This window comes from Protopterus annectens, chromosome 1.part0 (genome assembly GCF_019279795.1).
Source record: "Protopterus annectens isolate FY-2018-M chromosome 1.part0, PAN1.0, whole genome shotgun sequence".
In the NCBI taxonomy this organism is placed as follows: Eukaryota; Metazoa; Chordata; order Ceratodontiformes; family Protopteridae; genus Protopterus; species Protopterus annectens.
The window spans coordinates 112,549,528-112,693,706 of NC_056725.1; positions in this window are offsets into that span (position 1 = coordinate 112,549,528).

The following is a 144,179-nucleotide window of genomic DNA, read 5'->3' on the forward strand; positions in this document are numbered from 1 at the left end:
CACATCCAAGGTAAGCAGAAAAAATGCAAGTTTAACCACCAATGAGTGATAACTGAATCAATTTATAATCCATTTGATTTTTAAGGGTTGCTGTCACAAGCCTTGAGCAACACGTTTAATGCTGTCAAAAACTTTAACTAAGTGTCAACAAATGGCATCAACTGAAAGCCAAGTTCATTTGCCTAGTTTATACAGGTATACAGTTGGACAAGACTGTATAATCAGGAGTGGCCAACAGTAAAGCCATATTGTTTTATAGTCCAGGTGTTCCAATAAGTTTACCAAAAGTAACTTCAAATACGTTATCCTTGTGCCTCAATTACAGAGGTCTGCAGACCAAGGAGATTGGATAAATAGCAGAGACTGGCAATCAAGTCATGTTATTTAAGGTCCAAAAGCTACAATAAGTTTGCTGGAAGTGACTTCAGGATTATGTTTTCAAATACCTATTCCAAAAACACTTAAGAATTATGGATATATAACAGCCTATGTAATTTACATTAACTCCTTTAAAGATTACAGTTAAAATATATGTTTTCCAAAGTTTTGAAACAAAGCCTAATTGTAACATTTTTGGAACATATTTTTAAGACAGTGTATAGACTTTTACTGCTTGCATTTTTACGAATGACACTAGTTATGCCATCAGATTGAAAAGCACTGTTGGACTTCATTGTCTGAAAGTCTTCTTGAATTAGTGACTCTGAAATGACATGGCTGACAATATCAGAGTGATCTACAGAATAAATCTGAGGGCAGTATAAAGATTAGAAAATACCCCATATAGGTTCATATGTAGGTACTAGGCTATTAGCCCTAGGGCCTATATAAGCCTAGCCAAAAAGGCACCCTGGCTTTCGCCACCCAAGAAAATTATTTTCCTGTGCCCCTGTCAAGCAGAGCCACAGAAGTGATGCCTGGGGTGAATTTCCTATTTCCCATCCAATCATCAAGATTTTTCTTGAAGAGTACTAATGAGGAGCTTTGTTTGACATAGATAAGTAGTCTGTTCCAGAGTATGGGAAGTCTCTGGGACAGGAATCTATCCCTCCAGCATGTTCTGTTTATTGTGGTGACAAGGTTTAGGTCCCTAGAGCATGTAGCTCGGTGGGATTGGGATTTCTTTAAGTGGAGCATGTCCAACAGCTCTGGGTTTGACATAGCTTTGTATGTTAGGCAGAGGTTGCCTCTGAGTAGGTAATAAGTGACGGAGTAAAGCTGGAGTTTTTTTGAGACAGTCTGCGTAGGGCATCTGTTTGAGGCCTGTAATCCTCTTTGTGAGGTATTTCTGTGGCCTTCCCAGTTGTTGTAGATGTCTTGTGAGGTACATACCAAAAGTGGCGTTGTACTCTATAATGGGTCTAATGAGTGATGAGTAGAGGGGAACAATTACCTCTTTTTTTCTGAAACCTTTTGTGATGAGGTGAGCCACGTAGAAGGATTTCCTGACCACTGTGACGATGCGATTATCAAAGGAGAGACTACTGTCCATCTATGTCCCAAGTTCTCTTATCACACTTTCGGCATTAAGTAGACTACCACTTATGTGGTAGTTCATGGGTACAGAGTTTTTACCAAAGGGGATGACAATACACTTTTTGGCATTGAGCTTCAGGCCATGGCTTTGACACCAGGCATCTGTCTCAGTGAGGCCCTTTTGTAGTATGTTCACATTGTTAGGAGTTTCGATTTTGGCTCCTAGTTTGCAGTCATCTGCAAACTTTGTTAGCCAAAGACCTGCTGTGTTTGCCTGAACTTCAAAGAAGTAGATACCAAACAGGAGAGGACCCAGGACTGAACCCTGTGGTACTCCACTTGTCACTGGTTTGAAGTCGGATTTGGAGTCTGCTAATTTTCAGCATTCAAATTATTTGTTACTGTCAAACCTTTATAAAACACTTAATTAGGCATACCTTAACTAATACAAAGATATAAACACAAATGTCTTTTTTTTTTATTAGAAATAAATTTGGCCACTAGTTCCATTAAATAATTTGAATTCCTTAAATGTATGGCCGTGGTCAAGGCTTTTATCACTTCCTTCAACCTTATTATCGGTCCTGGAGTTTGATATAATTGTATCATTTACATGTGTTGATATCTGACATACCATTTTTGCTAGTAAATGATTCCGCATAGGTGTTTTATTTCTAAAAAGATGTTTAATATTGACTGATGGCACATTCTCTTTGATCAGTAATTGACTGTGTTATTAAACTTGGAGCACAATTATTCACAGGAGCCAACACTTGTATAATAAGAGGTATGCTGGATAAGCCAGAAATTACATTATAGTCTGCCCTGTAGATGCTTTTGACTTCCTTTTCATTGTTGTACACTATATTGAAAAATAAGAAAGAAGTACATATAATTAAGTGGTGAGAGTTGCCTAAATGGTAATTGTCTGTTTATTCAATACTTTTACATGAAAGAATGGTAACGGCATAAAATAAATTATCATTCCCAAATGGAACGGTTACATTTTGAGGAAAATTTTAGATTCATAATAGCCTCTTACAGATTTTAATAATTATTCATATAGGAATGTTTTAAGGACCAGTTAGCATATGGCAAGTTAAGGCCACCCATTATAACATGATACTTCTTATTTACACCTTCTATGAGAACAGAAAAAATATTATTCAAAGGAGTAAAATTAGGGGTCTGTTGTAAAAAGCTAGAATGCAGAGGGCACCATTTGTTGAGTCAGTAAAGACCCCCTATAATCTCAGTAGCATTATCATTATAATTTATACTTTAAGTGTTATCTATTTTTGATATTTATAGATTATGTCCCCTTCATCTTGGCTTTCCTTTAGTTGTGATCACCAATATAACCTTGGAGAGGTGGTAAAAAAGTTGGACTAACCCAGGTATATGTGATAGAAACATGTCTACCATTTCCAGTAGTACAATACCTTGTAATTTATTGGTTCTATATAATAAACTCTTAGCATTATATGTTAGAAGGTTCAAGGTTTTCAAATGATTATAACTGGGGTGGGAACCGTGATCAATTTATCTCAATAAAATTTCATATGCTTTTTTAACATACTGGAAAAATATTGATCAGCTGCCTCAAGTGGCATGAATTTCCAGCAAAATAGCTAGGATTTGTAAGCAACCCTTCCCACAGAACATGTATTTAGTGTTAAAATCATACCTAGATGCTTTACTATTAAAGGAACTTGCAAGTTTAAAATGTCTGTGGCTAAATTTTGAAAAAGGAACATTGTCAATAAAGGCACGTTCAGAACTTTAACTTTGGACCATTTGTAGAGTACCCTTATATAAATAAATATTTTGTTTACAGTAGCTTCACCCAAATCATGCAGGGTAATACTGACAACAACATATTTGTATACAGACTTAGATCTTTTAAGTGACACATCCCTGATGTACTTCAGTTTGTACATAGGTAAACAAGAAACTGCAATGTTACTTCTGTTGCTCATATGAAACAGGTTTCATACCCCTGAAGGTTGTAATTATTCATATAGAAATGTTTTAAGGACCAGTTAGCATATGGCAAGTTAAGGCCACCCATTATAACATGATACTTCTTATTTACACCTTCTATGAGAACAGAAAAAATATTATTCAAAGGAGTAAAATTAGGGGTCTGTTGTAAAAAGCTAGAATGCAGAGGGCACCATTTGTTGAGTCAGTAAAGACCCCCTATAATCTCAGTAGCATTATCATTATAATTTATACTTATTACTCCCAGTAATTAAAATTCAGAGAATACAGTAACACCAACAGACAATTTATTGTAAGGGCATTAACATAATCTTCTAGTGAGATCACCTACAATAGGTGGCCAAGAAATTCCTGTCAAGCAAACAGATAGTGAGAAAACAGAGTAGCTTCTGCAATTAGTGAACCTCCTGGGTCCAATGAAGCAAACAAGGCAGTAGAGAAAGAATAGTAGCTATTCTGTTAGTTTTACCTCCCTCTCTCTCTCCAGGGCTACTGCATTGGAGGGGGGGGGGGGGGAGCACAATGGACATGTCCCTTTGAAAGGCGAGTCTCATCCCTCTAGATTGGAAGACATGACCACTAGTCATGAAATCCCCAAAAACCATGAGACAGGGGCAGAGAAGCTAGGGCTCTCATACTGGGGCCTGCTAGAGATTTTCATTAAACTCTACCTCTGACTGACATCCAGGGCTGACATTAGACATGGGATCTTATAAAACTTTGCGATATTCATCCCTTCCTTCCAAAAATAATAACTGCATTCCTTTTCGTGCTATCTGTTGCTGCATGCTACAATGAACATATATGCGTTGAGAGAAAAGAAAACCTGTTGACATTCTTTTTACAGACCAAGACCACCACAATGCCACTCTCCTTTTCCAAATCCCACAGTGTTAATTCTCTTTGCATCCACATACATTCTCTTGCTAAGTCTTCTCCTTGCAAGAGAAATTATCACCACGTCTCACAAAATCACTATTGCAGCACTTGTAAACCTTCCTCTGAGAAAATCACTAATTTGGCTGTATTACCTCTTTCTTACCGTACCATGATTTTGCTTACTCAGATCTACATGTAAGCTTTTCTTTCATATTGATTTGTACTAATATTTTACTTAATGCCAGACACTCTTGTCAACTAGTTTCTAGTTTTATGTTTACTCAACATTACTTGCAGAGTTTTGTTTGGTATAAGCTAATGATATACCTAACAGAGCAACTTTCATATAACATTTTTTGTTTTCTGTCTGCAAATTTTTTTTTTTAATCAAAATATGGCAGCTGTGAAATTTGCCCTGATAAGTTCAGAGATGCAGTTCTAGAGAAGTGAATGATCTGATGATGTACTACCAAGTTTAGAAAGCCCTTCTCCTACAGGACATGTGATCAGTGTTAGTGGACCACCTGACATACTCCACTGAGCTGAACTAAGCTAGTTCTGGAGCTCATCAGTGTAAGGTGTAGAGAAGCAGAAGTCTAACATGCTGATTCCGAATGTATTTCTGTGAAGTTGTTAGGAAGTAGTTCTAGATTAGGCTTAATAGGAACTGTAGTTTTTGGTTGCTACTACACAGACAGAAGGAAATCATTATTATCTGACTCTGTAGAGAGCCTCTGACGTAACCAAACTTAGGTGTCTGGTAGACTAATCAACATTGTGAGTGGAAAACATGGGGTATTTGTGTAATTGCATAAGCCCACTGCACAGAAGCATCTCTTTACTGGGGTGCCCCAGGAGTACTTAATGGTTAAGTGTTTCGCTGTACTAAGCACAGCAGGCAAAAGGAGACTGAGGGAATCAAACTCTTAACTATAGAAAGGAGTTCACCTCCTTAATCCTCTGCACTGACTGCCACACTATGCATGCTATGTTTAGCAAAGAATATGCCACACGTATTTATCAGTGTGTTGTTAGTATTCTTTGGCATCCAGCAAGTTATCACTTGCAAGATTACAGAGTTCTCTGCAGCTCTGCCCTTAAAAGTATTAGACAATTTATTTATTTATTTATTAATTACTGTTTGATGACTGGGTAGGTGAGCTGGTCATATACAAAGCTGAGTACATTCTGATTAGGAATACTGACCCTATGGCTCAACATATGGCTAAACTTCAAACTTCCAGGTAGGAGTAGGAGAACCACATAGTGAACTGTAGAGCATGCTGTATATTGTATTATTTTCCAGGCTGTAATTCAGTTACAGGATTTGTTAAAATACAAATAAGGTATTTCTGTGTTACTGCGACTACATATCAAGCCAAATTATTGAATAGATCAGGTTCTCCTTCTTTTGATAGCACTGCTAAGTGAAACAAGTCAGATTATTAAATACATTAGGTTTTCTTTCTTTTAATAATATTGTAAACGAACCACCGGTTATGTCAGTGGGGCCAACCAGAGGCACTCCATTCTCCCAGGTCTCCTGGGTATGCCTGTTTTGCCTGCCTTTTCAAAGTAAAATGTCCAGAAAAACAAGTGTGTGGATAATGAAGTGAATGGTGTTGAAGATCTGATTATCATTAGTGAATAAGAATGTAGTTCTATATGTTGAGTGGACAGAGCAAACTGAGTGACAAAGCTGTATATGCTAAGCACTTGTATACATTGTTGCCCATTGCAGTGTGCGACTATTCTCGTATTTCCCCGACCAGGTGAAATTTTTTTTAAGGTCTGCTACTTTTTATCTCATTCTGATTGTGACTTCCCACCACAGGAGCAATAATCAAGTTGCCTCAGTCCTCACCACTGGCAACAGTAGGAGACGTACATCAGGAGGTTAACAAGTACACACACAGTATTTCCAGATGTAGCTCTCTGCATCAAGTGCAATTTCCCTTAAGAGCATACAGAGACCACAGTCAGTCCAGGGCTGGTTTCTGCTGATCCCCAATAAGACTCCCCACTGGCACACCTATAGAGTTGAGATCTCAGCTGAGTGACCAAGTCAGGACATCCAGCACCCTATCTGTCCAACCAGTGCTTTGTGTCCCTGCCCAAGTAGCTGACACACACACACCCTTTAGGGTTTGATTTACACACACACACACACACACACACACACACACACACACACACACACACACACACACACACACACACACACACACACACACACACCTGGGAAAGGCTGGCACAGGTTTGCTAGCTATGCCCCCTTCTGCCCAGACTATATGGTCATTTTCACTGCCACCAGTCACTCCTTATCAGCTACTTTATGGCCCATAACAAAGGGTGTCCAATTGTACTGTGTAATGTTACTATCAATCCAAATGGTAGTTTGACCAAGAGCAAGGCTCGTGGCAACAATTAAACATGAAAGTACTCTCAGAACTTAAATATCTCTAGACAGATCAGCCACAATGAAATGTTTAAATATATTTAATAATAAATAATAAAAGAACAAGACAATACTAAATATATATTTACAATGACAACAGATTTCAAAATCACAGGAAATATTTAAAATAACATTGCAGGACAGTTTCAAATAAATAAAGAAAAACATCTAAATTAAGCTTTGCTGGGGTGGCCATGGTGGTGCAGCAGTTAGAGTTGCAGCCTCACAGCAAGAGATTCTCTGGTTTGATCCTCGGCTGGGGTGCCTTCTGTGCAGAGTCTGCATGTCCTCCCTGTGGTTGCGTGGTGCTCTGGTTTCCTCCCACATCCCAAAGACATGCTGTAGGTGGATTGGACACTCTACATTGGCCCTAGGCATGAGTGCGTGCATGTGTGTGCCTTCTGTGGAAGGTTGGGCACTGGGTTGGCAACTCAACACCGTAAAACTCCACTGCCAGTGATAAGCGGACAAGTGATCCGCTGTGGCGAACCCTAACCGGGAAAAGCCGAAAGAAGAAGAAGATCTAAATTAAGCTTTGCTATATTCCTGAATATATCTAAGAGAATTACTGTAACTTAGAAACTTACTCAGAGCAAGGCAGATGTGGTGAATGGATTTTGATGTTGTCAGGACCAAAACAGAATACAGAATGCTGTCTCTCACTAAGAGACTTCCCAAATTAATATCGCAAATATTACCGCTGGGATAACCTACAGAACAACATCATTGCTTGTCATCTGACTCCCAGTTCCCAGGCCCAAAGCAAACATTGATGGTAGCTGGTATCATTTAGCATTTACCTGCAAAAATACATAGACCTCAGATTTTATGCAGATGGTGGAAGTCATAAAACAATTGCATCCCTTCACATTTCAAAACTAGTAATTATTTCACCTTAAAGACAATAGATAAAGCCCCTTAGTATAGATATTGTGTCTGTTGCTGCACAAAACCTGAAAGATAACATCTTTTTATTGCCTGCACATAAAGTAATTTAATTTCAGTCATTTATCCGAAGCCAACCTCTTATATGCCTTCATTGGCAAAATATACACATGCAAACAGGAACAATAGTGCATGTACATTTCTGCTCCCCTCCAGCAGGGCACACTATGGACACATTTCAAACACAAGCACTCTACAAAATATCTCCTCAGTACACTTGTCCGTAGAAACCATCTTATGTGACATACAGTTCTAATACATCTGTAACACAAGCATCTTATATTGATCATGTTGATATTCACTGATAACATACAATTATCCACAAAATTCCAGACAACCATACCGGCAGTATCCCCCCTCGTCACACCTCTATATAAATCATGTTGATATTGACAAATGGCATATAATTATTTACAAAATACCAGCTAGCTGGGCTGCCAGTATCTCCTCTCATAACAGTTCTTCCCCCTTTGAAGACTCAAGCTAGTATTTCAAGTGACCCTTGAGAAACGTTGCTTGAGAGGGATGAGCTTACCTGGGAATATATTACCCCATTCCCTGTATTGAGATCCCAGCTGCCTTTGCATTACTGACCCCATTACAGTGCTGCACTGTCCTATCATATTCCTGCAATCCTAGGTTCCACCATAGTAATTTGAAATTTTGCTGGCTGGCTCCCTGTTGCCATAGCTCCCCCTCAGACTCCTTCTGCCTTCTACCGCCCATACTTAGCACCAGGTTACCTCCCTATCATGGTGTTAACATGACACAGTTTGTGCCCCTGCCTCCTGCCTAGCAGTACTACCATGTAGTTAACATCACTGACCTTCCTTACACCTGAAGGGTCCCTCCCACACTGCCCGCAACTTTTTGTGTCCAACAGGAATGAGAACCATGACCTGCTACCCCACAGCATACTCTCTAGCTCAAGAATTCCGGTCATACCGGACCTTTTTCTTTTGTTGGACTTCTGCCAGGTTCTCCTGGGCTAAGCCCATGAGTTCCTTGAGCCTTGTCCTGAGATTTAGGACATATGCCAGAACAGCCTCCTTGTGGGATTCACACTCACCCTCCCACTTATCACAAATCAAATCTAGAGGTCCCCTCACCCTATGTTCATACAGCAACTCAAAGAGTGAAAAACCTGTGGACTCCTAGGGCATTTCTCTCTAAGCAAACAACAGATGGGGCAAGTATTTGCCCCACTCCCTCTGCAAATGCCCGTGGCATGGTCTTTAGTGTAGAGTTTAACCTCTCAACCAGACCATTAGTCTCAGGGTGGTAGGGGGTGGTCTTTGGGTGCTTCACTCCACAGTGCTTCCACAGACAAGTCAGTAGGTCTGACATGAAATTGGCACCTCTGTCAGTCAGTATTTCTTTTGGAAAATCTACCCTGCTGAAAATCTCTAACAAAGCATTTGCCACCTTTTCTGCCCCAATGGAGGGCAGAGCCAATGCCTCAGGGTATCTGATAGCATAATCTATTACCACTAGGATATACTTCTCTGTGGAACTTGGGGTACTCAAAGGTGCCACAATATCCATAACTACCCTCTGAAATGGCACCTTAATCACAGGCAAAGGCATAAAAGAAGCCTTGACCTTGTCTCCTGCCTTGCCTACTTTTTGGCACTGCTCACAGGTCCTGCAGTATCCTGTTACATTTCTGGAAATCCCAGGCCAATAAAAGTTCTGCATAATACGTCTCTTGGTATGCTTTATCCCCATATGACTTGTAAAGGGAATAACATGGGCTGTGGCTAGAAATGGCACTACCAACTGTTGTATTCTCTCACCCTCTAGCCCTCCCTCAGGGGTCCACTCTCTATACAGCAACCTTTTGTCCCTGTATACAGATTCCCCCTTTCCTTGAGAATCAGGTGCCTCACTAGCTACCTCCTTCAGGCTTTGTAATGTAGGGTCTGAGAGTTGAGCCTCTCTGAACTCTCTTTTTGTAACCCTTCTCAGCTCCCCTTCCACAGGAAGTCTGGTATTCTCTGACAGTGGTGCCTCACTGTCAGCCTGGGTATTATTACTCGCCTCTGCCCTTGCAGTCACTCTGTCCAAGGGAACATCAGTACCCACAAGCAGCTCTGGCTCACCTTCAGTCTCACTGCTACTGGGTAGCCCTCTCTCCCTAAAGTAGCCACCTGACAAGTCCTGGCTACAAGTGTGCGGTCTGTCTGGGTCCCCCCGGCTACCAGACCCACATGCTTGTCTCCAAGCCTGACTGTGTGTCACTGCATGCACACAAAGTACTGCATTATCAAAATCATTCCCTTTCAGGACCTATGCGGGGGTATCCTCAAATACACCTACTTGCTTGCTTCCTTTCCCACCCTCCCAGTCAAGGTGACCCCTGGCCAAAGGTATTTAGAATGGAGTCCCTCCTAATCTCTGACTGGAGTAGACTGCCCAAACAAGTAGTGCTCCTCTTTAACCATTGCTGGTTTCACAATAGTTAGGTCAGAGGCTGTGTATCCCTTAGCAGTGGCCTGTTTTCCATCTACTAAGATAGGATATAACCTCTTGAGGTAGTTTGATACTCTTGTTGTCTCCAGACAACTTATTGCTAGCATTCTGTCATTCCCAGTTACTGGCTCTCTCACCTTTTGTTCCCCATCTTGCTTCTGTGGGCATCTATATGCTAATTGGCCCCACCGGTTGCATTTAAAACATTTAACTCTTGGTCCTGGCCATGTACCTGAACTAGTGGCTTCCCCTGATACTGGTGGACTTTGTTGGGGTGGTTTAGGCTGCCCACCATGGGTTACCTTAGACCCATCTGTAGCACTGGGTATCCCTTTCCTGTGCAGTGATCCCCTGCTTGCTAGGTATACATCTCCCTTTTTCCCCAATTCATCTGCAGCATTGCATTGCCTATCTGCCAACCAGATTCTCATGTCCTCAGGCAAAGTGCTAAGGTCTTGCTCCCTCACCAAAAAGTCTGCCAACCCTTCAAAAGTGGTGACCTGACACCCATTCACCCAGCTATGAAAATAAGTGCATAAGTCAGCAATATATTCACTACACACTTTCCTCTGTCTTGCATCTATGGTCATGAAACATTTTTCTATAAGCTTCAGGTGTTAACTTAAAACACTCTAATAAACAATTTTTAACTGCATTATAATTTAAGCAATCAGTGTCAGACCATTTGGAAACAGCAGTTATGGCTTTAGCATGGAGTAAGGAGGTCAGAAACCGTACCCAGAGCCCGTGGTCAACATTATACTGTTTACATACCATTTCAAACATATGAATAAAACTATCAAAATTATCACCCTCTGTAAATGGTGGAAGAAATTTACCGACCTTTGTTGCTTCTGGGGTTCGGTTACTCCCTTCCCCATTACCTGCATGACCCTGGTGAAGAGTCAGCATCTCCCTTTCATGTTGCCTCTGCTTCTCATCTTCTATAGTCTCTTTGCTGATTTTATTTCTAAATGTTTGGCCTCTACTTCAAGTTTTTTTAACTCCAGATGGATTTTTAAGTCCTCTGAGGCAAAGTTGAACTGTCCATTTCTTGAGCGTTCTACATCCCCAAGGCTATTCTGGTTGTCCTCCTGGTTTCTTGTCTGTGATGCAGCTGTGACTAAAGTTACAATCATTTCTGCTTTTGTCAGGTTGGCATGCACCAGTCCTTTGTCTTGGCACATTTCAATGAACTGGCTCCTTGTCAGACTGCCATACTCCTCTGCTGACATCCTTGCCTGCTCTCTCTGACTAACTAAGCTAACAAAAAATAAATAAAACTATTGTGATATGGAACTCTGAGTGTTCAGTGTGTGGCTGCTTCAGAGTACAAACACCTTCCATAGTGACCACAGGCTACAGGAGTTCAATATCCACACCACTGTATTTTAATATGTAATGGGTGATCTCACCACTGCCAACCAATAAATGTGACACCCCACCACTGGACCACTAATCAAGGAGCCTCAATCCTCACCACTGGCAACAGTGGGAGATGTACATTGGGAGATTAACAAGTACAAATAGTATTTCCAGATGCAGCTTCCCGCATCAAGTGCAATTTCCCTTAAGTGCACACAGAGACCACAGTCAGTCCTGGGCTTGTTTCTCCCTCTTTCTCCAGATCACCAGTAAGATTCCCCACTGGCAGAGCTATAGAGTTGAGATCTCAGCTGAGTAACCAGGCCAAGATCTACAGCACCCTCTCTGTCCAACCAGTGCTTCGTGTCTCTGCCCAAGTAGCTGACACACACACCCTTTGGGGCTTGATTTACACACACACACACACACACACACACACACACACACACGCACGCACGCCCGCACACACACACACACACACACACACACACACACACACACACACACACACACACACACACACACACACACACACACTACTAGCTATGCCCCCTTCTGCCCAGAGTATAAGGTTGTTTTCACTGCCACCAGTCACTCCTTATCAGCTACTTTTATGTCCTTAACAAAGGATGTCCAATCTTACTATGCAATGTTACCATCAATACAAGTGGTAGTTTGACCAAGAGCAAGGCTATTAGGAGTGCCCACAGTGTCACCAAATAAATATATAAGTACTCTCAGAACTTAAATATTTCTAGACAGATCAACCACAAAGAAAGGTTTAAATATCTTTAATAATAAATAATAAAAGACCAAGACAATCCTAAATATATATTTACAGTTACATCGGAGTTCAAAATCACAGGAAATATTTAAAACAACATTGCAGGACAGTTTCAAATAACTAAAGAAAACATTCCTGAATATATCTAAGAGAATTACTATAACCTAGAAATTTACTCAGAGCAAGGCAGATGTGGTGATTGGATCTTGAAGTTGTCAGGTCCAAAACAGAATACAGAATGCTGTTTCTCACTAAGAGACTTTCCAAATTAATATCTCAAATATTACCACTGGGATAACCTGCAGAACATCATCATTGCTTGTCATCTGACTCCGAGTTCCCACGCCCAAAACAAACATTGATGGCAGCTGGTAGAATTTACCATTTACCTGAGAAAATACATAGACCTTAGATCTTATGCAGATGGTGGAAGTCATAAAACAATTGCATTCCTTCACACTTCAAAACTAGTAATTATTTCACCTTAAAGACAATAGAGAAAGCACCTTAGTATAGACATTGTGTCTTTTGCTGCACTGAAACTGAAACATAACATCCTTTTATGACCTGGCCATAAAATAATTTCATTTCTGTCATTTCTCTGAAGCCAACCTCCTGTATTCCAGCCTTCACTGCCAAAATATACACACCCAAACAGCCACAATAGTGCATGTACATTTCTGCTCCCCTCCAGCAGGGTACACAGTGGACACATTTCAAGCACAAGTACTCACCGATGACATACAGTTATCCACAAAATTCCAGGCAGCCATGCCGGCAGTATCCCCCTCGTCACACCTCTATATAAATCATGTTGATATTAGTGAATGACATATAATTATTTACAATCTTCCAGCTAAATGGGCTGGCAGTATCTCCTTTTGACACACTGATAACATTGTATTTGGTACAGTCTGAGTTTTTACTTCCTGCGTGTACTGTTCTCACAAATAACACTGATAACCCATCCTTTGACCATTGTCACTACACATCTACATTGCATCCTTTACTTGGGATAAAAATTACAGCATTCTTCAATGATTTCCAAATGCACATATTTCTTAATTAGGTTGTGACTCCTTTTTAAGCCATTTGCCAAACTCAGATATTGCTAGAAACATCACCAAATCTGCTCTTCTCCCTTTATTATTGTGATTCTGTATGAAATTCTCTACACTTACTCTGCCATTTTATTTCTTAAAAGATTACTTCACTTTTTTATAAACATGTTTCTGCAAAAGCTATCGTCATATTGCTTTAATGTCTCATGTCATTTTTATGGTGTGGAGGTGGGGCAGGTTAGGGTGATTGCCATATTTTGTGGCCCTTGAGCCACCAACTCCAAAAAACAGTGGAATCCTGCATCAAAGTCACTCCACCAATAAAGCGCAAAGTATATCCAATAAAAATGGCGAGACTCCACAACAAAAGCAAAAAGACAAGACTTATTTGATCAAGATTTATTAAAATGCATACACAGGTTGCCATTTTTATTTTTGTTTTACCCAAGTTACATATTTATATCAGATTGCAAAAGTGGCTAAGCATACTGAAAGGCCAACCATGTAGTGTCTTTGTTCTTCCACAGAGGCGTTCTGCTTTACACAATAGCCAATAGACTAATAAAACAAAACTCTGAAAGCTCTTTGGGGAAGTTTAAAAACATATTTTGTATGATAATTTACTTAGCATTTCAGAGTCTACAGGGAAATGAGAGTTAATTGATCCCTCCTTTTTGCAGTTGGAGTTTCATTTAGACCAAGAGGCCCAGATGTTGATAACCTTGCCCATTCTAACTCCCCCATTCCACCACCCTTATTTTTGATATATTTCAATATAGATTTATGCTGCAGTGGGGGTACTGTTAAATCTAATATCCAATGTGTATCATACAGAATTTCGTTCAGACACTCGGATTTTGTGTTGTAGACGTGTTACCTTTCAAATGAAACATTAACTGATAACATAATACACATAATATATCACTTTATTCCAAAGGAATAATGTGTTTTTAAACTATGCATATTTCTGAGACCACATCATGTTAACAGTATTCCATTAATCATTTGTTTCAGCTAGTGCATTGTAATTATGGACATGATAAATCTATTCATTGGACAGAGTTGTGTTTTTTCTCACTGATAAGAACAGCAGAATAAAATCATACTGCATCGTCAGCTCTGGAGAAACATGCTGCGCTCTGCGTAACTAATTTTCCCAAGAGAATCACTTCAGTACTGTTATGTATTAATTGTTGAAGAAATTACATTATACTGAGATGCCTCAGCTCACAATAAAAGGTTTAAGCATTACCATCACAGTACCAGACAGTGGCAGACAAGGTGAGAGATTCTGTTCACTGGTGATATTCATTATTATGAGGGGACAAAAAGTTAGCTATAATGCAACTCTTATATGCACTTCCCTTAAAAAGATGGGTTTAGCAGTAGCAGGTGAAAATATTTCCATAGTTATTCCAAAAAAAAAAAAAAAAAAAACCCAATGTACTTTAAAGAAAGAAGCAGGGAAATTCTTGATAAAGTGAGTAGTTTTAAAACCTGGTATTTTTATTGAGTATAGAAACAGTCATTCTGACATTCTGAATAAGAATGGAGGAAACTGTTTCTACTTTTATAAAATTAGCTAACTAGCAATGAGAATGATCTGACTATTAATTTTGTATTAAGTCTTTAATAATGTCATAAAAGAAAGCTTAGGTGTTGAAGTTTAATATTTTCATCAGCAATCTTTTTATGGAAAAATCTTTTTGCTGTCTTTGAAAACCACACTATTTTAGTTTATCTTTGTATTATTTGCTTTCTGTGAGCAGTCTGGCAAGGTTCCAGTACTGGTGGGTTGCAGAGATGAAAAGAAAGCAAAGTGTGGATAAAACGAGCTGCTCAGACTCTGCCAGTGTGCTCACAGAAGTTCTGAAAATCAAATCTAAGTTAAGAGGTCTGTAGATCTGTTATAACATGCTATGTTAACTAAAGCTTCACAGACCCCTGGAGGTTTACATTTGAATGCTTCAGAGGGAAACTCTAAAAATTATACCTGATTTCATATCTTTGAACCCACATTTTGCTCTTTTTGTAAGGGTAGTAGGGCTGAATCTTTGAAACAAATGTTGAATCATGTATACTTTTAACAAGATGCCTACATTTATGCCAGTTTCCATGGTAGAAATGAGGCCAATAAAACAACAAATAAAACAATTTGTAAAATATTAAGTGACAAAAGCCCATTCAATCAAGAATAATAGACAGGCCAGAGGCTGGCAAATAAAATATATTTATGATTTTCCCACTTTACAAAAAGCATTGTGACACATAGGTGTATAAACATTGTTTTAAACTTTTCATGAGACAGGTAATTGCTGCCAATTTTAAGTTATTTTAGAATAAAGCTGTTTGACTTTAACAGATGAAAATAAAACCTCAGACAAAGAGCTGTAATTCAATTGGTTTTCAAAATGCAGCAACGTTAGGTCACAGTTCAAAACACAGTCATCAGCACTTCATAGTATTTCTGTAGTTATGTTGTAGAGCTAACACATCAGCTAAGGTGGTGCTGGCCTCTTCAAAATGTGTACCTTACCCATACATTCTTTTCATTATTGTCTTCACCTGTGGCTTCCTCACTTATATGAAACCTTAATTTTAAGGTAGTGCTAAGGAAGAGTGTGAGATTTGATGATACTTACTACCCTTTAGTTCATGCCATTTACCCTAGAACTGCTTAAAATGTGGGTGCCTAGCAAGTCTTGCTGTGACCTAGCTACCAGATGTATATTTACCCTGACCAGGAAATGGAGGACTGAGGTTTACAAATGCAGAGATGGAAAGAGAAGCCTTAGCATGTGTTAATCTAGTCATGTGTGCAACAGTAAAAGCAAACAACTGTAAAACCAACAAACAAAGTAACATGTGAGCTGTTAGGACAGTTTCAGCTGAGCCATTGCCAGACAGCATGGTCAGTTGTAACCAAAATGGTTCATCTGAGAAGGTAATAGTGGAGAAACTCTAAAAGCACCTGATGACCAGTCACTTAGTGTATTAAAAATGAGCAGCAGCACCCGCTAAGTAACTACATGTTGTGCTTCTTGTGTGCTAACTAACTGCTTCAGACAAGGCATCGGAGGCATCTGTTTGTACCAACCACTTTGTAAAAAGTGTGGCGTGATGTACACATGAGGCATATGCAGAGTGAAGCTTGCAAATTAGTGAATGGTCTTTCCATCATGTCTGTGTACTTCACAAATATAAGGCAGCAAGCAAGTCTGTGAACATAACCATCACATTGCAGTGAAGGATAACCCTCTCGTAATAATCACTCAGATCCATCTGGAGTCATGGCCACTGGTCAAGGGCAGCCTTGTATGTCCTCTTGCTTTACAATGTGTGACTATACTAGAGGCTGCCTATAATATACTCTAAGCACGGAGTCTGTTCTGTACCATTTACTCATATGGCTAGGCTTCCCATAAGTCCAGTCTCCTGGAAGGAGTTGAGAATCACCTGAATCTTGGGTAAGAATGATGTCTAGCCTTGAGCACAGATGCCCATGTCTTCTAGGTATTCCACTGGAAATTATCTATGTGGCTGCAGCAGTTCTATTCCCCAGCAAAATACTGAAACTGTTTAGGCAACTAAGGCAGAAGGATGCATATTGAAAGAGACTTTCATGCCTGAAGAAGCCAATGTTTTTCTTCTGCTGTTGTGTTATAAGTACATTCCAATATCCTTTCATGAGACACAAGATTCCTGGCAGGTTCTAACCACTCAGTAAAGTCACTGATGCAAGAGATGGGGTAGGCACTGAACCACAAAATTGATCTGTGCCAGTTGAAATGTCTGCAAAAATAAAAATAAAATGAGCAGATCTCTCAGGTATGGGTGTTAGTAGTCATGAATTCTCTACTCACTGTATATTACTCAAGCTTTTGACATTCCTGCTCATATTTATAGTTATATAAATATGTGAACTGGGTTACCTAACTGGGTTGTGGCTCATTTTCAGTGGTGTACGGGTAAAACTTTCTGGTTAAGTGACTTGCTTGTATTTACAAATAAGGAAAATGGAGACAGAATCAAACTTAGGACTACAAAATCACACTTGTTAGCAGATCATAGCCTTAATCTTCTGTGTTTTTGGAAAAAGAAGTGCAATTCTGTTATGAATTAAAGAAATGAAAGTATTAAATGAGTATATGTTAACTGTAAGTTATACTAATAAATATATAACTTTGTTTCTAATAGTCTAATTAGGGATAGTCAAATCAATCATTAGAATGAATTTCATCATTAAAATGATAGATTTTCATCAACCAAGGAAGTCATTTATAATTTCATATTGCATTGCTGCAAAATAGCCAAGAAAGCATGTCCTTTGTATGGAAAAGGTTGCTTAGCTTTTTTCCTGATGACTGGAGAGAGTTATTGGCTAACATAATGTCAGATTGTATACCGGGACTTAACTATTAAATGCATGTTACAGGCGGCTAGCAGATATTTTTTCTGTTACACAAGAACTGTAACATGTTATAGTGGTATATTTATTTTTAAATTTTGTTGCTGGGTATCAGTATCTCGATATCTAAATACTGAACACCCACTATACCGAAATAGTACAAAACCAAATGTCACTATGCAGAAAATTCAAAATACCAAATTTTCAGCAAGTGACGTTCAGTTCTGTAATATAACATCCACCACAACATCACAAACACCACATCCCCCCAAACCTTTACTAAAACACCAAACACACAAACCTATAGAACCTATGCATAAGCAGGGGGGCTGACCCCCCCCCACGACCCAACTACTTACTGTACATATAACATCTCCAAGGGTGTGCTATCATGGAAGACACAAAAAAACTCCCGCTAAGCACCCTACATTTACTTCACACACCATTACACACACACTGGAAAAACACACAAACTACACATTCAAAAACACACCGCCTTCAACAGTAACAAACACACACACACACACACACACACACACACACACACACACACACACACACACACACACACACACACACACACGCACACACACACACACACACACACTCACCCATCTAACCCAACCAACTCCCAAAACATCCCACAACACTATATAACAATAAACCCTACCCAAAACAACTTACCTGAATCTCCATACACATCCACACACTGTCCTCCATATGTCACTCCAAAACCACAATGCACTGCAAACACAAACCACAACACACCACCCCAACAGCAGATTCGGTAATGTAACACTTGGTAAGGTGCAGTTTCGGTTAACTGCACTTTCGATAGTTTAGTCTCGAGATACTGAAAGTCGATCTTTCAGTATTTTGAGATTTAGAATGGATCCTATATATATATATATATATATATATATACATATATACACACACACACACACACACACACACACACACACACACACACACACACACACACACACACACACACACACACACCTTTTCTTCTTAAGGTGTCATCCTTGTATCAGTATCTTAAATTCCATTACTACAGCATTCTTTATCAACCTTAACAATAAAGGGCTTAATGAACACCCTTTTGTTACTCTGTTTTTTATTTTAACTCTGTTTCCCAAACAACTACATACACAATGTACTAGGTAAGTATTCTCATATTTCTTTTTAAAATTAACCAATTCCTCATTAAACCCATACCCCGGGATTCATGAAGCTTGGCGCAAGGATGGCATTAGCCTTGCGCCGACCGTGCGGCATAGAGATGGCGCAGCAGCACCACATGCATATTAATGAAGGCGCGCTGCCGTAACGGCCATGTGCATAGGAAATGTGTACGAATGCAGGGATTGTGTCCAAGCACTGCACGGAGGCGTGAACATGTCGGCTGCATACGTGCAACCTAAAATGCTGACTAGTACAGCCTGCCTCTAATAGTAATCACTCCTGTTAGTGTCCGTGGATACTGAAATGTATGCAAAGCATACAAGACATCATTGCGAACACCACAATAAGAAGTAAACACAAAGGCACATAGCTGAATATTGAGTTCCCGTCCCTCTAACAAAGATATTTAAAACCCCATGCCTGTATTCCATTGTAGTCTTGCTAGTTATACCAAGTGGAAGTGAAACGCATTGTGTTAGTGCACCGCCAATTGCCAAGCCTAGCCCAATGGTTTGGGTTACCACCTGTCCCACATTGTGAGGGACAGTCCCCCTCTAGGCAGGTGTGTCCATACCAAAATCATAATAAATGTGAAATGTCCTGTGATAGTAGGACATAATTATGTCCCATATGTTATGTAATAGTCCCATACAGTACGTATGTCCATATATAAAATACCTATATGTTACAAGAAACAGAATAAGCAAGTAAACGAAACAGAATAAGCAACTACACTGCTGCAACAATAAAAGCTTATAAGTAGGCATGAAACTAAAGTACTATCCTTTGTAATGACCGTGGGTATGTATTGGCCTGTAAACTCAGATGTGTGCCAAGAAAATGTCCCATCCAGGTCATATGAAAAGGTAGCAACCCTACCAATGGTCAGAGCATTTGCCCAATATCTGCCCATTCGCGGTCCAAGTCGTCCTTGCCAGGGCGGCCCACAGATGAATGGGTATTACCCGGGTCTACCTACCATGTCATGAAAGATAAGTATTTGCAAGTACCTATGTGTGTGAAGTACAGCATGTGGATGATCTGAAATGTTAGTGTAGACCTCACAACCATATTGGTCCCAGAGATATGTAGTTTAGGCAATGTGTTCTGTTGACTGTGCCATGGGCCATCAACTAGAGAAGGGATGAATGTTGTTTGTGGAATATGGGGATGGGGGTAACGGGTAATGTAATAATTCACCAAGGGGAGACTGGGTTGGATGTACAATAGGTGAACTGGAGGTCTATGAGGGAGTGGTGGGTGAATCAGGAAGATAACCAAAGAACAAATATACACATCCGCAATACAATCCCACAAGCATGTGAACATTAAAATGTGCAATACACATGTACAGAAATGTTACCGGCACATACCCACATAATGGTATGGCCTGAACTGAGCCATCCAACCCCAGCACACCTGGATACATAATTGAATACCCATCACCCCTTCACGGCACCCCCCCCCCCTTCCTGAACATTCACCAAAACCAGCCATACTCAGGCTGCTAGATAGGCACGGCCATATCTGCACATAGTGACCACTACCCATATCTAGTAGGCAGTCTCACCATAGGCATTCTCAGGATTGCAAACTATGTATCCCTTGCATGTATAACCCTACCTTACAGACGTAAAGCAAAGATGGTCATCGGTCCCTACAATTTTTGGATATCCCTCATGGGATATGTATCTGTTCTAAACATTAGACTTGGTGTCATGACACAATGTCCAGTCCTGTATAAATTTGGACACAAGTTTTATGAGCAGTAGTTGCCCACAAGACTGCTCAGCCTCCAGCCAGTCCGGCAGAACCTACGACCCGGGATTAAACACCTGTCCGTGAAGTACATCTCCCCATGTGCATTATCGGGAATATATACCTTACACATTCACATAGTGGCAGTCAGATATAGGGTGCTTAAGGCACTTTAAAGCAGACGTAAGTAGGGTTACCACCTGCCCCACCTTGCGAGGGATTAAACACCTGACCGTGATGCACGTCTGCCCATGTGCATTATCAGGAATATATACCTTACACATTCGCATAGTGGCAGTCGTATATAGGGTGCTTAAGGTGCTATAAAGCAGACGTAAGTAGGGTTACCACCTGCCCCACCTTGTAAGGGACAGTCCCTTTTTGGGTAGTTGTGTCCAGATCAAATATAATGCAATGGCAAATGCCCTGTGATTGTAGGAAATATGTCCCATTTTTCATGTAACAGTTGCATAAAACAGTTATTTATGTAAAATACTCAAAGTTACAAGAAACAGATGAAGCAAACAAACCGCTACAAGAATAAGCATTCATTTAGGCAAATAAGTAAAGTTCTAACCTTTGTACTGACCGTGGGTATGTGTTGGCCTGTAAAGTCTGGTGTGTGTCCTGAAAATGCCCCGCTTTGGCCATATGTAAAGGTGGCAACCCGAGACGTAAGCGGGTATGCAAGCGTGTATGCGAGACGGTAGGTGGCGGTGATTCAACGGTATGGGAAATGTGTATGTACAGACTGATATATATACACACACACACACACACACACACACACACATATATATATATATATATATATATATATATATATATATATATATATAGACTGCGGTGGTGGTGCTGTGGTATCGTTGTCGCCTCACAGTAAGACGTTGTCCCGTTCGATTCTCAGCTAGAGCGTCTTCTGTGTGGAGGCATATGTGAATGGGGTGTGCCTTTGTTGAAGGTTGTGTGTCAGGGCTGGTAATCTGGTACGTAAAAATCCACTACCAAACATTAGCGGACCGGAGTTCCGCTGTGGCGACCCCTAACTGGGAAAAGCCGAAAGACATAAATATAAATATGTAGATATGAAGAATGAACATGGTCACAATATAAGAAATCCCTGTAATAATTAGTGCTGTTATATATCAAGATGGCCATAGGTGAGCATACCTCTGCATCCCCAACCACAGGTAGGACACTAAAAGTGGAACGAACGATCTCCCCTTGCTATGTCTGACTTTCATCTAGGTACAGGGCAGTCCCGGTCCCCAGTCGGACAAGCCTAAACCCAGAAGACCATATGAACACCCTGACAATCGACCACCCGTATGTGCCAGGACTATAGGCTGTAGAGGTCTGAATATCCTTGGAGTGAGTCAACATGTGGCACGAGTCTAGAGCAGTAGGGAAAGGGAATGGTGCATGTGTAGTGGTGCGTTTTTCCCAACAGGTAAATGGATCCCTGCTGTGTAAGTGAAGTGATGAGGCATGTGTTCGGGTAACTATGCACCATGGGTATACATATAAATGAGGCAGAACACCAATAGTGTAGTGGTTAGAGCATCCGCTTAATGAAAAGGCATTCACGGTTCAAGGTCAAAAATAGCACATATCATTTTCCTTGTGGAATGAATGTTGCTCTGCTTTAAAGCCGACATTTAAACATGTAAAGGTGAACGTGTGTATCACATGGGGCTATTAACCAGATCATTTCAATCAAAGTGGTATTGTCATAATGTATAAGGCACAAATAAGCATAAATAAGTGACAGTAGACATATGTAACGCACAGCAAGCATAGGCGAGTGCACCTGCGTGGGTGTAAGCAGCTCCCAGCATAGGAAATGTATGTTTGTATGTACAGATGTAATATATATACACACACACACACACATATATATATATATATATATATATATATATCTACACACACACACACACACACACACACACACACACACACACACACACACACACACACATACATATGTGTATATAGATATATATCTACATACATGAGCTATATATATATATATATATATATATATATATATATATATATAAAGAATGGATGTTGTAACAGTAAAGCATACACAAGGGATGTGAAGGGAATCAAGAGCAATGTTGGTATTATAAAATGCTTTCAACGTATGTCATAAAAAGCTGCCCAGGAGTGAGCAGAGCACTGCTACTCACACCACAGGCAGGGTATTACCAGTGGGAGTAACATCGTTGAATTGCTAGGTCTACTTTACACACAGACAGAATGTAGTCCCATGCTGGGACCTCCAAAAACTGGAAAGTGCAAATGGCCGTTTTCCATAACCCTAGGAAAGGCACGTATGTGCAAATATACATGGTGGGAGACCCTGTGAATACACGAGGCGGGACAGAATGTGTGTAGGGCCCCAAAAGCCCTGGAGAGGGAAATGTGTAAAGGTGTGTCATGGCTGTGAAAACAAGTGGATAATGGATGTTACGCATGTAAATTTAACACGGGTGGGGTGGAGGAATTATGGGTATGCAATTATAGATCCAGGCGTGCCAGGGTTGGATGGGCCGGTTCTAATGGACCGCCCCGTGGAGGTCAGCTAGGTCGTAATAGGTATATATGCATACTCACATGCAGACAACAATATATGTTGACGTACAAATTCTGTAACACATGCATTTCATTTGTTGACATAAATAATAGGAATGTGCCCAAACAAACATTGACAGTACATGGAATAATAGGCTGTGCAGAAGAGGGATGGGTCGAATCACACTGTCACATTCCAATTACCATCAGTAATCCGTACATGAACATATAGCGGCATCTGTCTGCTGTATAACGTGCTACATACCGATTACAAGATAACTGGAGTGTGTCAGTGTTATAATGAATAAGGCACTAGTATGCTGGTGAAGCTTATAAACACCATTATGCATATGTAAGTGCGTATGAGCGGGGAATGTATTGCCACACTGATGTACATATATATATAATTTTATATACATATATATATATATATATATATATATATATATATATATACACACATATATATATATATATATATATATATATATATGACAGCAAGATATGAATATACATGTATGAATAGATATGCAGATATGTCTGTACATATTAATGTAAATATATATATATATATATATATATATATATATATATATATATATATATATATATGTTACAGTGAAATACACATGTATATACCTAGGTTATGTTACAGCAGTTATGGGTAACATGTTTAGACAGGGCATATGTTGGTGGGAGGTCCACTCAACAAATGTCTACTTACCCCCCCCCCCCCCCCCAGCTAGGCCGGTGAGACATACAGACACTCAATAAAGGTAAATACAACACTGCTTCCCAGATCACCAGCAGGAAACTACCAGTGGGAAAAATCTACAAGGTCTACACTTTAAACATGGACAGCGACATCCTTTGCGGGACACCAAAAATTTGGTACCTTCAACCAATGGGGGAACACTATTACGACCAGGATGTAGCTGTACACGGAACAGTAGGTTGTGAAAGTCTGATAACACATGGGTTGACACAACGTACTACATGTGTCCTGACATGGGGAGAGTGGGCAGTGTGTAGGGGTGTGTTCATATCCCACCTGTGTCCACTAGCACCCACAGTAAGGATGAGTGCTGTAGAGTAGTGGCAAGTGGGGGAACTATGGGTATGCGATTATGGGGCTAGGCATGCAGGTGTTGGCTGGCAGACATGTATTAGGACCTTCCCCATGGGTGTAAGTAATATTCTGATGCGGGTATAGCAGACGCCCATACCTCCCAAACTGTAAGAGCACATCAACTGGACAGTCCGTAAACCATTGGGGGAATGCATAGGGACCATATCATTGAACTGTCCCTGATTACCAGGGACACCATGATTACGAATCAGAATCTTAACACAGTCTCAACTAAACCATCCTAGAACTAGTGATATTAGGGGGAAAGGTGGCGGAATACACGTAATGAATAATGACAACATGTAAGAGTCATAAACTGCATGCACCTCAGACAATGCGTATGAAGTGCTCTGTGTCTGTCAATGTGTCAGGTTACTAGCACCAACCTTCTAAATGTGTCCCTGAGGTTGTTATGCAGTGCCCCTGATTCAGTGTTTATTCTTCCCCATTCGTATGAGTGGTCTGATAGTTCCCCCAACTACCACAGAAAGTTGATAGAATAATAGGTTTGGGGTTACCACCTGTCCACCTTTGCGAGGGACACTCCCCTGTGGGAGGTTGTGTCATGCATAATAACTGTAATTAAGGCAAATGTCCTGTGATTTAGGGCAAAGACTACCTATACTGTCTGTAGTAGTAGCATAAAACAATTATGTTCTTCTGAAACACCTAAATGTTATAGGTAACTGTATAAGCAACTATAATGCTACAAGAGTATCATTTTATTTAGGCAAAAAGTACAGTTTTGTACCTACCATAAATGTAGATGTTCGAGGATTCCATTGCTGCAGTCCTGACTATTGGGTATAGTCCGCGTCCCAGTCGGCCCGAATACCAGAGTATAAGGCTGACGTCGGTCAGGGCGCATTAGACTGGCACGTCACAGCAACGCCAGGGTACTAATGCGCATGACCGACGCCATATCCTCAGTCTTTTCTTGCCCCAGATGTCAGAAGACCCAAAAGACAAGTCCCAAAACAACCTGCACCAAAAACATGTATAATATATACAACAATATATGTATATAAAAATATAAGCATGTAAACTCACCTGCACAACCACCCTAAACACAGAGGGAAGGAGGGAGTAGAATTGGACTGCAGCAATGGAATCCTCGAACATCTACATTTATGGTAGGTACAAAACTGTACTATGTTCTTCGTCTTCCATTGCTGCAGTCCTGACTATTGGGTAGAATCCCAAAGCAGAGGTAAGGAGGCTGGCAAATTATAAAGTAGTACGAGCTGACAACATGCCTTGTAAAACAGCTGTGGCAAAACCAGCCCTAGTCTTAGAGTATATAGGAAGGTGATAATGCCTAGAAAGTATGCACTGAACTCCAAGTAGCTGCTTCAGAATATCCTTAGTTGCCACCCCCCTTAGAAATGCTGTTGAAGTGGCAGTAGCCCTAGTGGAATGAGGCCTAATCCCAGCTGGTATCTCCTTGCCATGATGGGAATAACAAAATGCAATGCAAAAGCCAATCCACCTAGAAATAGTTTGTTTTGACACAGGCTTGCCCTGTGAACTCAAAGCAAAAGAAACAAGTAACTGCTGAGACTGCCTAAAATCCTTAGTCCTGCTCAAATAATAACGCAATTGCCTGTGTACATCTAAAGTGTGCAAAATCTTTTCCCCTTTATTTTGAGGATCTGCAAAAAACGTAGGCAAATGAATAGTTTGGTTTAAAGCCACACTAGAAACCACCTTAGGCATAAAGGAAGGATTAGTACGTAATGATACCCTGTCCTTATGGAAAATCAAAAAAGGCTCTACTGCCATAAGGGCCTGCAACTCAGACACCCTTCTTGCAGAAGTAATAGCCAACAGAAAAGCAGTCTTCCATGACAAATATTTCAATTCAGCAGTAGCTGCAGGCTCAAAAGGTTGTAGAGTAAGTTTTCCAACACAAAATTGAGATCCCAAGCAGGAGTAGGAGCTCACATTGGGGTCTTATATTCTTTGCCCCTCTAAGAAACTGCTTGAACAAAGGATCAAAACAAAGGTGGGTCACAATCATAGTGAGCTGAAATTGCTGCAGCATGAATCTTTATGGAAGAGAAGGACAATCCTTTGTCCAATAATTCAGTAAGATATTGAAGAGCCACACTCAAATTAGGCTCTGAAATCTCCAAATTCTTTGCTGTACTCCAAAATAAAAATCTCTTCCATTTTTCGTACACTCTCCTTGTACTAGGCCTTCTAGCTTCCATAATCACATTTAAAACTTGTTGAGGAAGTTGAGACCTGCTGTGTTTCAACACAGAATATGCCAGGCTGTTAGATGAAGAGAGTGAAGCTTGACATTGAGCAGATGACCGTCCTTCTGAGATAACAGATGAGGAATCAGAGGTAAAGGCCATGGAGGCTTCTTTACCAGACTCCGTAGTAGTGGGTACCAGTGTTGCCGAGGCCAATCTGGAGCTATCAAAATCATCCTTGGCCTGTCTTGTCTGACCTTTAATAGTACCTTTGGAAGAAGCGGTAGAGGTGGAAAGGCATACACATGAAGGTTTTTCCAACTGAAAGACAGAGCATCCACTTTCCAAGCTGTGTGATGAAACCCCTTTGTGCAATACTTTGGCAGCTGGTGGTTTAGTGGAGAAGCGAACAGATCTATGTCTGGAGTTCCCCATGACACTGTCAGTTTCTGAAATACATGAAGATCCAGTTTCCACACTTGGGGATCCATGATTTGTCTGCTTAACACATCTGCTAAGGAGTTCTGTGCTCCTGGCAGAAACCTTGCCTGAAGAGTTAGTTGCAAGCTTAGCGCAGTCTCCCATAAAATCATCGCTTGCCTGCATAGAGGATAAGAATGTGTTCCCCTTGCTTGTTGATGTACCACATGACAGTTGTGTTGTCTGTTAGAATCAACACCTGCCCTGGAAGAAGTAACTCCTTGAAAGCCATTAATGCAAACTGGACTGCTAACATCTCCTTCATGTTGATATGTAGATGCTGTAGTCTGGCAGGCCACTTGTCTTGTATCCACTTTCCATTTAGATGAGCTCCCAAGCAATGTCCGAGGCATCTGTCGTTAGAATCTGACTTGCCTCTGGCGTCACAGAGAGTCCCTTGTTTAGGTGACATTCCTGAGCCCACCACAAAATTCCTTTTGAATGCAAGGTATTATTTGAATGACAGTGTCCAAATCCTGGCAGTGCTGTGTCCATACATTTTGAGATACCATTGTAGCTTCCTCATATGCAGTTTGGCATTGGGAAGCACCAGAATACAAGATGCCATGAACCCTAATGCTTGAAGGACTGTCCTTGCAGTCAGCACGGACTGATGAGATAGTTGATGGAAGTAAAGTGACAGACTCTTTTGTTTGTCCGGGGTTAAAAGGCCATCTGGGCTGCTGTATTCAGTCTTACACCCAGAAAGCACATGTCTTGAGAGGGTACTAGACTGGACTTTATTTCGTTCACAGAATACCCTAGGCATCTTAGCACTGCTATAACATATTCCAGATGCTGTAGAAGGTCTTCCTTTTCTTGAGCCAGAATCAGGCAGTCGTCCAAGTAAGGATAGATTTGAATTCCTTGAAGCCTGAAGTAAGCTATCACTGGAGCCAGAACCTTTGTGAATACTCTGCAGTAGATAAGCCAAAGGGCAATGCAGAGAACTGATAATGAGAATTTCCAGCTCGAAACCGCAGATACTTTCTGCAACTTAGCCTTATAGGCACATGAAGGTAAGCTTCCTTGAGATCTAAAGTTACCATCCAGTGATCTTTGCCCAGCAGAGGTAAAAGCTGTTGTAACGTCAACATCTTGAACTTGGGAATGTCCAAAACGTGTTGAGGAGAGATAAATCCAAAATTGGTCTCCACGTGTTCCCCTTCTTTGGTACAAGGAACAGGCGAGAATAAAATCCTAGGCCCTCTCTGACACAGGGACTGGCTGAATGGCCCCTATGTGAAGTAACTGTAAAACTTGCTTGTGAGCCTCTTTTCTTTGTAGAGGAGGAACGTCTGGCATGCCTTTGAAAGGGGCATTGTATGGAAATAAAATCTGTAACCGTGGTGAATGATATCCAACACCCATTTGTCTTGAGTAATTAAATCCCAATTTTCTTTGAAAAGAGACAGTCTTCCCCAAAGGAGCTGCCAGGCGTGACGGGAATCTGCTGGCAGCTGAAAAACAGGTCATTGGGTCTGTTTAAAGGACTGACCCCTGCCCTCACCAGAAGTCTGAGCAGGTGAACTCCTGTTCTAAGCCTAAAAGAACCTTGAGCCCTGCCCTACCACGTCTAGACCTACCCTAGACTGAGAATCATAAGCAGGATATGTCCACCCCTTAGCAGGCCAATTTCTACTAAACTTCGGTGGCTGCACCTGCAAAAATCTTTAACAGTTTGCATAGACTTAGCTTTGTCCTCCATTTTCTTTAAAACAGCTTCCACAGGCGAACCAAACAACACATCAGACTGTAAAGGAGCATCCAAAATCCTTGTCTTAACATGCTCAGCTAAATTCTGATCCTTCAACCAGGCATGCCTGCGAAGAACAGAGCTGGTAGCAGCCACCCTCGAGGAGGCCTGTACAGCATCAAAACCACATTGCAAAGAATGCTTACCCACTTGTTCAGACACATGAACCAAATCCAGCAACTCTTTACACTCAATACCTTCCGCCAAAGCATCCACCTTAGATTTCAATTGTGAAAGAAGGTAATTCTGATATTTTAACATGTGAAACTGACAATTCAAAGCTCTCATGGCTAAAGTGGAAGAAGTATACACTTTCTTTCCCCACCTATCCAAAGCCCTCGCCTCTTTATCAGTGGGGACAGGATTTTTAACCACAGAAGCTTTTACACCCTTAGGCCCCTGAGAAATAGTTTCTGGGTCCGCCCTAGGACTCTTAAACAAATATTTATGAGCTTCGGGCACCCTATAATACCTATCAGGCTTAACTGGAGCAGGAGGCAAAGCGTCAGGGTTCAGGAAGCCTCTGCAAAACATCTTCCACCACATTCAACACAGGAGGAATAGCTAAAGGCCTATGCTGGGGTAAAAACAAGAACTCCCGAAGCCTTTTCCTAGAGTCAGAGTAATCCTGGCCTTCCCATTTAAAGTGCTTCCTCATGGAATGCAAAGTCTCTGAAAATGAGAAATCCTCAGGTGGAGACGCTGTAGGAGTGGAATCATCCACATCAGAATCAGAATAGGTAGGATACTCCTGCAAATCTTCCACAGAAGATTCTGAAGCCTCAGAACACTGTTCAAAACAATCAAACTCGGTTCCACCCTAGGCCTCTTATCAGGCGGGGCATAGAACCCCTAATCATAGTAATCAAATCTTCTGCCATCTTAAGCATATGTTTCTTAGGTACAGAACCTGAAATGGTAGGAGAAGCCCCACTGAAGCTGAAGTAGGCCTACCTCTCATAGAAGTTTTGGCAACAGAAGGAGAGGCCCTAACTACCTTGGGAAGAGGAAGAACAGTCACCTGAGAAGCCCCTCAGCCTGGCCTACCTCCTGAGAAGGCACATCCTGTAAGAGTATAGTTTCTGCCTGGGACTCCATGGAAACTCCTGGCAAACCTCCGGCTCCCACTGAGCCTTCTAAAGAACCGACGTCCGGGACTGCCGGTTCCTCAACCCTAGGCTTCACTGTTTTATCCTTGCGCTTCTTGGAGGCCGGCGGAGCATCCGGCGGCATTTTATAATTGCAACGCTTCCCAAACACTAACCTGGCACAGTCTAACCTCCTCTTAATAGTGCGTTTGTTAAACCTAGCACAAGGCGGCAACCAACAACGTGCTCAGGCCCTAAACAAGGTATACACAAGGTATGATAATCCCTATGAGGTATCTGTTTCCCACAAGAAATACAGTTATTCACTTTTTCTGACATCGTAAAATACTGAGGCAAGAAAAACCAAAATGTTCCCCAGGGTACTTAGCCAACTCTGTTTCGGTCTGAAACTCCGTTTCGGAAGTATTTCAATACGCCAACCTGCACTCGCAAAACTGCTTCTGCATCGGACCATGCGGCAAAAAGACTGAGGATATGGCGTCGGTCATGCGCATTAGTACCCTGGCGTTGGCGTCAGTCTAATGCGCCCTGACCGACGTCAGCCTTATACTCTGGTATTCGGGCCGACTGGGACGCGGACTATACCCAATAGTCAGGACTGCAGCAATGGAAGACGAAGAACATCAGTGAAGTACACCCCTTTCTACTGGCTGTGTATGTGTTGCCCTGCAAAGTCTGACATCTCTACATACAGGTCCTATAGGGTTGCCACCTTTCCAAATGGCCAGAGTGGGACATGTTCTGTAGAAATGTCAGACATTCCAGGATTAATCATACCTACAGCCGTGCATAGTACAGAATTACACTTATTTGCACAAATAAAAGCTTAATCTAGTTGCATTTGAATTGCTTATGTGACTTCACATAACATATAGAAGTGTCATATATAAAATAATTGTTGTATGCAATTATTAATGAGATGTAGAATATAATAATGTCCTGTAATCTGGACATGTGCTATGTCTTGATTATTTTCGCACTGTCTGTTGCAAAGTGGGACAGGTGGTAACCCTAAAGTTTTACCTTGGCCAATTGAGAAGGTGGCAAACCTATAAGGGTCTATATTATATCACTGAATGCTTAAAAAAGCTAACGCTGATTGATCAACCTAATTTAAGCGAAAGCTTACAATCTCGAACTGTCAGATCAGCAATTTTTTTCCCAGGGAAAAAAATCGCTGATCCAAAACACATACACACAACACAAGCACACCAAACAAACAGAAATCCACACACATACACCTAAAATCTGATACCTAACCCTACACTAAACTATGCACACACCACTAACTACCCACTTAACCCAAACCCTAACCCTAAGGTCCGTCACTATCGCACACTCACCTCACCTGCTCCCTAACCCTAACTCACTTAAATCTGCCCTAACCCTCATGTCCACTCAATCGCACACACACCTAACCCGAGCCCTAACCCTAACTCACCTAAATCACCCTAACACTCATATCCACACAATCGCACACTTACCTGAATCCGACTGGTAACTTTCCATCATAACACTGAAAATACCGAAGCAACAGAAATAGACAACTGAATTATTTCCCTAGGATTACACTTATTTGCACAAATAAAAGCTTAATCTAGTTGCATTTGAATTGCTTATGCGACTTCACATAACATATAGAAGTGTCATATATAAAATAATTGTTGTATGCAATTATTAATGAAATGTAGAATATAATAATGTCTGTAATCTGGACATGTGCTATGTCTTGATTATTTTTGCACTGTCTGTTGCAAAGTGGGACAGGTGGTAACCCTAAAGTTCTACCTTGGCCAATTGAGAAGGTGGCAAACCTATAAGGGTCTATATTATATCATTGAACGCTTAAAAAAGCGAACGCTGATTGATCAACCTAATTTAAGCGAAAGCTTACAATCTCAAACTGTCAGATCAGCGATTTTTTTTTTCCCAGGGAAAATAATTGCTGATCCAAAACACATACACACAACACAAGCACACCAAACAAACAGAAATCCACACACATACACCTAAAATCTGATACCTAACCCTACACTAAACTATGCACACACCACTAACTACTCACTTAACTTAACCCAAACCCTAACCCTAAGGTCCGTTACTATCGCACACTCACCTCACCCGCTCCCTAACCCTAACTCACTTAAATCTACCCTAACCCTCATGTCCACTCAATCGCACACACACCTAACCCGAGCCCTAACCCTAACTCACCTAAATCATCCTAACACTCACATCCACAGAATCGCACACTTACCTGAATCCGACTGGTAACTTTCCATCATAACACTGAAAATACCAAAGCAACAGAAATAGACAACTGAATTATTTCCCTAGGAAAAAATTCAAGTTTCTGCTGCTTCGATATTTTTCAGTTTCGCGAAAATAAGTTCAATCAATCAGCGTTCGCTTTTTTAAGCATTGGAGGATATAATATAGACCCACCTATAATAGGTATGCGGTAGCATGACCCATCCGACAGATGTGGCTACCACAACCCAACTACTCATTTGTAATGCAGGGTCTCGGTTCCCATGTATCAGCCAGACAGGAGCAGAGTATATGCGGAACACACAAATATGATTAATTCACTGGACAGGCCACTGATTCCATACAGTCAAATGCCATGCCATCGCCTAATGGGTAGCCATTCCCGATACTGTAGTCATGCAGTCCGATGTAATAGGCATTACAAGGTGGGATCAGGTTGTAAGAGGAACACACAATTATGAATGATTCACCAGACAGGCCGCTGATTCCATACAGTCAAATGCCATGCAGTCGCCTAATGGGCAGCCATTCCCGATACTGTAGTCAGGAGTGGCCTTAGGTCAACTGGTGCCCTAGGCAGAGGGCACAATGGCACCCCCCACCACACCACCCAGTGCCGCCATCCTGGTCTACCTACACCAAATAAATACTGGTAAAGTGCACCCACTAAAGCGGTGCCCATGGCGGCCGCTTAGTTGGCCTATGCCTAAGGCCGGCTATGACTGTAGTCATGTAGTCCGATGTGATAGGCATCACAAGGTATGCCTAAGAGGAACACATGAATATGAATGATTCTCCGGACAGGCTGCTGATTCAGTACAGTCGAACGCCATGCCGTCGCCTAATAGGCAGCCGTTTCCAATACTGTATTCATGTATTCCAATGTAATAGGCATCAAAAGGTGGGAGAACATTGTATGAGATACACACAAATATGATTGTATCACTGGACAGGCTTCTGATTCCATACAGTCGAACGCTATGCCGTCGCCTAATGGGTGGCCAATCCCGATACTGGAGTCATGTAGTACGATGTAATAGGCATCACAAGGTAATATTCTGGTCCTTGCTCACACCCAGGGGTGTGAGTGACAGATGCAAGCACCAATGCCGGTGCATTAGCAAGTCTTGGGATCGGCGGTGTAAGCGTGTTTGACTACCAGTATGCGAGTATTGCATTGGTTAAGTAATGCAGAGGCTAATCAAGCGTAAGAGGCTGTAACCAGAGGATATCATACAGTGCAGTCATTCAACAGTATAGGAATGTATCCCATCATGTAGATGTACATGTGAGTGTTTATGTCCAGCATATAGGTACATACATATATAGAGATGTATCAGGGTCATACCATGTGGCAACAAAGCATTACAAACAAATGAAATGAGAAACACCAGCGACGCCTGTATTATGTAGTGGTGTTGCTCTATGTGATCACAAGACTCCCTCAGACAGATAATAGATGTACACTGGCTGTATATATCACTCTGTGTATGTAATGTACATTAACACAACAGTACCTGTCCAATCATTATGTGAGAACAGTACTCCTGCAAAGTGCTGTGTGCAACATCATCATCATGATAAAGGTAAATGGGATAACCATAGAGGGACCGGTAGTGTTTTGTGTACAATGGGTTCATCCTCCTCACATGTACCTGGACCATGTAGGAGTGATGTGCATACCAGGACCGTGCTCCTGAGGGACAGTGGTGAGTATAACAGTAGTATGTTATGATGCATATTACAAGGGTTTCATGTGTACAGTGGGCATGTGTGTGTAATGGACAGCTATGTATAGGGCAGATGGTGTCCTAGGAGCTGAATGGCCTTATGTGTCCATAGGTGAGGGTCAGATGTTGGGGAAGGAGTGTAGGTATGGCCATGGAGGATAGGTAGGAGCACAGAAATGACAGCATACAGGGTTGGTATATGACACATGTGTGGAGGGGTACACCCTGGATGAGGATAGGTCTTTGGCATTCAAAAGCCCATGGGAACAGTGGGACGGAGGTCTCCAGCCATGGGCAACTGCCACTGCACCTACACAGCTGCAAAGGAGGCAGTGCTGGGGGCTGTCCAGGAGGGGCAGCATCACCCTGTAAATGTGACACTCCACCCTTGAACTGGCATATCTGGCTTCGTAACCCCTTAGGGAGCCACCTACGCAACATGTCCGGGACCGCACAACAGCAGATATGTACCTGTCTGGTCCCGCTCCCAAGGGGGACATGCTCCATCCTCAGTGGTGGTACCACCAGAAGGTGGTGCAGAGCCAACAGAGGTTGATGTTAATGGCTGGGCCCCAGATGTGCTAGTGCCTAGTGCTATGGTCAGCTGAAGTGGGAGGATCTGCTGGGACCTACCAACCCATTCAGCCTATGGTGTTGCATTTTAAACCCACATATGGCTTAGTGATAGACAACAGCATACAGGATTACCTACAACAGTATGCATAGATATCACCAGCAACCCAACACAACAGATGGTATACATTTGCAGAGGGAGCACAACACATGCATATATACCGCATGGCAACTGTACAATGTGTAGTAGACGTGTGACCGCAGCTATGAACAGTTGCCCATCACTGGCTTGTCACTGGGAATCCCACACAGTGTCAGTCATACCACTGTCTCATGTGACACATGTCCAGTCAGGGATGCGATGGCAGTAACACATCCCTATCATCATGAATTGTCTGCAATCACCACACCATGTTTCTGCTGTGCACAGAAGTGTGTTCAGTGTGTAACACAGGAAACAAATGGTTGCACACACTGACCTGTTTACAGATGGCCCTACAGATGGGATTCCCTCATGAACAGAGTACTGTCATGTCTGTATTTTAACATGCAGAATAGCCATTACCACACACATGTTAAACAGGCAGTAGTCTCAATGCAGCATAGCTACACTTACATGCTGTAGTTGTGTGGCATATCACCCTCCTGTCATTAGGCTATTTCCCACTGTTGAAAATGATTGAGGTACGTCCAGATATCATCTGCGATGCCATGTCAGAACACTACATCCAGGTACCACTCACAGTGACTGTCATGGCCGGATAATAACATGTTTCCCTAGATAGTGTACTGTGTTTATCATGCAGATGGCTATGGGAACACCATCACAGCTGTACCACATGCAATCAGCTAGAGGAGGACTGCAATAAGTGCAGAGGCCATCACCTGACCATTTCCATCTGTTACAATACACATGCTGCTGCTGTGCAGGTGTACACCTTCACATCCACCAGAGAGTGTGTGTGCGGTACAGGCAATGTACACCAGAGAGGGGCTTGGAGACTTAACCATAATCTGCCACACGCTGAATAGTACAGGGGCAAACCCCTGACTACTCATTACTGTTACATGTGCATGACATTACTACATGTGCAACAGAGGCGGCATGTTGCAGTGCTCTAAAAACATGTGTGTAGGTGAGTAAGTACCATCTGCAACAGATATAGTAGACATACATTAGGTGTGGCACACATATCAGTCCATGTGAATGGATGCCATTGTCACCACAACCACACTCTAATGGACACGCATTGACACCTTTGCCAGGGCAGCAAATACACAATGTAACTATTTAGTTTGCCACACCGCAGTTATGCACAGGACCACATGCACCACAGGGGATATCTGGAGGTTCTATGGGATAGGCCACGTGAAAGTGCTTGACAACTGTTGGTATGCCAACGAGGTTTATACTGGGAGTGACTGTGGTTGGGAGCATTACAACCCACATGCAGACACAGGGTGCCAGTACTGTCATGCAGGTATGCATTGCTCCATGGGCGTGTAGTGTTTGGCTGTGCAAGATGGCTGTACAAGGCTAGATGAGGGGTAATCCTTGCCATTGCATCACCTGACAATGGTGTGCAGTGCAGGGGTGTAGTATCTGCAATGTCCCACACAGATGGGTACTGCATTATCTGGCCTGACATCCTGGTTACCAATGTGTAGGGCCATAGCTTTGCAATGCATGCCATGTCTGTGTTTGATAGTCCTTCACATGGACATTGCCTGGGATGTGCATGTCCCACAATACTGTACAGTGACATGTACAGGTGTACCTGGTTTGGCAGACACATGTAATGTACACAGCCTGTTATACCCCAATATGCTAATACTGGCCTGGTGTGTCGAAACCTGCTTATAGTGAGCAGGTCGGCCCTGCACCTGCATGGATAGAATGGATAGGTATTCCGTGGTGTCACCGGCATGGGTCCATACAGGGCACATGTGTACAGCATTGTCTGGCCTTAGTGGATCACATATGATGGCACCACATATATTGTAGCCATTCAGTGTGGAACATAGTGAAGGCACAATGTCTACATATATGTGCCTATTGTACCGCTGTACAGGGTGCCATGTCCTCTGCAGGCCACTATGGTCACACCATGCCTACTATCTGTCCTCAATGTGCATGTTACTAGCAACATAGTGGAATATCCTAGGCAAGGTTGTATGTGCATGTCACATGGGTGCGGGACATATATCGAGTACTAGTAGGGCTGCATATTAGTTCACCAGCCCTTTTGCCAGATGTATAGGTATGGCTTGCCAACACAGTGCCGTGGCTGACTGACAGCTGTACTCCTCGTGAGGTGGCCAATGTGTCATAAGACGGATACTATATAGGAAAACTACAAAACCCGCTCCCAAACATGTCCAATGGTAAGACAATCACAGCCACCTCTACACAGGCTCTGACAGACAAACACACACTTACCATGTCCTGTATACAAACCCCTACCATATCACACTGCAGCAACATGCGTTTAGGGCATGTGCTACAGTGAATACTACAAAGCACTGTACTTGTCTCATGTAGGCAGACACACACACACACACACACACACACACACACACACACACACACACACACACACACACTTGGCATGTCTGGGATTAGAACACCGACCTAACTACTTTACTACACTACAGCATTATGCAGTTACAGAACGCGCTACCGAGATTACTGGGACACAGCACTCCCAGAGGTGTATTTGTAGATGGGTGATATCATCGGCCTTGATAATGGTGGGTATAAGAAATGTATGGAGCGTGAGCAGTATAAAAGTATTACTCAGTCCTCAGGCAAACGGGGACACACACACACACACACACACACACACACACACACACACACACACACACACACACACACACACACACACGGCAAGTGTGGGACTAGAACACCAGCCTAACTACTTTATTACACTACAGCATTACGCAGTTACAGAACGCGCTACCGAGATTACTGGGATACAGCACTCCCAGAGGTGTATTTGTAGATGGGTGACATCATCAGCCTTGCTAACGGCGGGTATAAGAAATGTATGGAGCGTGAGCAGTATAAAAGCATTACTCAGTCCTCAGGCAAATGGGGACATAGACACACATACACACGGCAAGTATGAGACTAGAACACCGACCTAAGTACTTTATTACACTACAGCATTAGGGAGTTACAGAACACGCTACTGAGATTACTGGGACACAGCCCTCCCAGAGGTGTATTTGTAGATGGGTGACATCATCGGCCTTGCTAACAGTGGGTATAAGAAATGTATGGAATGTGGGCAGTCTAAAAGCAATTTAGAGTTCACTGGCAAATGGGGACAGACATACACACACACGCCAGTGTCGGGAACGGAACATCTGCCTATTTACAGATTACTATTACAATACTACATACTTACGAATCGCACCACACAGACTACACATGTCAAGGCTGTCATTATGACCGTCTGGGAATGCGGACATCAACAGGGATGCTCGCAGTTAAGATGTACATACCTGTGAACCTGTGTGTTTAAAGTAGGAATCCATCCTGACATGGAGTATGCCCATCTGTGGAATGGACAACTACTACCACTATACAGGGTTACAATGGCCATGCCCATATACAGAGGCACATAACCGACACAAGGTGTCACTGGGCATGCTCACACACTTAGTAGCACAGGGCTGTTCGGAATGCACTATGTGTCCATCTACACAATGATATACTGGGCATGCTCATACACTTAGTAGCACAGGGGGCATGCTCACACACTTAGTAGCACAGGGCTGGTCGGAATGCACTACTATGTGTCGATCTACACAAGGATATACTGGGCATGCTCATACTCCTAGTAGCACAGGGCTGACAGGGATGCACTCTGATGCTAAACACGAAGGGCCACAGTGGCCATGCTATTACACGTAGACATAAAGAACACACTGTAATGGGCTCTGGTGTTAGTAGTTGTCATTGATAGTGGGAACGCTGCTCTACATATATTTGACACTGGTCTTTTACACAACATCAGCTGTCATTCTGGGATGACATGGCTGACAGTAGGCAGGCCTTTGTCACATATCACATCATCTATGAAACAAGGGAGTGCGGATATTACCCAAGTCACATCCGCCCACACAGTGCCATTCCAAGGCAAATGTCCTAAATACAGGTTAACTCCCATACACCTACAGGACAACTGCATTGTTTTCTTATGCTAACCAGTGCTAGATGTGTAGCGTACATATTCACAGCTGGCCACTGTAGATCCAAAAATGGGGAGTACTGACATCTGTGCAGTGAGGAACACCTGGCTGATGTCTCTGTAGTGCACAATAGCACTACCACCATATACCTCAGAACCTAGCACTACCACCATATACCTCAGAACCAGACATGTGGGCCATAACACAGGTACGGACCACTCCAGGTGGTGTACCCACATACATAAAGGCCACTCACATGTACTGACCGGTCCCCCTATGAAAGGCATCACAGATGAGCCATGTGCAGGACACAGTGTCACATGCTGCATTCTAGGATGTAAACTGCAGACACCACCATGCCCTCGGACCACCAACATGCAACCATACATGTTGTATGACAGACGAGTACACCACCATGTGACCCTTGACCTGTGTACTGTACTAAGCTCTACATCAACTGGTGACAGTACACATGTACTGACACAGTTGCATCATGTGTTATGCAATGCGATGATACCACTGTCTGTGACCAGGTCAGCTGTACACATACTAAGGGCCCTCGGTACTTTCCACCATTAGCAGATGTCTGTTGCTGTACACCTGTACACACCCTCATGTATGCATATGACATACATGTACCTGCCCTGGGTATGTACATGCCACACACACAACATACCTGTAAATAGTATAGCTGTTTTAGTCCTTTGTGCAAACAGATGGCTACAGCCATTACACACATGCACATGAAATGTAGGTCCATGGCTGCTGAATGCTAACATTACATAAGGTGTGATATCAGTGTTGACAGAGGTAACATCCCCTCTGTACTGGTCACCCATCATATCATACAACAGTCCATGTGTCATGTATGTCATTACACATATCCATCAATTGCAATGCCTACAAACATGACCAAATGTCAGGATTTTAGGACTTACACACCTGTACACATAGTGTTGTGCATTCAGATAACATGCATTTGCAGTTGCTGATGTATGCAGGTGGCATGTATCCTAGTACATCATGCAGCTGCAATGCAGCCTCAACATTGCCAACTGTATATGGTGATATGCTGAATGGACAGAAAGATGTACCACAGGTATGGACAGATGTGTTGAAATAACTAAGTGGTGGGGCATCTTTGCAGATGGATGTTTGCTGTGGATAGCTCACAGGTGTGTCACAAGTGGTCCTATAATAGCCTGTGTAAATGGTAAGCAATGGTTTAATTAATTGAAGGACATAACACACAACTTAGACAGCGGTCAGGGTGACAGCGAAGGTAAATCACTTGAGACCTGTTAATAGATATGACATCCCTAGTGCATATATCAGCACTGTTGGCACAGGAAGTGTCAGTACAGTTTGTAACACATGCAATACTGCTGTACGTCTGACATACATAACATGAGCTAGGCAGGTTTGAGATTCACAGTACTGGCATGTGTGGTTGCGTGTGTGCCCATATATGTAACGTATTGTGGGCAAACATCTCAATTGTTACTCACTCTCCTGTACACTAGTGTACACATCTGCACAGACTGCAATGTAGAAAGCAGGACATAGGCAGGGGCATGTATCTCACACATGTGAGGTATCTGTATGTGCATGACATAGGTGTATTAATTACTGAATGCCACAGTGTGTGTATGTAGGTCTGACTGGTCCCTGGGGTGAGGATGCATGTTACCATACTGAACTGATAAGATCCCTCCCACCATCCAGGCAATGCATTCAACTATCCATGTTGATGTCCCCTATCTTAGGCCGTACTGACTACCTGTACATGTGTATACTCTGTGGCGCATCATGTAGGTGCACAGTACTGTAATGATGATTTGCACACAGGCAGGGGTCCTCATCCCACCAGTAGCAACTGTGTGCGAGTGTGTGTTACTGTGTCGGTGAAGCCATGTGTGTGTATGTGTGTGTGTGTGTGTGTGTGTGTGTGTGTGTGTGTGTGTGTGTGTGTGTGTGTGTGTGTGTGTGTGTGTGTGTGTGTGTGTGTGTGTGTTACAGTATCACTGAATACATGTGTGTTAATACCTGAGTGTGTGGGTGCAGTTGTGTGTTGGCATCCTGTCATGTGAATGTGTACTACTGATTCCCATTGAGGCATCACACTTCCCACTGGCCTCTACCTTTGTAATCAGCTAGACCACTCCATGTAACTGTACCTGTGATGTCACCCTTTATGGATGTCACGTCTGTGGCCACGGTAGCTTAATACACAGCTATCATGCTCTTGGAATGGTAGACATGTTTGTAAAGTGGGACATTCTTACTGGTATGTGGCAGCTACACAGTGCATGCTGGTATATTCATACATACCTGTGAGTAGTCCACATTGACATATGGGACACTTAACTGCAAACACTGACTTCCACCATTACGTGCATTACCTTGCTCAGTGTGTTTCATGCCCTGCGTTTTATACAGGGAAAACGAATAGACAGTTAAGAGAACGAATAAGGGAACATGTGTATCAGATGAAGACAGGTCAGGAACACAATGCACTGGCCAAACACTATAAGGTTGCAGGTCCTACACATACCTTTACATTCTGCACAATACAAAAAATTAATAGTAGCTTAAGAGAGGGAGATTTAGAAAATCATACCTTGGAAGTTGAGCTTAGGTGGATTATACGCTGTAGAGCAGATCACCCACCTGGCTTGAATGATAAAGTTAGCTTACATCCCTTTTTAAAAAGAAGGAGGGTTAGGAAAGCTCAATAGTTTATTTGGAATATTACTATTATATTGGAAGACATTTAATGCTTGCATTGCTTTTATAATGTTTTTATAATGTTGTTGGTGTTTTATTATATGTGTATATGTTTTTAAATATATGAGTATGTTAATTGAAGTAATGAGGATACTAATTAATGATAATATAAAAGGACTGTGATTTTTACGTTGATACAGTCTGATGAAGCCTACTGGGTGAAAGCGCTAACTGTGTGGAATAAAGAACGATCTATTTCACATGTCTGTGTTGTCCCATATGACATATATGCTCCACTGACAACAGGGTTATGCAGATAAAGGGTGGTATGTGGGATATCTTTTCAGGTTAGGTAGGCAGTGTAGCAGCCAGGTCAATAGATGTCATGGACATGTCAAGATAGCACATCACATTGTGTGACATTCATAGCAGGGCTATGATCCACACCAGTGAAACCTGTGTGCTGGCCATACTCCAGCCCATTGTGTAGTACTGTTTGTATTCACCACATGTATAGAGTAGATCTGTTGTACGTCCCTAAAGTGAACAGCACTACCACCATTGTATGCACAGCTGTGAACACATCTGGCAATAAAGTTTGTGAGGATTCATGTCGGTGAGATGATTCACATAGTTTGCAAGTGTTGCACATGGATAGTCATTGTGATGCATTGCAGGTCCGACCTGTATATTGTGACAGGACCATACATTATGTGTACATGTTGTGAATGGCCACATGGCAGATAGATTTGTGCATTACGGTTCCTGATAAATAAAACACTCTCATCTGCAACGGGCTGCTGTCACAGCAGAACACCAGAGGTACCTAAATAGGAGTAACACAGCAGTATGAGCATAATCCACTCCTGTATAAAGGCTACAGGGAGCAATGTGCATAACACATACACCAGTACATTAGACTATACTATGGTGTATGCACATGTGTGCATACACAGAGTAGCATACTATAGTATGCGGCATGTGTGTATACATGCCTTGCACATGATGTTACATTACATATTGTACAGTGACACATGCAACTATATGGAATATAGTTATTATAGGTGCAGTACTGACTTACCAGGCAACTCCAGGCTCAGTGGTTGAGACACCCACCTCCACAATATCGGCTAAGGCTTGTGGATGTGGTTCTGCAGGTGTCCCCAGGTTGGCCAGTAGCTCCTCGGTGCGTGTGAGTGGGGGCTGGGTTGGTGGTCCACAACCTGTTGCACCTTGTTCCCTTGCGATTGCATTCGCATGGTGTTTCACCCATCTAATGAGGTCTGTACAGTGTCTGCACACCTGCTGGTATATGCGGTTGTGTCCACCCACATCATTAACCTTCCTGCGAAGTTTCATCCACAGGGCATCCCGCTATTGTGCATCCTGTGGCAGATGGCTGAACAGGAGATCGTGATTGTTGAGTAGGTATGGGATGAGGGCCTCATCCTCCAAGCATGTAAAAAGGGGAAGCCTTGCACGTGGCATACCTGGAATACATAATGATGGAGACAGGTTACAGTAACTCACAGAGACATACAGAGCTACAGCTGAACATACACGTGTATCACATTAATTCAGTTTAAATAGTTGTATTTGCAAACCTACATGACACTGACATGTTTGTGTCAAACACATGTGACACTCAATGTTGAGTGGATATTATCACCATATATGTGTGTGTGTCACCTGATTACATTGCTCATACTCCATGTGGTTGCTGTCTTGATGTGGGGATGTCTGTTTGCCTGTACTGGTGTTCCTACCTATCAGCACATGGCTGGATGTGTCCACATTAATGCAGTTGACCTTGATGCAGTGTATATGTCACATATAAGGGCTTACACTGCCTTAACAGACATGACCTGTGACCCTGCAGACATGCTCACATAAGGTTTTACATGTATGTGTTTTGCCATATACATCTACATGGCACTGTACAGCGTTTCAACATCCTGCCATGTATCACCTGTGTTGCACATGTGATACACATGGGACACTGGCTAGCCAGATGGTATTTGCAGGGATGGATATCAACTATAGCATGTACAGTCAAAGTCAACTAGTGGGCTATATGACATGGGCCATGTATGAATCTAGGATGAAAGGTTACCTGGCAGTAGCCGACAGGTGGGTCTGTGGGACCGGGTGGAGCAGTGCCACATTACTGATCCACAGGGTTAATGATACATATACCATGCATTACCATGCGGTCATCACACCATGTCTGTGAGGGGAGCGATGTGCAGTTATGACGGACAGGAATGCATAGTATGGCAGGACTATGTCAAGTGTATGGGACAAGGATCTATCCAGCATGTGGTAGGTGGATGTCCATGAAGTATGTGTTCGAGATCAGGATAAGTACGTGTAGCATGTCCAACATCACTGGGTTGGACATGGATTTATTCAGGGTATGCATCATGCTACATAGTGAAGATGGGGAATGGGAAGGCTGGTGTAGGCCATCTGCACATGGCCAATACCCCTTAAAGGAAATATGTGATCTGATATGGGTCATATGAGTGTTCTGTATGGCTGGAAATGATCTCTATATTCATGAATGGCACCCTGTCTTTATTAGGGTTTCCACATATGACTACCTGACAGGTGTAGTGACATAGCTATCACAGGAAACACAACTGCCCAGCTGCATCCCTCACACACAATTATGTTGACCGCTGCCTAGGTGGTAGTTCATGGGTACAGGGTTATTAACATAGGGGTGACAATGCAAGTCAGCTATTGCTCGTAGGTCATAGTCATTTGCATACTTCAATAGGCAGATGCCTTCTGTTTGTCTGTGATGTATGGACTACAATGAGGGGCAATAAAATTCATTAACCCTGACATATTGTAGCTGCCACTGGTGTGATGATCATGTATTATTCAGACACCTTCTGTAGTGATGGTTCTGCCAGCAGTCCTGTTGCAAAACACTCCTGTGACATAGGAATGTACATCTAGTATACCGAGTGTAGGTGGTACACAGTATGGATGATGATGTCCTATGACCTGGCAAGGTTATGATATGCAGTGTGACATCAACCATATTGTCATCTACATCTGTACTGCTGCATCACTTAAGTGATCAAGGTTCATGGCCTTCCAGACCAGACTCAGCAGGGTAGTAGTAAAGTACTTCCCATTATCAGTGGTGTCTCCCCCTTTGTGGGTTGTGATACCTGTTGGTGTGCACCATTCAGTGTGTACACAACCTGACATGGAGCTATGTTTTACATGATGTGTACGTGGAGAGCATCTTGTTTTGCCATATGTGTATGATACAACCTGTGATGTGGGCAGGTCCCATGCAGACTGAGTGCAGCTTGTACCTGCATAGTTGTGGGTACAGGGGCCCTGTGGTGTACATGGATATATGCTTGTGTACCTGTTGGGGGGAGGGGGCCATGTGTTTATATTATCCAAGACCCTATTTGGATTGCTTAATCATGCTAAGCACTTGTTCAGGACTTGTAAACACTACGTAAGCTAATAATTACTATAGCACTCAATCTTCCTCATTACCTACAGGTAAGGGTGAACAGGTTTTGTGCATACTTTTCTCACTTGCATAGAGTAATGTAGCTCTTGTACTCACTTTCCTCACTTATCTAGGTGAATGTAGTTCTATATTCAGGCATGTCCAAGAGTCAACTGCCAGTGTTCTCACCTGTCTGTCTGATGAATCTGGACATCTTGAGGCAATGTACACATTGCCTCATGTACACAGACAAGCCTCTCTGCCTACCACTCAACACTACTACCTGTGAGAGATGCACTCATCTAGCCAAACTGGAGGTAAAGGTCTCTCCAACCAAGCCTGACCCTGACTGCCATGTGGAGAAGGTACACAGTCACACAACACCACACTCATCACATAAGTCTCACTGAATCTACCCCACCATTAACTGGGAAACAACTTGTGTACCAACACATTAGCTCAGTGGTTTCTGAAATTCATAAACACCAATGCCCTGACTCAACATATCCACACACCCACCAGAGGCAACAATATCCTAGACCTAGTCATTACCAACATGAGTGACTGGTGCTTCACACGTGAAGCCAACTCCTCATTGGTCTGATCAGACCATGTGCTGAACACCGTTGATATCCACATCCCACATCTACCCCCCATTAAGGGAACCACAGTATAATATGTCTACAAGGCCAACTACATGCTTCTTAAGACAGACATGGTGGATGTCATGACACCCATGCAGATGGACAGTGCTGTTACAACTGCTGAATCCTACACAAATGCACTCTATAAGCACTTACAGGAGTGCATGGCTTGTGCTATCCCAAACAGAACCAGGACGCTATAGTCCTAATTAACTAAACCAATCTGGTGGTCCCCTGCCATAAACATATTGTACTACAGGAGGAAGACACTGTTGCAAATGAGAGTACAATACCATGCATGGAGGAGATCCCTGGCCAGCCTCAGTAAGAAGGTAAGATCCCTTATAAGATCCTCCAAAGCTAGTTACGAAAACTATAACGCAACTAATACCAACAACAACCACAAAGCATTCTATAGCTATGTCACATATCTCATGTCAACAACCAGATCTGCTCTGAGTTACAGCACAAAGACATGAACATTACAGAAACAATTGATACTGGCAACATCCTGGCAGATCCCACTTAAAGCTGAACACTCTAAAGGCAATATCACAGTATCCATGGGACCGGACAACATTCCAGGCTGCATTTTACATGAACTTCAGATCGTACTGTCTTCCCACCTACGCACCATGTTCAATAATAGCCTCACATCAGGCATAGTGCCCCCTGAATGGTGCACAGCAACAGTTATCCCACTCCACAAAGGTGGCGCCACAACAGACCACGGGACCTATTTCCCTATAGGGCTGACTAGCCTGGTCTGCAAGGCTATGGTGCACATCATGGATCACTGTCACAGAAACATTGGGTACCTCCCAACCTTTGACCCTTCCCTGTTTGGCATTGTTAAGGCCAGACCATGCCTCCTAAACCTGGTGGACTTCTTAGAGACAGTTACCAAGGCATTAGATGAGGGTAAGGAAGTTCACACAGCCTACCTAGATCTCTCATAGGCTTTCAACACCATTCCTCCTTCTGGTATTATCAACATACCCATCCACCTGAACATTAACCCCTACGTCATGTGATGGTTTGCAAAGTGGCTCACTGACAGAACCCACACAGTGGGAGTTGCATACCCTAGGTCCAACTGTATACCAGTTACAACTGGCATCCCCCAGGGCTCAGTCCTAGGACCCCTCATGTTCAGTATATACATCTCTGACATACAGACAAGCACAGGAGGGCTTTGGCTGAAAAGGTTTGCAGACGACTGCAAACTAGGGGACATAATTGTTTCCCCAGCTGTTACAGACACCCTCTGGAAGGGTTGCACTGAGATGGATACCTGGTGTTAATATCATGGCGTCAAGCTGAATGCCTAAAAGTGCATAGTCATCCCCTTTGGATATAACTAATTACCCGCGGACTACCACATAGGTGCTAGTTCCATACATACAGAAAAGGTAATATGGGATCTGTGAACCCCAGTAGATAGCAATCTCTCCTTTGATACCCATAATGACAAGGTGGTTAGAATATCCTTCTACAAGGCCCCCCTAATCTCTAATGGGTTTGCATCCAGATCAGAGAGGCCATTGTGACTCTACACATGCCATATTAGACCCATTAAAGGATACAACACCCCATTTAGGATATACCTTACAAGATAACTGCAACAGCTTGGAAGACCACACCAGTACCACACCAAGAGGATTACTGACCTCAAACAGATGACCTATGCAGCCCAACCTATGAATCTCCAGCTGTACTTAGTTGCATACTACATACTCACAGGTGATCACTGCTTGACATACAAGGCCCATGTCCAACCCTGTATTGCTGGATATGCTCCACCTAAACAGAAGCCCCTGACAGCCACATGCTCTAGGGATATACACCTAACCACAACGATGAGTAGGACGTGCTGGACGATATGGTTCCTGACCCGGACACTCCCTAGCTTTGGGACATGATTCCAATGTACATCAGGCAGGGCCCCTCATGAGCACTCTTCAATGGAAACCTTGACGTGTGGATGGGAGACATACATGTACCCCGGGGATCACTGCAGTGGCTCTGCTGGACAGTGGCACAGGGAACTATTGGCTCTGCCATTCAAAGGCACAGGAAACCAACCTATGGGGGTGGTGAAAGCCAACACATGCTAGCTAGGCTTACAGATACCCTTGGTAAGACAGCCTAGTACCTACCTTTGCACATATTGCATGTCTTATGTGCATGGATAGTTAAATAGCTCTTCCATTTTACTTTGCTATCATGCTGATAAACTGTCGGCTCACTAAAAGACATATGTATCCTGTTATTGTGTATTGTAAATGCCAATTGACATAACTAATGTTTGCCTAGCATTACAGTAATGCTCTGTAGCTTGTAATACATATCTGCCTACAATACTGTACATTACACAGTTATTGGCACAATATCACACAATGCAAATCATACCTGCACAGTGGCCCAAGCTTCCACATGTTATTCTCTGTAATACACCCATACATATGGCTACAGTTACAATATATCAACATATAATATCCCCTGTTATAGCACATACTTGTTGGACCAGCCCTGCCACTGACATCGGCTGGTGAGGAGTATTTCTGTTCAAAGCCCTTATATAGCATCCCTTGTGGTGTATGCGGTGTTTGCCTTGTGACCTACAGCAGTACACACAACTACTACAAGCGTTACTATGCTCAACAATACATTACTACAAGATAACTGTTTCCACTATATGGATCGCATGCACTTTAAATACTACATAATAGTACTATATATACAGACATACCGACTGTTCTACATACCTTATTAGTAACCCGAGGTGTCGTTAACTGTTGTTTCAATCCTTTTCAGTTTGTGTTTCAATGCTCTTTGTAACGTTCCGCTGGTATATACGGATGGTTTCAATGTGTGATAACACATCCTTTTCTAGTTACATATCGGTAACATGTGGTATCCTGTCCACCAATTGCTGTTCCAAAGCAGTTAACTGGATGCACATCAGCTGTGCAGTTACTCCATTAGCCGATACCATGGCAAAAGTGGTGTATAAGTGAATACTCCTTTTAGGCATTGTCCGTTTGCCTTACTGTCGAGGGAGGCAGCCTAGATGTGTTATTGCAATATATTTCAACAGCTATATGGAGACACACAGAGATATATTAGCTTCATGACTCCCGTGGACTGTGTGTAATAGCTAGATGATTTAGTTCTACATGTGAGTACAGCTGTTATATTTTGGAACAGTGCTACTTATGCAGGGTTTGTTTGTACCTGATACTTCTGCAGATGTTTAAGTCTGGCAAGGATGTTTGGCCAGCTGAAGGCCATATGGCTATGTATGAACTGTTATGTGGTGTACAGTGTGCTCACTAGACATCCTTGATTTGGTGTACAAGTGTAGCATATTGTGCTGTTACTCACTAATTGCTAACGCATCCCTGTGTATGCACAACCCTCTGAAACAGGATTAGTGCAAACAAACCCTATTACATCAGCAGCTGTTCCATTGTATAACAGCAGCTATTTCACATAGGGCCATGTTAGTGTGTCTCTGACAAGGTATGCTAAGACTTCTGCAGATGTTGTACAGTGTGTGAATGATTTGTGATGTTATTACAGTTTGCATTGTAATATGTTTGAGTGTGGGGGTGATGGTGGGTGTGCTAAGCAGATGCAGGTGTGTAGGAACTGCTTTTATACATAATCGCTATGTGCATGAGAGTTCCTTCCCTATTTGAACACCTATCCTTTTGTGGACTAATACAATGGTAATTGCAGGCTGATTCATTAAGGCACTGTTATGTGGTGCCTGTATAGCATGCAGGTGATGTTAGTCCTTGAATCCCTTTGGTAATACATCTGAATGTAATAACGTGTTGCTACATGATAGCTGTGTATTTCTGTCATAGGTATTTGCAGCCATCATAGTTGTGTTGGTGACTGACCCTCTTTGGCTAGGGTTGCCACCTTTTCATATGGCCATAGTGGGACCTTTTCGGGACACACATCTGATTTTATAGGCTGACACAAACCCATGGTCAGTAAAAGGGATAGAACTTTCCTTTCTTGCCTAATTATAAGCTTATTCTTGTAGCAGTTTAGTTGCTTATCTTGTTTCCTGTAACATGTAGGTATTTTAGATACAGAAATAACTATTCTATGCAACTATTACAGTACATATGGGACATAATTATGTCCTACAATCCCAGGACATTTGCCACGATTAATATATTTGGTCAGGACACAACCGCCCAAAGAGGGAGTGTCCCTCGCAAAGTGGGACAGGTGGTAACACTATAATTGGCTCATGTCCATAGCACATATTTGTAATAGTATATAGGCATATATTCTCCATATCCTTTGTTCATAAAGGTTGGTAGTGGCGGAATGTGTGATTGCTATCGTCTATGTTATACACATATATGAACACTTCAACCGCTGTATAGGGGAGACCTATGGAATCCCGAAACCACAGTGTTCCGACGCACACAGTACCGGGACCAGACTCCCATACCCCACATTACCGACATCGACAGTAACTTGCAAAGGTAACACGAACATGGAACACACACATGCACACACAGACACACTGCTACCCAACACATCCAAACAAACCATCTTACACTACATATGTACAGGTGGCCAAGGCCCCCTACACCCCCCATGTAGGTGTCTGCACCCCCAAACCACCCCCTACTTTAATATTCTACATCCTAGGTCGCGCAAACAGATGCACAAAGCTAACCCACAACCACACATTACAGTCTCCCAAGAAAACACACCACACACAGAACACACACTTACACACACTACAGCCCTAAGAAACACACGTACACACAGTAACCTACCCAAACCGCAACACCTGAAGCACTGACTAACTGTCCATTAACATCGTGAGATTACACCTCACTCATCTGGTGTTTTTGGTACTGTGTTCTTTCGGACCTTAAGCCTCGGGATTACGCATGTCTGTATGTAAAGCAGTCGGTATGTGGTAGGCATCCCATTTATATGTACCTCCATGGTTATGTAGATGTTGTTAACCTATCCATATATCTACATATATATGTATATCCCCATATATCGACATCTCTCTCTCTCTCTCTATATATATATATATATATAAATATATATATATATATATATGATGTATATATATATATATATATATATATATATATATATATATATATAACATACACCTTTCATTGGGTGCATGCCGGTTTGTCCTATTTCAACACATTCCTACCTTTTGTGTTTTATCCTGTCAGTATACACGACTGCCATTGGTACATCTCAGGTAGCTTAGTGGTATGTTATTGTGATGAATATGTACATGGTTGTGTGTTCTAATCCTGGCAGTGATATCTTACCTCTCAGAGCAGGCACTGGTAGTGCAAGGGTGATTAACGCACATTTCAGTGGTTGTGTGTTCCACATGTTTATCATTCTGTGGAGAACTACCTATATATGCAAGCTGTGTTTAAGGTATACTATGCAACATATACACATCTGTGAAGATTCCTGTCAGGGATACTCCCCATTATTTGGAACTACACCCCTGATTACATTATACAAAACCCCTCACTGACACTCTGGGGAATCCTTGCAGAGTGGGTGATGAACAGTAGCTACACCCCAGGGATCCTGCAAGTGGCTCTGCTCCACAGAGGGACAATTAGTTGATCGATGGGGTTGCAACAGCAGACACATTTTGCCTACACTTATGAGTGGGCTCGGCAGTTGGGCATGTACCTACCTATGTATCTATGAACTTGTACATACAGTATGGACACATGCTGACAGCTTAATTTACTGTTCAGGTATTGACTTACCTTGTGTCAATGGCGGTTGTGTGTACAATAGTTGAGGGCTACCTATGTAGGATGCACACAGTAGGCCACCTATACATGACAATTTAAAGGTGGTCGTGTGTGTGTGCCATCCATGTTTGCTGTGTGTGCAGGTGGAGAAGGGTGTCAGTCCATGAGTGCCTACACTGTCAGTGTGTGTGCTATATGTTCCCTGCTTGCCAAGGCATGGGCATACTGGGCATGCCTCCGTCTGCCTAATGGGGCTAGCACAGGTTGTTCGTGGTCTGAGTCCCCCTGTGCCTGTGGGTCCCTTGGCAATGGTGGTGGGCTGTGAGGGCCTTCACCATTCTGTCCCTGCTGCAGCTGTTTCCGCATGATCATATTGTGTAGCATGGCACATACTATGAAGATGTGGGCACACGTTTCTGTGAGTACTGCAAGGCTCCACCAGATATATCCAAGCAACGGAACTGTGATTTCAGCATCCCAAACACGTGCTCTATGATGATTCTGGTTTCTGCGTGTGCCTCATTATGGCGTTTTTGCGTGGCTGTGTGTGCATTTCTGATGGGAGTCATCATCGATGGTTCCAGTGTGTAGCCAGCATCCCCCACAAGGTGGCCATATGGGATGTCCCCCCTGGCAAATACCTGATACAGCTGTGAGGCATGCCAGATGTGGGAGTTGTGATAGCTTCCAGGGCTGCCAGCACACACATCCATGATAATGCCCTGGGCATTGCACACGACCTGGCAGTTGATGGAGGGGAATCCCTTGTGGTTTATGTAGCGCCTACCCTGCTCACCGGGTGGTGACTTGATGTGTTTGTGCGTGCAGTCTATTGCACCCAGTACCTCCAGGTAGTCTGCCACATGGTGGAAGAGACACATATTGCTGACCAACTCCTCCTGCATTCGGGGGAAGTATATGTGCTCATTGGCATGTGGTAACATGGCATCCAGGAACTGGTGGAGTACCCTGGATGCTGTTGCCTGTGAGATCCTCATGATATCCCCATTTGGCCTTTGGAAGGTACCTGTGGCTAGTATTCTCAAGCTTACACATACCTTTGTCTCCACTGGGATGGGTTCCCCTCTGTTACTTCTGGCTCTGAGGCGTGGCTGGCACAGCTCAACAAGTTGCTGTATGATGTCCCTGTCCACCCTGTAATGATCTACTCTCTCCAGATCATGTATCCCCTGGCAGGTTACCCTGGGTCTGAACACTTGTCTCCTCCTCCGGTGCCTGAGATGGTTGTCAGCATCATCCTCCACACCACCGTCAGCCTCCAACACATACTGGTGAATCAAAGCTATGGCAGCCCCTAACATATACATATTAAAAGTTCCCTGTCTGTATACACCAATGGTGCAGAGTGTCTGGGAATACACAAGTGTGTGTGTGGGGCTTTCACACCTTATACTATTGTGCAGTGGATGATGCTGGTGTAATTGGGTGTGTTTGTGCTATTCCAGCTGAAGGGTATCTTAATTATTGGTTTTACAGCAGGCACTGCTATTGTGGGGCCTTTGGTGTTGATTTACGCTTGTCTGCCGTGATTCATCTATTGCCCTTTACTTCTATTTTCAACCCGATTCACCTCCCACTGTCAAGAATGCATCCAGCTGCCGCCTTTCTTGTTTTGTGCTTCCACAACCCAGGATTGTGTTGGGAAATGTGTTATGTAGCTGATCTACTGCAAGTTTGCTTTGTTCTGCTGTGACAGTTCTCTTTTCTTTGCTGTACGGCACCTCCCCTTTCCTGTTCTGCAGGTAGCCGCTAGCAGCCTTATTAGCTGTTGTCTATGGCCCACTGTGAGTTTCTAGGTGTTAATTACTCATTTGTACTCCAATTACCATGCTGCAACATTTCCTTATTGTCTTCTCGTATCCTTCCTGTTTAAGCTGTGGTGCGTGCCACTCACAACCGTTTACCGGATTTTGTGCGCGTTTTCATCCACATTCACATGAACTTTCAGTTACCTTGTGTACTCTCAGCTAAGCAAAGCTATGGCTACTTCCACACCCCTATCCTGTGGCTTTGCTTAGCAACATGCAACACGGATTAGCAATTATCCAATGTGCTTACAGCTATGGTGGCGCGCCCCTCTCTTGATGTCATGTTTACCTCCAGGCCACTCATCGGTGTTGTAATGCTACGCCGTGTGGTACATCCTTACGCCGGTAGGGAGTTTGCGATTCAGTATTATTTGACTCATTTGCATGGCATTGACTGCTAATTCCTAGTTACTGCATGGAACACTGTCACAGACCCTTAGCAACCCTTGTGCCATGACTGATGCACTGTGGTTTTACTTTGCGTTGGTGTGGCCATAACATTAAATGTTATTTTTTATATATTGTGCATGTTATTTTATGCCATTGGCTATATATTTAGCCATTGGCATCAGACCTCTCAACTGCCCCGAATTACTCGTTTTTTACCGAATTTTGGGGTCCCAATAATGGGGTGCCACGATTCCCGAGTGGCACCCCATTATTTCCGATTTCTTGATCTTTTTTTTAGATTTTCGCGCTTTTGGAGCTGACATCATCACTTGCGTGATGATGTCAGCTCGTTGCGCGTCTGTTTGAATACTGGAGGATTTGGATTTACTGTTTAAGCTGTCGTTTGCGCGTCTTACTTTACTGCTGTTTGGGCAGAACATACAGGATTACTGCAGAGCCAGAAGGTATAGAAATGAAGTCCGGCAAATGCAGAGTGACTGAGCGAGTGTCTTACTTTACTGCACTCTGGGCAGAACACGCAGGAGCCAGACGGTATGGAAATGAAGTCCGGAGAATGCAGAGCGAGAAGGATTTAAGGTACAGAAATGAAGTCTGGCGAATGCAGAGTGAGAAGGACGTGTGTGTGTGTGTGTGTGTGTGTGTGTGTGTGTGTGTGTGTGTGTGTGTATGTGTGTGTGTGTGTGTGTGTGTGTGTGCATGTGTGTGTGTGTGTTTAGCAGAACTGGGCTGAGTGATTATGGTGATCCAGGTTCCATTTCAGATGTAGGGTGTACGTATTTTCTATGCGAGGCATATAAACCATTTCAAGCAGATTTAAAAGTGAAAAACACGAGCAAAACAGCAAACATGACAACAGCTTCTTGTTTTCTATCACCTTCTTGGGCTAGCATGCATTCTAACTTTAAAAGCTGAGAGTTACAATTAAAAAGAAACATTAGCTTACTGTGCCAAATGGCTCTCGTTCAGGCAAGAGGGATATGAAAATAGACTACTTACAATGTAGTTACAATGTAAACCTGTCAATTTTATTCTTCCAATTAATTAACAGACAGTACAAAAAATGATTCAAAAACACCGAGTAGTAGGATTCCAGGATGTAACTATCACTCATAACTTTCACAGCCAATATCAGATAGTGCAACAGGCTCTGTAATATCTGATGATGATGACCAGGGGTAAGTCAGCAGTGAAAAGACAAGGGTAAAAGGTTAATTTTTTTATAACTTCCTCTCAAAACACACGCCATTTTAATGTTAAGTAGGAAAACTTGTTTGACTAGATATGCCTTGTGCTCTGTCTTGCATTTTAGGAATCTTACACTATCTGCATTGATGTTACTAATTATATTACTAATGTGATAATGGAGGCATTACTAAACAGAGTGATGTCTGATCTTATTAAAGGAAACATGCCTACTCTGAACTATAGTGATGGCCACTTCAAAAACAAATGTTTACAATGACTACTCAAAAGTTACAATCACAAGGACTTTATCTAACTCTAAAGTGAAATCCTTAGAGTGTGTGTATGTGTGTATGTGTTTATGTGTGTGTGTGTGTGTGTGTGTGTGTGTGTGTGTGTGTGTGTGTGTGTGTGTGTGTGTGTGTGTGTGCGCGCCCCAAACAGAATACATCTGTGGCTAGAAGTACTCAGGCTCAAATCCTGCACCTTGGGTACAGGTAAAAAGAGCCCAAGTCCCTAGCCACCATCACTTATGAACTTATGCCTCAAGATCACTATTTGAAATGTGTCCCTATTTTGGGGCTGTATTCCCCCATTATTAGCTTTGTTCTGTATTTTTGTGCTAAAAGGTTGATAGCTATGGTGAGAACTGAATTCACTAAATGATAGCCGTTTAAGTTTGTCTTCCTGTCTTTTAGGAAACTGCTAATTTAGGTTAGTGGTATGTTTCTCTGACTGTAGTACAGAAGAGTTCTGGTTTCAAGACCTGGCAATGAAATGCATGGTGGTGATATAACATTTTATGCAAGCAACTTCCAAAATTATACAAGCAATGTTTAAAATGTGTCCCTGGTTTTTGGCCTTTTGCCCCCCACTCCCCCCCCAATTGAAAATAAGTGCAAGAAGCTGTGCAACATGCCTATGGCTTGCACTACTGTGACTATATATATATATATATATATATATATATATATATATATATATATATATATATATATATATATTGTGTGTAGAAGTAGACTGTTATCATAGAAATGTTCTGAATAGGGCAGGTTTGTCATTACTGGTGCATGCATTTTGCTTCAGTGCCTACTGGAAAAATGTTCAAACAATAAATTTAAAATGCAGTTGTGTGTGGAATTAGACGTTATCACGGAAATGTTCTGAATAGGGTAGTTTTGTCATTACTGGTGCATGCATTTTGCTTCATTGCCTACTGGAAAAATGTTCAAGTTAAGTCTAACAAGTGTGCTGTATTATACAAGGAATATAATTTAATAAAGTCAGTAGGTATATTAAAGAATGCATGTATGTTTCTTGTTTTGTGTGCAAGCCAGGGGCCTCTGATTTGAAAACAGCCCAAAGGTAATCTTTATCCACCACTGGCCAGATGCATTTTCTTTGGATGTGGTGTGGGTTTCAATACCGTTTCAATGAATGTGAGTTTCAAGGGCAGATACGTTTTAATACCAAGTCTATTTTCATTGTGTGGCAGTATTGTTTTGTTTAGCAAATATCTATTGGTGTTTGTGCATTGTGCTATAGAATGTAAAATAAAAAAATCCAAATAATCATTGTAGAAGTAAAGCAGTATGCACATGAGTGTTTATGGTAAATGGGGTGAAATAGCCAGGTAATGGGACATTTGAATGGCTGCAAGGGGACTCTGGTGTTATATTTTGGTTCTGTTCTTCGGTTTGCATTTCAAAGTTGGTATCCCACAATTCCACTGGAGTGGGCGGGGCTTTGTAATCATATATGCAAATTGTATGTTAATCAGCGTACAGATTTGTACCTATTTTTCATGGGCCTTCTCCAGATTTTTGATGTTTCCAGGTTGAGAGGTATGATTGGCATATATTAACATTATAATATGTAAGTTTGGTCCACTTTCATGGCTCCGATTTTATGTTTGACAAAATGTAAACCGTTTTTTTTTTTTGGTTTACATTTCCACATGCTTACGCTATGCCTACACAACTTCATGAATCACTATATACCTTCATTTGCATGCTACACTGCTGCGCATGAGATAATTAACATACATGCGCTGGGAGCTAAGCAGCTCTGGCGTTCGCTCGTAGTGCACATGGAAACAGCTCTTACCTGAATCGCTCAACGGCCATATTTGGCGCTAGATCGCCAACGCTACTCCGGCACATGGCGCAAGCTTCATGAATCCCGGGGATAATCTTTCAAAATATTAAACATGATTAGAAACATTATCAAATGCTTTTGTCATGCTTCCTGCCAGCACTCTACCTTCCAGTTATAATCTCTAATATAAATTTTCTTAAAACTAATACATTTTGAATATTTATATACTTGCTTCTTCGCCTATGAACTTATACAGTCTTATGGAAAACATATTGTCAGTAGTTTGCAGTCTGTATAATCAACTGCTAAGGATCTTCAGTTAATCAGTTTCTTGATCTGTTTCTCCATCCACGTTGATTTATTAATTCACAGGTAATTACATTCTATGCTTTTTGTGACAGCTATTATAGTGTCATGGTAGGATGAGAGATGGCCCAGTAGCAGAAGTAATCTGTTTACATTGTACAAAGACAAAACTGTCAGTGAAAACATTTGGGAGCTGGCCCTTACAGTACACAAAACCAAACAAAACCAAGAAGTACAGAAAAAAGCTCAAGCCTTCACAAACAGGTGCTGGATTTATTTTTCAAACTGCAAGTAAGCGCTTTCGTTCCAAAAAGTATTTACAAGGAACTCCATCAGACAATTACAAAAAAATGACTGCCTGGTTAAATACTTTTAAATCATGGCATCACTTCCTGACTCATATTTAAAAGCACAGAGTCTTACTCACACATAAAAAGATGTGATTTAAAAACAAATACATTAAGAAAAAGTAAACGTAAATGTGCATGAATAGTAAAACATGAACCCTGACATTAAAAACTATGAAGTATTTTAAAAAAACAAACACAAAAAATGTGTATTCATACTATTTACATACATATGAAGTTTCTGACTGTATAATCCTTAAGAAAATGCATGCTGTCACAAAACACAATATCCAAATCACAGTTTTAAGTTTATAGTTTTAGACGTAGTTAATCAATCACATAGGAGGGTGCACAGCCATATCTCCTTGAGAGGAATGAATTAAGCTGGCAGATCCATTTGGATTCAGTACACTGGCCTGGACTAAATGACAGCATGTCTATAGCTAGTATTTTAAAATTGAAACCCCTGAATATATAGAATTCTTTATAGTAGTTCATTTTTAGTGAGAATTTCATATGTATATAAATAGTGTGAAGGATATGAAGTCTGAAACTTAAAATATCTATCTCATTATCTAGTGATTTCAAGTTGGGGAGGAATAACTTCAGGGACAAAGTGTAAAATATGTCTTGTTATATAGGTAAAGCTGCTAGAATAATGTGTTTTGTACTAGTACACATTTTTCTGAAAGGCATGAAGTCTGAAACTCTAATGTCTGTCATTATGTAGCGGCTTCAAGTTAAAGAAGTCACAGCAAGGAAAAAGTTTAAAATATGGCTGTTATAACCATTGAAAGTTAGTAGAAAAATGTGTTTTGTGACAGCATGCATTTTTTGAAGGATTATTAAGTCAGAAACTTCATATGTATGTAAATAGTATGAGTACACATTTTTTGTTTTTGTTTTTTTTATCTTTTTATGTGTAAGTAAGACACTGTGCTTTTAAATATGAGTCAGGAAGTGATGTCATACTTTAAAAGTATTTAACCAGGCAGTCATTTTTTTGTAATTGTCTGATGAAGTTCCTTGTAAATGCTTTTTGGAACGAAAGCACTTGCAGTTTGAAAAACAAATTCAGCACCTGTTTATGAAGGCTTGGGCCTTACAGTACAACTCCTGCAGTATCAGGGTCAGAAGTAGTGACCACAGGCTATTGTACAAATACAAAATTCTCACCCTTGCTATGTATAACTTTAACTAGTCATATTCCTACTTGTGATGGAAATTGGCTTTAATGTCCCCCCTTCCAAAAGAATAGTCCTTGCACTCTAAGGACCACTTACTAAGTTGGCTACTGTCCTTTTTCCTGACCAGTAGTTTACACTGTATATATGCCAGTTACTTAGTCTTCCCAGCTAACAGATTTCTGCATTCAAGAAATGAAAGAAGCCCTGTTCTATTTTGTTCCTCAGTTGCTTTGCATTAGCTATAAACTAATTACTCTCTTTTATAATTTGATCTGAGGGTAGAAGTCACCCCCTCTTACTCTACTATTATTCTTCCTACATACACATTTCATTTGCTACTCTTATTTCCTCATCCTGCCAAACAACCTTACTACTACCCTATAATTCCCTCTTAGACTGGATCCTAGTATCAGGCCCTAGCAAATATACCACCTATGGTATAATATCCGACTTTGTATACATTTAGGTCATGATTAGTGTTTAACTGATGTATAAATGTCATTGGTCAGGTGTGTTTCTTTTATTGTATATAAAGTGCATTGAATTGATTTTTTTAATACACTGAAGAAGGGTTCATCCTGAAAACTTTGTGGATTTCATTAAAGAGTTTTTTATTTCTCTGGCATCGTTGGTCCATCTTTTTTCATTATTTTCACAATGTTTTATTGTCTCAGTGATCATCCCCCAAGCTACACAACCAGACATCTCACACATCCAGTTAAACAGCATGTTTATAAAACAACATGCAACCCTTCCTAGTTTAACCCTTCAATGTTCATTACTAGCCTATCATCTGTTAAGTAGAACTTAGGTTCATAGGTGTGTACTAGGCCCTGGAGCCTTTACAAGCCTAGCCCATAGGATTACCCTGGCATTGTACCACCGACCTTAGTTCCCAGTGCCTTTGTCAAGTAAAGCCACTGGAGTGATCCCTGGGGTGAATTTTCTATTTCCCATCCACTCATCAAGAATTCTCTTTAACAGGGCCAGTGAGGTGCTGTGCTTGACATGTATGGGAAGTCTATTCCATAGCACTGGCAGTCTCTTTGTTATAAACCTATCCCTCCAGCATGTTCTGTTGATTGTGGTAATGAGGTTGAGGTCTCTGGAGCATGTGGTGTGGAGGGATTGGGATTTCTTCAGATGTAGCATTTCTAACAGAGCTGGGTCAGACATGGCTTTGTAAGTCAAGCAGAGATCGCCTCTAAGTAGGCGATATGAGACAGAGAATAGTTGGAGTTTTTTTTAGTCTGTCCATATAGAACAAGTGTTTAAGGCCTAGGATCCTCTTTGTGAGGTACTTTTGTGGCCTCTCCAGTTGTTGTAGGTGTCTAGTGAGGTACATGCCATATGGGGCATTGTACTCGATGATTGGCCTAATGAGGGAAACAATGACCTCTTTCTTCCTGGATGCAAAACCCTTAGTAATGAGATGTGCCACATAGAAGGACTTTCTGACCAGAGTGCCAATGTGGTGGTCAAAAGAGAGGTTGCTGTCAACCTGTGTTCCCAGATCTCTTATAATACCTTCTGTGTTCAATGGACTACCATCGATGTGGTAATTCATGGGAACTGGGTTTTTCCCAAAGGGGATGACAACACATTTTTTGGCATTGAGCTTAAGGCCATGGTTCTGACACTGACATCAGTGAGGCCTTTCTGTAGGATGTCAACATCACTTGGGAAGTTAATAATAGTTCCCAGCTTGCAATCGTCTGTGAACTTTGTCAGCCAGAGCCCCTTCATGTTGGCCTGGACTTCAGAGAAGTAGATACCAAACAATAGAGGATCCAGGACAGAACCCCGTGGGAGTCCACTTGTGACTGGTCAGCAGTCTGACTTGGAGTCAGCTACTTTCACACTGTGGGTTCTACCTGTGAGCCAGTTTGCAACCCACCTAGTGATATAGGGGTTGATGCCTAGCTTAGTGAGTTTTTCTATGATTCCTGAGTGAGGAATGGTATCAAAGGTCTTGGCCAGCTCAAGGTAGGCTGTATGAACCACCTTGCCTTCATCCACAGCTCTGGTGACTGACTCAAAGAAGTTGTCCAAGTTGAGCAGGGGTGATCTACCCTTCACAAAAACAAACTGTGGGGGATCCAGAGTTTGGAGATTCCCTATATGCTTGTTTATTAGGTCCATGATGATGCATTCCATAACTTTGCATATTAGACTCATCAGGCAAATGGGGCAATAGTTCCCAGGGTCTGTAATCGCTCCTCCTTTGTGGAGAGGGCTGACTGTAGCAGTGCGCCATTTGGTAGGGACAAAGCCTGAGGTGAGGCTGTGATTGAACAGGGCACACAGGTGAGGTGAAGGTTCACTCTGTAGTTCATGTAGAACACAGCCAGGGATATTGTCAGGTCCCATAGAAGCTGTATTCATGGCCTTGGACAGTGCTGTTTTAACCTGTGCAGCAGTAATACTGGGTGCCTGGCAATCTACAGGTATTGTGACTGGTCCCTTGTGCGGGAGAAAGGGGTAAAGTTGGCACGGAATCTGTCAGCAAGTATATTGGCAATATCTGTTGGCTCAGTATAGGAGGTACCATTGTGCAGTAGCTCAGAGCAAATCTGGGTATTGTCTTGGAGATTCTTTACATAACTATAGAAGGCCTTGTGGTTGTCTTTACTATCTGATACAATTCTGTTTTCATAGTTAGCTTTAAAGGATTTGATGAGGGATTTCAACTTTTTGTTGAGGCTGATAAGGGAGTTTTCCAGTCTTGGGACTTCACCTTATTCCGCATCAGTTTCCTCCTTCTGTTGTAGAGTTTGTTTATGGTAGGGGACCACCAGATTGGCTTCCTTTTTTTGGAGGAGAGCGTCTTGGTTCTATTGGGTATGGCGAGATCCATGCATTTGTATACGTGTTCGTACAGTGCGTTGGTGTATGATTCGGCGGTCATGCAACTGATCTCCATTTGCATGGGTGCAGTGAAGTTAGCCACCTCTGTTTTTAGGAACCCAAAGTTAGCTTTGGAGAAGTTTTTCATGGTGGTTACCTTTGCAGGGGGTGTGGGAGGGATGTGGATTTCCAAGGTGATTAGTTTGTGGTTGGATCTAACCAGGGAGGAGTTGACTATTGGTGTAGAGCAATGGTCGCCCATGTTAGTAATGACCAGATCAAGGATGTTCATACCTCTAGTGGGGGTAAGAATGAGCTGGTCCAGGGCATTGGAATTAATGAATTCCATGAAACATTGGGCAAGTAAGTGTATTGGTACATGAGTAGTAATGGAGGAGTAGTTGAAGTCGCCCAGTATGAGAGTGTTAGGTTGGACTTCTTAAAAATCATCCACTTAGATGGTGCTGTAAATGAATTCAGTACAACTTTCCTGAATATCCTGAATAGTCTTACAGCTCCTAGAAGGAAGAGACTAAAAACAAAAAATGCAATTTGGCTATCCAAAGAGAGTTGAATGCTAATGCAGGTTAGAGAAAAAAGCATGGAAACAATGGCAAAATATAAAATATAAAATACCACAATATCTTGAAAACTTCAAAATGCTTTGCAATTATACTAAAAAGCAGACTAATGAAGACAAAGAACTATATTATAATAACTTTCAGAATAATAGTAAACACCACCCTAACAAATTCTGGAAATCCATTACAGAAATTTTACATCCAGGCCATAAATAAAACCATAACCCCTCTCCCAATAACTCATCACTTGAAACCATAATACAATTCAAATCTTATTTCATAGTTAGTATAGCATCTCTAACCAAGGAGTCCCCAACAGCTATTCATACCCTGCCCAGCAGCCACATATCACCACAGCCACATTAACATTCAAACCTGTGCCCACAGTCTATGTAAACACTCTTAAAACAAACTCAAACCATGCCCTACTACAGCTGATGACCTTACAAGTGAGTACCTTAAAATAGCAGCAGATAGCATTGCAGACCCTGTCTCAGTCATTATAAATAGGTCAGTCCAGGAATCCCACATTCCCCCTCTCTGGAAAAAGTCACACATTCCTCTGCACAAAGGAGGAAATTCAACACACATTATTAACTTTAGACCTATAGCAATCATACCCCCATTCTCCAAAATACTTGAAAAATGTATTCAAAGCAATTGTTAAACTATCTCCAACAGGAAGAACTTCTATCCCCCGAACAACATGGCTTCCATCTTTCCCATAGTACTAACACTGCACTTCTAATCTATATTGATACTCTCAACAAAGCTAGAGATAGCAGCAAACTAGTATCCTCCTTATTTCTAGACTTCTCTAATGCCTTTGACACATTTTGTCACAGCAAAGTTGTACTTCAAATCTCCCCATTAGCTCTCTGAGGCCACCCTTCTATGGTTCAAAAGCTACCTATCCAATAGGTATCAGTCAGAAAAATGGCATTTTACCCTCTCTCTCCATACCTCCCAGTCACCACTGGTGACTCACAAGTCTCTATCATTGGTTGTCTCCTCTTTAACATTCTCACCAACACCCTCGACACATCCAGACAGCAGACCACCCTAATATAGTATGCAGATGATTCCACACTTATTTGCACATCTGACAATATGGCATACCTCTCAAAAATTACCCAGGAAGCTTTAACAGCAAATAAAACATGACTTTGTAATTCACAACTCATGCTCAACCTTAAAAAAAAAAAATAGGAAAAGAAAAGAAAAACTACTACTCCCCCCACCCCCAAATCACTATCCCCTGACAAATTCATACTAAATTATTAGGGATGATAGTGGGATGATAGTGGGTGATGATCTTAAATTTGACCTGTGTATAAAAAATTACATTAGAAAATCTCAACAAAATTTATGGATGCTTTATAAAACCAAAAACTTTCTCACCAACACAACTAAAGCTACACTTGCCACTGCTTACCTTCTCCCCGCACTTCTTCATGGCACGCCCATCTTTACTAACCTTCAGGAATTACAAAATCAAAACTTTAACACAAAGTTGCTAAATTTGCAGCAAATACCCCTTTCAGAACTCACCACTGTATAGCACTAAAAAACCTAAAATGGTTAGAACTGCCCTATCAACTAATATATACACAGCATCATACTACATGTAAAATTTTGCAGAATCCATCTGCTTGTCCAGCACTAAATAACATTCTTTACAATCTTGTTCATAGTCAAAAATGGTTTATGTCCATATAGTTGAGAATGGTTTGTGAGATTGTGCATGATAATGACTGACATAACCGAATTACAGAGCATGTTTGTGGCAATATGTCGAAAATCAATACGTGGAGTACTGACTTCGAATATCTGTTATTTATTTGAATGGCACAGTGCATTCCCACTTTTTGCATTCGAGAATATGTGTTTCGATATTGTGATATTTTGCCGTTGTACCTTTGGCCATTTAGACTTCGGACAAACTGATTGCGACCTTATGAACGTAAACTGTCAAAAACTCCTACTTGTCCAGAAGCCTATCAAATCTGCGGACATTGTCTGTACTCACACCATGTTGCTAAAGCCTGGAACTCCTTATCTGTATCTATCAGGTCACTACCCTCCCTCCCATCCTTCAAAACCATTCTGAAAAACTTCTGAGCCAAAAGCTGCCTTGTTCTTGCTCAACACCAGGATAAACTATCCCCGGGATTCATGAACGCTGCGCCAGGCGGACGCATAGCGTAGGCGTTACAATGCCAAATATGGCCGCCGAGCAATTCAGGTACGATCCAATCCCATGTGCACTACCGGCGTGCGCCGGATCTGCACCGCCTCTGGCGTAGGTATGCTAAACACCCCATGTGCGGTGTTGCACCATGCAAATGAAGGCATATAGTGATCCACGAAGTGGCGCAGGCGTAGCATATAACGGCAATGTAAACCAAAAAAAACGGTTTACATTTACCCAAACATAACATAGGAGTAACGGAAGGCTGTCAACGTCAGGTATCACACTGTTGCCATATGCCAATGGCGAAAGACACAGAGAATGTCAAAAGAAAACATGCACAACATGTAAATAATAACATAAATGGTATGTCCACAGAAACTCACAGCAGAACCCCAGGACATGTCTGCAGAAGGTACTAAACAATGAAATAATATGACAATGTCATAAAACAGCAGTGTAATACACATCAGCTTCACAGCCACAATACACCATGGTATGCATGGAAAGTCACATCCACGGTGCAAGGGTTGCCAAGGAGTCGCGGCAGTGTTCGGCGCGGTAACTATGAATTAGTAGTCAATGCCATGCAAATGAGGCAGATAATACTGAATCGCAAAACCCCCGCCGGCGTAAGGCTGTACCAAACGGTGCAGCGGTAATAAACTGAGGAGTGGCTCAGAGGGAATACATGTCACCTGCAGAGGGGTGTGCCACTGTAGGAGGAAGCACATTGGAGCTCAGCAAACCTGGGCTGTACATTGCACATCACAGCTGCAGGACCGGCGTGTGGGGAAATAGTTGAGCTGAGAGCACACAATGCGTGCAGAGGTGCATGTGCACGAGGATGACTACGTTCCCTTAACCCAGTCATGTGACGCTCGCCCCGCAAATAACATCGGATACAGGAAGGTGATGTTGAGAATATGAGGAAATGCGGAAACAGTGTAATTGGAGTAGTAATGAGCAATCAACAGTAATCAATCCACGAAGGCCAATCGGCGGCAGCTGACAACTCTGCATGCAGAAACCTGCAAAACGGGATAGGGGAGGCATATGAATGCAAAGAAAGTAGTGGAGGTAGCAGATTGCAAAGAGTGAAGACCTGACACAGCAGAGCCAAGTAGACAGGCAGCATAACGGCGGCGGCACACAAAACGCACGATATGCCATGTCCCAGAAACTACACATGACAGGGCTCTGCAGGATGCATGCCAGGAAATAGTAGGTGCAACATGCAGAAACAGTAAGGGAAGGTCGAAAGCTAATCCATTGCAGGCAAGAGTAATGCAACACCAAAGGCAACAGCTGCTAGTGCCAACGGGAAAACACGGAAGATAATCCCCAGATACGGCCGCACAGACACACCCTATGACATCACCGGGTGTACAGCACAACAGTATAAAGTGTGAATGCACACAACACACAGCCGTGTATTCCCAAATGCCGCACCATAGGTGTAAACACACGGGGAACTTTTAAAATGTACAAGTTGGGTGCCGCCGTGGCAGATGATACCACCCACCTAGGGGTATGCCTCCTGACAGTGCTGTGCTCAGTAATCTCGGTAGCGCGTTCTGTAAATGCATCATGCTGTAGTGTGTTCATGTAGGTAGGCTGTGAGGTTCACTCGGCCCTTCCCTGTGTGTGTGTGGGTTTGGGTGGGTGTGGGTGTGTGTGTGTGTGTGTGTGTGTGTTTCCAGCTGCCTCTGCAGATGGACATGCTTTTAGACGCTTCACAACACATACCTTGGCTATTGCCAGCTATTCCCTTATGGATGATGTCACCCGCCTAGAAGTATGCCTCTGACAGCGCTGTGCTCAGTAATCTCGGTAGCTGCTCTGTAAATGCATCATGCTGTACTGTGTTCATGTAGGTAGGCGTAGGTTCGACTCCCGGCCCTTCCCTGTGTGTGTGTGAGGTGTGTGTGTGTGTTTGGGTGTGTGTGTTTCCAGCTGCCTTTGCAGATGAACATGCTTTTAGATGCTTCGCAACACATACCTTGGCTATTGCCAGCTATTCCCTTACGGATGATGTCACCCGCCTAGAAGTGTGCCTCTGACAGCACTGTGCTCAGTAATCTCGGTAGCGCGTTCTGTAAATGCATCATGCTGTAGTGTGTTCATGTAGATAGGCATAGGTTTGACTCCCGGCCCTTCCCTGTGTGTGTGTGTGTGTGTGTGTGTGTGTGTGTGTGTGTGTGTGTTTCCAGTTGCCTCTGCAGATGGACATGCTTTTAGACGCTTCACAACACATACCTTGGCTATTGCCAGCTATTCCCTTACGGATGATGTCACCCACCTAGAAGTAGGCCTCTGACAGCGCTGTGCTCAGTAATCTCGGTAGCGCATTCTGTAAATGCATCATGCTGTAGTGTGTTCATGTAGGTAAGCATAGGTTCAACTCCCGGCCCTTCCCTGTGTGTGTGTGTGTTTCCAGCTGCCTCTGCAGATGAACATGCTTTTAGACGCTTCGCAACACATACCTTGGCTATTGCCAGCTATTCCCTTACGGATGATGTCACCCGCCTAGAAGTGTGCCTCTGACAGCGCTGTGCTCAGTAATCTCGGTAGCGCATTCTGTAAATGCATCATGCTGTAGTGTGTTCATGTAGGTAGGCGTAGGTTTGACTCCCGGCCCTTCCCTGTGTGGGTGTGGGTGTGGGTGTGTGTGTGTGTGTGTTTCCAGCTGCCTCTGCAGATGGACATGCTTTTAGACGCTTTGCAACACATACCTTGGCTATTGCCAGCTATTCCCTTACGGATGATGTCACCCGCCTAGAAGTATGCCTCTGACAGCGCTGTGCTCAGTAATCTCGGTAGCGCGTTTTGTAAATGCATCATGCTGTAGTGTGTTCATGTAGGTAGGTGTAGGTTCGACTCCCGGCCCTTCCCTGTGTGTGTGTGTGGGTGTGGGTGTGTGTGTGTGTTTACAGCTGCCTCTGCAGATGGACATGCTTTTAGACGCTTCGCAACACATACCTTGGCTATTGCCAGCTATTCCCTTACGGATGATGTCACCCGCCTAGAAGTATGCCTCTGACAGCGCTGTGCTCAGTAATCTCGGTAGCGCGTTCTGTAAATGCATCATGCTGTAGTGTGTTCATGTAGGTAGGCGTAGGTTCGACTCCCGGCTCTTCCCTGTGTGTGTGTGTGTGGGTGGGTGGGTGTGTGTGTTTCCAGCTGCCTCTGCGGATGGACATGCTTTTAGACGCTTCGCAACACATACCTTGGCTATTGCCAGCTATTCCCTTATGGATGATGTCACCCGCCTAGAAGTATGCCTCTGACAGCGCTGTGCTCAGTAATCTCGGTAGTGCGTTCTGTAAATGCATCATGCTGTAGTGTGTTCATGTAGGTAGGCGTAGGTTCGACTCCTGGCCCTTCCCTGTGTGTGTGTGTGTGTGTGTGTGTTTCCAGCTGCCTCTGCAGATGGACATGCTTTTAGACACTTCGCAACACATACCTTGGCTATTGCCAGCTATTCCCTTACAGATGATGTCACCCGCCTAGAAGTATGCCTCTGACAGCACTGTGCTCAGTAATCTCGGTAGCTGCTCTGTAAATGCATCATGCTGTAGTGTGTTCATGTAGGTAGGCGTAGGTTTGACTCCCAGCCCTTCCCTTTGTGTCTGTGTGAAGTGTGTGTGGGTGGGTGTGTGTGTTTCCAGCTGCCCGTGCAGATGAACATGCTTTTAGACGCCAACACATACCTTGGCTATTGCCAGCTATTCCCCACGGATGATGACACCACCAGAAGTGTGCTCTGACAGCTGTGCTCAGTAATCTCGGTAGCGCTGCTCTGTAAATGCATCATGCTGTAGTGTGTTCATGTAGGTAGGCGAGGTTCGACTCACCGCCCTTCCCTCTGTGTGTGTGTGTGTGTGTGTGTGTGTGTGTGTGTGTGTGTTTCCAGCTGCCTCTGCAGATGGACATGCTTTTAGACGCTTCGCAACACATACCTTGGCAATTGCCAGCTATTCCCCACGGATGATGTCACCCGCCTAGAAGTATGCCTCTGACAGCTTGTGCTCAGTAATCTCGGTAGCTGCTCTGTAAATGCATCATGCTGTAGTGTGTTCATGTAGGTAGGCATAGGTTCGACTCCCGGACCTTCCCGTTGTGTGTGTGTGTGTGTGTGTGTGTGTGTGGGTGTGTGTGTTTCCAGCTGCCTCTGCAGATGGATATGCTTTTAGACGCTTCGCAACACATACCTTGGCTATTGCCAGCTATTCCCTTATGGATGATGTCACCCGCCTAGAAGTATGCCTCTGACAGCGCTGTGCTCAGTAATCTCGGTAGCGCGTTCTGTAAATGCATCATGCTGTACTGTGTTCATGTAGGTAGGCGTAGGTTCGACTCCCGGCCCTTCCGTGTGTGTGTGTGTGTTTCCAGCTGCCTCTGCAGATGAACATGATTTTAGACCCTTCGCAACACATACCTTGGCTATTGCCAGCTATTCCCTTACGGATGATGTCACCCGCCTAAAAGTGTGCCTCTGACAGCGCTGTGCTCAGTAATCTCGGTAGCGCTTTCTGTAAATGCATCATGCTGTAGTGTGTTCATGTAGGTAGGCGTAGGTTCGACTCCCGGCCCTTCCCCGTGTGTGTGTGGGGTGTGTGTGTGTTCACAGCTGCCCTAGTAGAGTGTAGTTATTTTAGACGCTATAACACATACCTTGCCTATGAGCGGCTATTCCTTTACGGATGTTGTCACCCACCTGGACGTGTGCCTCTGATGGTGCTGTGTTCAGTGGTTCACGAGCTGCTCCATACCTGTGTCATACTGTTGTGCGGTTGGGTATGTGGGGTGTGGTCAATCACCATGCCTGCCAGATGTGTGTGTGTATGTCTATGCTCCCAGCCACATGGGTTCATAGGGTATGGCTTTAGAGTTTCCGCAGAACACTTATATCCTGCCGCCATCCCTGTGTTTGTGGATGGTGAGACGCAGCTCGTGGACTGCCTGTGTGCATGCTGTGGTTAGCGACCTCCGTAGCGTGTTCTCCACGTGCACCCTGCTATGGTGTGGTGGGGTGGTGCTGTGTACGTTACACTCACGGCCTTGCCACATGTGTCCGTCTTTATCTCTCTCGTTGTATATATACATACCTATGTTGTGCCCATAGCGCTGCTCTTGCATGGACAGCTGTCTGTCCCATGTATCGCATATTTGCACGGTTGACACATAGAACTGTGGTACGATGCATATCCACTCATTGTCCATGCAACGTCCGTATTCCAGAACGCCCTAGAGACATCTGCTGGATATCGTGGCAGACAGTTATCCTTGCTGTACTGACACTGTACCCGCATAACGCCATAAACCTTGTCTATAATTGCCTGTTTATGCTGTGTGTATGTCTATCTGTGCTGTATGTATGGTCGTGTGTGTGTCCCGCTATAGCCGTCTGTGCAGGTGTCGCCACTATGGGTAATCCTTGTAGACCGCTGTTTCATGTGCACTTCAGCACATACCTGCAGACCGTACTACCTCTCCTATGGCAGCGGCCTTAGATCGACCGCTGCCCTAGGCTATAGGGCTCCATGGCGCCCACCACCACAACACATGGTGCCCCCATCCTGGTGTACCTACATGACATACCTACTAGACAGGTGGCCCTACTAGTGTGGCGCCCTAGGCAGCCGCAGGATTGGCGTATGCCTACGGCCGGCTATGAGCACATCACAAGGCATACGCTTACATTCAGTGTTTTACAAAGGCTAGGTTATAATACCAGACCGGCGACCTCATCAACTATGCTTTAGAATGCGGATTGAGATGGATTATTAGGTGGAGAGTTGACCACACACCAGGGCTGACTGATGAAACACTGATTAAGCCTCTTTTGAGAAGCAGGTGGCTTAAACCCAAGTAACAGGAATGTAGTTTAGGTACAGATATACAGTTAACACACATTAGTCCACTCTTTCAGTTGTTTACCACTGTATTACATTGATATGATATACATATCTTCTATATATATTGTTAGATCTTTGATTGATGAGTATTAGGCATAGTACAATATCATATAATACATGTTTTAATGGGATGTTTTTGGAGATGTTAATATATGTGTGTGTAGTTAACATTGCCTGTGCTTTATATGCTGTGGTTAATTGTTCATTGTTTGCTGAGAAATTGACCAATGAAAGTGTAAGGAGGGATATTTGAAGCCTGGATGCTTTTATGTTATGTGTAAGTCTGACGGAGCCTACGGGTGAAAGCGCTTACTTGTCTAAGTGAAGGAACCTTTGTATTCCATTTGGGCACTGTCCTGACAATTTCTACGTTGACTGTTTCATCTACCTATGTGTGATTTGGATTGTGTGCCATAAGGTGCCAGCGGTTCTTTGATGTTGATTAGGTGTATTCCATGGTCAATTGACATTAATCCTATTAATTCACTGAAGGATGTTCTTTATAAGTGGAACGCCATAGTTTAACCATCCTATGACCTTCCTAGTTGAAGTTGTTAGTGTGCCATTGGTATGTGTTCCACAGGTTGCCCATTTGTTCAAGTAGTATGGAAGCGAGTGATCCCCATTTTGGTGCTGGCAGATTGAGTGCTGTGTACGCCGGTATTCGCACGGTGGTCTGACTTTGTATGGGGAGTGTCTACTGTAGTCCCTATCTGTATTTCCTGTGTTATGCCTTACTGCAGCTGTGTAATTCCACCAGGTTTCCAGTTATGGGTGCCATCTTGGTCGTACGCTTGTCCATCCATGGGAATTGCCTACTGGACACTGGTATAGGGCTGTACACATTTCACACATGCATTTAGCATTATCCGGTGGATGCTTTGCATTATTAGTGGGGAGTAAGGCATGCTATACCCACATCCCTCCCACGGGTGGGACAACGGATTATCTGCCAAACAACACCGAGCCCCATTTCTGCATACCCAGGATCCCATGGCTGCAACCTCAACGGTACCCATTACACATCCTTCATGTGTGCGGGACTGGGATGTGGATGCACTTCTATGGACTCGACAATCTGGGGATTTCTGTTCATATGTCCTGCATTTCATGGACACTTGTCATCAACCTTAAACACGCTTGGTGGTGCATATGTCTAGCTGTGTCAGAGTCACGGCTGTCACTTCTTCTGGGTCGATCGATCACAGCTGGTTGATATTACAGACGGATCAATTTTTGGGGTCCTACAATGGACACCAATGTGCATATGTAAAGTGTAGAACTTGTTGGACTGTGTCCATCTGGCCAGTGGTTTTGACTGCTGCTGTATGTTCCCCAATCGTGGATGTCTGTTTGACTACCCATATTATGTAGTGCTACGAAAACCAGTTTTTTCTGAAATGAACCCAAATGGTGTAAATCCGATGATGCAGGTTAGCAACTGCTTTAAATAATCCTCAGAGGTCCCAATAGGAAATATCCACCACTGTATTGTCAAAATAACACCACCAAAACATGTAGATCCTATTAATTCATTGAAGGATGTTCTTTATAAGTGGGAACGCCATAGTTTAACCATCCTATGACCTTCCTAGTTGACGTTGTTGGTGTGCCATTAGTATGTGTTCCACAGGTCGCCCATTTGTTCCGCAGTATGGAAGCGAATGATCCCCATTTTGGTGCTGGCAGATTGAGTGCTGTGTACGCCGGTATTCGCATGGCGGTCTGACTTTGTATGGGGAGTGTCTACTGTAGTCCCTATCTGTATTTCCTGTGTTATGCCTTACTGCAGCTGTGTAATTCCACCAGGTTTGCAGTTATGGGTGCCATCTTGGTCGTACACTTGTCCATCCATGGGAATTGCCTACTGGACACTGGTATAGGGCTGTACACATTTCACACCTGCATTTAGCATTATCCGGTGGATGCTTTGCATTATTAGTGGGGAGTAAGGCATGTTATACCCACATCCCTCCCACGGGGCGGGACAACGGATTATCTGCCAAACAACACCGAGCCCCATTTCTGCATACCCAGGATGTCATGGCTGCAACCCTCGACGGTACCCATTACACATCCTTCATGTGCGGGACTGGGATGTGGACGACTTCTATGGACTCGACAATCTGGGATTTCTGTTCATATGTCCTGCATTTCATGGACACTTGTCAGCAACCTTAAACATGCTGGTGGTGCATATGTCTAGCTGTGCCGTAGTCACGGCTGTCGCTTCTTCTGGTAGAACGATCGCAGCTGGATGATATTCCGTACGGATCAATTTTTGGGTCCTACAATGGACACCAATGTGCATATGTAAAGTGTAGAACTTGTTGGACTGTGTCCATCTGGCCAGTGGTTTTGACTGCTGCTGTATGTTCCCCAATCGCGGATGTCTGTTTGACTACCCATATTATGTAGTGCTACGAAACCAGGTTTTTCAAAACTGAAACCAAATGGTGTACATCCAAAGATGCAGGTTATCAACTGCTTTAAATAATCCTCACAAGTCCCAATAGGAAAGATTCGCCACTTTATTGTCAATATAACACCACCATAACAAGTGGATCATTTAGCACCTTCACTCGGTCTTACCGGCATTTTCAAGTGTAATTAGCTAAAACAATAACTAAATAAATAATAATAAATAATTTAATAATAAAATAATAATATGTTATTTGGACAATAGCTTCTGCTATTGGCATACAATGCTGTGGGTGGTGCCAGTTACCATACATATGGCTTTCTCAAAAGCCGACTTCACACTTCTAAACACTAGTGTGTTCTCCTTTAAGGCCCCTGAGCCAGTGGTAAACATTACTCAAGCCACTGAATCACTTTTACATATGCCTTCTACCAGCACCTACAGGACTGCATGGATCAGGCAATCCCTTACACAACTGTGAGTCTTTGTACCAATGCCAAGCATCCAGTCTGGTGTACCCCAGCCATACACAAGCTTTACAACAAAAGGAGGTAGCTACTACAAGACAGAGCAGAATCCTTGTAAGGTATGACACCCTTGCTCATTATATGTGAAGAACTACAAGCTCTCATGACATCATCCAGGGCAAATCCGACAGATATATCACCAAGGACTCGACAGACAATCATACAGCCTTCTTTAGCTATGTTGGACACCTGGGACCATTCCCAGATATGCTCGGACTGGGTTCAGAATGATGTGAAGTTTACTGAACCTACACACATTGCCAACATACTGGCTGACAGGTTCGGTGCAAACATCTCCTCCCCCACATGGAGAGATGTCTGTACCAGAGGATTGTGGCCCCCGAAACTTCTGTAACGCATTGGTGGTGGGACATGCTCTCTCCAAGGCAGTGAACACAGCATCCACGGGACCAGATGGTGTCCCGCTGTGTACCTATGAACTCATTGGAGGAATTAGACCCACAGTTAGGACAGTTGTTTAATCTTAGCCTCACCTCAGGTAACGCACCCAAGTTGTGGCGCACGGCGACTTAGTCCCACTTCACAGGGCAGTGCCTCCACTGACCCTGGTAATTACCATCCCATTAGCTTGACAAGCCTTATCTGCAAAGCCATGGGGAAGGATCATAATGGAACTCATAGATGACGACATAGGGGACTTGCATACTTTGCATCCAACCCAGTTTGGCTTGGTCAAAGGCAGATCATGCGCTTAAAACTTGTTTGACGTTTTAGGAACAGTCACCGAGGCTATTGATGAGGGTCAGGCAGTCCATACAGCCTACCTCGACCTGGCAAAGGCCTTCAACACAATACCCCCTCAGGTATCATTGATAAACCCATCGGCTTGGATGTGAACACGACATCACAGGATGGGTTGCAAACTGGCTAGGTGACAGAACCCACACGGTCATAGTTGCTGGCACCATGTCAGACTCACAGCCGGTCACAGGCGGTGTCCCACGGGCTCAGTCCTGGGTCCACTCTTTTTCTGCATCTACATTTCCAAAGTACAAGAAAACACAGGGGTTATGGTTGACAATGTGTGCAGATGACAGCTAACTGCGTGCCATAGTGGGACGGACATCTGACACAGATATCCTTCAGAAGGGCCTCACAGATATGGATATCTGGTGCCAGGGACATGGCCTACAGCTAACTGCAAGGCCGGGAAATGCATAGTCATACCCTTCGGGAAGAACAAGGTTACCCCTAGCTGCCATATAGGTGGCAATCCACTGAGCACAGAGGGAGTTATCAGGGATCTGGGGACCCAGGTTGTCAGTCACCATTCGCTTGACACACACATTGCTAACGAGTTAGGTAGACCTTCTACATTGCCCACCCTGAATCATGCAGGGATTCACATCTAGATCAGGGAGGTCATCGCCTCCTTGTACTCATCATTCATTAGACCTATGATTGAGTACATTGCCCCATTCGGAAGGTATCTGACCCGACACCTGCAGCAGATGGAAGGCCCCATAGGTTCATCGTCAAACAGATGCAGGGTGTCAGGAATTTGTGTTATGCTGCCCGACTGAAAGGACTCCTGCTCCATTCAGTCACATACCACTTGCTCAGTGGTGACCTGTGCCTGACATACAAGGCCATGTCGACCCATATTTGATGACTATGCTTCACCTAATGGATCTACATCCCTCTGAACCACAGGGGCAGGTGGCGGAACCTTGACACGGTCATTAATAGAATGTGTTGGAGGGACAGATTCATCACCCAGACACTCACTATGCAAGTGCTGTGGAACAACATCCCAGTACATGTGAGGCAGAGCACCTTGCTGGCCTTGTTCGAGGGGGATCTTGACCAATGGATGGGAGATTGCAGATATACCCCAGGGATTACTTCATTGTCACTGCTTGACAGAGGTAGAGCAATATAATAGGCATTGTTATCTTTGGAATGGAGGGTTGGCAAAGGGAACATAACTGTGGGCTAGGGTTATAGCTGCCCTTGGGCAGATAGCCTACTATGTACCTATGGACCTATGAACCTATGTTCATAGTTTGTCCCATTCACACTTGTCTATCCCCTATCCTCATTCGTGTGTGTATATTTCTGTGGCACATGATTGAACTATGTATTACCTGCAGGTATGTTGTGTACAGTGCACATACGCCACGGTTGATTACAGTGTATCTGTGTACCTACCTCTGTGATACTGAGGACTACCACACATCCTTCACAGCATTACATGCATATGTCCATACTCATTATTTGTTGGCCTGTGGGGGTTGTTAGGCAACGGTTACACGTGTCCCTGTTTGTGCACGCCACATGGTGGTCTTTGACCAGCCTCCGCTGCTATCGTGGGATGGACGGTAGTGTTGGTGTGTGTTTGGGATGTGTTTCCACTGCCGGTACATCTGTGGGGTGGGTTGGCACATGTTCCTCTTTGCAGGGAGCCCCATCCTGACATTTGTGTCATAAATAGCGCCAACACTTGGCACGTACCATATGTCCTGTGCTATTCCCACAGTCGGTATGCCTTCCTGCATTACTACTGCATGTTACTGGCAGTTTGTATCTGGTACACATGGCTTTTATGTTGGATAGCTTGGCCTATTCCCATGCTATGACATACCCATTCATCCAGGCATATACATGTTATTCTATCCTTTGCGCTGGCCGCGGGTGTTTGGCCATCCGCAACGCTTATTCTCAACGTGTGATGTCCCACCTTCACCTTTTGTGCATGTGGCACCCTGTTGGGGCGCCCTGCTTGGTGGGCAGATGTTCCGCCATATGTGTTGTGTTTGACATGTATGCATAGCTAATCATCAGTACGGTGGCTGAACATACTGCCTTGTCCAAATGTGTACAGTTATGGGCACCGTGGTGTGTGCACTTCATGGGGTTTCGATAGGTCCATACCACATGGATGTACACATTCTGCCGCACACATTCACATGCAGCCATTTGGATATCAGTACCTGAGGTGGGATGTTAACATGTGGGGTACATATTTGCCCATGTGGCACCGCCAGGACAATACTTCACTACATTTCAGGTATACCCATTGTGTGTAGGTGTGCAGCTGCCAAGGCTGCTAGTTGGGTTGGGTGCACGGTCGTACATGGGTGTAGGTTACGTGCTATGACGGGCTGTTGTGTTTTACATTTGCATGCATGGGTTCTGCTTCTGGATATTACGCTTAGGCATACACCGCCCTATGTGTATGCGACGGCATGTTGTTGGTGTAGTACATGTTGCTATGCACATGTTTGTCTGTGTTTGGGGTATCTGGTTTCCTTCTGGTTGTTGTATCGACACGGCTGTCCGGCTATGTACTCTCACTACTGCTGGTGACCATGCCCATGTGGCTACTTGTGTGTAGGTGCGGCGCTGACATGCTGCGTACACCTTCACTGGGTATGCCCACTGACAGTGCATTGCATGACGGACATGGTATTATGCGTATCCTTTGTTCCTTGACTCGGTACAATTTGGACTTCGTGGGTTAATGTTTGGTTCTCCGCTTTGTGTGAACGGGTACTATGTTGCATACTCTGCATAATGTTTCATTATCCACGGACCCTGGCTGGTGCGGTTACTATTGCAGGCGGCCTGTGACAGTCAGCACTTTAGGTTGCTCATCGCCTGCCGGCTTGGCCACGCCTACGGGCGCATCCTACTTGGCCAGACGCGTCTCTGCACATGTCTGCATCATCGTGGTTGCGGGCAACAGCACTCATTACTATGCATATGGCGCTGCACCGACATTATACACTGCACTGCCGGCCCAAGCCTTGCGCCGAGCTTCATAAATCCCGGGGTATATCTCTAACTGTGAACAAACACCTACTCAAATCTTACATCTCCTTACTCTGCCTTATTCACTCATTTCCTGATTTCCATCAGTTTTCTCCCCAGGCTTTCTGTCTAAATATACACCTACAATTCCTGTTTGTATTATACTAACTTACTTTTAATTTCTCTATAAACTGGCTAAAATCTTTCTAACTATTAAATCATTGTCATATAACTTGTATCTGTTTTTAACCAATGTTTTCATATTATATGTAATTTAGTATAATTATTTAAACTGCTAAAGTGACACCTTGACCCCATGTGCAAAATGGGAAATAGGTTGAGGATGGATGGATGGATGGATTTAAACTGTAGTTGTTTTTTGTATTAGTTTTAAAGGCAGTAAAATAATAATTATTAAAATGTTTTGTAATACTTTGGAACTTTTTTCCCCAGCCATAGCTGAAAATTGACTCCTACCCAGTTGGAGTTTCCTGGCAATCAAATGTTAGTAACAAACAAATAAAGTTACCCACTTGTCCACTACTGTTGTATTCGGTTGTTCTTCCAAAATTTGTAAAATTCATATGTGTTTCCATTCATCCCCAGAGTTCCTTCCATCTTTTCTTTTTTTCATTTTAACTCTTACAGTTTTATGTTAGTCTCATGGGGTTCCTATTAGATGATCAAGATGCATTCTATCTAATGTGTCTGGGTCTTAACTTAAAACAACGGTAAAGGTAATAGCCGGGTTAAGCTGCTTTTAAGTGAATTCTTTCCCAGGGAAAGAATTTGTTTACCGCCTCCATTACTTTGTTGTTTTCGCACTGTAGTGCGATTTCTCGGAGTTTGTATATTTTAGGGGTGTGTAAGGCAAAAGCCCCACTTTATGTATTATTTCAATTTTTTCTTTTTCTTTTTATTTTCTTTTTGGAACAGCTGCATTTTTTTCAAACAGCTTTCAAGATTGTAAGCTTCGCTTACATGGGGTAGATTATTCATCGCCACTTTTAAGCATTCGATGATATAATATAGACCTTATCTCATGGATAGCTAGCTCTGCCTATTCAACTTCTTAAATATCCATGTCCCTCCATCCTTCTTGAACCTTCTTTAAATAAATAAATAAATAAATATAAATATATATATATATATATATATATATATATATATATATATATATATCGATATTAAATACCCCTCCATCTTTTCTATGCCTTCTGGTAATAACTTACACCCATTCCATCACTTATTCATGTGTTTAAATTCTTTTCTGCACTGAGTTTTATATCTTCCTTTCTGATTACAGATATGACGCTTTCAACCAGTCTTTCATATTTCACTTATTTTTCTTACTGTCTCCCCCATGACCCCAGAGACTAAAATAACCTCTTTAAGGCTAGGTGATCCAGTCATAACCTTTTAAAAAATATTCAGTTTTCTATCCTTTATAAACAAACTCTGAATCTATTTTCATATTTCCTGCCAAATCCAATTCTCATACCTCTTCTTTTACTAAATTAATATGTACAACTTTGTGGTCAAAACCTACATTTTTGATTGCCCAAAACTATCTTCCAACTTTTTGCTTTACATTATGTATCCTATATAGTAAGTTTTTCTGTTCTGAAGATATCATCTTTTATTTCAGAAATTGTAACTCACTCTAACCACTTTATCATGGTTCTCATCATTCTGCCACAAATTCCTTTTGCATTTTAGTTTTTCCTCTAAACCAAAATTAGTGCCTTATGCATCATACAAGTATTAATGCAACTATAAATCAATAGCTATTATTCTAGCAAAGTTGTACTCTAATGTGTCTTTAACAGATATATAAACTGTACATAACATAAGAAAACTGTTTCTATATTAACAATCATAAATCAAAATTCTACCTGGAACAATAGCACAGATGTTCTTTGACAATGATTTCCAAGCTCCTTCCATGACAACATCACAATCTCATGACGCCCATCTATTCATATTATGTGAAGGATTTTTTTCCTCCACACGGTACAACACATTTTCTGTGTACCAAAGAATTTCCGCTTTTAACATCTTATAAAACATATGCCCATACCTTTGTTTTTTATCCACTTTGAGGCTATAATCAGCGTACTTTCTTACTGTGCTCTTGATGCTGTTTATATTCAAAGATAAAATCACATTCACTTGTTTAATACCGTGAAATTAAATTGACCTTTTCCTTTTTACTCTTTTCCCATTTGAACTAGCAGTATTAACATTTTATTTTTCTACAAAATCATTTTCACCTTCTGATTTAACTTATGACACAATAATCTGTTTTTCAAATATACCACTACCCCTCCTTTTTGTATATGCAATATCTTCAAATTAATTTTCATTTTCTTTTCACTTTGTTAATAGCGTTATTGTGTTTCATTTTCTCTTTTTTATTTTTATTTTTAATCAGAATCATTCACTATATTGTATTATATAGTATTTCCATTATGTCTGTCTCTTATCTGCTCATCAACAACATTTGGATCAACTTGCTCTTCTGAAGAGAAATGTCCACTTTGTTTGCACTTAGTACATTCAAATATGGAGTTATTGATTACATGCCCATTTTCATCATCTTTTTGGATAGTCTTTAAACATATGCCACCATCCCACATTAATAATAACCCTTTCCTTGGTCATAATAGTACACTCTTCCCTTTAAACTCTGGATGAAAATAATATTTTCTAAGTGACACAGGTATCATTTTACAGCTCAGTCCAAAATTACTGACTAGCCCCCAATTCAGAATGCCTCTGTATCAAATTTGTTTCAGCTGAGATAACCATATCACAATGTTCAATTACAGCAGCTCTTATATAGCCTCTGTAAGCCCCACAAATCTAAATTGCTGTAAACTTCCCTTCTTTGGCTCTCCCTAAACAACAGTAAGCCAAATAGTGATAATGAAGCTTTCATGTTTTAATTCTGCAAAGAGCCATTGCATTGCACATAATGCTAACTTTTTCACTAGTGCAACATTATGAAAACAATTGTCAAAATGAATAATGGGACCTACATGGATTGTTGAACTCCAAGGGATTTTACAACGGTAATCCAAAAAGATAAAACATGTATAATGATCAGGTAAACTCGTTCCTAAAAATTAAACCACAGACCATTCATTCATGGTTCTACCATCTCTTTTCAGCTGTACAAGGATATCACTGCTTCTGCATACGTTGAGACTGTTTTCTGCCTTTCTCATTGAGCCTGAGAGTTAAAAGATGTTATACTTGGAATGCTGGATTCTCCCATGATCTTCATTTACAAAACCCACAGATACAGAAATCTGTCCATCACATGTCTCCTAGAGTTCATCTTGACTTTGTTCATTAGTGTCCCTCATGAAATGCTGACTTTTCCAAAATCAAGATAAGCATTCGCTCTCATTGTATTACCACAGCTGTATCATTTAACTCCATCTCTGATTCTGTCACAGCTGAGACTGCACTGTTTTGAAAAACTGATTCCGCCATCTCCTCTCTATCTTGTCCTTCTGTCTCAAACGCCTTTCCTCCATATCACTCCTACCCCTTCCCATAATAATATATAAAGAGTAGCGAAATATCCTTAGTGTCCCACCATCTTAAGTTATCATCTGAAAAGAGATACAATAGAACTATCCCTCTCATCAAAACATAACTAAATAAAACTATCTGTCTATCTCTATATTAAATGGGCATATACATGTATGCATGTATGTATGTCCACACGCGTGCATGCGCGCGCACACACACACACACACACACATTATTGACACACACACACACACATATATATATATATATATATATATATATATATATATATATACAGACAGAGAGATATATATATATATATATATATATATATATATATATATATGGATCACCTTAATTTCACCGACAGTTCATTTCACCGACACTCAATTCAGCAGGCCCAATTCACTGACACTTCATTTCACGGACACTTCATTTCACCGACACTCATTTCATCAAAAATGATATATGGCCTATTCCCCACTGTAGAGCAACCCTAGAATTAGAATACATAGTAAGGTGGAGGTGGGGCACAACCTCCCACAATGGAGGGTGTGGGCAAAGCCCCACATACTGGGATTCTATAATGGTTTGTTGGTAATAATTATTCATTTCACTTGTAAGAATGCATCTGTATACTATAAAACGTTGAGGATATGAGAGGGGCTTTGCCCCCACACCCCATTGTGGGGCACTATGCCCCACACCCCTTTTACTATATATATTCTAACTCCAGGGTTGCACTACAGTGGGGAATAGGCCATATATCATTTTCGGATTAAATGAGTTTTGGTGAAATGAAGTGTCAGTGAAATGAAGTGTCAGTGAATTGGGCCTGTTGAGTTGTGTGTTGGTGAAATGAATTGTCGATTTAAATTAAGGTGATCTATCTATCTATATATATATATATATCTATATATATATATATATATATATATATATATGGATCCAGGATGTTTGCTCAATGATCAAATGTCCGAATCTATTAGCGCGAAATATTTACACGAAAGTGCTTTCAATCAAGAAGCACTTTCTCGTAAGTATGCCTGGTGCTGAGGCCGCACTTTCATGGTGCGGATAAGGGAAAATTCCCATTTCCCCACCGTAGTGTGGTTTCGCGGAGAATATTAAAGTGGGGGTGCAAAATGTAAAATGTAGTGGTTTTTTTTTTATTTAAACGCTTTAATGAAAGCGCTTTTTGGTTAAAGAGATTTTGTTAAAGTGTGTTCGTGGTTAATGATTCGGACGCTTGATCATCTCGATCAAACATCCTAGATCCATATATATATATACATATATATATATATATATATATATATATATATATATATATATATATATATGTGTGTGTGTGTGTGTGTGTGTGTGTGTGTGTATGTGTGTGTTTGTGTCTATGATGGAGACTTCCTCTAAGATGATCAACAAGTGTATGTCTGATAGCTGTTCTTTTGACCCCATTTAGTCAGCAGACCAGTTGATCAACACGCAGATGCAAAATCACTATAATAGCAGGGATGGGATATCTGCCCTTTTCTTGCTATTGTGTGATTTTTGGAATTGGAGTATATAAGTACCATGGGTTGTGGGTGGCACAGCCCTCCATGTAGGGGTAGTGCAGGAGGTGGGCATGACCCCCTGCAAAAAAAAAAAAAAATTTTTTTTGACTTGTAAGGTTTTGCTTTATGCTTATTTTTGGAGCATGCATGCATGTTAGACTGTCGCCAATGCGGCTCCAGTCAGATTTTGTCAATAAAAGCAATGTGATGTTTTGTAGACCAATCATCTTATAACCAGATACATATGTACATATATATATATATATATATATATATATATATATATATATATATATATATTTTTTTTTTTTTTTTTTCAGATTCTACATCAACTTAATAGAGGTATATTCTGAACATTTCCTTTACTCAGCCTGAAGAGGAGCTCATATACAAGTCCTTTTATTATAAACTAAGTATTATGGAGGCTTGCAAATTGCTAGATCATATTTAAAACTGAGCTACAGCTAGACATCTTGAAACTGAAATCATTACATATTACAAGCAAAAGGAGCTGAGACTTCTTGTCTTTCTTAAAAATATCAGAGATTTTTTCTAAGAGGCAACCTGTGACTTTAATTAACTTTATTTAATGACAGATGCCTTTATGTAACTTGGGATAAGAAAACAAACTGGTAATTTGTATATAATCTCTCTAAAAGTATATATATAAAATATGTAGGACTGCTAGACATGTGGGACCCTGAAAATGGCTTAATATTTTCTTTTAAAAGTTTTATGGTTGTTAGGATTAGGAGTTTACGGCAAGTACCTAGCCCTTTAAACTCTTGCTTAAAAAGGTAATTAAGCACTATGGGAGAAACAGCTATCTATATAATAATTTGTCAGTGGAAAAAATGGTTGATGTCGAGAGTCAGAAGAACTGAGTATGCTTTACAGGAGTCTGAGAACCTGGAAGAAGATGAAGGTGCATTGCTATCAGGTGATGTATACCTTGAGGAACTGGGGAGACTGGAAGGCTCATGTCCTAGTGGAGTGACATTGAAAGAAGAGTTTTCAGCTCACTGGAGTGAGTTATTAGTCCCAAGCATACCTCTCAACCTCTTAGATCAAAAAATCTGGATAAAGTTGTAAATAATGGAGGGACAAAGGCCCAAAAAATACGGACAATTTTTAAATATTGCACTTATAAACTTAGAAAGTTGAGAGAAGAACAGGATTTTATTAGAATGAATTTTCTGAAGGGTATGAAGTTTGAAATCAAATGCCTGTCATTATTTTCTGGTTTCTATCCTCAAGGATTTGCCATTAATTTGCCAGAAAACCAAAAATTTATGAGGAACAGGCCAAAAATATGAGGCAAAAAATATGGACATTCTGCAAAAATCTGGACAGTTGAGAGGTATGATCCTAAAATGGAGAAACATGCTTTTTATCTGTTTATGAGTTAGAGACAAGAGAGCTTCTGTTCATTTTACCAGTCTGAAGGAATCCAGGCTTGTCTTGTCTTATCCAGCAGTGAGAGTTTTGGTGGTATTCATAGTCTAGGAACATTGCAGTTACATAGCAGTTATCTGAGAACAGTGCCACTATGTATATGTAATTAAGTTAATAGTATTAATAGTCTGGGATTTCACAGCTACATAGCAGTTATCCGAGAATAAAAGGCTGCGTGTTGTAAGTATGTAAATAAGCTAGTGGTATTAATCGTCTGGGACTTCACAACCACATAGCAGTTATCCTGAGAATAGTGCCACTATGTTGTGTATGTAAATAAGCTAATGGTATTAAATAGTCTAGGGACTTCACAGCTACATAAAGCAGTTATCTGAGAATAGTGCTGCTATGTGTATATTTTAAATAAGTTATTGGTATTACTAGTCTGGGACCTTCTACAGCTACATAGTGCAGTTATCTGAGAATAGTGCCACTACATGTATATGTAAATAAGCTTAGTGGTATTAATAGTCTGGGACTTCACAGCTACATAGCAGTTATCTGGAGAATAAAAGCCACTATATGTATATGTAAATAAGCTAAGCACAGGTTATTTGTGCCCAGTTGAATAAGGAAAAGCAAATGTAGTTTGAAAAACATGCCTACTTATGGTAAAAGCAGAAAGTATCTAAAGCTAAACATTATGCATATGAAGTACTACATGAAAGCCACAGGCTCTCAGACATTTTTGTATGTATTCTAATGCTGCAAACAGATGTGGTTATAAGCAGTCATGCTTGAAATGCCTAAGGTAAATGGTGAACTGTAGTTTTCATTATTAATATTTTTAATAAAATTAAGGGGTTTAAAATATTTAACATAAGGGTATCCTCATGTGGACACTATGGTGGATACTTTAACATGAATAGAAATGGAGATATAATGAAAAGATTTGAAACAGGGAAGACACAACAAAGATGGCAGGAGCACAACAAGACAGTTGTGGTGGATAAGGTGGGTAAGGAGGGGCACTGTGTTTTTGGTAGGGGCTGGACCCCTAATTTTTCAAATTTTTTATATAAGAGGATAGTGAGGGTGTGAAATAGGCAAGAGGGTGTAGAAGAAAGGATAGGGGGAAAAGGGGTGATGAGGAGTATCACCAGCAGGAGTCCCCAGATCGCAGAGCCTCTAATATTGCCACTTTCAGATGGTGGGGCAGCAGGGACTCTGATGTTGAGAGGTAGGTACCTGTGGTGATATGGGTGTTCAGCACCAACTGGGACAGCATGTTCTGATCACACTGAAGACAGGCCTCAACTGGCTGAATCTGTTGGTCCATGACCTACTCCAGCATGCGTCCTCACTCTAAGTCTGAAGCCCCTGTTCAGTGAGGCTTGCCAGAATCACCCTTGTGGGAGGGAATCCCTTGGTGCAGAGAGTGAAGACTCCTAACCCTGGGAGGTACATGCCTGGGCTGCTCCTGAGGAATTTGATCTGCAAAAAATACACATAAATATGAGTGAAAGAAAATAAAAAAAAAAGGAGAAAAGGAATGCATAATTGTAAAATAAAAAACTGGAAAAAAAGTGTGGGGAAGACATAAGAGAAAATATTTACAATAAATTTACACACATCATGTTACACAGCATTTAATTTCTTACTCTTTAAAAACATTTCTTTATTTTTGTTTTCCATCTTTATTGAAGGATACAGAATATATGGGAAGTGCTTTCATGCAGACATGGGGCTACTAATCTGGGAAGGGCTTATGTGTATGTAGGAAGTATGATATGAGATGATATGGGGTTGACCACTTTGGTACAGTAGTTGGCATTGTCTCTCTCACAACAAGAGGTTTCCAGTTTGATTCTTGGCTGGGGAGCCTCTCTGTGTGGAGTCTGCATGCCCAGCCCCAGTGAAACCAGTGGATGATCTCCGGGGTGCTCCAGTTTCCTCCCTCCAAAGACATGCATGTAGGGTGGACTGGACACACTAAATTGGGCATAGGTGAGAAAGTGTGTGAGTGAATGGTATGAATGGAATTACTGTGGCAGGGCTTAATCCACCAGTGGTGTAAACCTTTGGCTCGAGATGATTGCCACTGCTGAAGTAACACCCTTTGTATTTATATTGCATCATATATGCATGTATGTTTCTAGCACTTTAGCACTTTTAGTTTTTAGTTTTTTGTATAATAGGTTGCTTTTAGTTGTTTCCTTAGTGAAGGAATCTTTTTCTTTCCTTAAGTGGTGTCATCGTTAACCCAGAATGAAGTAGATGCATTGGTTAACAGTGAGGTATAGTGCAATGTGGTAATGGTTGCTATGGTGAAGGAATTGATTCCCTTAATAAGTGATGCCATCGTTAGCATTAAGAAACAATGCTGTTGTGTCATTGGTCAATAGTGGTATACTGTGTGAACGGATAAATATATTTGCAAATGGTTGTTTTAGGAGTTTTTAAATTGTCTGATGAAGCGGGTTGTGTCCCGCGAAGCACTCACTTTTACAATAAAGAACTGTTTGTGTGCCATCATTGCAGTCATTTTATACTTTTGGTGTCGCTGATCTTGGGTAGATCTTGATTGGGACTTGTGACGGACTTGCTACTGACTTATTAAGCCGCTTGCTACATCTGGCTCCTGGCTATTGTTCCATATACCCATATATATATATATATATATATATATATATATATATATATATATATATCTTCCTATTCTCCTTTTGGCTTTTCTCCTCTATTAGGAGTCACGCCAAGAGTGGAACAATGGTGCACCAGAACGTGGTCTATATTAAATTATTGAAAAGCTGAATTCATTGAATGGTATTTCCATAAAAAATACCCATTCAGCTTAATTTTTTGTGCGTGGGCTGTGCCCTACCACACAATCCAAGCAATTATATATACCAACTCAGAGAGATCACTACAGTGAGGAAAGGGCAAAATTTCTGATCTTCACTGTACCAGATCGCAAATATTCAGAATTGGGCCAGAACGGTATTTTTGATGGAAATAATGCCTCGTGAATTTAACTTTCGATAATTTAATATAGACCCCTACAGAAAAAATTAGCAGTGAGTTTTACGGTGTTGAGTTGCCATCCCAGCATCTAATCCTTCCACAGAAGGCACACACATGCACACACTCACACCTAGGGCCAATTTAGAGGTCCAAAACCACCTGCAGCATGTGGACCTTCAGATAACCCTCGTGTCACAAATACTGCCTTTAGTTGAGATGATTGATCTACAAGCCGTGTTGCAGAAAAGAGACTCACCTGTAAATAAGTGTAATAAACAGTCCAATTCAAATCCACAGAGTTCATTCATGTGGTCACAAAAAAAAAAGCATCCGATAGACAGACCCTTTAAAGAAGGTGGCTTCAATTTTATAGGTTCATAGGTAACTACTAGACTAGTTGCCTTGAGGGCCACTAGCCAAGCCAATTGTTTTTTTTTGTGCTCAAAATAACCTTTCCCATTTGGTTATAGATTAGCCTTACCTATCCCATGAATAATAATAGTTATACATAACCCCTAATGAGAAGCCATCACTCTGGGACTATACCATAGATACGAGGGGACCAATGGGTGATGAAAAGCATTAGAGCTTGGTCCATTATTGTATTGTCACAGCACATTGCTGCAACATCTGGGCCCTAAAAGTACTTCTGATGAAAGAATATGGCATACCGGATACCGAACCTCGTTCAAAACTACCTATATTTTCCCTTTGCAAAGAAATTGAGATACTTTAAAGTTCATAGTTACTTCCTCTCTGGGGAAATCAGCCATCTGAAAGACTTTTCATCGCAGTATTTTCACTTGTATATTCATATTCATATCTATATTCATCTATCTAGATGAAAATATAAGCGATTTTCATTCACTGCTGTACTGCTTTACTATGCATTTGTTTAAATAGTTATTAATACATGCATTGTCCCACGTTTTACTTGTGGGAAAGTTCCAAACAAATTGTTACACTCTACCGGGAATGATGTTTAGAATATTATCCTTTGTATGAAAATTCCAGAATTTGTTCGGGCAGAAGGTCTTCACACAGAAAAATGTAGTGACTCAAGGAAAATTTTCAGTTTATTAGCAGTAAAACACTATATGCTTTGATTGTTTTCTGTCTAATAATTCTAGGTATGGCAAAGACACTTTGCAAATGCATACAAAAGGAATATGAACACACAACCAACTTATTGAAGTATGTGCTGGTCATTCACCTGACACTGCAAACCTCCCATCCTCCATTTTAGGTGGTGCCCGGACTGAGAGTTCAGCTTACTGTGTGTAATTAATATTGTGTGAATATTAATAGCCTACTATTTTACGTTGTGTTATTATACTTATAAATATTTTTTCTGGCTTAAACAAAGAAAAATCTTTTCCTTAAAAACACGCCTGCATGTAATTTAACCACTGCGCCTAAAGTAATGCAATGCTAAATGTAATTATGTGGCTATACAACCTTTTTTTGCTTTCTTGCATAAATAATACCTGAACAAGTTGTTCTAAATGTACCATGCAGATGTATAGTTGTAATTTACAGATACAGGCGTAGATTATTTAGCCTACATTTCTATTTATACAGTTATTACATACACATGCCATATATTTGTATATTAGATGCAGTTCTGTGTACAGATATGTTTATGCTTTTTGTTTTAGTACAATAAATATGGATTGTATACATATTTGCAGTTAGCATATTTCTTCTAGCAAATACCTTGGATTATACAACCTCTTGGTTTATTTTTAAGCGTTATGTTTGCGTAATATGACCCAATAATTAAATAATGTTTGCTATAAAACCTCGTGATCTCAATTAACAACCTGTCAACCTAATTCAGCCTATGCTTCTATTAGTCATTGTACCTGTATGTACCTGGTAGTCAGAGTAAGTGATTGGTTGTTTAGATGATAGTTGCTCACCCATCTCCTGGATAGATGTCTATCTTTTTCTATTTGGAACCACAGACACATAGCTGGATGTAATTTGGAGGCTATTTACTAAGAAAAGTAGACTATTATCTGACCAGCATGGAGCATGGCTTTATGCGACTTCACATGTGCGCTCTATTCAAACCACACAACAAGAACCAGAATAAAAAGTAACAGCAAGGCTGTGGTTCACCGATTCAGAACTACTTCTCTGATATATGACATCACCTTAACCAATCCCGTTAACCTGCAGGGGCACTACAATAGGGTACTGTTATTATTGGCAAGCTTGGTTTAACTAAAAATACTTTGTAGCATACCTGTTTATTTTTATATGGTGGATAAAAGGATATGCAATCATCATTTTTATTGTATTACTTACAATTTCTACTGCTACTTCTGCTCATTGCCTTAGGTACCTTTTTGGAGTATTACACCTGAATGTCATTTATACATGCTTCATGCAGTAGATCTGCAGCATTATTATTATTATTATTACTAGCTTTATGCTGGAAGGTTGCAGAAACAAATTTTCTTGTGCGTGTTTGTGTGTGTGTGTGTGTGTGTGTGTGTGTGTGTGTGTGTGTGTGTGTGTGTGTGTGTGTGTATGGGAGGCCACCCTTTATCATATGTTGAGTGATTTGAGTGAGAAGGTGTGTCAGATGATGTTAGCTGCACAAGGATTATACTTCATGGTTGTGCAACCATCGCGTATATCACCCATTTGTTTTCTAAATATAGTCAGCTTTGAGCATATCTGAGGCACCTGCATGTTCCTGCATCATGCCAGAGATGAGGACTGTTGCAGACCTGTCTCTTTCCGCAGCATGTTCACATGACCCCAAGATGCATTAATTAGTAGCTGAGACCCAGTTGTGCAGATAAGTGACCTCAGACATTTTAGTATTACTGCAATGCACAACAAAAGGTACATGTGCTTAACTTGCATACAAAAAGATGTAAATGGAACTGAATTTTACATGAACTAAGTTTATCACTAATTCATATTAATTTGCAGTTACTTGAATTAGTGGCAAATGACTTAGGAAACTGCAGGACTTCGAAGTAAGAAAAGTGATTGTAAATATTGTAGAATTAAAATGAAACACTTCAAAATCATGCAAAAATTAGTGAGTTAACTTGGAAGAAATGTTTATGTTACAAATATGATTGGCATATTATAATGGTTTTAGGGAATAGTGTAAAGTTGTCGTTGTAAATGGAAATCATTACAACATCAGTGGAAATGATTAGTGATCACAGAGAAATCTTTTATTTGTGTCATTTACTGCTTGGCATACACATGTTTTAATTGTGAAGTGCTGAAGTAGAGGGATATTGGCTGAACATACATGTCTTTACTCTAAGAGATTTCTGAGTGGCACTGAAGAACGACAAATGACAGTCTTAAGGAGTACATGACATTGGTAAGGGCAAGGGAAAGCATGGGTCTGTTATCAATGTTCTGAATATATTCATGTTGCTGCAGACATTTCTGTGGCACAAAACTCACGGATGGAGAATTTGTACATGTATGTAATTGTAGGATTTGTGTTACCTAACTTTTTATTGAGGATGGCAGTCACACTTTTAATTTTTGTGTTGTTTGACTGACGCATTACATCAAAAGTTTTTTGTGTGTGTGTATAGCTGTGTCATATTTTTTCATGTAGTAATGATACAAAACAATCTCAGCAATGAGGAAAATGTATTCTCATGATAACCCTTAGAACATATTGTAAAAGACTGTTTGATGCGGGTATGCAAATAAGTTGAGAGGACAAAAAGCCTTGAACTGTTGTCTTGACATCAATGCAGTCAGTGAAGAAACCACATGAAACCACACATTAACACAGTGCAAGAAGAGGGACAAATGATATGGTAGGACATGCTAGAAGCAGGAATGCAATTGCCCGCATCAGTACTCTGGTGGGGGATGCAAATAATTATCCATTTCACCAGATGAGGAATACCTCCTTTCCATCCATGGAAATGACTGTGACACAGAAGATGATGGTACTAGAATAATCAGAGAGGTGGTGTTGGCACTGGTTATTACTAATGTTCGTAGCAGTAACACATGTCTGTTCAGTGAAGGTTGGTTTAAAAACAGTAAAATATGTTTATAAAACAATTGAATGCCTATATATGGAATGATTATGTTAAACACATGGTTACTATTAATAGAGAACCTTCCAATATCTACAAAGAATGACACAATGAAGGTATTGTTTATGGTGCGTTGGCCATACCTCCTTAGAAGAAGTAGCGCATTAGTAATTTTTTCAAATATTTTTTACAGGGGCAACAGCATAAACAAAGATTTACCATCAATAAATGGAAGATATCAGCAGCAGAATGGCTTTGAAGGACAGACATGATATAGTTATATTTATAAGGCAGCCTTAGGAAAGTGGTAATCAGTCCCTAAGTTTAATGGAAGATATCACACACCACAATATGTTAGTAAATCTGTAGAAGAGACAGCACATCACAAAGTCAAGCATATTTTAACATTACACTCATACTTATAGGAAGATAACCCATGCACCTCCACAATTAGTATCTCCAAACTGAGATGAACACGTCCAGGATGATAGAAAACATTTAGAGGTAACAGTATCCACAGTGACACATTTACAAGGGGGACCCAGGTAAGAAATTTATTACAGCTACCCAAGAAACACATAAAGCATTGGTTGCCCAGCAGCAAATGTGGGGTCATAACACTGTTAGGGGCCTGAGCATTGTTACAGAGAGTCAGATGGATGTGGTCAGAATCCTCCACGTAGATCGGAGGATTTCCAACACTTGAAATGGTATACTGTAGGGACAATACAATCTTCACACTGTTGAGTTGTATGGTGGCACACCAAAATATCTGTGGCCTCCATTTGTAACATCGAGATAGGACTCTGCCTGACACAAGCAGGAGTCAGTCTTGAAAGGGGAGCAGTGGATGGTGTTCGGACACATGGACAGATCACAAGGATACTACAAGTATTTCTCAAGAAGAAATGTACATATCTGGGGAGCCACACAACAGATTTCATGCAGCCCATGTCAGTGTTCATCTACACTTACTAGAGCCTCTCATTCAAGGTCCAGATCATGGTCTTGCAGCACTGTTAGATTAGTGTCTGCAGGATCACTCTGCACTGCAGGCCCAACCAGCTCTCATGGTTGCACCTCTTCAAAAATCACTTGCACCATCACATAGCCTATTCCTTAGGAAATGTGTGACACATTTGACCATGACCTACTACATCAGAAGTTGATATTTCCTTACTTACAATTTGACCTTACAAACACAGGTAAATGTTTAACTCAAAGGGGAATAAGTTATTAGTAAGTGGGGGGGGGTACGAGACACTTAGTAACTCTATGCATTTCATTCCCAATGGCAGTGTTTAAAACAAGAAAGATGTATATCATGAGATAAGATTACAGTGATTAACACCATTAATGCTTTATGCATTGACATTATGCATGCTAATACCTAAAACTTCAAAGTAGTAATACACAAGTTTTCAGAGAAACACTGGCTAAGAAAAACCCGCCATGTAAAACCCCATTAACACCACTTCACTCCCTCACCACGGCACAAATGATGAGTTTTCTTGTCTGAGGTCAGAATTATTATTTATGACAAATGACCACCGCTCCCTGACCTACTGAACTCAATATTGAAGTGACAGATTATATATCTGAACTTATATCCTATTTATATGGCTGGCCTCTATGTTAGGCAACTGACTTGGTTAATTTATTTTTGTTAATCAACATACACCATATGATTAATTGTGTTAGCATTTGTTACCTTGTAATCTTATAGCACTGTAAGTGTTCCATTATATTCATAAAATGCTACAAAAGAATTGTGTCTTTGTTGCATTACTGTATTGAAGCAAGTGTTACTGTGAATTCTTCTTCCCGGCCTCCACTGAAAAATAGGCTCACATCAGCCCAGTGGACCTTCCGGTAAAACAAATGCAATAATAAATAAATAAATAAAAGTTCGATGTACAATACCTCAGCAGGCAATATACTTTAAATTGAGAAGACATTGTATAATATAAAAATACAACAGCTTTATTCAAATGCATGAACCTGCTATACTGAATTAACACTTTTTACTAATCAGACAACTTGAGGACATATACAGTCTATGCATACTTAGGTAACCATCTCACCAGAATTTATTGTGAAAACAGTTAGCCAGATATTATTATGCCTTGAAGGAGACATTGAATAGGAGTCAGTGAGCACTCAGGTATGACTTTACAAAATAATAAGGAGTAACCTTTCTGAAGTAAAAAAAATAGTTATTTACACTTGAGAAGAAATGTCAGAAGAACAGTGACTGAAGATCATGCACCACACAGTACAGCCCAAAGATATCACTGTATACATCGTTGTACTCTATGTGTTTTTTACAGCGATGAAACACTGACCGAATGTCATGGTCCATACCCTGGACTCATAAAATACCTCTGAAAGGCAGTCAGATGCTGCGTATGAACCTGCTACTGCCAGCTGGTCAGGCACAGTCACAGTGAGATTCAGGAACTGAGCTGCAGTGACAGCATGGGTCACCACCACCAGACCAGTTACTATCATGTTGTGCAGAATGCAACAAGCACTAAACAATGGACGGCGAGTGGTGCAGTGGTTATGTTGTCACCTCACAGCAAGAGGTTCTGGTTTGACTCCTGGCTGGGTACCTTCTGTGAGTTTCTATGTTCTCCCTGCATTTCGTAGGTTTCCTCCAGCTGCTCTGGTTTTCCCACATTAGAAAGGGCATGCATCTGGAGTGTTTCTCCTTGGGCCTCTGTTGACAGTTGTCTTTGTTTCAAGATGGACTTTCCCAGTAAACAAATGTTAAATAAATTAATAAATAAAATATTCTGCACACAGTAGTTGGGTTTACACCACAGGGCACCCCAGACTCATCCAGGCACCTAAATGACTCTTCAAGATGCCAAAGACCTTCAGTGATGATATGGGTCTGGGAGACTGCATTATAGCTGTCTTCTGCAGCACTAGTTGGAATTCTCACTGGTGTCATGTGCCATGGTCTAGTGAAATTTGCATCCCAGAAAGATAAAAAAACAGAGATAATAGCAAAACAAAAAAAATCGAAATTAACAATATATTTTATCATTAACAACTTAAATACAATAGAAACAAGAACGCTTTTTTTTCCACTTACTGACAAGATGACCACTTGGCATCCCAACACAGGAAGAGGTAGAGGAACTTCTGTGCCAGATATGGGAAAACAAGTGCTCCTGTTAGGATGTTAGGCAGATAAGGACAGTGGTGACAAAATTCCCAATGGACTGAAGATAGTCACTTGGCACGATGAATGGAAGCCCTTCCTATTGTAGGTACACTCACTTGTGGACTAGAAATGCCCTAATTGGGTAGCAGCACGGGTACACCCAGTGCACCAAGTACCCCAGGAATTATGCCACCCCATAAAAGGCACTCAAAGTCCTGGCTCGGTCTTGAAGTGACACCGGGAAATAGATTTACTGATCCACATGTGCCAGTCATTGAGTATAATGCCTTTAGTGTGTATCTGTCCAGACACATGCAACAAATGGAATGCTCACAGAGATACCTTACTAAAATGATACAAGACCATAATGGTATGTCATGGACCAACTCAAAGCCTTGTCACTATACTTATTCTCCTAAACAGTCTTCATGGTGTCTGTCAAAGTTTCACAACTCCAGTACATCAATATACTGGGTCCAAAAACAAATAACGAGGAAATTTCTCTGTGTGGAAGATCTAAGATTCCCTAGATTTCAGGCACCTAGTAAAAAACATACTGTGAATATCCCACTGAATAACAGGCGGTAAAAATACTTACTTTAAAAACTTTCCAAAGTATAAATCCACTAATGAAAATAGGGAAGCACAAGCTAGTTCAAGTCACAAGATCCAAATAGTAGTTGAAAACAAAATAAAGTGTAGAAATTCACCATTCCATTTACCTGCCTGTTTAAAAGCATGTTTAAAATCAACAGTGGCGGTGCAGTGGTTAGCGTTGTTGCCTCGTAGCAGGAGGTTCTCTGGATCAATTCTCGGTTGGAGCTCTTTTTGTGCAGAGTCTGCATATCTTCCCTGTGGTCAAGTGAGTTTCAAAGACATGCAGGTAGGTGTGTGTGTGTATGTGTGTGCCTTCTGTGAAGGTTGGGCGCGGGGCTGGCAATTTGACACTGTAAAAACACCACTGCCAATCAATATCGGACTGGTGATCCTCTGTGGCAACCCCTAACTGGGAAAAGCTGAAGGATATTGCTTTAAAAGCATGTTTAAAAGTATGGGAGTGGTTTACTAGGGAAGTTGTATTGTAAAAGATAATTAGCATGTTTACTTGCTAAATACCCCTTCCCCCATACACCAGTGTGATATTCGACACAGTGCTGCCCTAGTTCAAGCTGTGTGATACTAGGATATATTAGTTTATTGTGAATAGAAGAAAGCATGCTCAGTATTAGTAGCACTCGTATTCAGTGAAAGAGGAGATAATGCAGCAAACCAGGCACATAAGAAATATCCAGTTTCAGGATCTGTTAAAATAGTAGATGATTGTTCCAACTGCTTCGACTGACAATAGAAAGACAAAATACCACTGCTGCCAAAGTTGAAAGTGGTCAGTGTTGGATGACATACCCAACAGCCATGACAGTGAACAGTCTCAGAACAGATGCAGAACAATGGAATTTTAGAGATAAAATGCACAAGGATAAAACAAGGAGTACAAGCCAGCTCAAAGGATGGCCAAAAGCACACCAGGCAATGGACTGGGAGGTGAATATAAGCAGAGAAAAGAGGAGGGGGATCAGATATACCTACAAGAAAGAAACTCAAGGAAAACATTCAAGGAGCAGAGAAGGGTGGAATCAGGATGAATGCTGTATGGGAATGGGGAAAGAAGCACAGATGACTAGGAAGGGCAGTGACCACAAAGAAGCATGTATAACACAGAATACCTTGGAATGAAAAGACATTGGCAAGAGGGGATAGAGCATGGAGAATACAGAAGGAGAAGTGGAAACAGCTAGTCAGATACTTAAACAGAAAAAAAATATGAGACAGTTTTGGTCTATAAATGGGTTGAGAAAGTTACAATGGACAAGAGAAGAGCTGAGAAGGGGAAGGAGGAGCTTGAGAAGTGGAACAAGTTCTTGGGAAAATGAGCAGATGACAACAGACAAGTGACAGAAGTGGAATGAGAAAAACAGATGAAATATACTGTAAGAAACCCTTTTTCTTTGTATATTTACTTTCTACCATACAGCTATACAATAGCAAGAAAACAAGGCTATATGACAGATCAGAGGCAGACAGCAGAAGAGTCGGTTAATAAAGCGGGAAGCATTACTATCCAGAAATGTTCAAACAGACAGAAGACAACAATAAGCACAGGTTAAAAACCTGCATTGATAAAAGGGAGAGGATAGGAGAATGTACAAAGATGTGAATAATAATAATAATTTACATTTGAATGTAACTGCCAGCTTGGATTATGCTACTTGTATTAGAGCTGGTGGAACAAGGATCCTAACGTGGGCAGAAACAGGGCACAGTGCAATGAATGCATTTAAGGGAGGAGAGAAAGAAGAGAGAGGATTAGATAATAAAAGGAAAGGAAACAAAAATGGAAAAGGAAACATGGAGGAAGTGGTGCAGACGAATCACTGGGACCTGCAATGCCCAGCCAAGAGACATCAATAATATTAAGATACCAAAACCTGATGGGACAGGCAGGACCTATGCATATGCAGTAACCAAGGATGAGAAAATTACCAGATGGGGGTTGAGTTAGGATCTGGCCAAGAGGGGTGGGGGTAGGGGCAAAGAATCTAGACTGCATCAAAATGACAAGTCCGTGATAGGTTGGGAAGACTGGAAGCAAATAAAGCATTGATACTGGAAATGAAATAAAGGTACCAGAAAGGGATAAATCTTTAAGGGGATTATCAGTAAGAGGAAGGATCAAAAGTGGTGGAAGAGAAAATCAACAGATTATCACAGGAGTGCCTAGAAGCAGAGTGGTAAGATTGATAATATGGAAAGGAAGAATGAAAAGGAGAGCTAAGTTATCAGTAACATCTAAATGGAAAACAAGGACAAAAGGGAAATGTATATGCAGCTTGATTTGAGAGATGGAAAACATACCGAAAGTGAACACAGGTAATTGACGTTTTTAGTGTACATGTTTCAAAACCAAGATGGACGGTTATTGGAAGACAGGAATATAGTAGTGGAGAACATGATTTGAAAGCTGAATACAAAGATGAGGGAAATGAAGGTGGCTGGATACCTGCGAGACATATGGCCAAGGAGGGGAAGGGGCACACATTCACAAAGAATGCCGGCGGAAGGGGTAACAGATTGCATAGATTCCTGATAAATTAAGAGTGGGCATAAACAGAGCATAAGCAGAATGCAAGAAAGATGCCAGACCTTGCAAAATACAAATAGACCATATAGACATAGAGACAGGGAGACACAAATAAAGGATGGAACCAAGATGCACAGGATGGAAGAAGAAGGCAAAGGAGAGCAGTGGTTGGGGAGACACTTTGAAACAAGAGAGAAAGGGATTTGAGGCGATGTTTTGCAGGTGTATGGTGGGCTTATCATGGTGCGGGTTAAAGGAAAAATAATGCATATGGAGGGAATACCCCCTATTATTTATTTTATTTATTTATTTTACATTTGTTGACCGGCTGGGGTCTAACTGGATACATGTCCATTTCAGAGGTCCGGGAGAAAGCTCCAGAATGTACCATTATAAACATTAAAGATTAATAGTGGAATTACATTAAAGCAATTGTAAACATTGAAACCAAATCAGAGTATGGAGGGAAAAATAAATTGATCAAAAAATAATGTGTTTTTTTTGAGGATGAAACTACCTTAGTGTATTTGGCAGTTTGTTAAAAAAGGTATAATATAATGGTAAATTGAAATTATATGCAAACCTTTGTAAACAGGAGGAAATAGGAAGGTTGAAGAGGAAGTAGGTTGAAGAAAGGAAAAGTCAGAGAGCAATAAGAAAGGAGATCAGTAATCTACATTAGCGGGGTAAAGGGTGAAAGTGGACCCTAGGGAGTAGGAAGATAGAAGTGAAAGAGGAAGCAATTAGTCAGGGTTTGTGCAGGGGCACATCCAGTGAGATTTTAGGTGAAGTTTGAGTCTTAGTTTAAAGTGAGAAAGGGATGGTATTTGAGTTAGGTCTGTTGGTAGGAGGTTCCAGCGTTTGCCAACAGTGTTTGAGAAAATGCTATCACCTGACAAGTTATTAGACTTTGTAGTACAAACAAGTAATCTAGTAGAGGAACGAAGTGAAGTTAGATTTGTGTATGGGGTGATAAGGTTAGTGAGAATAGGAGTATTTTTAGGTTGATAAAAGATTTTGTGAGCAATGATGACTTGAGAAAATGTTAGTAAGCTAGGTAATTCAAGCCAGTTGAGTTGCTTAAGATTAAGACAATGGTGTGTCTTGTATGGGTTGCTGGTAGCAAACCTGGCAATATTGTTATAGGCATGAGAAATTTTTTGGAGGTTAGTTCTTTTTAGATTAGTATAAATAGATGAAGCTTAGAGAAGCGTAGAGATTAAGTGAGAGTGGGCAGTGTTGGTTCTGGCTAGAGGAGTAAGGAAAGGTTTGATTCTGTATAAGGAACCAATTTTTCTGTTCACTGCTTGTATGGTGTTGTTAATGTGAATATCATAGGTGAGGTTGTTGTCGATAGTCACTCCTAGCAGTTTGGTAGATTGTTCAGGTGTTATCAGGGTGCCTTTGCTAGATACAATAGAGAGATCAATAGGTGGGGACCTATTGGTAGGTGGAAATAGTAGCAGCTTGGTTTTTTTGGCATTCAGAAGAAGGCAACGTTTTAGGAACCATTCTTCAACCATGTTAAATACTTTTTGGGTTATGTAGTGGAGGTCTGAGGTGGAGTTAGCAGAGCATATAAGTGTGGAATCGTCAGCATATTGAATACAGGTGGCCTCAGGGACTGCAATGTGAAGGTCGTTGATAAATAGAGAAAAAAGAAGAGGTCCCAGATAAGGAGAAAATAATAAGACAAGAAGATTGCAGAGCTAGAGAGAGAGAGGGAGAGAGAATGACAGCGAGAGCTGGAGCTAGCAGAAGTTCAAAGGAGAATAGACCCATTAAATGAAGACAGGAGGAGGAGGCACGAAGGTGGAAGTACTGAGCATTTAAATGGAAACAGCAGTTAGGACAGCAGAGGTACAATTAAGTTACTTGAAAGATTATTGCAGGGAGAGTCAGCAGGGAGAACTGGCAAAGTAGTACAGACCAAAATGTGGGACTGACTGAAAGAAATAATGGAGAGGAAGCATACCTCTCAACTGTCCAGATTTTCACAGAATGTCCAGATTTTTGCCTCATAATTTTTGTCTGTTCCTCATAAAATGTGTGGTTTTCTGGCAAATCACTGGGATGATCTGAGGATTGAAGTCACCTAATAATGACGTATATTTGAGTTTCAGACTTCAAATCCTTCAGAAAATGTATGCTAACACAAAACCTGTGACTCTAGCAACTTTCTAAATTTATAAGAGCAATTGGGAGCCAGTATAGTGGCATCATACTTGATGAGGGTTGATACTGCCCAGGGTCAGGACATGCTGGCCTGGGCTACACAATCTGAGTGGCCCTCTATGTCTCCTTTAATGTATCCCAGGGTGGTATGTCTCCAGTCATTGACACCAGCATGGGCAATGACCGCGTCATACCTGTACATGCTGCGGAGTGACCTGAGTGCATGTGTTATGTGGCGGATTCCAGCGCCCGACAGGCAGCCTACTGTGATCATTCCCTTGTTCAGTCTGGTGGGTGGGACGTCGGTGTGTCTGACAGTGGCGTCACCCATTACAAGTGTGTCTGGCATTGTGTGTGTTGCCTTTGGGGCTCTGACTGTTTAGCACACTGACGTTGAGAACTATGTGTTGCATGTCCTATGTCTTGTGGAGGCAGTTGCTTGGGTGTCTGCTTCAGAGGGCTCGTTAGGTTCATGACATGTTTTAACAGTGCCTCCAGGTATGTCTCAGTGTATTCATGTGTTTGATTAGCATTTGCGATAGTCACATGTGACACTGGGTTTGTGGTGTGCATGGTGTCCTTCCCCTCCCGTTTGGTCTTGCCGGTCATGGTTTGAGAGAGCACAGCCCATTGTCTGGCTATATAGTTGCATCTGTCACATGCATTATGTTCAGTGGGGGAGGTGCGGCTTGTCCGTGTCCATGAGGCACCTGTAACAGTGCCCAGGACGCCCAGATTCACCATCTGAACAGGAGAGGTCGCTAGCAATTGACCCTTCGACATGCCAGAGAACGTGAATGCATTTGCTGTGTAACTGGGTCAGAAGGCACCTATAGGGAAGTGGGTACACAAGGGGATTCTAGGCCAGTGTAGTACTCCATTTAGTATACATGTACTTTACCTATGTAGGAATACTATGGGAGCAGGTGCTGAGCTTTTGTGATATAGAGAACAAACAGTCGGGATTGCAAGAAGAGAGGTTATGCACATAAACCTGCGGAGCACGGAGCCAGATATAGTGTAATGTTGCTTACACGGTACATGACGCACATGTCCACACATATACTGCACCTGACGCCTGTGGTCGGTGCCACAGGCTACGGTGGACAGAGACATCACATACATGGCATGACACAGTACAGGTATGGTGACATTCTGCAGGTGTCGTACGCAGTGTGCTGGCTACTGACCGCAGGTGTCATCTGCCAGCTGTGGTGCACGGTGTGCAGCAGTCGGATGCTGTACCGGTACAGGAATATGTCCGCAATCACGGTGCATACACCTCTATGGCACACACCCCATTGTGTGCAGATGGGGACACCTGTCTGTGTGGTCAGCACCCTCACAAGACAATGCACCCATGCGCTATGTCACAGGGGGTGGTCTTGCACAGGTGGCCAGTAAGGCTCACAGGTATGGCATTGACAGGGCTGTACAATGCAGCACCAGTACGGGATGGTCACCCTGTGTGGTCAGTGTCCAGTCACAACACTATATCTGCATACACCCTCACAACAGGCAGCAGACATACACACATGTTGACACACTGACATGGTGGTGACCACACATGTCTACATGGAGGAATGACGTGTTGCATGTACTGCACCATCCACATCCATGCTCCCCACACTGAGGTAGGTACAGATCTCTACCATGGTGTACAGTGATGTGTGGCACGTGGCACATAGTCCCCCCGATCTGTGGCATACATGGGCACACATTCCTGCACACATGTTGGTGCTAGGAATGCCACACCCGCTATATGGGATATGTGCAGGCGTGCAGCGGTATGTAGTGCATCCTGCGTACTACCACTGTATCTGGCAGCTGTGCCAATATTTGCACTTGGGAGGTGGTAGGGGTTACAGTGGCCATGTGACATATGGTCGATGATGCATGGCCGATGGGTATGCATTATGGCAGCGCTGTCATGTAAAGGTGACATAGCAGACTGTATGCACATGGCAGGGTAGGATGGTGTGTGACACACCTGTGACCGGCACCTGCACACATGCATGTGGACAGGTGTTTAAACACATGGTGTACACACAGACTGCCATGCGTGCTGTTATTATGCCACCATATGACGGCCCCCATGATGGGTATGCATGTGGTAGGGGGTTGCAATTGTGTTATGGACACCGGACACCGCTCATGCACGGCTGCACCGTGCACAGTACACGTGTCACATGTATCCCCTGTTGCTATGTGTGTATGCATTGATATGTTGTGACATGTGTGTTGACATACATGGAACATGGACTGTGGTATGGTATCACAGCTGTCACAGGCAAACTGTACAAGGGTATGTGTCCCACTGAACACCGCTACACCCTGTAGGGGGTGCATACCACAGACACGTTTCCGCCTTCCCTTCGTGTGTGTATTACCGCGTACGCCTGTGTTATGCATGTGGTACATCACAGGCTTCGTATGTGTCCTGCGTGCAGTCCATGCACACAGCCAGGAAATCACATATGTGACATATCCGGACATTGTTTCACTGTGGTACAGCTGCAGTCATGTGTCATATCTGTGTCAGGCCCGTGGTATGTGTGGAGCACGCCTGTCTGTGTATACCGGTATGGGTGGACTACATCACACCTGTGGGATCATTGATAGTACATGTGTACTCTGCACGACGGACGTACACCGCCACATAGTCTTGTGGACATATGTCACATGCTGTTGCTGGACCGTGAGGCATACTGCTGCACCGATGACATGGTGCTGGCATGGCAGCTACAGTGTTCACTGCAGTGTGTACATGTTCAGCCTGCACCCGTGACGCCTGTGCTGTCATCTGTGTGTGTACGTGTAACTGCATGTGTGTCCACCCTGTGCATGTGTACGGGTTTACCTGGCCATGACTTGCGGTGTGTGCACTCCGTCTGCATGCCAGACGGCGCGTAGCACATACTACGTGTGTGAGCATGGCCGGGTTGCTGTTGTGTGGGTGGACACACACGACGGTCCACATTCTGCCTCCCATGATTTCATCCCATGTGTATGCATGTCTGCACTGTGCAGATTCTAAGTGTCTGAGCATGCCCAGTAAGCAGCTGTGTAGATGGACACACAGTACAGTGCACACCGCATCCGTCTGCGTTGATACCCCGTGTGCATGCCTGTTTCCCCTTTGCAACCGCCACGTCTGTGGCATGGCCGGGTTGCTGTTGTGTGGGTGGACACACACGACGGTCCACATTCTGCCTCCCATGATTTCGCCCCATGTGTATGCATGTCTGCACTGTGCAGATTCTAAGTGTCTGAGCATGCCAGTAAGCAGCTGTGTAGATGGACACACAGTACAGTGCACACCGCTCCCGTCTGCGTTGATACCCCGTGAGCATGTCTGTCTCCCCTTCGCAACTGCTAGGTGTGAGGGCATGGCCAGTACACCATTCGGGGGTACACACTACAGTCGGCACCGATGTCTGCTACTAGGCATGTAGCCATGGCCAATGACATCCTGCATAGCCATGGTGACCATCCAGGTGAGTCATATGTGGTTGTTATGCCACAATGGCTGCCTACATCGTGCACGCCGGATGCCCTCTCATAGGGTATACTGTATGTGGTGCATCCCGTATCCATGTCGTGATGTACTGCTCCGTAGTTATTTGGTATTCCTGACTGCAGCACTACCGTGTTACTGTACGCCCACCTTGGGATGGTAACATGCTGTGTGACTGCGCACTCTGTCTTCCTTCCCTATCGGCTGCCTTGCCTCTGCAGATGATAGCACCCACCTAGGGGTATGCCTCCTGACAGTGCTGTGCTCAGTAATCTCGGTAGCGCGTTCTGTAAATGCATCATGCTGTAGTGTGTTCATGTAGGTAGGCGTAGGTTCGACTCCCGGCCCTTCCCTGTGTGTGTGTGGGTTTGGGTGGGTGTGTGTGTGTGTGTGTGTGTGTGTGTTTCCAGCTGCCTCTGCAGATGGACATGCTTTTAGACGCTTCACAACACATACCTTGGCTATTGCCAGCTATTCCCTTATGGATGATGTCACCCGCCTAGAAGTATGCCTCTGACAGCGCTGTGCTCAGTAATCTCGGTAGCGCGTTCTGTAAATGCATCATGCTGTACTGTGTTCATGTAGGTAGGCGTAGGTTCGACTCCCGGCCCTTCCCCGTGTGTGTGTGAGGTGTGTGTGTGTGGGTGTGTGTGTTTCCAGCTGCCTCTGCAGATGAACATGCTTTTAGATGCTTCGCAACACATACCTTGGCTATTGCCAGCTATTCCCTTACGGATGATGTCACCCGCCTAGAAGTGTGCCTCTGACAGCACTGTGCTCAGTAATCTCGGTAGCGCGTTCTGTAAATGCATCATGCTGTAGTGTGTTCATGTAGATAGGCATAGGTTTGACTCCCGGCCCTTCCCTGTGTGTGTGTGTGTGTGTGTGTGTGTGTGTGTGTGTGTGTGTTTCCAGTTGCCTCTGCAGATGGACATGCTCTTAGACGCTTCACAACACATACCTTGGCTATTGCCAGCTATTCCCTTACGGATGATGTCACCCACCTAGAAGTAGGCCTCTGACAGCGCTGTGCTCAGTAATCTCGGTAGCGCATTCTGTAAATGCATCATGCTGTAGTGTGTTCATGTAGGTAAGCGTAGGTTCAACTCCCGGCCCTTCCCTGTGTGTGTGTGGGTGTGGGTGTGTGTGTGTGTTTCCAGCTGCCTCTGCAGATGGACATGCTTTTAGACGCTTCGCAACACATACCTTGGCTATTGCCAGCTATTCCCTTACGGATGATGTCACCCGCCTAGAAGTATGCCTCTGACAGCGCTGTGCTCAGTAATCTCGGTAGTGCGTTCTGTAAATGCATCATGCTGTAGTGTGTTCATGTAGGTAGGCGTAGGTTCGACTCCTGGCCCTTCCCTGTGTGTGTGTGTGTGTGTGTGTTTCCAGCTGCCTCTGCAGATGGACATGCTTTTAGACACTTCGCAACACATACCTTGGCTATTGCCAGCTATTCCCTTACAGATGATGTCACCCGCCTAGAAGTATGCCTCTGACAGCACTGTGCTCAGTAATCTCGGTAGCGCGTTCTGTAAATGCATCATGCTGTAGTGTGTTCATGTAGGTAGGCGTAGGTTTGACTCCCAGCCCTTCCCTTTGTGTCTGTGTGAAGTGTGTGTGGGTGGGTGTGTGTGTTTCCAGCTGCCTCTGCAGATGAACATGCTTTTAGACGCTTCGCAACACATACCTTGGCTATTGCCAGCTATTCCCTTACGGATGATGACACCCGCCTAGAAGTGTGCCTCTGACAGCGCTGTGCTCAGTAATCTCGGTAGCGCGTTCTGTAAATGCATCATGCTGTAGTGTGTTCATGTAGGTAGGCGTAGGTTCGACTACCGGCCCTTCCCTGTGTGTGTGTGTGTGTGTGTGTGTGTGTGTGTGTGTGTGTGTGTTTCCAGCTGCCTCTGCAGATGGACATGCTTTTAGACGCTTCGCAACACATACCTTGGCAATTGCCAGCTATTCCCTTACGGATGATGTCACCCGCCTAGAAGTATGCCTCTGACAGCGCTGTGCTCAGTAATCTCGGTAGCGCGTTCTGTAAATGCATCATGCTGTAGTGTGTTCATGTAGGTAGGCATAGGTTCGACTCCCGGACCTTCCCGTTGTGTGTGTGTGTGTGTGTGTGTGTGTGTGTGGGTGTGTGTGTTTCCAGCTGCCTCTGCAGATGGATATGCTTTTAGACGCTTCGCAACACATACCTTGGCTATTGCCAGCTATTCCCTTATGGATGATGTCACCCGCCTAGAAGTATGCCTCTGACAGCGCTGTGCTCAGTAATCTCGGTAGCGCGTTCTGTAAATGCATCATGCTGTACTGTGTTCATGTAGGTAGGCGTAGGTTCGACTCCCGGCCCTTCCGTGTGTGTGTGTGTTTCCAGCTGCCTCTGCAGATGAACATGATTTTAGACCCTTCGCAACACATACCTTGGCTATTGCCAGCTATTCCCTTACGGATGATGTCACCCGCCTAAAAGTGTGCCTCTGACAGCGCTGTGCTCAGTAATCTCGGTAGCGCTTTCTGTAAATGCATCATGCTGTAGTGTGTTCATGTAGGTAGGCGTAGGTTCGACTCCCGGCCCTTCCCCGTGTGTGTGTGGGGTGTGTGTGTGTTCACAGCTGCCCTAGTAGAGTGTAGTTATTTTAGACGCTTGGCAACACATACCTTGCCTATCGGCGGCTATTCCTTTACGGATGTTGTCACCCACCTGGACGTGTGCCTCTGATGGTGCTGTGTTCAGTGGTTCACGTAGCGCGTTCCATACCTGTGTCATACTGTTGTGCGGTTGGGTATGTGGGGGTGTGGTCAATCACCATGCCTGCCAGATGTGTGTGTGTGTATGTCTATGCTCCCAGCCACATGGGTTCATAGGGTATGGCTTTAGAGTTTCCGCAGAACACTTATATCCTGCCGCCATCCCTGTGTTTGTGGATGGTGAGACGCAGCTCGTGGACTGCCTGTGTGCATGCTGTGGTTAGCGACCTCCGTAGCGTGTTCTCCACGTGCACCCTGCTATGGTGTGGTGGGGTGGTGCTGTGTACGTTACACTCACGGCCTTGCCACATGTGTCCGTCTTTATCTCTCTCGTTGTATATATACATACCTATGTTGTGCCCATAGCGCTGCTCTTGCATGGACAGCTGTCTGTCCCATGTATCGCATATTTGCACGGCTGACACATAGAACTGTGGTACGATGCATATCCACTCATTGTCCATGCAACGTCCGTATTCCAGAACGCCCTAGAGACATCTGCTGGATATCGTGGCAGACAGTTATCCTTGCTGTACTGACACTGTACCCGTACACGCCATAAACCTTGTGTATAATTGCCTGTTTATGCTGTGTGTATGTCTATCTGTGCTGTATGTATGGTCGTGTGTGTGTCCCGCTATAGCCGTCTGTGCAGGTGTCGCCACTATGGGTAATCCTTGTAGACCGCTGTTTCATGTGCACTTCAGCACATACCTGCAGACCGTACTACCTCTCCTATGGCAGCGGCCTTAGATCGACCGCTGCCCTAGGCTATAGGGCTCCATGGCGCCCACCACCACAACACATGGTGCCCCATCCTGGTGTACCTACATGACATACCTACTAGACAGGTGGCCCTACTAGTGTGGCGCCCTAGGCAGCCGCAGGATTGGCGTATGCCTCTGACGCTATGAGCACATCACAAGGCATACGTTTACATTCAGTGTTTTACAAAGGCTAGGTTATAATACCAGAGGGGGGACCTCATCAACTATGCTTTAGAATGCGGATTGAGATGGATTATTAGGTGGAGAGTTGACCACACACCAGGGCTGACTGATGAAACACTGATTAAGCCTCTTTTGAGAAGCAGGTGGCTTAAACCCAAGTAACAGGAATGTAGTTTAGGTACAGATATACAGTTAACACACATTAGTCCACTCTTTCAGTTGTTTACCACTGTATTACATTGATATGATATACATATCTTCTATATATATTGTTAGATCTTTGATTGATGAGTATTAGGCATAGTACAATATCATATAATACATGTTTTAATGGGATGTTTTTGGAGATGTTAATATATGTGTGTGTAGTTAACATTGCGTCTGTGCTTTATATGCTGTGGTTAATTGTTCATTGTTTGCTGAGAAATTGACCAATGAAAGTGTAAGGAGGGATATTTGAAGCCTGGATGCTTTTATGTTATGTGTAAGTCTGACGGAGCCTACGGGTGAAAGCGCTTACTTGTCTATGAAGGAACCTTTGTATTCCATTTGGGCACTGTCCTGGACAATTTCTACGTTGACTGTTTCATCTACCTATGTGTGATTTGGATTGTGTGCCATAAGGTGCCAGCGGTTCTTTGATGTTGATTAGGTGTATTCCATGGTCAATTGACATTAATCCTATTAATTCACTGAAGGATGTTCTTTATAAGTGGAACGCCATAGTTTAACCATCCTATGACCTTCCTAGTTGAAGTTGTTAGTGTGCCATTGGTATGTGTTCCACAGGTTGCCCATTTGTTCCGCAGTATGGAAGCGAGTGATCCCCATTTTGGTGCTGGCAGATTGAGTGCTGTGTACGCCGGTATTCGCACGGTGGTCTGACTTTGTATGGGGAGTGTCTACTGTAGTCCCTATCTGTATTTCCTGTGTTATGCCTTACTGCAGCTGTGTAATTCCACCAGGTTTCCAGTTATGGGTGCCATCTTGGTCGTACGCTTGTCCATCCATGGGAATTGCCTACTGGACACTGGTATAGGGCTGTACACATTTCACACATGCATTTAGCATTATCCGGTGGATGCTTTGCATTATTAGTGGGGAGTAAGGCATGTGCTATACCCACATCCCTCCCACGGGGTGGGACAACGGATTATCTGCCAAACAACACCGAGCCCCATTTCTGCATACCCAGGATCCCATGGCTGCAACCCTCAACGGTACCCATTACACATCCTTCATGTGTGCGGGACTGGGATGTGGATGCACTTCTATGGACTCGACAATCTGGGGATTTCTGTTCATATGTCCTGCATTTCATGGACACTTGTCATCAACCTTAAACACGCTGGTGGTGCATATGTCTAGCTGTGCCGTAGTCACGGCTGTCACTTCTTCTGGGTCGATCGATCACAGCTGGTTGATATTGCGTACGGATCAATTTTTGGGGTCCTACAATGGACACCAATGTGCATATGTAAAGTGTAGAACTTGTTGGACTGTGTCCATCTGGCCAGTGGTTTTGACTGCTGCTGTATGTTCCCCAATCGTGGATGTCTGTTTGACTACCCATATTATGTAGTGCTACGAAAACCAGTTTTTTCTGAAATGAACCCAAATGGTGTAAATCCGATGATGCAGGTTAGCAACTGCTTTAAATAATCCTCAGAGGTCCCAATAGGAAATATCCACCACTGTATTGTCAAAATAACACCACCAAAACATGTAGATCCTATTAATTCATTGAAGGATGTTCTTTATAAGTGGGAACGCCATAGTTTAACCATCCTATGACCTTCCTAGTTGACGTTGTTGGTGTGCCATTAGTATGTGTTCCACAGGTCGTCCATTTGTTCCGCAGTATGGAAGCGAGTGATCCCCATTTTGGTGCTGGCAGATTGAGTGCTGTGTACGCCGGTATTCGCATGGCGGTCTGACTTTGTATGGGGAGTGTCTACTGTAGTCCCTATCTGTATTTCCTGTGTTATGCCTTACTGCAGCTGTGTAATTCCACCAGGTTTGCAGTTATGGGTGCCATCTTGGTCGTACACTTGTCCATCCATGGGAATTGCCTACTGGACACTGGTATAGGGCTGTACACATTTCACACCTGCATTTAGCATTATCCGGTGGATGCTTTGCATTATTAGTGGGGAGTAAGGCATGTGTTATACCCACATCCCTCCCACGGGGCGGGACAACGGATTATCTGCCAAACAACACCGAGCCCCATTTCTGCATACCCAGGATGTCATGGCTGCAACCCTCGACGGTACCCATTACACATCCTTCATGTGTGCGGGACTGGGATGTGGACGCACTTCTATGGACTCGACAATCTGGGGATTTCTGTTCATATGTCCTGCATTTCATGGACACTTGTCAGCAACCTTAAACATGCTGGTGGTGCATATGTCTAGCTGTGCCGTAGTCACGGCTGTCGCTTCTTCTGGTAGAACGATCGCAGCTGGATGATATTCCGTACGGATCAATTTTTGGGTCCTACAATGGACACCAATGTGCATATGTAAAGTGTAGAACTTGTTGGACTGTGTCCATCTGGCCAGTGGTTTTGACTGCTGCTGTATGTTCCCCAATCGCGGATGTCTGTTTGACTACCCATATTATGTAGTGCTACGAAAACCAGGTTTTTCAAAACTGAAACCAAATGGTGTACATCCAAAGATGCAGGTTATCAACTGCTTTAAATAATCCTCACAAGTCCCAATAGGAAAGATTCGCCACTTTATTGTCAATATAACACCACCATAACAAGTGGATCACGAGCACCTTCGCCCGGTCTTACCGGGCATTTTCAAGTGTAATTAGCTAAAACAATAACTAAATAAATAATAATAAATAATTTAATAATAAAATAATAATATGTTATTTGGACAATAGCTTCTGCTATTGGCATACAATGCTGTGGGTGGTGCCAGTTACCATACATATGGCTTTCTCAAAAGCCGACTTCACACTTCTAAACACTAGTGTGGTCTCCTTTAAGGCCCCTGAGCCAGTGGTAAACATTACTCAAGCCACTGAATCACTTACATATGCCTTCTACCAGCACCTACAGGACTGCATGGATCAGGCAATCCCTTACACAACTGTGAGTCTTTGTACCAATGCCAAGCATCCAGTCTGGTGTACCCCAGCCATACACAAGCTATACAACGAAAGGAGGTAGCTACTACAAGACAGAGCAGAATCCTTGTAAGGTATGACACCCTTGCTCATTATATGTGAAGAACTACAAGCTCTCATGACATCATCCAGGGCAAATCCGACAGATATATCACCAAGGACTCGACAGACAATCATACAGCCTTCTTTAGCTATGTTGGACACCTGGGACGACACTCCCAGATATGCTCGGACTGGGTTCAGAATGATGTGAAGTTTACTGAACCTACACACATTGCCAACATACTGGCTGACAGGTTCGGTGCAAACATCTCCCCCCCCCCCACATGGAGAGATGTCTGTACCAGAGGATTGTGGCCCCCGAAACTTCTGTAACGCACAGGTGGGACATGCTCTCTCCAAGGCAGTGAACACAGCATCCACGGGACCAGATGGTGTCCCGGCTGTGTACTCCATGAACTCATTGAGGAATTAGACCCACAGTTAGGACAGCTGTTTAATCTTAGCCTCACCTCAGGTAACGTACCCAAGTTGTGGCGCACGGCGACTTAGTCCCACTTCACAGGGGCAGTGCCTCCACTGACCCTGGTAATTACCGTCCCATTAGCTTGACAAGCCTTATCTGCAAAGCCATGGGGAAGGATCATAATGGAACTCATAGATGACGACATAGGGGACTTGCATACTTTGCATCCAACCCAGTTTGGCTTGGTCAAAGGCAGATCATGCGTTTAAAACTTGTTTGACGTTTTAGGAACAGTCACCGAGGCCATTGATGAGGGTCAGGCAGTCCATACAGCCTACCTCGACCTGGCAAAGGCCTTCAACACAATACCCCCCTCAGGTATCATTGATAAACCCATCGGCTTGGATGTGAACACGTACATCACAGGATGGGTTGCAAACTGGCTAGGTGACAGAACCCACACGGTCATAGTTGCTGGCACCATGTCAGACTCACAGCCGGTCACAGGCGGTGTCCCACGGGGCTCAGTCCTGGGTCCACTCTTTTTCTGCATCTACATTTCCAAAGTACAAGAAAACACAGGGGGGTTATGGCTGACAATGTTTGCAGATGACTGCAAACTGGGTGCCATAGTGGGACGGACATCTGACACAGATATCCTTCAGAAGGGCCTCACAGATATGGATATCTGGTGCCAGGGACATGGCCTACAGCTAACTGCCGGGAAATGCATAGTCATACCCTTCGGGAAGAACAAGGTTACCCCTAGCTGCCATATAGGTGGCAATCCACTGAGCACAGAGGGAGTTATCAGGGATCTGGGGACCCAGGTTGTCAGTCACCATTCGTTTGACACACACATTGCTAACGTAGTTAGGTAGACCTTCTACATTGCCCACCTGATCATGCAGGGATTCACATCTAGATCAGGGGAGGTCATCGTCTCCTTGTACTCATCATTCATTAGACCTATGATTGAGTACATTGCCCCATTCGGAAGGTATCTGACCCGACACCTGCAGCAGATGGGAAGGCCCCATAGGTTCATCGTCAAACGGATGCAGGGTGTCAGGAATTTGTGTTATGCTGCCCGACTGAAAGGACTCCTGCTCCATTCAGTCACATACCACTTGCTCAGTGGTGACCTGTGCCTGACATACAAGGCCATGTCGACCCATATTTGATGACTATGCTTCACCTAATGGATCTACATCCCTCAGAACCACAGGGGCAGGTGACGTGAACCTTGACACGGTCATTAATAGAATGTGTTGGAGGGACAGATTCATCACCCAGACACTCACTATGCTGTGGAACAACATCCCAGTACATGTGAGGCAGAGCACCTTGCTGGCCTTGTTCGAGGGGGATCTTGACCAATGGATGGGAGATTGCAGATATACCCCAGGGATTACTTCATTGTCACTGCTTGACAGAGGTAGAGCAATATAATAGGCATTGTTATCTTTGGAATGGAGGGTTGGCAAAGGGAACATAACTGTGGGCTAGGGTTATAGCTGCCCTTGGGCAGATAGCCTACTATGTACCTATGGACCTATGAACCTATGTTCATAGTTTGTCCCATTCACACTTGTCTATCCCCTATCCTCATTCGTATGTGTATATTTCTGTGGCACATGATTGAACTATGTATTACCTGCAGGTATGCTGTGTACAGTGCACATACGTCACGGTTGATTACAGTGTATCTGTGTACCTACCTCTGTGATACTGAGGACTACCACACATCCTTCACAGCATTACATGCATATGTCCATACTATTATTTGTTGGCCTGTGGGGGGTTGTTAGGGAACGGTTACACGTGTCCCTGTTTGTGCACGCGTCATGGTGGTCTTTGACCAGCCTCCGTTGCTATCGTGGGATGGACGGTAGTGTTGGTGTGTGTTTGGGATGTGTTTCCACTGCCGGTACATCTGTGGGGGGTGGGGTTGGCACATGTTCCTCTTTGCAGGGAGCCCCATCCTGGACATTTGTGTCATGCGTCAACACTTGGCACGTGCCATATGTCCTGTGCTATTCCCACAGTCGTGTATGCCTTCCTGCATTACTACTGCATGTTACTGGCAGTTTGTATCTGGTACACATGGCTTTTATGTTGGATAGCTTGGCCTATTCCCATGCTATGACATACCCATTCATCCAGGCATATACATGTTATTCTATCCTTTGCGTTGGCCGTGGGTGTTTGGCCATCCGGCAACGCTATTCTCAACGTGTGATGTCCCACCTTCACCTTTTGTGCATGTGGCACCCTGTTGGGGCGTCCTGCTTGGTGGGCAGATGTTCCGCCATATGTGTTGTGTTTGACATGTATGCATAGCTAATCATCAGTACGGTGGCTGAACATACTGCCTTGTCCAAATGTGTACAGTTATGGGCACCGTGGTGTGTGCACGCCTATGGGGTTTCGATAGGTCCATACCACATGCGGGATGTACACATTCTGCCGACACATTCACATGCAGCCATTTGGATATCAGTACCTGAGGTGGGATGTTAACATGTGGGGTACATATTTGCCCATGTGGCACTGCCTAGGACAATACTTCTTACTACATTTCAGGTATACCCATTGTGTGTAGGTGTGCAGCTGCGCAAGGCTGCTAGCTGGGTTGGGTGCACGGTCGTACATGGGTGTAGGTTACGTGCTATGACGGGGCTGTTGTGTTTTACATTTGCATGCATGGGTTCTGCTTCTGGATATTACGCTTAGGCATACACCGTCCTATGTGTATGCGACGGGCATGTTGCTGGGTGTAGTACATGTTGCTATGCACATGTTTGTCTGTGTTTGGGGTATCTGGTTTCCTTCTGGTTGTTGTATCGACACGGCTGCCCGGCTATGTACTCTCACTACTGCTGGTGACCATGCCCATGTGGCTACTTGTGTGTAGGTGCGGCGCGCTGACATGCTGCGGTACACCTTCACTGGGTATGCCCACTGACAGTGCATTGCATGACGGACATGGTATTATGCGTATCCTTTGTTCCTTGGACGGGTACAATTTGGACTTCGTGGGTTAATGTTTGGTTCTCCGTTTTGTGTGAACGGGTACTATGTTGCATACTCTGCATACGTTTCATTATCCACGGACCCTGGCTGGTGCGGTTACTATTGCAGGCGGCCTGTGACAGTCAGCACTTTAGGTTGCTCATCGCCTGCCGGCTTGGCCACGCCTACGGGCGCATCCTACTTGGGCTCGCGCACGTGCCCTCTGCACATGTCTGTGGTTGCGGCGCGCACTCATTACTATGCATATGGCGCTGCTACGCCGATTATACACTGCACTGCCGGCGCAAGCCTTGCGCCGAGCTTCATAAATCCCGGGGTATATCTCTAACTGTGAACAAACACCTACTCAAATCTTACATCTCCTTACTCTGCCTTATTCACTCATTTCCTGATTTCCATCAGTTTTCTCCCCAGGCTTTCTGTCTAAATATACACCTACAATTCCTGTTTGTATTATACTAACTTACTTTTAATTTCTCTATAAACTGGCTAAAATCTTTCTAACTATTAAATCATTGTCATATAACTTGTATCTGTTTTTAACCAATGTTTTCATATTATATGTAATTTAGTATAATTATTTAAACTGCTAAAGTGACACCTTGACCCCATGTGCAAAATGGGAAATAGGTTGAGGATGGATGGATGGATGGATTTAAACTGTAGTTGTTTTTTGTATTAGTTTTAAAGGCAGTAAAATAATAATTATTAAAATGTTTTGTAATACTTTGGAACTTTTTTCCCCAGCCATAGCTGAAAATTGACTCCTACCCAGTTGGAGTTTCCTGGTAATCAAATGTTAGTAAATAAATAAATAAAGTTACCTACTTGTCCACTACTGTTGTATTCGGTTGTTCTTCCAAAAATTTGTAAAATTCATATGTAAGCCTATTCATCCCCAGAGTTCCTTCCATCTTTTCTTTTTTCATTTTAACTCTTACAGTTTTATGTTAGTCTCATGGGGTTCCTATTAGATGACCGAAGATGCATTCTATCGAATGTGTCTGGGTCGAACTTAAAACAACGAAAAGGCAAAATAGCGAAGCGGCTTTTAAGTGAATTCTTTCCCAGGGAAAGAATTTGCTTGGCCGCTTCCATTACTTTGCTGTTTTCGGCACTGTAGTGCGATTTCGGAGTTTGTATATTTTAGGGGGGTGTAAGGGGCAAAGCCCCCCACTTTATGTATTATTTCAATTTTTTTTCTTTTTCTTTTTATTTTTTGGAACAGCGATTTTTTTCAAACAGCTTTCAAGATTGTAAGCTTTCGCTTACATGGGGTAGATTATTCATCGTTCACTTTTTAAGCATTCGATGATATAATATAGACCCATCTCATGGATAGCCTGCCTATTCAACTTCTTAAATATCCATGTCCCTCCATCCTTCTGAACCTTTCTTTAAATAAATAAATAAATAAATATAAATATATATATATATATATATATATATATATATATATATATATCGATATTAAATACCCCTCCATCTTTTCTATGCCTTCTTGGTAATAACTTACACCCATTCCATCACTTATTCATGTGTTTAAATTCTTTCTGCACTGAGTTTACATCTTCCTTTCTGACACAGATATGACGTTTTCTTAACCAGTCTTTCATATTTCACTCATTTTTCTTACTGTCTCCCCCCATGACCCCAGAGACTAAAATAACCTCTTAAGGCTAGGTGATCCAGTCATAACCTTTTAAAAATATTCAGTTTTCTATCCTTTATAAACAAACTCTGAATCTATTTTCATATTTCCTTGCCAAATCCAATTCTCATACCCTTCTTTACTAAATTAATATGTACAACTTTGTGGTCAAAAACCTACATTTTTTTGATTGCCCAAAACTATCTTCCAACTTTTTGCTTTACATTATGTATCCTATATAGTAAGTTTTTTCTGTTCTGAAGATATCATCTTTTTATTTCAGAAATTGTAACTCACTCTAACCACTTTATCATGGTTCTCATCATTCTGCCACAAATTCCTTTTGCATTTTAGTTTTTCCTCTAAACCAAAATTAGTGCCTTATGCATCATACAAGTATTAATGCAACTATAAATCAATAGCTATTATTCTAGCAAAAGTTGTACTCTAATGTGTCTTTAACAGATATATAAACTGTACATAACATAAGAAAACTGTTTCTATATTAACAATCATAAATCAAAATTCTACCTGGAACAATAGCACAGATGTTCTTTGACAATGATTTCCAAGCTCCTTCCATGACAACATCACAATCTCATGACGTCCATCTATTCATATTGCGTAAGGATTTTTTTTCCTCCACACGGTACAACACATTTTCTGTGTACCAAAGAATTTCCGCTTTTAACATCTTATAAAAACATATGCCCATACCTTGTTTTTTATCCACTTTGAGGCTATAATCAGCGTACTTTCTTACTGTGCTCTTGATGCTGTTTATATTCAAAGATAAAATCACATTCACTTGTTTAATACCGTAAATTAAATTGACCTTTTCCTTTTACTCTTTTCCCATTTGAACTAGCAGTATTAACATTTTATTTTTCTACAAAATCATTTTCACCTTCTGATTTAACTTATGACACAATAATCTGTTTTTCAAATATACCACTACCCCTCCTTTTTGTATATGCACATCTTCAAATTAATTTTCATTTTCTTTCGCCTTGTTAATAGTTGTGTTTCATTTTCTCTTTTTTATTTTTATTTTTAATCAGAATCATTCACTATATTGTATTATATAGTATTTCCATTATGTCTGTCTCTTATCTGCTCATCAACAACATTTGGATCAACTTGCTCTTCTGAAGAGAAATGTCCACTTTGTTTGCACTTAGTACATTCAAATATGGAGTTATTGATTACATGCCCATTTTCATCATCTTTTTGGATAGTCTTTAAACATATGCCACCATCCCACATTAATAATAACCCTTTCCTTGGTCATAATAGTACACTCTTCCCTTTAAACTCTGGATGAAAATAATATTTTCTAAGTGACACAGGTATCATTTTACAGCTCAGTCCAAAATTACTGACTAGCCCCCAATTCAGAATGCCTCTGTATCAAATTTGTTTCAGCTGAGATAACCATATCACAATGTTCAATTACAGCAGCTCTTATATAGCCTCTGTAAGCCCCACAAATCTAAATTGCTGTAAAACTTCCCTTCTTTGGCTCTCCCTAAACAACAGTAAGCCAAATAGTGATAATGAAGCTTTCATGTTTTAATTCTGCAAAGAGCCATTGCATTGCACATAATGCTAACTTTTTCACTAGTGCAACATTATGAAAACAATTGTCAAAATGAATAATGGGACCTACATGGATTGCTGGAACTCCAAGGGATTTTACAACGGTAATCCAAAAAGATAAAACATGTATAATGATCAGGTAAACTCGTTCCTAAAAATTAAACCACAGACCATTCATTCATGGTTCTACCATCTCTTTTCAGCTGTACAAGGATATCACTGCTTCTGCATACGTTGAGACTGTTTTCTGCCTTTCTCATTGAGCCTGAGAGTTAAAAGATGTTATACTTGGAATGCTGGATTCTCCCATGATCTTTCATTTACAAACCCACAGATACAGAAATCTGTCCATCACATGTCTCCTAGAGTTCATCTTTGACTTTGTTCATTAGTGTCCCTCATGAAATGCTGACTTTTCCAAAATCAATATAAGCATTCGTTCTCATTGTATTACCACAGCTGTATCATTTAACTCCATCTCTGATTCTGTCACAGCTGAGACTGCACTGTTTTGAAAAACTGATTCCGCCATCTCCTCTATCTTGTCCTTCTGTCTCAAACGCCTTTCCTCCATATCACTCCTACCCCTTCCCATAATATAAAGAGTAGCGAAATATCCTTAGTGTCCCACCATCTTGGGTTATCATCTGAAAAGAGATACAATAGAACTATCCCTCTCATCAAAACATAACTAAATAAAACTATCTGTCTATCTCTATATTAAATGGGCATATACATGTATGCATGTATGTATGTCCACACGCGTGCATGCGCGCGCACACACACACACACACACACACACACACACACACACATATATATATATATATATATATATATATATATATATACAGACAGAGAGAGATAGCTATATATATATATATATATATATATATATATATATATGGATCACCTTAATTTCATCGACAGTTCATTTCACTGACACTCAACTCAGCAGGCCCAATTCACTGAAACGTCATTTCACTGACACTTCATTTCACCGACACTCATTTCATCAAAAATGATATATGGCCTATTCCCCACTGTAGAGCGATCCTGGAGTTAGAATATATAGTAAGGTGGAGTGTGGGGGGCACAACCTCCCACAATGGAGGGTGTGGGGGGCAAAGCCCCCCACATACTGGGATTCTATAATGGTTTGTTGGTAATAGTTATTCATTGCACTTGTAAGAATGCATCTGTATACTATAAAACGTTTATGATATGTGGGGGGCTTTGCCCCCCACACCCCCCCATTGTGGGGCACTATGCCCCCACACCCCTTTTACTATATATTCTAACTCCAGGGTTGCACTACAGTGGGGAATAGGCCATATATCATTTTCGACGAAATGAGTTTTGGTGAAATGAAGTGTCAGTGAAATGACGTTTCAGTGAATTGGGCCTGCTGAGTTGAGTGTCAGTGAAATGAACTGACGACGAAATGAAGGTGATCCATATATATATATATATATATATATATATATATATATATATATATATATATATGGATCCAGGATGTTTGCTCGAATGATCAAATGTCCGAATCCATTAAGCGCGAGCATACTTACACGAAAGTGCTTTTCACCGAAGAAGCACTTTCTCGTAAGTATGCCTGGTGCTGAGGCCGTACCATGGTGCGGATAAGGGAAAATTCCCATTTCCCCACTGTAGTGTGGTTTCGGCGGGAGAATATTAAAGTGGGGGGGTGCAAAATGTAAATGTAGTGGTTTTTTTTTTTTTTTTATTTAAACGCTTTAATGAAAGCGCTTTTTTGGTTAAAGAGATTTTGTTAAAGTGTGTTCGGTGGTTAATGATTCGGACGTTTGATCATTCGATCAAACATCCTAGATCCATATATATATATACATATATATATATATATATATATATATATATATATATATATATATGTGTGTGTGTGTGTGTGTGTGTGTGTGTGTGTATGTGTGTGTTTGTGTCTATGATGGAGACTTCCTCTAAGATGATCAACAAGTGTATGTCTGATAGCTGTTCTTTTGACCCCATTTAGTCAGCAGACCAGTTGATCAACAATGCAGATGCAAAATCACTATAATAGCAGGGATGGGATATCTGCCCTTTTCTTGCTATTGTGTGATTTTTGGAATTGGAGTATATAAGTACCATGGGTTGTGGGTGGCACAGCCCTCCATGTAGGGGTAGTGCAGGAGGTGGGCATGACCCCCTGCAAAAAAAATTTTTTTTGACTTGTAAGGTTTTGCGTTTATTTTTTGGAGCATGCATGCATGTTAGACTGTCGCTAATGCGTGCTCCAGTCAGATTTTGTCAATAAAAGGCGGTGATGTTTTGTAGACCAATCATCTTATAACCAGATACATATGTACATATATATATATATATATATATATATATATATATATATATATATATATATTTTTTTTTTTTTTTTTCAGATTCTACATCAACTTAATAGAGGTATATTCTGAACATTTCCTTTTACTCAGCCTGAAGAGGAGTCATATACAAGTCCTTTATTATAAACTAAGTATTATGGAGGCTTGCAAATTGCTAGATCATATTTAAAACTGAGCTACAGCTAGACATCTTGAAACTGAAATCATTACATATTACAAGCAAAAAGGAGCTGAGACTTCTTGTCTTTCTTAAAAAATATCAGAGATTTTTTCTAAGAGGCAAACTGTGACTTTAATTAACTTTATTTAATGACAGATGCCTTTATGTAACTTGGGATAAGAAAACAAACTGGTAATTCTGTATATAATCTCTCTAAAAGTATATATATAAAATATGTAGGACTGCTAGACATGTGGGACCCTGAAAATGGCTTAATATTTTCTTTTAAAAGTTTTATGGTTGTTAGGATTAGGGAGTTTACGGCAAGTACCTAGCCCTTTAAACTCTTGCTTAAAAAAGGTAATTAAGTACTATGGGAGAAACAGCTATCTATATAATAATTTGTCAGTGGAAAAATGGTTGATGTCGTAGAGTCAGAAGAACTGAGTATGCTTTACAGGAGTCTGGAGAACCTGGAAGAAGATGAAGGTGCATTGCTATCAGGTGATGTATACCTTGAGGAACTGGGGAGACTGGAAGGCTCATGTCCTAGTGGAGTGACATTGGAAAGAAGAGTTTTCAGCTCACTGGAGTGAGTTATTAGTCCCAAGCATACCTCTCAACCTCTTAGATCAAAAATCTGGATAAAGTTGTAAATAATGGAGGGACAAAGGCCCAAAAATACGGACAATTTTTAAATATTGCACTTATAAACTTAGAAAGTTGAGAGAAGAACAGGATTTCCATTAGAATGAATTTTCTGAAGGGTATGAAGTTTGGAAATCAAATGCCTGTCATTATTTTCTGGTTTCTATCCTCAAGGATTTGCCATTAATTTGCCAGAAAACCAAAAATTTATGAGGAACAGGCCAAAAATATGAGGCAAAAATATGGACATTCTGCAAAAATCTGGACAGTTGAGAGGTATGATCCTAAAATGGAGAAACATGCTTTTTATCTGTTTATGAGTTAGAGACAAGAGAGCTTCTGTTCATTTTACCAGTCTGAAGGAATCCAGGCTTGTCTTGTCTTATCCAGCAGTGAGAGTTTTGGTGGTATTCATAGTCTAGAACATTGCAGTTACATAGCAGTTATCTGAGAACAGTGCCACTATGTGTATATGTAATTAAGTTAATAGTATTAATAGTCTGGGATTTCACAGCTACATAGCAGTTATCCGAGAATAGTGCTGCTGTGTTGTATATGTAAATAAGCTAGTGGTATTAATCGTCTGGGACTTCACAACTACATAGCAGTTATCCGAGAATAGTGCCACTATGTTGTGTATGTAAATAAGCTAATGGTATTAAATAGTCTAGGACTTCACAGCTACATAGCAGTTATCTGAGAATAGTGCTGCTATGTGTATATTTAAATAAGTTATTGGTATTACTAGTCTGGGACTTCACAGCTACATAGCAGTTATCTGAGAATAGTGCCACTACATGTATATGTAAATAAGCTAGTGGTATTAATAGTCTGGGACTTCACAGCTACATAGCAGTTATCTGAGAATAGTGCCACTATATGTATATGTAAATAAGCTAAGCACAGGTTATTTGTGCTGAATAAGGAAAAGCAAATGTAGTTTGAAAAACATGCCTACTTATGGTAAAAGCAGAAAGTATCTAAAGCTAAACATTAAGTGCATATGAAGTACTACATGAAAGCCACAGGCTTCGTATTACTTTGTATGTATTCTAATGCTGCAAACAGATGTGGTTATAAGCAGTCATGCTTGAAATGCCTAAGGTAAATGGTGAACTGTGTAGTTTTCATTATTAATATTTTTAATAAAATTAAGGGGTTTAAAATATTTAATATAAGGGTATCCTCATGTGGACACTATGGTGGATACTTTACAGAATAGAAATGGAGATATACGAAAGATTGAAACAGGGAAGACACAACAAAGATGGCAGGAGCACAACAAGACAGTTGTGGTGGATAAGGTGGGTAAGGAGGGGCACTGTGTTTTTGGTAGGGGCTGGACCCCCTACTTTTTCAAATTTTTTTATATAAGAGGATAGTGAGGGTGTGAAATAGGCAAGAGGGTGTAGAAGAAAGGATAGGGGGAAAAGGGGTGATGAGGAGTATCACCAGCAGGAGTCCCCAGATCGCAGAGCCTCTAATATTGCCACTTTCAGATGGTGGGGCAGCAGGGGACTCTGATGTTGAGAGGTAGGTACCTGTGGTGATATGGTGTTCAGCACCAACTGGGACAGCATGTTCTGATCACACTGAAGACAGGCCTCAACTGGCTGAATCTGTTGGTCCATGACCTACTCCAGCATGTCCTCATCTAAGTCTGAAGCCCCTGTTCAGTGAGGCTTGCCAGAATACCCTGTGAGGGAATCCCTTGGCAGGCAGAGAGTGAAGACTCCTAACCCTGGGAGGTACATGCCTGGGCTGCTCCTGAGGAATTTGGATCTGCAAAAAATACACATAAATATGAGTGAAAGAAAATAAAAAAGGAGAAAGGAATGCATAATTAAAATAAAAAAACTGAAAAAAGTGTGGGGGGAAGACATAAGAGAAAATATTTACAATAAATTTACACATCATGTTACACAGCATTTAATTTCTTACTTTAAAACATTTTTATTTTTGTTTATCTTTATTGAAGTGATACAGAATATATGGGAAGTGCTTATGCAGACATGGGACTACTAATCTGGGAAGGGCTTATGTGTATGTAGGAAGAATGATATGAGATGATATGGGGGTGACCACTTTGGTACAGTAGTTAGCATTGTCTTCTCACAACAAGAGGTTTCCAGTTTGATTCTTGGCTGGGGAGCCTTCTGTGTGGAGTCTGCATGCCCTCCCAGTGGTCCAGTGGATGATCTCCGGGTGCTCCAGTTTCCTCCCCTCTCCAAAGACATGCAGTAGGTGGACTGGACACACTAAATTGGGCATAGGTGAGAAAGTGTGTGTGAGTGAATGGTATGAATGAATTACTGTGGCAGGGCTAACCACTCAGTGGTGTAAACCTTGGCTCGAGATGATTGCCACTGCTGAAGTAACACCCTTTGTATTTATATTGCATATCATATGCATGTATGTTTCTAGCACTTTAGCACTTTAGTTTTTTAGTTTTTGTATAATAGGTTGCTTTAGTTGTTTTAGTGAAGGAATCTTTTTCTTTCCTTAAGTGGTGTCATCGTTAACCCAGAATGAAGTTGATGCATTGGTTAACAGTGAGGTATAGTGCAATGTGGTAATGGTTGCTATGGTGAAGGAATTGATTCCCCTAATAAGTGATGCCATCGTTAATTAAGAACAATGCTGTTGTATTGGTCAATAGTGGTATACTGTGTAACGTGATAACATATTTAAATGGTTGTTTTAGAGTTTTTAAATTGTCTGATGAAGCGGTGCTGTGTCCCGCGAAAGCACTCACTTTTTACAATAAAGAACTGTTTGTGTGCCATCATTGCAGTCATTTTATACTTTTGGTGTCGCTGATCTTTGGGTAGATCTGATTGGGACTTGTGACGGACTTGCTACTGACTTATTAAGCGTTTGCTACATCTGGCTCCTGGGCGTTGTTGTTCCATATATATATATATATATATATATATATATATATATATATATATATATATATCTTCCTATTCTCCTTTTGGCTTTTCCCATTAGGAGTCGCCGCAGTGGAACAATGGTGCACAGAACGGGTCTATATTAAATTATTGAAAGCTGAATTCATTGAATGGTATTTCCATAAAAAATACCATTCAGCGAATTTGCTCTTGTGCGGGGCTGTGCCCTACCACACACCCGTTAATTATATATACCAACTCAGAGATCACACTACAGTGAGGAAAGGGCAAAATTTCTGATCTTCACTGTACTGGGATCGCAATATTCAGAATTCGCTGAACGGTATTTTTGATGGAAATACCGTTCGGTGAATTTAACTTTCGATAATTTAATATAGACCCCCACAGAAAAATTAGCAGTGAGTTTTACGGTGTTGAGTTGCCATCCCAGCATCTAACCTTCCACAGAAGGCACACACATGCACACACTCACACCTAGGGCCAATTTAGAGTGTCCAAACCACCTGCAGCATGTGGACCTTCAGATAACCCGTGTCACAAATAATTGCTCTTTAGTTGAGATGATTGATTCTACAAGCCGTGTTGCAGAAAAGAGACTTCACCTGTAAATAAGTGTAATAAAATAACTAATTCAAATCCACAGAGTTCATTCATGTGGTCAGCTACAAAAAAAAAAAAAAAAAGCATCCGACAGACAGACTTTGTAAGAAGGTGGCTTCAATTCTTATAGGTTCATAGGTAACTACTAGACTAGCTGCCCTTGAGGGCCATTTTAAGCTAAGCCAATTGCTTTTTTTGTGCTCAAAATAACCTTTCCCATTTGGTTATAGATTAGCCTTACCCATCCCATGGTCAATAGTTATACATAACCCCTAATGAGAATACCTGGGACCATACCATAGATAATGTGAGGGGACCAATGCATGGGATAAAGCATTTAGGAGCTGCTTCTGTCCATTATTGCATTATTATTATTAGCACATTAAGGCACATCTTGGGCCTCTAAAAGTACTTGATGAAAGAATATGGCATACTGGATACTGAATCCCTGTTCAAAACGTTTACCTATATTTTTCCCCTTTGCAAAGAAATTGAGATACTTTAAAGTCTACAGTTACTTCCTCTTCTGGGAACTGAAGCCATCTGAAAGACTTTCACTGTAGTATTTTTCTACTTGTATATCTATATCTATATCTATATCTATCTATCTATATATTTATAATATGCAAGGCATTTCATTCACTGCTGTACTTGCTTAATATGCATTTGTTTAAATAGTTATTAATACATGCATTGTCCTACTATGCCTTTACTGTAAGTTCCAAACAAATTGTTACACTTCTACTGGAATGATGTTTTAGAATATTATCCTTTGCATGTAAAAATCTGTGAATTCTGTTCGGGCAGAAGGTCTTCACACACAGAAAAATGTAGTGACTCAAGGAAATTTTCAGTTTATTAGCAGTAAAACACTATATGCTTTGATTGTTTTCTGTCTAATAATTCTAGGCATATAAAAGGATGATTTAAAATGCATACAAAAGGAATACAGAAATAATACAACCAACTTCTCATTGAAGTATGTGCTGGTCATTCACCTGACACTGCAAACCTCTCCCATCCTCCATTTTGATTAGGGTGTGGTGCCTGACTGAGAGTTCAGCCACATTGTGTGTGTAATTAATATTGTGGAAGAAATTACTATTTTATACAGTTATTATACTTATAAATATTTTTCTGGCCTAAACAAAGAAAATCTTTTCCTTACAAAATACGTCTGCATGTAATTTAACCACTACCTAAAGTAATGCAATGCTAAATGTAATTATGTGGCTATACAACTTTTTTTTTGCTTTCTGCATAAATACCTGAACAAGTTGTTCTAAATGTACTCATGCAGATGTATAGTTGTAATTTACAGACATATATATGCAGATTATTTAGTCATACATTTCTATTTATACAGTTATTACATACACATGCCATATATTTGTATACAGATGCAGTTCTGTGTACAGATATGTTTATGCTTTCTTTTGCTTTAGTACAATAACATAACAGATACATATTTGCAGTTACATATATTTCTTCTAGCAAATACCTTGGATTATACAACCCTCTTGGTTTATTTTTAAGCGTTATGTTTAATATGACTCCAATAATTAAATAATGTTTGCTATAAAACTCTCGCATTCCCACCACAACCTGGTCAACCCACTCAGCCTATGCTTCTATTAGTCATTGTACCTGTGGCGGTACTGGTAGTCAGAGTGGGTGATTATTGTTTAGGATGATAGTTGCTCACCCATCTCCTGATAGATGTCTATCTTTTTCTATTTGGAACCACAGACACATAGCTGGATGTAATTTGGATATTATTTACTAAGAAAGTAGACTATTATCTGACCAGCATGGAGCATGGCTTTATGACTTCACATGTGCTGCCTTCATTCAAACCGCAAGAACCAGAATAAAAAAAAGTACGAGCAAGGCTGTGGTTCACCGATTCAGAACTACTTCCTCTGATATATGACATCACCTTAACCAATCCCAGTTAACCTGCAGGGGCATCATAATAGGTACTGTTATTATTGGCAAGTTTGGTTTAACCAAAAATACTTTGTAGCATACCTGTTTATTTTTATATGGTGGATAAAAAAGGCTATGCAATCATCATTTTTATTGTATTACTTACAATTTCTACTGCTGCTTCTGCTCATTGCCTTAGGTACCTTTTTTTTGGAGTATTACACCTGAATGTCATTTATACATGCTTCATGCAGTAGATCTGCAGCATTATTATTATTATTATTACTATTTTGTATGGGGGGGGTTGCAGAAATAAATTTTCTTGTGCGTGTTTGTGTGTGTGTGTGTGTGTGTGTGTGTGTGTGTGTGTGTGTGTGTGTGTGTGTGTGTGTGTGTGTATGAGTGCCACCTTTTATCATATGTTGAGTGATTTGAGTGAGAAGGTGTGTCAGATGATGTTAGCTGTACAAGGATTATACTTCATGGTTGTGCAAACTATCATGCATATCACTCCATTTGTTTTCTAAATATAGTCAGCTTTGAGCATATCTGAGGCAATCTGCATGTTCCTGCATCATGCTGGGGAGAGATGAGGACTGCTGCAGACTCTGTCTCTTTCCGCAGCATGTTCACATGACCCCAAGATGCATTAATTAGTAGCTGAGACCTAGTTGTGCAGATAAGTGACCTCAGACATTTTTGTATTACTGCAATGCACACAACAAAGCATTAATGTGCCTAACTTGCATACAAAAGATGTAAATGGAACTGAATTTACATGAACTAGTTTAATACCACCATATTAATTTGCAGTTACTTGAATTAGGTGGCAAATGACTTAGGAAACTGCAGACTTCTTGAAGTAAGAAAAGAAAATACTGTAAATATTGTAATTTAAAATGAAACACTTCAAAATCATGCAAAATTAGTGAGTTAACTTGAAGAAATGTTTATGTTACAAATATGATTGGCATATTATAATGGCTTTAGGGAATAGTGTAAAGCTGTCGTTTGTAAATGGAAAATCATTACAACATCAGTGGAAATGATTAGTGATCACAGAGAAAATCTTTTATTTTGGTGTCATTTACTGCTTGCACATACACATATGTTTTAATTGTGAAGTGCTGAAGTGGTGAGGATGTATTGGCTGAACATACATATGTCTTTACTTAAGAGATTTCTGAGTGGCACTGAAGAATGACAAATGACAGTCTTATGAGTACATGACATTGGTAAGGGCAAGGGAAAGCATGGGTCTGTTATCAATGTTCTGAATATATTCATGCTGCTGCAGACATTTCTGTGGCACAAACTTACTTGGATGGAGAATTTGTACATGTATGTAATTGTAGGATTTGTGTTACCTAACTTTTATATTGGAGGATGGCAGTCACACTTTAATTTTGTGTTGTTTGACTGACGATTACATCAAAAGTTTTTTTGTGTGTGTGTATAGCTGTGTCATATTTTTTCATGTGTAGTAATGATACAAAACAACTTCAGCAATGAGGAAAAATGTATTCTCATGATAACCCTTAGAACATATTGCAAAAGACTGTTTGATGCGGGGTGGCGCAAACAAGTTGAGAGGACAAAAGCCTTGAATCAAGTTGTCTTGGACATCAATGCAGTCAGTGGAAGAAACCACATGAAACCACACATTAACACAGTGCAAGAAGAGGACAAATGATATGGTAGGACATGCTAGAAGCAAGGGAATGCAATTGCCTGCATCAGTACTTGGTGGGGGATGCAACAATTATCCATTTCACCAGATGAGGAATACCTCCTTTCCATCCATGGAAATGACTGTGACACAGAAGATGATGGTACTAGAATAATCAGAGGTGGTGTTGGCACTGGCTATTACCAATGTCTGCAGCAGCAACACATGTCTGTTCAGGAAGGTTGGTTTAAAAACAGTAAAATATGTTTATATAAACAATTGAATGCCTATATGGAATGATTATGTTAAACACATGGTTACTATTAATAGGAGAACCTTCCACATCTACAAAGAATGACAATGAAGGTATTGCTTATGGTAAGTGTTGGCCATACCTCCTTAATAAGCATGCATTAGTAATTTTTTCAAATATTTTTTTACAGGGGCAACAGCATAAACAAACACTTCCACTATACCAATAAATGTGGAAGATATCAGCAGCAGAATGGCTTTTGAAGATGATGATGACATAGTTATATTTATAAGGCAGCCTTAGGAAAGTGGTAATCAGTCCCTAAGTTTAATGGAAGGATATCACACACCACAATATGTTAGTAAATCTGCAGGAAGAGACAGCACATCACAAAGTCAAGCATATTTTAACATTACACTCATACTTATATAGGAAGATAACCCATGCACCTCCACACTAGTATCTCCAAACTGAGATGAACACGTCCAGGATGATAGAAAACATTTAGAGGTAACAGTATCCACAGTGACACATTTACAAAGGGGACCCAGGTGAAGAAATTTATTACAGCTACCCAAGAAACACATAAAGCATTGGTTGCCCAGCAGCAAATGTGTCATAACACTGTTAGGGCTCAGAGCATTGCTACAGAGAGTCAGATGGATGTGGTCAGAATCCTCCACGGTAGACGTGAGGATTTCCAACACTTGGAAATGGCATACTGTAGGGACAATACAATCTTCACACTGTTGAGTTGTATGGTGGCACACCAAATATCTGTGGCCTCCTCCATTTGTACACGAGATAGGACTTGCCTGACACAAGCAGGAGTCAGTCTTGAAAGGGGAGCAGGATGGTGTCTGGACACATGGGACAGATCACATGATACTACAAGTATTTCTCAAGAAGGTACTGTACATATCTGGGGGGAACAAGCACAACAGATTTCATGCAGCCCATGTCAGTGTTCATCTACACTTACTAGAGCCTCTCATTCAAGGTCCAGATCATGGTCTTGCAGCACTGTTAGATTAGTGTCTGCAGGATCACCTGCATCAAGTAGGCCCAACCAGCTCTCATGGTTGCACCTCTTCAAAAATCACTTGCACCATCACATAGCCTATCTTTAGGAAATGTGTGTGACACATTTGACCATGACCTACTATGCATCAGTTGATATTTCCTTACTTACAATTTGACCTTTACAAACACAGGTAAATGTTTAACTCAAAGGGGAATAAGTTATTTAAAAGGGGGGGGGGGCATTTAGGACACTTTGCAACTCTATGCATTTCATTCCTGTAATGGCAGTGCTTAAAACAAGAAAGATGTATATCATGAGATAAGATTGCAGTGATTAACACCATTAATGCTTTATGCATTGACATTATTATGGCTGCCAGTTACCTAAAACTTCAAAGTAGTAATACACAAGTTTTCAGAGAAACACTAATAAGAAAACCTGCCATGTAAAAAAACTCTATTACCACTTCACCCTCACCACGGCACAAATGATGATATTTTTGTCTGAGGCCGCAAATTATTATTTATGACAAAATGACCACCATATTCTGACCTACTGAACTCAATATTGAAGTGACAAGATTATATATCTGAACTTATATCCTATTTATATGCATACTTATGTTAGGCAACTGACTTGCTAATTTATTTTTGTTAACTAACACATACCACCCATGATTAATTGTACATATTTGTTACTCTTGTAATCTTATAAAGTACTGTAAGTGTTCCATTATATCTAAATGCTACAAAGAATTGTGTCTTTCTGTTGCTGTACTACTGTATTGTATAAGTGTTACTGTGAATCTTTTCTTCCGGGACCTCCACTGAAAATAGGCTCACATCAGCCCAGTGGACCTTCCGGGTAAACAAATGCAATAATAAATAAATAAATAAAAGTCTGATGTACAATACCTCAGCAGGCAACATACTTCAAACTGAGAAGACATTGTATAATATAAAAAAATACAATGTTTTCATTCAAATGCAAGGTATGAACTCATGTTAAGTACTGAATTAACACTTTTTACTAATCAGACAACTTGAGGACATACAGTCTATGCATACTTAGGTAAACTATCTCACCAGAATTTATTGTGAAAAACAGTTACAAATGTGACTATTACTTATGCCTGAGCGATATTACTGAATAGGAGTCAGTGAGCACTCAGGTATGACTTTTACAAAAATAATATGAGTAACTCTTCTGAAGTAAAAAAAAAATAGTTATTTACACTTGAGAAGAAATGTCAGAAGAACAGTGACTGAAGATCATGCACTACACAGTACAGCCCAAAGATATCACTGTATACATCGGTTGTACTCTATGTGTTTTTTACAAGGAAGGAAACACTGACCGAATGTCATGGTCCATAATTCTGGACTCAATGTTACCTCTTTAGCTGTGCAGCCGTATGCTATGCATGAACCTGCTACTGCCAGCTGGTCAGCATTAGTCACAGTGAGACCAGAACTGGGAGCTGCAGTGACAGCATGGGTCACTTCACCACCAGACCAGTTACTTATCATGTTGTGCAGAATGCAACAAGCACTAAACAATGGACGGCGCAGTGGTGCAGTGGTTATGCTGTCACCTCACAGCAAGAGGTTCTCTGGTTTGACTCTTGGCTGGGTACCTTCTGTGTGGAGTCTCTATGTTCTCCCTGCATTCGTGTGGGTTTCCTCCAGCTGCTCTGGTTTTCTCCCACATTAGAAAGGCATGCATCTGGAGTGTTTCTCCTTGGGCCTCTGTTGACAGTTGTCTTTGTTTCAAGATGGACTTTCCCAGTAAACAAATGTTAAATAAATTAATAAATAAAATATTCTGCACACAGTAGTTGGGTCATACCGATGGGCACCCCAGACTCATCCAGGCACCTAAAATGACTCTTCAAGATGCCAAAGACCTTCTCAGTGATGATATGGGTCTGGGACAGGACTGCATTATAGCTGTCTTCTGCAGCACCAGTTGGAATTCTCACTGGTGTCATGTGCCATGGCCCCAGCAGGTACCCAGCATCCCCAGAAAGATAAAAAAAATGGCAGAGAGAAGGTGGGGCGACAAAACAAAAAAAATGTAATTTAGTACTCAATAATATATTTTATCATTAACAACTTCTTAAATACAATAGAAACAAGAACGTTTTTTTTCCACTTACTGACAAGATGACCACTTGGCATCCTACCACACAGGAAGAGGTGGTAGAGTGAACTTCTGTGCCAGATATGGGAAATGCGTTCCCTGTTAGGATGCTAGGCAGATACAGTGGTGATGTACCCCAATGCATCACATACTACTTGGCAATTGACAGAATGGAAGCCCTTCCTATTGTGGTACCACTCACTCTGTGGACTAGAAAATGCCCTAATTGCAGCACGGGTACAATCTAGTGCACCAAGTACCTCAGGGAATTATGCCACCCCATAAAAGGCACTCAAAGTCCTGGCTCGGTCTTGAAGTGACACCGGGAAATAGATTTACTGATCCACATGTGCCAGTCATTGAGTATAATGCCTTTAGTGTGTATCTGTCCAGACACATGCAACAAATGGAATGCTCACAGAGATACCTTACTAAAATGATACAAGACCATAATGGTATGTCATGGACCAACTCAAAGCCTTGTCACTATACTTATTCTCCTAAACAGTCTTCATGGTGTCTGTCAAAGTTTCACAACTCCAGTACATCAATATACTGGGTCCAAAAACAAATAACGAGGAAATTTCTCTGTGTGGAAGATCTAAGATTCCCTAGATTTCAGGCACCTAGTAAAAAACATACTGTGAATATCCCACTGAATAACAGGCGGTAAAAATACTTACTTTAAAAACTTTCCAAAGTATAAATCCACTAATGAAAATAGGGAAGCACAAGCTAGTTCAAGTCACAAACGAGATCCAAATAGTAGTTGAAAAAACAAAATAAAGTGTAGAAATTCACCATTCCATTTACCTGCCTGTTTAAAAGCATGTTTAAAATCAACAGTGGCGGTGCAGTGGTTAGCGTTGTTGCCTCGTAGCAGGAGGTTCTCTGGATCAATTCTCGGTTGGAGCTCTTTTTGTGCAGAGTCTGCATATCTTCCCTGTGGTCGAATGAGTTTCAAAAGACATGCAGGTAGGTTCTTGTGTGTATGTGTGTGCCTTCTGTGAAGGATGGGCACTGGGCTGGCAACTTGACACTGTAAAAACACCACTGCCAATCAATATGCGGACTGGTGATCCTCTGTGGCAACCCCTAACTGGGAAAAGCTGAAGGATATTGCTTTAAAAGCATGTTTAAAAGTATGGGAGTGGTTTACTAGGGAAGTTGTATTGTAAAAGATAATTAGCATGTTTACTTGCTAAATACCCCTTCCCCCATACACCAGTGTGATATTCGACACAGTGCTGCCCTAGTTCAAGCTGTGTGATACTAGGATATATTAGTTTATTGTGAATAGAAGAAAGCATGCTCAGTATTAGTAACGCTCACTCGTATTCAGTGAAAGAGGAGATAATGCAGCAAACCAGGCACATAAGAAATATCCAGTTTCAGGCGATCTGTTAAAATAGTAGATGATTGTTCCAACTGCTTCGACTGACAATAGAAAGACAAAATACCACTGCTGCCAAAGTTGAAAGTGGTCAGTGTTGGATGACATACCCAACAGCCATGACAGTGAACAGTCTCAGAACAGATGCAGAACAATGGAATTTTAGAGATAAAATGCACAAGGATAAAACAAGGAGTACAAGCCAGCTCAAAGGATGGCCAAAAGCACACCAGGCAATGGACTGGGAGGTGAATATAAGCAACGGCAGAAAAGAGGAGGGGGATCAGATATACCTACAAGAAAGAAACTCAAGGAAAACATTCAAGGAGCAGAGAAGGGTGGAATCAGGATGAATGCTGTATGGGAATGGGGAAAGAAGCACAGATGACTAGGAAGGGCAGTGACCACAAAGAAGCATGTATAACACAGAATACCTTGGAATGAAAAGACATTGGCAAGAGGGGATAGAGCATGGAGAATACAGAAGGAGAAGTGGAAACAGCTAGTCAGATACTTAAACAGAAAAAAAATATGAGACAGTTTTGGTCTATAAATGGGTTGAGAAAGTTACAATGGACAAGAGAAGAGCTGAGAAGGGGAAGGAGGAGCTTGAGAAGTGGAACAAGTTCTTGGGAAAATGAGCAGATGACAACAGACAAGTGACAGAAGTGGAATGAGAAAAACAGATGAAATATACTGTAAGAAACCCTTTTTCTTTGTATATTTACTTTCTACCATACAGCTATACAATAGCAAGAAAACAAGGCTATATGACAGATCAGAGGCAGACAGCAGAAGAGTCGGTTAATAAAGCGGGAAGCATTACTATCCAGAAATGTTCAAACAGACAGAAGACAACAATAAGCACAGGTTAAAAACCTGCATTGATAAAAGGGAGAGGATAGGAGAATGTACAAAGATGTGAATAATAATAATAATTTACATTTGAATGTAACTGCCAGCTTGGATTATGCTACTTGTATTAGAGCTGGTGGAACAAGGATCCTAACGTGGGCAGAAACAGGGCACAGTGCAATGAATGCATTTAAGGGAGGAGAGAAAGAAGAGAGAGGATTAGATAATAAAAGGAAAGGAAACAAAAATGGAAAAGGAACATGGAGGAAGTGCAGTAGCATGAATCAATTGGGATCTGCAATGCCCAGCCAAGAGATACCAATACATATAGTGTGAAGATACCAAAAACCTGATGGGACAGGCAGGACCTATGCATATGCAGTAACCAAGGATGAGAAAATCACTTCAGAGATGGGGGTTGAGTTAGATCCAACAAGAGGGGGGCAGGGGCAAAGAATCTAGACTGCATCAAAATGACAAGTCCGTGATAGGTTGGGAAGACTGGAAGCAAATAAAGTACTGATACTGGAAATGAAAATAAAGGTACCAGAAAGGGATAAATCTTTAAGTGGGGATTACTGAACAAGAGGAAGGGATCAAAAAGTGAAGAGAAATCAACAGATTATCACAGGAGTGCTCAGAAGCAGAGTGGTAAGATTGATAATATGGAAAGGAAGAATGAAAAAGGAGAGCTGGGTTATCAGTAACATCTATGTTGAAAACAAGGACAAGGGAACAGTATATGCAGCTTGATTTGAGAGATGGGATAAAAACATAACTGAAAGGAACACAGGTAATTGGATGCCTTTAGTGTATGTTTGGAACCAAGATGGACGGGTTATTTGGAAGACAGGAATATAGTAGGAGAACATGATTTGAAAGCTGAATACAAAGATGAGGGAATGAAGGTGGCTGGATACCTAGTGAGATATATACAAGGAGGGGAAGGGTACACATTCACAAAGAATGCTTGGCGGAAGGTAACAGATTGCATAGATTCCTGATAAAGTAAGAGGGCATAAATAGAGCATACAGAAATGCAAGAAAGATGCCAGGACCTTGCAACAGCAAAGAGGACCATACAGACATAGAGACAGGGAGACACAAATAAAGGATGGAACCAAGTGATGCACAGATGGAAGAAGAAGGCAAAGGAGACAGTGCTGGGGAGGACAATTTTGGAAACAAGAGAGGAAAAGGGATTTGATAGTGACAAGCTTGTGTAGGTATGGTGGGATGGTATCAAGGCAGTGGTTAAAGGGAAAATAATGCATATGGAGGGAATAATTTATTATTTATTTTATTTATTTATTTTACATTTGTTGACCGGGCTAGTCTAACTGGATACATGTCCATTTTCAGTAGAGGCCCGGGGAGAAAAGCTCCAGACAAACATTATAAACATTAAAGATTAATAGTGGAATTACATTAGCAATTGTAAACATTGAAACCAAATCAGAGTATGGAGGGAAAAAAAAATAAATTGATCAAAAAAAATAATGTGTTTTTTTTTTTTTTTTTTGAGGATGAAACTACTCTTAGTAAGATTAAGGGTAGTTTGTTAAAAAAGGTATAATATACTTGTAAACATTGAAATTATATGCAAACCTTTGTAAGCAGGAGGAAATAGGAAGGTTGAAGAGGAAGTAGGTTGAAGAAAGGAAAAGTCAGAGAGCAATAAGAAAGGAGATCAGGAATCTACATTAGCGGGGTAAAGGGTGAAAGTGGACCCTAGGGAGTAGGAAGATAGAAGTGAAAGAGGAAGCAATTAGTCAGGGTTTGTGCAGGGGCACATCCAGTGAGATTTTAGGTGAAGTTTGAGTCTTAGTTTAAAGTGAGAAAGGGATGGTATTTGAGTTAGGTCTGTTGGTAGGAGGTTCCAGCGTTTGCCAACAGTGTTTGAGAAAATGCTATCACCTGACAAGTTATTAGACTTTGTAGTACAAACAAGTAATCTAGTAGAGGAACGAAGTGAAGTTAGATTTGTGTATGGGGTGATAAGGTTAGTGAGAATAGGAGTATTTTTAGGTTGATAAAAGATTTTGTGAGCAATGATGACTTGAGAAAATGTTAGTAAGCTAGGTAATTCAAGCCAGTTGAGTTGCTTAAGATTAAGACAATGGTGTGTCTTGTATGGGTTGCTGGTAGCAAACCTGGCGATATTGTTATAGGCATGAGAAATTTTTTGGAGGTTAGTTCTTTTTAGATTAGTATAAATAGATGAAGCTTAGAGAAGCGTAGAGATTAAGTGAGAGTGGGCAGTGTTGGTTCTGGCTAGAGGAGTAAGGAAAGGTTTGATTCTGTATAAGGAACCAATTTTTCTGTTCACTGCTTGTATGGTGTTGTTAATGTGAATATCATAGGTGAGGTTGTTGTCGATAGTCACTCCTAGCAGTTTGGTAGATTGTTCAGGTGTTATCAGGGTGCCTTTGCTAGATACAATAGAGAGATCAATAGGTGGGGACCTATTGGTAGGTGGAAATAGTAGCAGCTTGGTTTTTTTGGCATTCAGAAGAAGGCAACGTTTTAGGAACCATTCTTCAACCATGTTAAATACTTTTTGGGTTATGTAGTGGAGGTCTGAGGTGGAGTTAGCAGAGCATATAAGTGTGGAATCGTCAGCATATTGAATACAGGTGGCCTCAGGGACTGCAATGTGAAGGTCGTTGATAAATAGAGAAAAAAGAAGAGGTCCCAGATAAGGAGAAAATAATAAGACAAGAAGATTGCAGAGCTAGAGAGAGGGGGGGGGGGGAGAGAGAGAGAGAGAGGGAGAGAGAATGACAGCGAGAGCTGGAGCTAGCAGAAGTTCAAAGGAGAATAGACCCATTAAATGAAGACAGGAGGAGGAGGCACGAAGGTGGAAGTACTGAGCATTTAAATGGAAACAGCAGTTAGGACAGCAGAGGTACAATTAAGTTACTTGAAAGATTATTGCAGGGAGAGTCAGCAGGGAGAACTGGCAAAGTAGTACAGACCAAAATGTGGGACTGACTGAAAGAAATAATGGAGAGGAAGCATACCTCTCAACTGTCCAGATTTTCACAGAATGTCCAGATTTTTGCCTCATAATTTTTGTCTGTTCCTCATAAAATGTGTGGTTTTCTGGCAAATCACTGGGATGATCTGAGGATTGAAGTCACCTAATAATGACGTATATTTGAGTTTCAGACTTCAAATCCTTCAGAAAATGTATGCTAACACAAAACCTGTGACTCTAGCAACTTTCTAAGTTTATAAGAGCAATATTTAAAATCTGTCCCTATTTTTGGGCCTTTGTCCACCCATTTTGTCAGCCTTTGTCCAGATTTCTTGCACTAACAGGTTGAGAGGTATGAGAGGACGTAAGGAAAATAAGTATTTATAGACTTCTACCAGAAACTGTACAGAGAAAGAGAGGGAGTGGTAATGGAATAGAGGGAGGGGATAGAGGAGTAGAAGGTAAGATACCAGCTAACATAAGAACAGAGAGGTAGGTTAGGTATGGACATCAGACGGTGGAAGTCAGGGTAGCTGTATTAGGCATGAAGGGAAAAAAAGCAAGTGGACCAGATGGGTACCAAATAATACTCAACAGAATTTTACAAATGGGGGGGGACACTATGGCAAATGCTAGCAGAAGAGTATATGAGGATCGAAAAGATGGGTACAATATCCTCAAGAAAGAGAAAGGCAAGGATAGTGGCATTTCCAAAATATGAAAGATACCACACTGTCTCATGGTGATGCAGGCAAACCTCACTAATGAATATGGACATAATGATTAGGGTAAAAAAATCTGTACAAAGTTAGAAAGGATAGGATCATGTAATACAGGAGGGACAAAAAGGGTTTATAGAAGGTAGGGTAGCAAAGATATCTATGGGGAGTTGGCAGACCTCATAAAAGTTGATGAAGGGGAAAGAACATGGGAAAGGGAGAGCAGTAATGCTGGATTTGCAAAAAGGCATTGATTCACCAAGTTGAGAATTTTCATGGTGGTTACTGAAGAAGACAATCATAGGAAATAAATGGCAAAAATGTATAAAGGGAATACTTTTGCAGTCAGAGCTGAAAGTAATGGTTATTGGAGGAATATTAATTACAGGGAGTATTCAGTAGGCACTGTGCAACATTCCCCACTTTCATCTGGGTTATTTACAGTAGTAATCAAGAAGCTGGCAGGGACAGTGACAGGGAGATTAAAGAAACTGATAAGGCAGAAAAGGTGTGGTAGGGACACTAGAAAAGAGCATAAAGAAGAACCTAAGAAGGGTATGAAGTAAAAGAGATTCTAAACAAGGGAGACATACTGATTTACACCGTACTGAGGAAAATTAACGCAATAAGAATGATGATCCAGAACACAGCATACAACCTGAGAAACTTACTAATACAGCAAAACAAAGAGCTTGGGGGGTGGAACCTAAACTATGTGATAGAAGAATGGGTAGAGAAACTAAATGGGAAACAGAGAAAGGGAGAGGTCCTGAATCTAAGTAGGAAAAGTGGGGGACTGGGAATTCCCACATTCCCATATACATTCTCACATATAACATGATACTCAGGATGAGGATGTGGAAGAATGGAAATGGGGTACATAGACATGGTCAAAAAATGGAATGAATTTTGGAAGGGAAAAATGCAGTTGGGCGAAGATAGTAACAAAGAAATTATTGGGGAGAGGGAAAATGGGGAAAGAAGTAGGAAGGAAAAGGAGGGGGCCTGCATAAAACTGTGGAATTTAAGAAACAGGAGATTTACCACAAAGATGGGTGGGGTACAGTGAAAAAGTATTTAAAACAATGGAGGAACTCAAAATGCAGTTTGGATTAATGGACCAAGAATGATGGACATACATTGTCCAAAGGAACAATTGGGGAAGGCAAAGAAAAGAGGACAGGAGAAGAGAAAAACAGGAAAAATGAAGAAATACAAGGAGAACACCATGGGAGGAATGGAAGAAATAATACATGAAGATCTTAGTAAGAAAGTGGGTATGGAAAGAAGGACAAGAGCACAGACAGAGTGGGAGACGGAGAAAGAGTGAAGCGCAATAGGAGAGAGCTGAGGAGAGGTAGAAGGGCTCGTAGGAGAAATGGGGAAGTGCAAGGAGTGGGGGATCAGCAGCAAAGATTACCCACAGAAAGCTGGAAAAGAGGGTAGGAAGTCATAACTCTTGGAGATGGGAACTGGATGAAGCTAGTATGATGCACATTTTGTAGAAATGTCAGTGGGCATGAGAAGTATAGGAGAAGGTGATAGAAATTTGGAGATGCATACAAAGAAAGGAGGGAAAACAACTGACGAGACACAAGGGAGCTGAAAGCAGAAAGGATGATGGAGATGAGGTAAAAACAGTGATAAAGAGCAACTCGGAGTAAAGACAGAAGGTATCCAAGCAGGAATACACAAAAGGTTCATTACAGTGACAAGAAAAAGAATAAGATTAGCACAAATAAGAGGAGATTAAAGAACTCTGAAAAGGAACAGATGGAGGTACTGGAACACTACTGAATTAAAGAGAGGAGAAAGGGGGAAATGGTACAAAACAGGGACACAGTGCAGAAAAATAACACGGATAACCGCTGGCAGTGGAAGGTGCACCATGCATTAAAATCCTATGTGTATGTATCTATGAACAAGTTCTTTGAAAAAAAAATAATGATACTGTAAGTCAATATTTTACTCAATCATACCTCCAATGTTTACAAAAATGACATGCAACAGATAGGATGGTACAGGGCTTGCACTCTGCTTAGTGCACATGATTTATCACTGATGCAGTCTTCTCAACTGCTTAGAGCAAGAATGGATAAAGTGAAAAATGATGGTGACAAAGGATGAAAATCAGGAACAAATCTTAAACATTTCTCTTATAAACTTTGAAAGTTGCTGGAATAATAGTTTTTGCTTCAGCATGCTCTTTCTGATAGATATGAAGTCTGAAACTTAAATGACTGCCACTTTTTACTAACTTCAAATGATTTGCTAGAAAACCACAAATTTTATGTGGAACAGACCAAAAATATAAATCAAAAATCTGAACATTCTGTGAAAATCTGGGCATTTGAGAGGTATGCCCTGGCGCCTAGTTGTTCTCTACAACTTTATTTTTAAATATGGTTATTTTGGGTATGCCATATGAGTATACCTGGTGTCTAGCGCTCTCCCACCCCCAGTCCCTGTTATGTTAATATGCTACTCAGGCACTCCAGTAAGGAGTAATCACTGATGTCTGGTGTTCCACCATCCCCAATCTCTGTTCTGTTTACTTGATGCTGAGGCACTCCTGTGGTGAGTTATCCCTGATGGCTAGTGTTGCCCCACTTCTACCCCCAATCCCTGTTTTGTTGACGTGCTGCTCAGGTACTCCTGCAAAGAGTAATCCCTGGTGGCTAATGTCTACCCCACCTAATAAATATGACAGCCACATAACCCCCAACACACACACGAACACACACACACACACACACACACACACACACACACACACACACACACACACACACACACACACACACACAAAATAGTCCCTTCCCCACCAGATTGCACTCACAGACACTCATCTATTCTCTCATAATAGACACACACACACACACACACACACACACACACACACACACACACACACACACACACACACACACACACACACACACACACACACACAAAACTGTCATACACATGCAATCTCTCACACATGTACTTAATCACATACCTCCTAACCCTACCTTACAACTAAACTCCCCAGCACTTAGCTCTACTGTGATGGATGGCTAATTTGCATATTCATCTTCCTCAGACTGCCTTATTGGCATCTAGCATGGCCATTGATACAGTCCAAAGCACTGCTGCATGTATTCATGCAAAATAACCATAGTAGGGCTGTCTATAAATTCTAAAAGGTTACCTCTAAGTGTACACATCATGTGTAAACCATAACAACGTTTATGAATTTCTGATTATGTGTTATATGATGCAGTAGGAAAATAAAAGTATACCATACATAGATAGTAAGTATGTAAGTGTATCTTATCCTTCCATTCATCTCCAAGTCTCCTTCATCAAAAATGTAATCATAATTTACCTAGACTCGTGTTATTGATGTAAATAAGCAAGTAAGTAATAAATGTGCTTAATACAAAATTGTTTCATGCATATATGTTAGTAACGCATTTTGTGACGTATACTAAGAAGCATGAAAAAAGAGGTCCATATCCCCCCAGACAATACAGGATCCCTATAGCCAAGTGACATTGTCATTTACCTCTGAACTTGTGTACTGCCATAAGTGCTGACATATCCATACCTTTCAACTAAGAATTAAAATGATAAGACAGGAATTTAAAAATAAGAGCACAGGGTCAAAAAGATGACTATTTTTTTATTTTACAGAAGACATCTTCAGATAATCAAATGAATATAGCATTAATAATAGGGATGATGTTTGTATCCCTAAAGAGGTCAAACTATATAAACAAAATCAGTAAATCTAGTAGGAGTAAGCCCAAATCTGAAGAGAAAAATCATAGCATCTGACTTAAATACTAGCATATCAGATGTATGGACATACCTAGTGCATTCCAAAGTATTCCTTGTTTTCACAAACCAACAAAAATGCCCTGGTGCCATCCCAGTCTGAAATGTCAGTCTCACCTGAGCAGTCACAATCCTTATTATTTCATCACTGTTACCCTTGACAGATGACCTGATCTGCATATGCAAGACTTCAGTGCACTCACAATTACACAGACACAAATATATATATATATATATATATATATATATATATATATATATAATATATATGTGTGTGTGTGTGTGTGTGTGTGTGTGTGTGTGTGTGTGTGTCTGTGTGTATGTGTGTGTGTGTGTGTGTGTGTGTGTGTATATATGTACATGTATATATATATATATATATATATATATATATATACATATATATATATATATATATATATATATATATATATATATATATATATATATATATATATGTATGCATACGCACACCATAAGTAAATGAAACAGCACTTTAGGACAAAGCCCTGCCCAATGTACTCGGGGGGCCAAGCAGCACAAACAGAGACACTTTAAATATTGCTCTTATAAACTTAGAAAATTGCTACGATAACAGGATCTGTGCTAGCATTCCAGTTTTTAAGGATTCTTTCCTAACCATTAACATTAACCTTAACCATTGCAGCTAAAACAGTCACTTACTTCTACCTATGTAAACAGCACCAGCAGCTCAATACAATCCATTACTTGCCTGTCTACACTCTGCTACCAGTTTTCTCTGTTTCTCTATTACATCATGCTATATCTTCTGTCCGCATACCATAATCATTTAATTTTCTTGTATTTATCTTTCCTTTCTTTCCACAATTTCCACCATCATATTCAATATATCCAATATATGTCCTGCTACAATGTTGTAACGTCCTTGTCATTTAATCATTCTCTTTATTTTTCTGTAGCAACCACATTATTCTGTTTGTATATCTTTGCCAGGAAATCACTATCTTTTATTTATTTCCTGTAGTAACTATTGTAAATTCATTGCATTACTTATTTATCTTACATCTTACTGATGTCTGTGATTTTCTGAACATCATCTTTGCTGGAGCTTTTCTTCCCAGGCCTCAAGTGAAACCAGGTACCCAATCAGACTTTTTTGGTAATCAAATGTCAATCAGTCAATCAATCATTAACAAATAAATAAAAAGTAAATTTAGTACAGACAGCTTTGCATAAGCTAATTTCTATAGACAGAAAAGGAGGGGATGTTGAGTTATATTGTTCTCCACAGTTAGACAGCAGTGAGTATGGATACCTGGCTCTATTGTTTTCCACACAAAAAGAAAATGCATACATAGTAGTGCATTTTTACAATGTGAGGGGGCAAGGAGGTATCTAGAGAGTTATGACTTCTTCAGAGATAGTTATTATGTTCATCTTATTTCGATTCTGTTATAGCAATCTTTTCTGGTCTGTGTTGAAAATTAGTGTTGATCGCATTGGTTATGTATTTTAAACGTATCATTGTATCTTGATATATAATTATTTTTCTTTTTATTTCTATGCTTTTCTATCTATCCTTTCTGGTTTATGTTGAAAAGGGTTACTGGTCAGTTAAACTACTCTACAAATAAAAAAAAAATCAAGCAAGTAAATAAGTAAGTAACCAACTAACTAACTAAATAAATACATTTTCATTTTAGAGTTGTAACTCTTTGCCAAGATCAGCCTTTCATCCTTATGGTGGGGAATGGGTGTCCTTTCCAATTTCCATGCACGGATTCAAGTTCACCAAGTCACTGCTTATCTGATGTAAAACACAGGTACATGGAGAGTCACGGAAATGGTAACTGATTAGCAGATAGAAAGCACTATTCAGAGATGACACCATAATTTACGATTTTGTGCCACAATCCTTCTTAGTTTTGAACAATGTAATTTAACACTAGCGCCAGGTAGATAAACTGGACAAATAATGACGGTTTCAAAACTTGCAACACTTGTAATTTCACCCTGAAGTGCTCAACACACATCACAGAGCAAGGCACTCACCTTTCGTCCTAACAGAACATTCTTTGCAAGACACTGGCTTGTATATTGCGATGCCAAGGTGGCAAAGTGGAGCAATGGCTGCTCATTGCGGAACAGCGGAACAGTGGGCTTAATCGATCACAAATGCAGTGCGTTCCGCACAATCCGGAACACTTGGCTGCTCAGTAAATATATATATATATATATATATATATATATATATATATATATATATATATATATATTAAAGATGAAGTTAATGTCCAAGCTACAACTTGACCTCAAATTCAAATTATTGTCAATTATAAACCTTACCACACAAAACCACAACCATTTCATTCTCAAATTACAGTTATGACTCTCCTCTCATTTTAATTCTGTGTTTTTCAAATTAATATATCTGTAATCTTTTCTTTGAGATATACAACTAACTTAACCTCACTCAGTTAATATGATGTTCTGCCAACCTACATTTTATCTCTGCTACTTATTTGGACATCTCCTACTTTACTAAAATATATGGCATACCTAAATACAACATATCTGATATTGTAAAACAGATATGTATAGACAGATAAATATGTTTCTATCTTTGTGTGTGTGTTTATACACACACGCACACACACACACACACACACACACACACACATATATATATATATATATATATATATATATATATATATATATATATATACATACATACATACATACATATATATTCCTATAGATTTCATTACATGCTACCTATGTCATCTTACTTTTCATCTTTTGCAATACTACTGTTGTTTGATTATACACATTGTAAAATTTCTCTTATTTATATGTATTTTTTCTTAAAGTTGAGCTTTTCTCTTCAGGCAGCCAGTGAAAAGGGGCCTCTTTATCTTGGCTCATTTGGCCTAACTTGGTTAATAAATGTGATAAATACAAATAAATGCACACGCATAAGCAAACTGATCAATTAGACATACATACCTACAGATGCACTCATTTGCACATAAAGATATGCAGACACACACACACACACACACACACACACACACACACACACACACACACACACACACACACACACACACACACATATGGAAATTGTTGCTGTGACCTAATGATCTCTGGTTGGCTTTTGAATTGTAAGAAAGGCTGTGCCAGTTGTTAGATCTAATTTATGAACAGCTGGGGATGAAAAAGCGCTGTGTTTATGCATAGCATGCCCCATGTTGTCTATATCTACACTGCCAGGATTCTGTCCTGAATAGGCAGAAAGGCCTGGATAGGCTTAAGTGGGTAGAGGTAGCTTATTATACTTCAACAACAAACTCTCTAAACCAGTCAAAGACAAAAAAAACTTATAAATTCGAAAGGAGGGTGAAGCTCTAAATCACAAGTCACACGCAGGATGCCAAAAAGAAATTTATTTTTAGCATACCACTTTATTTGAATGCTTTTGTCATAAAACAGACTTCTTCAGAATAGTAAAACATCAGCAAGAAATGAAGAAATGTGCTGGTGATTTCACTGTATATAATTACAGTCAAGCTAATCTGAGTTCTGAATGGGCTGATTTATTCTCTAAAGGGTTTAATTTTGTGCCAGCTAGGAAAGCTAACATTAATGACACAATTTTACAGCTCAAAATGTTTTGTAGGAAGTTGAACCTCGATTTGCACTTCTCTGATGATACTTTGGTTATTAACCTATTATGGTTATCTAGGCCTAGTACTTTTATGCCCCCGGTTCATCCTACGGTGCAAATCTTTGAGCTCTTATGTTAGTTACAGATTAGGGAAGTCTTAAAGGAGGACAGGCACCATGACACAACCAACCATACACAGGCTGAAAGATTATTACACAGCATTTTGGACAGAGGTGATTTAAGGCTCATGAAACCTGACAAAGGTTGGGGGTTGGTAGTTATGGACAATGATGCCTACAATGAAAAAATCTTTGAGTTGTTGTATAGTGACACATACACTGAGGTGTCTAGAAATGAGCTGAATATAGCCTACAGGAACATTGACCTGACAATAGAAGAATTACTTCTTAATGGTCAAATCAGCCTTAAGCTTCATGAGTTTCTCGATGTAAAATATCCAAGGATCCCCACTATTTTTGGAATACCCAAGGTTCATAAATCCATAGTTAATCCACCTCTTCGTCCAATTGTGGACGCGAAAGCTTCAAAGAAGTTTTGCTTAGCTAAGTTTATTGATAGTAAGGTGAAGCATGTGTTGGACGATAGACAATGGATGATCAAGGATTCATGGGATTTCTTGGGGAAAATCAAGACAGAAATGTATGCAGACAACCTAATCATGGTCACCATTGATATCTGCAACCTCTTTTCAGTAATCCCTCATGATTTAGGTCTTGAATGGTTTTATGATTATCT